General features: G+C 40.0%; 2 pseudogenes across 1 annotated transcript; both read left to right on the forward strand.

Annotated features, from left to right (window-relative positions):
* Positions 1-27,946: 27,946 nt before the first annotated feature.
* Positions 27,947-78,768, forward strand: Zfp652-ps1 (zinc finger protein 652, pseudogene 1; annotated as a pseudogene). Its single transcript, XR_010066804.1, has 2 exons — positions 27,947-27,959; positions 77,989-78,768. The product of XR_010066804.1 is annotated as a zinc finger protein 652, pseudogene 1 (transcript).
* A 34-nt stretch (positions 78,769-78,802) lies between these two features.
* Positions 78,803-80,421, forward strand: LOC134487058 (zinc finger protein 652-like; annotated as a pseudogene).
* The last annotated feature ends 63,758 nt before the right edge of the window (positions 80,422-144,179 follow it).

The raw sequence follows: 144,179 nt of genomic DNA on the forward strand, positions 1-144,179 counted from the left end.
CAATTTGAAGCAACTGATAGATATAACAACTGTCTTAAATGATGATTTTATTAGTGTTTTTAGTTCATTGTATACCTTTACCTGCTATACACAAATTATAACATCTTTCTCTGTATACATTAATATGGATGGAAGGGCCACGGCAACTCAAAGAGCTCCTTTGTTTAGAAATGTAACCTTGAATCATATAGCTACCTTGAGGTACACGCGCGCGCACGCGCGCGCGCACACACACACACACACACACACACACGATACATAATGTAGTGAATGCTTATTTTAGGGTCAGTTAATATTTCAATAGATAGTTAAAAAAATTGCCTTACCTTTTGAGTCACTTTATGTTATTCCTTTAATGAGACTAGCAGAGTTAATAAAAACGAAGCAGCATCCCATGGCTCTTTCTATTTACCATCCTATCCTCATCTGTTTTTTCAATAACAGCTTATTTTAAACAATGTGATTAAATGGTTGGAAGGAATGGCAAAAATATTTAATATGAATATATAGTTGTCAGTACCAAGTGAATTGTATTTGTCCTATTGTAAAGAGGCAGACTAAAAGAGTTTCTACTTAGTTGCTAAGAATGTCTTACTATTTCTCTCTTTAGGCTAAGGGGTGTGTATTTTCTTTAGAAAATATCCTAACAATTCTAAGAAGTTAGGCAGTTATTACTAAACTTATTATTCTTTTTTTATTTTTTTATTTATTTTTTTATTAACTTGAGTATTTCTTATATACATTTTGAGTGTTATTCCCTTCCCTAGTTTCCGGGCAAACATCCCCCTCCCCCCTCCCCTTCCTTATGGGTGTTCCCCTCCCAACCCTCCCCCCATTGCCGCCCTCCCCCCAACAGTCTAGTTCACTGGGGGTTCAGTCTTCGCAGGACCCAGGGCTTCCCCTTCCACTGATGCTCTTACTAGGATATTCATTGCTACCTATGAGGTCAGAGTCCAGGGTCAGTCCATGTATAGTCTTTAGGTAGTGGCTTAGTCCCTGGAAGCTCTGGTTGCTTGGCTAAACTTATTATTCTTAAAATTTTTATTTTTATGGATCTGGGCACTTTGCCTGCATATATACCTGTGCACCATGTGCATATAATGCCCATGAAGGCCAGAAGAGGGCATCAGATCTTCTGGAACTGTAGTACAGATGTTGTGAGCCTTCCTGTTGGTGCTGGGAATTGAACCCAGATTCTCTGAAAGAACACGTACTCTGAAATATTGAATCAGCTCTCTTACACTTCAGAAAGCATAATCTTTTGTTAATTTTTCTTCATAAGCATTTAAAACCCATATAGAATGGCTTCCTAGAAGGCTCAAATCTGAAAAGAGAGATGCGAACAATTGCCTAGGAGCCTCTGAAGGGAAGGAAAAAGAGTCAAATTGGCGGAGTTGGAAAAAAACATAGTCAACCACGATTCTCCTCTGGGGACTTTGAGTGGCCTATCTTCCCACAGCAGGTCATGGAACTGAACGTAAGTGGTGCAGAAAAGGCTAACAGGAGAGATCATTTCTTTTACAAATCTAGGAGCCATTCTTTCAAGTATGCCATTTTGCTGCTTTAAGAAATAAAAATCCCAGTCATTCAATTTTACCAATGAAGACTGGAGCCAGCTGCGGGGGTGAAAACTTGCTTGCTCAGAGAAGCAGAAAACACAACCAGTGTCTTTATTCAACCAATGTCCCAGAAGGTAAGAGCTCTCCCTCCTTCTCTATGCTATCTTAAATACCCTTCAACTCAAAGACCCTCCTTTCCTTTTAGTAATGTTCACCCCCTGGGACTGGTTGCTTGATCTTGACCTGGGGTTGACTTTATTTAACTTCTTGGATTACAGGTACGTGCTAGGGCTGAGCCACACCACAAGTACTTGTTTACAATAAACACAAAGCTCTTGGATAAAAGTTGTGTCCTAGGGATGAGACACAGCACATCAGTTTTTTTTTTTTTCAGTAAATAACAATCTTAGGGTTCACAGTATGATCAAATGTCTGTAACATTTAGTTTCCAATCACAAAGAATACATGAAGAACATTGTTTCCCAGGAGGAAAAAGACTATATACTTCTACATCATGGCTTAGGGGTGTGGAATAGGAGAAGATTACTGGTTTAAAATCCTGCAGCAAGTATATAGGTTACATTGTTGTTGTCCAATCATTATTGGATGAACATCTCAGCTGCTTCCATTTCCTAATATTGTGAGCAATGAGGCACTGGACATGGGTGAGCATATGTCTCCTATAGTAGGCTCTAGAGAACCTTGCTCTCTATGTCCAAGAGTGGTAAACGTAGACCATATGAGAGATCTATTTTTAGCTTTATGAGAATACTCCACACTGATTTTCATAGAGGCTGCGGCAGTTTGCAAAGTATTTCTCTTTCTCCATGTTCATGCCAGCATTTGTAAGGTTTTGGTTATAAATCTTAATCATTCGGATGGGAGTAAAGCGAAATTTCCACACAGTTTTAATTTTTCATTCACCTTACACAAAGATGTTGAACATTTAAAATATTTCTTAGTCGCTTATATTCCTCTTTTAAAGAACTTTGTTTGGGTCCTTGGTGCATTTTTTTAATTAGATAACTTCGTTATCTTGGTGTTTGAGTTTTTCACTATTTGTATACTCTAGAAACTAGCCCTCTGTGCTGCTCAATGTTTGTAAACTTGATATAAATTAGAGGTTATCTTGGAAGATGGAGCCTCAAATGAGGAAACTGCCTTAATCAGATTGAGTGCCAAACAGGTTGTTGGCCTGTTTGTGAAGCATTTTCTTGATTTATGGTTGATGTGGTTGGGTCCACCCACTGTAAGCAGTGCCACTCAGGTGGTCCAAAGGTTGTATAACCAAACTGAGTAAACTATAGAAGACAAGCCAAGAAGTAGCATTCTTCCATAGCCTCTGCTTCTGTTCTTGTCTAGTGTCCCTGCCTTTACCTGCCTTTGTGATGGACTTTGACCTGGGAGTTATATGATGAAATAATGTTTTGGCTTCCAAGTTGCTTTTTGTCATGGTGTTTATCACAACAACAAAAAGCAAACTTGGACATCTTTAATCAGATACAAAACTGGCAAAGCCTTTTCCCCAAGCTATAGGCTCTCTCTTAGATTATGGTATCATTTTTTGTACAGAAGTCTTTTACTTTCACATGGTCTATTTGTAAATTATTTGTTTTCATTTCTGCAATACCAAAATCAGATGAAAATATTTGTATCTGCCCATTGAAGCATATTTTTTACTTTCTTTTCTAATAGACTCGGTGAATTGGGTCTTTTGTTGTGGTCTTTGATCCATTAACATTGGGTTTTGTGCAGGGTAAGAGATTAGTTTCATTTTCTATATCCAGATATCTACTACCTCCAACCATTTGTATATTTTTTGCCTCTTCATCTAAAAAATCAGGTAGCTGTGTGATTTTGGGATTATATTTGGGTCTTTAGTCCTATCCCATTGATGAATGCTTTTATTTTGATCCTATGTAAATTTTATTACTATAGCTCTGTAGCATAACTCGAATGCAGGAATGCAGGTGAACTATCTAGCAATGTTTTTATTGCTGAGAGTTGTTTTGGATCTCATGAATCTTTTGTATTTGCATATGAATTATAAAATTATTTTTCAATTTCTGTATTGGAATTTTCATGGGACTTCCTTGATACTATAGGCTATGTTTTATAAAGTAACCGTTTTTATGATTTTAATGCTACCAATGCATGGGTATGTGGGAGTGTCTTTCCATCTTCTGGTGTCCTCTTTAATTTTTTTCTTAAGTGTTTTAAAATCTTGGACATACCTTTTACTTCTTGGTTAAGGTCATCCTCTATTTTAGGGAATTATAAATGAGACAGTCTCCATGTTTTTATTTATATTGCTTCTATACAGGATATATTAATATATTGGTGTTAATTGTGTATCTTTCTCCTTTACTGAATGTGTTTAGCTTTTGGAGTTTTCTGGTTGAGTCTTTAGGGCCTTTTACATATAGAATCATGTCATCTGCAAATAAGGAATTTTTTGAAATCTTCCTCTCCTATTTATTTGCCCTTTTATCTCTTTGCTTTATGGCTTTAGGTATAATGTCCATTCTTTTTTTTTTTTCTTTTTTTTTTTAATTAACATGAGTATTTCTTATATACATTTCGAGTGTTATTCCCTTTCCCGGTTTCCGGGCAAACATCCCCCTCCCCCCTCCCCTTCCTTATGGGTGTTCCCCTCCCAACCCTCCCCCCATTGCCGCCCTCCCCCCATAGACTAGTTCACTGGGGGTTCAGTCTTAGCAGGACCCAGGGCTTCCCCTTCCACTGGTGCTCTTACTAGGATATTCATTGCTACCTATGGGGTCAGAGTCCAGGGTCAGTCCATGTATAGTCTTTAGGTAGTGGCTTAGTCCCTGGAAGCTCTGGTTGCTTGGCATTGTTGTACTTTTGGGGTCTCGAGCCCCTTCAAGCTCTTCCAGTTCTTTCTCTGATTCCTTCAATAGGGGACCTATTCTCAGTTCAGTGGTTTACTGCTGGCATTCGCCTCTGTATTTGCTGTATTCTGGCTGTGTCTCTCAGGAGCGATCTACATCCGGCTCCTGTCGGTCTGCACTTCTTTGCTTCATCCATCTTGTCTAATTGGGTGGCTGTATATGTATGGGCCACATGTGGGGAAGACTCTGAATGGGTGTTCCTTAAGTCTCTGTTTTAATCTTTGCCTCTCCCTTCCCTGCCAAGGGTATTCTTTATCCTCATTTAAAGAAGGAGTGAAGCATTCACATTTTGATCATCCGTCTTGAGTTTACTTTGTTCTAGGTATCTAGGGTAATTCAAGCATTTGGGCTAATAGCCACTTATCAATGAGTGCATACCATGTATGTCTTTCTGTGATTGGGTTAGCTCACTCAGGATGATATTTTCCAGTTCCAAACATTTGCCTACAAATTTCATAAACTCGTTGTTTTTGATAGCTGAGTAATATTCCATTGTGTAGATGTACCACATTTTCTGTATCCATTCCTCTGTTGAAGGGCATCTGGGTTCTTTCCATTTTCTGGCTATTATAAATAAGGCTGCGATGAACATAGTGGAGCACGTGTCTCTTTTATATGTTGAGGCATCTTTTGGGTATATGCCCAAGAGAGGTATAGCTGGATCCTCAGGCAGTTCAATGTCCAATTTTCTGAGGAACCTCCAGACTGATTTCCAGAATGGTTTTACCAGTCTGCAATCCCACCAACAATGGAGGAGTGTTCCTCTTTCTCCACATCCTCGCCAGCATCTGCTGTCACCTGAGTTTTTAATCTTAGCCATTCTCACTGGTGTGAGGTGAAATCTCAGGGTTGTTTTGATTGGCATTTCCCTTATGACTAAAGATGTTGAACATTTCCTTAGGTGTTTCTCAGCCATTCGGCATTCCTCAGCTGTGAATTCTTTGTTTAGCTCTGAACCCCATTTTTTAATAGGGTTATTTGTTTCCCTGCAGTCTAACTTCTTGAGTTCTTTGTATATTTTGGATATAAGGCCTCTATCTGTTGTAGGATTGGTAAAGATCTTTTCCCAATCTGTTGGTTGCCGTTTTATCCTAACCACAGTGTCCTTTGCCTTACAGAAGCTTTGCAGTTTTATGAGATCCCATTTGTCGATTCTTGATCTTAGAGCATAAGCCATTGGTGTTTTGTTCAGGAAATTTTTTCCAGTGCCCATGTGTTCCAGATGCTTCCCTAGTTTTTCTTCTATTAGTTTGAGTGTGTCTGGTTTGATGTGGAGGTCCTTGATCCACTTGGACTTAAGCTTTGTACAGGGTGATAAGCATGGATCGATCTGCATTCTTCTACATGTTGCCCTCCAGTTGAACCAGCACCATTTGCTGAAAATGCTATCTTTTTTCCATTGGATGGTTTTGGCTCCTTTGTCAAAAATCAAGTGACCATAGGTGTGTGGGTTCATTTCTGGGTCTTCAATTCTATTCCATTGGTCTATCTGTCTGTCTCTGTACCAATACCATGCAGTTTTTATCACTATTGCTCTGTAATACTGCTTGAGTTCAGGGATAGTGATTCCCCCTGAAGTCCTCTTATTGTTGAGGATAGCTTTAGCTATCCTGGGTTTTTTGTTATTCCAGATGAATTTGCAAATTGTTCTGTCTAACTCTTTGAAGAATTGGATTGGTATTTTGATGGGGATTGCATTGAATCTGTAGATTGCTTTTGGTAAAATGGCCATTTTTACTATATTAATCCTGCCATTCCATGAGCATGGGAGATCTTTCCATCTTCTGAGGTCTTCTTCAATTTCTTTCCTCAGTGTCTTGAAGTTCTTATTGTACAGATCTTTTACTTGCTTGGTTAAAGTCACACCGAGGTACTTTATATTATTTGGGTCTATTATGAAGGGTGTCGTTTCCCTAATTTCTTTCTCGGCTTGTTTCTCTTTTGTATAGAGGAAGGCAACTGATTTATTTGAGTTAATTTTGTACCCAGCCACTTTGCTGAAGTTGTTTATCAGCTTTAGTAGTTCTCTGGTGGAACTTTTGGGATCACTTAAATATACTATCATGTCATCTGCAAATAGTGATATTTTGACCTCCTCTTTTCCGATCTGTATCCCTTTGATCTCCTTTTGTTGTCTGATTGCTCTGGCTAGAACTTCAAGAACTATATTGAATAAGTAGGGAGAGAGTGGGCAGCCTTGTCTAGTCCCTGATTTTAGTGGGATTGCTTCAAGTTTCTCTCCATTTAGTTTAATGTTAGCAACTGGTTTGCTGTATATGGCTTTTACTATGTTTAGGTATGGGCCTTGAATTCCTATTCTTTCAGGACTTTTATCATGAAGGGGTGTTGAATTTTGTCAAATGCTTTCTCAGCATCTAATGAAATGATCATGTGGTTCTGTTCTTTCAGTTTGTTTATATAATGGATCACGTTGATGGTTTTCCGTATATTAAACCATCCCTGCATGCCTGGGATGAAGCCTACTTGAAGAAGCAAGAAACTAATCGTCTTGGCAACAAAACAAAGAGAATGAAAGCACACAAACATAACCTCACATCCAAATATGAATATAAAGGGAAACAATAATCACTATTCCTTAATATCTCTCAATATCAATGGCCTCAACTCCCCAATAAAAAGACATAGATTAACAAACTGGATACGCAACGCGGACCCTGCATTATGCTGCCTACAGGAAACACACCTCAGAGACAAAGACAGACACTACCTCAGAGTGAAAGGCTGGAAAACAACTTTCCAAGCAAATGGTCAGAAGAAGCAAGCTGGAGTAGCCATTCTAATATCAAATAAAATCAATTTCCAACTAAAAGTCATCAAAAAAGATAAGGAAGGACACTTCATATTCATCAAAGGAAAAATCCACCAAGATGAACTCTCAATCCTAAATATCTATGCCCCAAATACAAGGGCACCTACATACGTAAAAGAAACCTTACTAAAGCTCAAAACACACATTGCACCTCACACAATAATAGTGGGAGATTTCAACACCCCACTCTCATCAATGGACAGATCATGGAAACAGAAATTAAACAGTGATGTCGACAGACTAAGAGAAGTCATGAGCCAAATGGACTTAACGGATATTTATAGAACATTCTATCCTAAAGCAAAAGGATATACCTTCTTCTCAGCTCCTCATGGTACTTTCTCCAAAATTGACCATATAATTGGTCAAAAAACGGGCCTCAACAGGTACAGAAAGATAGAAATAATCCCATGCGTGCTATCAGACCACCACGGCCTAAAACTGGTCTTCAATAACAATAAGGGAAGAATGCCCACATATACGTGGAAATTGAACAATGCTGTACTCAATGATAACCTGGTCAAGGAAGAAATAAAGAAAGAAATTAAATTACCGGAAGTCCCACACCGGCGGATCCCGGACCGCAGCAGCTCTCTGCTCCCAAACCCCGTGGGAGAGAGACCTCACCGCCTGATCAAGTGGGCACTCCTGAGGCTGCAGAGTGGAGGAGACCAACAACACTGCCCACCCCTGCCCACATCCCTGGCCCAAGAGGCAACTGTATAAGGCCTCTGGGTTCCCGTAGGGGAGGGCCCGGGAGCGGCAGGACCCCTGCGCCTGAGACACTGCCGGAACTTGAAGGAAACAGACCGGATAAACAGTTCTCTGCACCCAAATCCCGTGGGAGGGAGAGCTGAACCTTCAGAGAGGCGGACACGCCTGGGAAACCAGAAGAGACTGCACTCTGTGCACATCCAGGCGCCAGAGGAAAACACCAAACGCCATCTGGAACCCTGGTGCACGGAGGCTCCTGGAAAGAGCGGCGCAGATCTTCCCGGTTGCTGCCACAGCGGAGAGGACTTAGGCAGTACCCCACGAGCAAACTTGAGCCTTGGAACTGCAGGTAGGACCAACTTTTCCCCTGCAAGAAACCTGCCTGGTGAACTCAGGACACACAGAGGCAAAATTCCTCTAAGGCCGGGCAATTCCTGTGTTTACCGGAAGTCCCACACCGGCGGATCCCGGACCGCAGCAGCTCCCTGCTCCTAAACCCCGTGGGAGAGAGACCTCACCGCCTGATCAGGTGGGCACTCCTGAGGCTGCAGAGCGGAGGAGACCACCAACACTGCCCACCCCTGCCCACATCCCTGGCCCAAGAGGCAACTGTATAAGGCCTCTGGGTTCCCATAGGGGAGGGCCCGGGAGCGGCAGGACCCCTGCGCCTGAGACACTGCCGGAACCTGAAGGAAACAGACCGGATAAACAGTTCTCTGCACCCAAATCCCGTGGGAGGGAGAGCTGAACCTTCAGACAGGCGGACACGCCTGGGAAACCAGAAGAGACTGCACTCTGTGCACATCCAGGCACCAGAGGAAAACACCAAACGTCATCTGAAACCCTGGTGCATGGAGGCTCCCGGAAGGAGCGGCACAGATTTTCCCGGTTGCTGCCACAGCGGAGAGGACTTAGGCAGTACCCCACGAGCAAACTTGAGTCTTGGAACCACAGGTAGGACCAACTTTTCCCCTGCAAGAAACCGGCCTGGTGAACTCAAGACACAGGCCCACAGGAACAGCTGAAGACCTGTAGAGAGGAAAAACTACACGCCAAAGCAGAACACTCTGTCCCCATAACTGGCTGAAAGAAAACAGGAAAACAGGTCTACAGCACTCCTGACACACAGGTTATAGGACAGTCTAGCCACTGTCAGAAATAGCAGAACAAAGTAACACTAGAGATAATCTGATGGCGAGAGGCAAGCGCAGGAACCCAAGCAACAGAAACCAAGACTACATGGCATCATCGGAGCCCAATTCTCCCACCAAAGCAAACACGGAATATCCAAACACACCAGAAAAGCAAGACCTAGTTTCAAAATCATATTTGATCATGATGCTGGAGGACTTCAAGAAAGACATAAAGAACTCCCTTAGAGAACAAGTAGAAGCCTACAGAGAGGAATCGCAAAAATCCCTGAAAGAATTCCAGGAAAACACAATCAAACAGTTGAAGGAATTAAAAATGGAAATAGAAGCAATCAAGAAAGAACACATGGAAACAACCCTGGACATAGAAAATCAAAAGAAAAGACAAGGAGCTGTAGATACAAGCTTCACCAACAGAATTCAAGAGATGGAAGAGAGAATCTCGGGAGCAGAAGATTCCATAGAAATCATTGACTCAACTGTCAAAGATAATGTAAAGCGGAAAAAGCTACTGGTCCAAAACATACAGGAAATCCAGGACTCAATGAGAAGATCAAACCTAAGGATAATAGGTATAGAAGAGAGTGAAGACTCCCAGCTCAAAGGACCAGTAAATATCTTCAACAAAATCATAGAAGAAAACTTCCCTAACCTAAAAAAAGAGATACCCATAGGCATACAAGAAGCCTACAGAACTCCAAATAGATTGGACCAGGAAAGAAACACTTCCCGTCACATAATTGTCAAAACACCAAACGCACAAAATAAAGAAAGAATATTAAAAGCAGTAAGGGAAAAAGGTCAAGTAACATATAAAGGCAGACCTATCAGAATCACACCAGACTTTTCGCCAGAAACTATGAAGGCCAGAAGATCCTGGACAGATGTCATACAGACCCTAAGAGAACACAAATGCCAGCCCAGGTTACTATATCCTGCAAAACTCTCAATTAACATAGATGGAGAAACCAAGATATTCCATGACAAAACCAAATTTACAAAATATCTTTCTACAAGTCCAGCACTACAAAGGATAATAAAGGGTAAAGCCCAACATAAGGAGGCAAGCTATACCCTAGAAGCAAGAAACTAATCATCTTGGCAACAAAACAAAGAGAATGAAAGCACACAAACATAACCTCACTTCCAAATATGAATATAACGGGAAGCAATAATCACTATTCCTTAATATCTCTCAATATCAATGGCCTCAACTCCCCAATAAAAAGACATAGATTAACAAACTGGATACGCAACGAGGACCCTGCATTCTGCTGCCTACAGGAAACACACCTCAGAGACAAAGACAGACATTACCTCAGAGTGAAAGGCTGGAAAACAATTTTCCAAGCAAATGGTCAGAAGAAGCCAGCTGGAGTAGCCATTCTAATATCAAATAAAATCAATTTTCAACTAAAAGTCATCAAAAAAGATAAGGAAGGACACTTCATATTCATCAAAGGAAAAATCCACCAAGATGAACTCTCAATCCTAAATATCTATGCCCCAAATACAAGGGCACCTACATATGTAAAAGAAACCTTACTAAAGCTCAAAACACACATTGCACCTCACACAATAATAGTGGGAGATTTCAACACCCCACTCTCATCAATGGACAGATCATGGAAACAGAAATTAAACAGAGATGTAGACAGACTAAGAGAAGTCATGAGCCAAATGGACTTAACGGATATTTATAGAACATTCTATCCTAAAGCAAAAGGATATACCTTCTTCTCAGCTCCTCATGGTACTTTCTCCAAAATTGACCATATAATTGGTCAAAAAACGGGCCTCAACAGGTACAGAAAGATAGAAATAATCCCAGGCGTGCTATCGGACCACCACGGCCTAAAACTGGTCTTCAATAACAATAAGGGAAGAATGCCCACATATACGTGGAAATTGAACAATGCTCTACTCAATGATAACCTGGTCAAGGAAGAAATAAAGAAAGAAATTAAAAACTTTTTAGAATTTAATGAAAATGAAGGTACAACATACCCAAACTTATGGGACACAATGAAAGCTGTGCTAAGAGGAAAACTCATAGCGCTGAGTGCCTGCAGAAAGAAACAGGAAAGAGCATATGTCAGCAGCTTGACAGCACACCTAAAAGCTCTAGAACAAAAAGAAGCAAATACACCCAGGAGGAGTAGAAGGCAGGAAATAATCAAACTCAGAGCTGAAATCAACCAAGTAGAAACAAAAAGGACCATAGAAAGAATCAACAGAACCAAAAGTTGGTTCTTTGAGAAAATCAACCAGATAGATAAACCCTTAGCCAGACTAACGAGAGGACACAGAGAGTGCGTCCAAATTAACAAAATCAGAAATGAAAAGGGAGACATAACTACAGATTCAGAGGAAATTCAAAAAATCATCAGATCTTACTATAAAAACCTATATTCAACAAAACTTGAAAATCTTCAGGAAATGGACAATTTCCTAGACAGATACCAGGTATCGAAGTTAAATCAGGAACAGATAAACCAGTTAAACAACCCCATAACTCCTAAGGAAATAGAAGCAGTCATTAAAGGTCTCCCAACCAAAAAGAGCCCAGGTCCAGACGGGTTTAGTGCAGAATTCTATCAAACCTTCATAGAAGACCTTATACCAATATTATCCAAACTATTCCACAAAATTGAAACAGATGGAGCCCTACCGAATTCCTTCTATGAAGCCACAATTACTCTTATACCTAAACCACACAAAGAACCAACAAAGAAAGAGAACTTCAGACCAATTTCCCTTATGAATATCGACGCAAAAATACTCAATAAAATTCTGGCAAACCGAATTCAAGAGCACATCAAAACAATCATCCACCATGATCAGGTAGGCTTCATCCCAGGCATGCAGGGATGGTTTAATATAAGGAAAACCATCAACGTGATCCATCATATAAACAAACTGAAAGAACAGAACCACATGATCATTTCATTAGATGCTGAGAAAGCATTTGACAAAATTCAACACCCCTTCATGATAAAAGTCCTGGAAAGAATAGGTATTCAAGGCCCATACCTAAACATAGTAAAAGCCATATACAGCAAACCAGTTGCTAACTTTAAACTAAATGGAGAGAAACTTGAAGCAATCCCACTAAAATCAGGGACTAGACAAGGCTGCCCACTCTCTCCCTACTTATTCAATATAGTTCTTGAAGTTCTAGCCAGAGCAATCAGACAACAAAAGGAGATCAAGGGGATACAGATCGGAAAAGAAGAGGTCAAAATATCACTATTTGCAGACGACATGATAGTATATTTAAGTGATCCCAAAAGTTCCACCAGAGAACTACTAAAGCTGATAAACAACTTCAGCAAAGTGGCTGGGTATAAAATTAACTCAAATAAATCAGTTGCCTTCCTCTATACAAAAGAGAAACAAGCCGAGAAAGAAATTAGGGAAACGACACCCTTCATAATAGACCCAAATAATATAAAGTACCTCGGTGTGACTTTAACCAAGCAAGTAAAAGATCTGTACAATAAGAACTTCAAGACACTGAGGAAAGAAATTGAAGAAGACCTCAGAAGATGGAAAGATCTCCCATGCTCATGGATTCCAGGATTAATATAGTAAAAATGGCCATTTTACCAAAAGCAATCTACAGATTCAATGCAATCCCCATCAAAATACCAATCCAATTCTTCAAAGAGTTAGACAGAACAATTTGCAAATTCATCTGGAATAACAAAAAACCCAGGATAGCTAAAGCTATCCTCAACAATAAGAGGACTTCAGGGGGAATCACTATCCCTGAACTCAAGCAGTATTACAGAGCAATAGTGATAAAAACTGCATGGTATTGGTACAGAGACAGACAGATAGACCAATGGAATAGAATTGAAGACCCAGAAATGAACCCACACACCTATGGTCACTTGATTTTTGACAAAGGAGCCAAAACCATCCAATGGAAAAAAGATAGCATTTTCAGCAAATGGTGCTGGTTCAACTGGAGGGCAACATGTAGAAGAATGCAGATCGATCCATGCTTATCACCCTGTACAAAGCTTAAGTCCAAGTGGATCAAGGACCTCCACATCAAACCAGACACACTCACACTAATAGAAGAAAAACTAGGGAAGCATCTGGAACACATGGGCACTGGAAAAAATTTCCTGAACAAAACACCAATGGCTTATGCTCTAAGATCAAGAATTGACAAATGGGATCTCATAAAACTGCAAAGCTTCTGTAAGGCAAAGGACACTGTGGTTAGGACAAAACGACAACCAACAGATTGGGAAAAGATCTTTACCAATCCTATAACAGATAGGGGCCTTATATCCAAAATATACAAAGAACTCAAGAAGTTAGACCGCAGGGAAACAAATAACCCTATTAAAAAATGGGGTTCAGAGCTGAACAAAGAATTCACAGCTGAGGAATGCTGAATGGCTGAGAAACACCTAAAGAAATGTTCAACATCTTTAGTCATAAGGGAAATGCAAATCAAAACAACCCTGAGATTTCACCTCACACCAGTGAGAATGGCTAAGATCAAAAACTCAGGTGACAGCAGATGCTGGCGAGGATGTGGAGAAAGAGGAACACTCCTCCATTGTTGTTGGGATTGCAGACTGGTAAAACCATTCTGGAAATCAGTCTGGAGGTTCCTCAGAAAATTGGACATTGAACTGCCTGAGGATCCAGCCATACCTCTCTTGGGCATATACCCAAAAGATGCCTCAACATATAAAAGAGACACATGCTCCACTATGTTCATCGCAGCCTTATTTATAATAGCCAGAAACTGGAAAGAACCCAGATGCCCTTCAACAGAGGAATGGATACAGAAAATGTGGTACATCTACACAATGGAATATTACTCAGCTATCAAAAACAACGAGTTTATGAAATTCGTAGGCAAATGGTTGGAACTGGAAAATATCATCCTGAGTGAGCTAACCCACTCACAGAAAGACATACATGGTATGCACTCATTGATACGTGGCTATTAGCCCAAATGCTTGAATTACCCTAGATCCCTAGAACAAAGGAAACTCAAGACGGATGATCAAAATGTGAATGCTTCACTCCTTCTTTAAATGAGGAAAAAGAATACCCTTGGCAGGGAAGGGAGAGGCAAAGATTAAAACAGAGACTGAAGGAACACCCATTCAGAGCCTGCCCCACAGGTGGCCCATACATATACAGCCACCCAATTAGACAAGATGGATGAAGCAAAGAAGTGCAGACCGACAGGAGCCGGATGTAGATCGCTCCTGAGAGACACAGCCAGAATACAGCAAATACAGAGGCGAATGCCAGCAGCAAACCACTGAACTGAGAATAGGTCCCCCGTTGAAGGAATCAGAGAAAGAACTGGAAGAGCTTGAAGGTGCTCGAGACCCCAAAAGTACAACAATGTCAAGCAACCAGAGCTTCCAGGGACTACGCCACTACCTAAAGACTATACATGGACTGACCCTGGACTCTGTCCCCATAGGTAGCAATGAATATCCTAGTAAGAGCACCAGTGGAAGGGGAAGCCCTGGGTCCTGCTAAGACTGAACCCCCAGTGAACTAGACTATGCGGGGAGGGTGGCAATGGGGGGAGGTTTGGGAGGGGAACACCCACAAGGAAGGGGAGGGGGGAGGGTGATGTCTGTCCGGAAACCGGGAAAGGGAATAACACTTGAAATGTATATAAGAAATACTCAAGATAATAAAATAAAATAAAAAAAAAAGAAAGAAATTAAAAACTTTTTAGAATTTAATGAAAATGAAGGTACAACATACTCAAACTTATGGGACACAATGAAAGCTGTGCTAAGAGGAAAACTCATAGCGCTGAGTGCCTACAGAAAGAAACAGGAAAGAGCATATGTCAGCAGCTTGACAGCACACCTAAAAGCTCTAGAACAAAAAGAAGCAAATACACCCAGGAGGAGTAGAAGGCAGGAAATAATCAAACTCAGAGCTGAAATCAACCAAGTAGAAACAAAAAGGACCATAGAAAGAATCAACAGAACCAAAAGTTGGTTCTTTGAGAAAATCAACCAGATAGATAAACCCTTAGCCAGACTAACGAGAGGACACAGAGAGTGCGTCCAAATTAACAAAATCAGAAATGAAAAGGGAGACATAACTACAGATTCAGAGGAAATTCAAAAAAATCATCAGATCTTACTATAAAAACCTATATTCAACAAAATTTGAAAATCTTCAGGAAATGGACAATTTCCTAGACAGATACCAGGTATCGAAGTTAAATCAGGAACAGATAAACCAGTTAAACAACCCCATAACTCCTAAGGAAATAGAAGCAGTCATTAAAGGTCTCCCAACCAAAAAGAGCCCAGGTCCAGACGGGTTTAGTGCAGAATTCTATCAAACCTTCATAGAAGACCTCATACCAATATTATCCAAACTATGTCCATTCTTATATTGAACAGAAGTGGAGAGAATAGACATCCTGGAACCAAGGATAAACGAGTGTATTCACATTCTGACTTTTTGTTTCTTCAGCACAAGGATTGAAGACAAAGGCATATCAAACTCACTCTTCCTGGGTACAAGGATCTGAATTATAACCACAGCAGGTTGCAGAAAGGAACACAATGGCCTCATCAGAGATGACTATATATAAGCCTCATGATAATCTACAGACTTCACCTTAAGTTTACAAGAAGGACAGAATGGAGATGGTGCCAACCCATCTTGTACATGGAACAAAATGCATATCTGAGGGAACCGAGATGGTATATACCCAGATTGGATGAAGTGAGTATCCCTGAGTTGGGTGATACATAAGCCCCAGCCTCCCCACCAAATCTTCATCACCCCTAATCAAAAAAAAACCTTGCTGCCCTCTTGCTCCACTGTCACTGATCTCCTCTCTCTCTCTCTCTCTCTCTCTCTCTCTCTCTCTCTCTCTCTCTCTCTCTCTCTCTCTCTCTCAATAGGATAGGAATAGGAAGAACCAAGGAACAGATGTACAAATCTGTGTGCTTCTCAGTTTTCTGACTGGTAGAGTATGGCAGGTACTGTTTTTATGTATCATTAAATCACTCAGCTTTTGTATGCCAAGGGTTCCTGTTTTATAGGAGAAAGAAAAAGGAGACAGAAGTTGTGGACTCACCTGCTTCCTTTTATCTAGCCCTTTCTTCTTATGCTGAATTGTAGAGTTACCACCTCTCCCATTCTGGAAAGTGCCTGCTGTCCTCACTCTCATACAGAAAGATCCTATTCCTGAAGGTTTGGGATACATTATAAGGATATTCCTTTCAGATAATAGTCACTAAATGGAGGTGTGTATCTCAGAGGCAGAGTATTTGCCTAGCGTGTTTTATGCCTGTCACTGACAAACTGTAACCTGGTTCTAGATAGTACATTAGTTCAACAGAGAAACTTACATTAAGAACTTGGACCCCAAACAAGAGGGTGGTCAGTTGTTCCAGAGAATGGGAAGATGAGAGGTTGCTTTTTCTGAAGAGATAAGGGAGTAAGCAGTAGGGCATGGGGGCTCTTCCTGTTGCATGTGGAGCTCCTGGGTAGACAGCTGGCCTGTACTACTCTTAGACAATGATGGTTTTCTATTGTCGGACCCTCCTGGACTTTGTCAGTGTTTGCCCCCCTACTGAGCCTCACTGATGAATGTGAAAGCCTTTGTTCCCTTGATGGAACATCCTGGCCTTCCTGTCTACCATAGGGGGCAGCTAACACTTGAAAGCTAGATCTTTTGATCTCAGCTTTAGTTTCAGTTTCTGTTTCTCCATTGTGTTTCCACTCAGTGGTTGGGGTATATATTCTGTGTACCCAGTAAAAGCTTTGGCATTCATTTTCTTGAAACATGAGTGACACAAGTCTGTGTGTTTCTTCTTAAATCTTGCAGGCCTGCACCCAGTTCTCAGTATCCTGATGATGCAGGCATCTTCACTCTGTATGATCATCCAGTGGTTGTCCTGTCTTCTGCCAAAGAGGGACTCATCTAGGAATGCCATTTTTCACTGAAACCCAGAAAATTTTCAGTGGTTTTCAACTGTATTTCTGAAAACTCTGTTATGGTAATATTGTATTTTTCAAGCTTCCAAACATACCTTTCCCAGTGCACAGCATCTATGCTGAAAGTGTTTCAACTTTTAGGAGCATTCTGGGGCTTCTATCAGGGTTCTTCAAAGCACATTGGTAGAAGACCATGTTGGAAATTTCCAGGGTTAAGTTGTTTGAGCTTGTCTGCCAGAGTCTGTTTTTTTCTTTGCTGAAAAGACTTTCAGTTTCTAGGAAACTTGACTTCTCATGAGGCTTGCTAAACATCTCAAGCCTGCCAATTTTCAAGGAGAGTCTTAATTTTAGATGCTACTATGAGTCTGTGTTACTTCATTTTTTCCTTCCATACCAAATAGTTGTGGCTGGACAGTTTATAAAACAAAGAGGTTATTTGGGGTTTGGGGTTTATGAGCAAGGTGCCAGTGGCTTCAGTTCTACTTTTGGTAATAAACTTGTGAGGCTGCATGCACAGTGGAGAAACAGATAGAGAGCACTCTGTGCAAAATAATAAAACAGGAAGATATATCCTTTATAATAAGCCACTCTGTGGCCCATATTCCAGTCCCATGAGCTGCTCACTTGGGGAGATGGAATGAATGCATTCATGAGATCTCCACTATTATGATTCAAATCCCTCCCAAGAGTCTTCATTCCCAGCACTGCCACATAGAGAAACAATCCTCAACATGGATGTGAGAAAAAAAAAAAACTGCTTTCAGGGGCTGGGGATTTAGCTCAGTGGTAGAGCGCTTACCTAGGAAGCACAAGGCCCTGGGTTCGGTCCCCAGCTCCGGAAAAAAAAAAAAAACAACAACATGGATGTGAGAATGGACAAACACATCACAACACTGACCAGGCTAGCTCTAAAATGCTATCACATGTCCCATGTCCATCCACCAAAGCCAGCATATACTTCTGTTACTCCAAACTCTTTCAAATGTGGAGGTGAAAGAAATTCCTCATAGCTCTTGCCACTGTAGATCTACCTCCTAGGAGTAATTGCTACACTGACAGGTATGAGAAAGCTTGATATATTACTGAGATGAAGACCTGATACACTAGACTTCCAGACAGAATTCCTATACCATAATTGGAGGCTGTTTCTCCCCACCTCTGAACTATGCCTCCCACATTGTTTTGTCCATTGTGTGTGTACATTGATGTATGGATGCACAAGTATATGCAAGTGTGTATGTGTGTGTGTGCATGCGCGCGTGTGTGTGTGTACACATGCATGGGAAGATTAGAGGACAACGATGGTGCTATTTTTAGGTGGTGTTCACTTTTGCTTTATATGTATATGTATATATATTTTTTCCAACAGGGTTTCTCACTGTTCTAGAACTCAATAACTATACTATGCTGATTGTCTAGCAAACTCTAAGAATCCAGTAGTTTCTCAGTCTCTGGTTCTGCTATACTTGTGTATGTACCAACATTCCAAGCTTTCTTAAAAATTTTAATTGAAAACAGTTATGTGATATATTCTGATCATGGTTTTCCTTCCTCTGCTCTCTTTAAGGTCCTTCCTACATTCCCACTCACTCAGTTCCACACCACCTTCCTCTCTTTGTTTAGAAAGTAAATGAAAAGGCCAACAAAATAACTAACTAACCAACAACAACACAAAATAAAAACCAAAAGAAACACATACAAGCGCATACAAATAGACATACAAACACACCATAAAAACATGTCAGAAACCATAACATACTGGCAAAAGCATAGATGTTATACATATTATGTAACTAGCAATAAAGTTTCATTTATTGATGATTATATAATATGAAATTATATATTACAATTACTAATTATATCATATAATTATTATGTCTGCAAATCTCTATAAATGATCTCTAAGTTAGGGTGATAGACACAAAGTCAACTGGTAACCAACTGTTCACAAAAATTCATGAACAAAAGAAAAATTAGTTTATTAGACATTTAGAAGAGTAAATAAAGTTTTGGACTCAATAACACCACCAATATTATGATGTATGATTATACTAATCTACTCGATACTGTTTAACAGATGAAATCTTGGTGGTATTGCCAAAATGATAATAGTTAGTTGTTATATCTGGTAAGGTGCCAAAAATTTCAGATTTTTTATATCTCTACTTAAATATCCATACACAAACGCACATTCTCCTGAATACATTTTGACAAAGTGCACTGGCTATAGTTTCTAAACATTCAGTCTATCAAGATTTATAAGTTTTGTTCATTTGTTAATTAGAGTTTTGCTGCTGTGAACAGACACCATGAACAAGGCAATTCTTACAAGGACAACATTCAACTGTGGCATTCTTACAGGTTCAGAGGTTCAGTCCGTTATCATCAAAGTGGTAGCATGGCAGTGTCCAGGCAGGCATGGGGCAGAAGTACCAGAGTTCTACATCTTTATCTGAAGGCTTCTAGGAGAAGACTGGCTTCTAGGAAGCTAGGACAATGGTCTAAAAGCCAATTCTCAGAAGGTTACACCTACTCCAACAAGGCCACACTTCCTAATAGTGCCACTCCTTGGGTCAAGCATATTCAAATCATCACAGTTGATAATCACACCATTGTCAAGAATAGATAGATGAACTCTTAGAAACTTGAAAGTTTAACCTGTAATTTGTACAATGTCAGTAGTTTCACCCTTGTGCAGAAGAAAAGTTGCCACCCACAATTCCCTCAGCTCTTCCAAAAAGAAGGCCCTTTCAAGGAAAACGTTTGTGATATTCATTTGGTACAAACATTTCCAAGAAAGACCATGTACTTGGGAAGAAATCTTACAGGTCTTATATTCTAGAACTGTGACATTAGACAGAAGAATGGCTGATGGAATGAGAAAGGTATCACCAGATCCACAGAGAATTCAGATACTGTGACGACACGCGCGCGACTGGAAAGTATCCATGAATGAAAGAGATTTTTATTTAAGTACAAAATGTGCCTTTGAAAAAACAGCAGAAGCTCCTGACATTATACAACACAGTGAAACAAACAAACAAACAAACAAACAAACCAACAAACACCCCAGCCATCTTTATAGTCAAAATATCTATCAAATTATTAGCTATACATATAGCACCAAGGGCAACCTTACACTGCATGAGATGCATAGGCCAGAAGAGATCAAAATCATTTGAGGCTCTGTCAACAACAACTTGTTTTACATTCAGAATTCTGAAGTATACATTTATGTGGCAGGCATTTTTTTTTCTAAAAAACACTGTACCATGCAATAAATATTTGACTATAGTCCACAAACAAACAAAGTCTATGGAAGCAAAAGACAAGTGATTAAAACAAGTTCAACAAAGCAATATGTTAAAAAAATAGTCTACAAAATACCATTCCTATTTCTTTGTGTTGACATGGGGCCTCCCCTTAAGAGTAGTTAACATCCCCAATGAAACCCCATTGGAGAAAACTAATTTTTTCTTTGCAAGTCATTGTCAATTGTAGATGATTAGGTATGAGATGTCAGAGCCCATGTCCTTGTCCCCTTCTCTGCTCTAGACCCACATCTGGCTAGAACTTGTACAGGCCTTTCTTGTGTTAGCTGGCACCTTCTATGTGAGTTCACATGTGTACAAGTACTTCTGTATCTGGGAGACGCTGTTTCCTTGGAGTTTTCTATCCACAAAAATAGAATTTACATATTCCATGAATACAGAGCATTCAAAAGGACACCTACCTAGCGGCTTTAGTCCTAGAACACTTCATGACTAGTATTCACTGCACTGGAAGCTATTCTGCATACTACCAGAGGAGAAAGGTATCTGTCAACCCAACTCCAAACCCTGAAATCTACAATGGCAACAACTAGAATGCAAGGTGCAAAGGTACAACAGTGGCACAAATGGCATTAACCAACCACTATCTGACTAGATTTAAGTCTCACATTATGAGATGGAACTCATGTCTTACAGTGCTTGCATAGCTATGGATCTTAGACTGAAACTAGAGGAAAACCAAATAACTGCCCAAGTAACAGCAATAGCAATACAATGACTTTTAATGGTGTTCTGCTCTAGACAAAGATCAATGTCTTAATCAGTCATCTTCAGAGAAACTTTATCTTGCTTTATCTCCAACTCCCAGAGCTCATAGAGTCATGCAGAAGAATTTGTGGGGTTTTGCTGTTGTTGGGTTGATTTTATTTTATTTCATTTTTTTTATAACATGAATTCTGGGGATTGAATACAGGTCCTTCTTGTGAGACAAGCACTTTAGAAATTTAGCTCCTTAAGCTACCTATCCAGTGCTTCTTATTTAATTCTTTTAAGAAAAGATATCATTAAGTTGATTTTGCTGCATTTGATTTTTGCCCCTCCAGCCATAGTCCTCTTGGTAGTTGGATTATAGACCTGTGCTTCCATACCTGTAGCTGGGGTGTTTCTGATGCTCAGTTATGTTCTGTAATTGATATGAACCTGGACTTTGTTTTCAAAAAGTTCTGTATCTAGAATAGTAGTGAAAGTCTGAGGTAGTGCTTCCCTTTGGAGCATAGTGCAGGCTTATTTGATTTCAGGATAGTAAAAGATAATGTGTGTTTTGTGGGCAAAGATTATGTAAGCTTGTGGACAGGTCCATGTAAAATACTGGCTGCTTTTCAGCTGATGTTTTTCATTTGTGTTGTAAAGTCTTGAGATCTTAGATACTGTAGGAGCTTTTTTGCGTCAACCACAGGGGATACGAAGGCCACACTGCCTGCTCACCTTTAACTATGTGCTCCTTTGCTTCTGACTCAAGAGTTTCATGTTTCTTGCCAGAATACACAAACCACAGAGACATACTTCTTGGCTTGCAAGTAGGGTAATATCTCAGACAATTCTCAGTTCTTGGCTCAGTACTGTAAGGAAAGCACATTGTTTCACTTGCTGGAGTCTACATCAGCCCGGCTGCCTAGAGACACAGAAGTAAGTAAACAAATGATAGGTTTTCAACTCTTCAGGCACTGGACCTAAAAGTTCTAGTTCATCTTGCTGCTCTCAGAATTGCTGTAGCCCCAGCTTACAGAGCTAAGCCCTGTCAAATGCTTGTTTTGAATCCTACTTGTTAGGACAGATCTAGAATCTTGTACCTGGATGCTAAGAAAATTTGTATATGTTGCCAGAGAGCAGAAGCTATGGAGGTATCTTTAGAAACAAAACAAAACACCACCAACATCATCAAAATGATAGACTATGTCACCAAAATGATGAAGGTCTGACCAGGAAGAGTTGAAGGACATGGGGAGAGCCGATCTGATATTTGAATCCCTGTCCGAGTGAGAACAGTATTAGAATTTACTCCAAAGTGTGGATGTTGGAGTGACAGATGTTAAATACCTGAGAAACACAGCTGCAGAATGTCTCAAGTTGGAATGGACTGTCACAAAAGGACAGTGTTTCCTGGGAAGGAAATATAATTAGATAGGGGCAGGTTCACTTCATGAGACAGTGCTTGAACTAGATTGGGCTTAAGACTCCTGGAAGTTTAAGAGAGTTTAACACAGAAACACTTAGTTAATGCTTGAAGTGTAACAAGATAGCCATGTAGTTAGTAAAACATTTTATTCTGTAAATTTACAAATGGGAGAGATTCTATTGAATTTGCTTAATCTCATGACATATTTTTAATAAGAGTTACCACTTGTTTCTGAGAATACTATTTCTTTTCCCATTTCTTTTTTTTTCCATTCTTCTGTCCATTATTTTCTACCTTGCCACCCCTTCCCTTTGAGACAGCATCTTACCAGGTAGCCTAGGATGGCCTAAGATTCACAATTCTCCTGTCTCAGTTGCCAGGGTACTGATATTACAGGTGTGTGCCTTGACTCATGACTGTCTTTTAAACAATTTCCACTCTTCAACATTTGCTGCCTCATCAAAGCAACACTCTCTCTGGCCCACTCATGTCCTGTGAGATAGAGATAGTCATTACCACAGGCAATCGTCAACACTTGGCTCTGTGTGCTGAACTACAAAAGACTTCCCATTCCAAGCCTCAAGTGGTTCTCACAGTAATTTTCTCAGATCCACTCTGTGTGATCCCATTTGGCAGAGGAGCAACTTGAGATGCAGGCTATTTAGTTTACTGAAAGACACACGTCTGAAGTACCAAAGGGATCTGGAAGGGTTTCCCTTTTAATTGCTTTTACCATGACCCATTTAAATTACTGACTCAGATGTGGAGAGAAAGGATATAGTGTGTTTAAAAGGGTTGGGGCAATGAATGGAATAATGGTCCTACAGTGTTAGAGGAAACATTTCTGTGTGTCTCCTGGGATAGATACTAGAATAACCTAGGGCGGCTTTTGTCTCTAAGTTGCCTTGTTATGGCTGACTCCCCACAGATTATTTTAAAATATGACTTTACTCACTCTCTTTCTTTTTCATGGGATATATTGTCAACGTCCTATATTTCAACAATTATAAATTGTGGCACAGATTATTCTAGTAAGGCCAGAACAATTTCTTTCTTTCTTTCTTCCTTTCTTTCTTTCTTCCTTCCTTTCTTTCTTTCTTTCTTTCTTTCTTTCTTTCTTTCTTTCTTTCTTTCTTTTTTAAGATGAGGTACATGGACTTTCCCATGTCCCCAAGGAAGGCCTCAAATTAATGGATCTTCTGTATTTAGTCTCCTTTCAGCTAGTACTGCAGGCATGTGACTAATCTGATCTAGTTGGTACAGATTATTATAAAACTTTGTGAAATTGAGCAATTACATACTCAATATTTATTTCAGAGAAATTAAACAACATAAGATGTCCTTATGTTTAAGGGATGGTATAAACAATGGTATATTTACAATGGGGGTGAGGGGAGGAGCTTCTAAGGGACAGGAAATTAAATGGATCTCAAGGTCATTGTAGTCAATGAATATAAGCCAATGTCAGAAGATCATGGCTGAATATTTTATGTAAACTTAATACAAGATGGAACATTTCTGTGTGTCTTGAGAGAGAAGAAAGCCTCCAAAGGGAAAATACCCATAAAACTGGGATTTAGGCAAGCATGTGAGACATTTTATTATTGGTGATTGATGGAGAAGGACCCAGCTCATTGTGGGTAGGGCCATCTCTGGGCTGGTGGTTCTGGGTTTTGTAAGGAAGCCATGGGGAGTCAATCAGTAAGCAAAATCCCTCCATGGGCTCTCTGGATCAGCTCCTGCCTCCAAGTTCCTGCCCCATTTGAGGTCTAGTCCTGATTTCCTTCAATGATGAACAGTGATATAGAAATAGAAGCCAAATAAGTTCACTCATTCCCACATTGCAATGGTCATGATGTTTCATCATAATGATAGTAAGCTTAAGATGAGCATATACCACATATTCTATTACATTAGCCTAATGTTGTAATATAAGATTTTAGTGATGAAGACTCACCACTGTAGTGATCAGTGGGGGATGCCACAACAGAAGAGGAGGAAGAGGTGAAGGAGTCTTTCATAGTGATGGAGTGGTTTGTTTTTCTAGATTGTGGCGGTGATTGCAGAAATCAGCTTACACCAGACTGATGCCATTAAACTATCCATGGCCATTGCACCATATCATTGCCTGGTTTGGATCCTGTTCTATAGACATTTCATGAAGTGGTGTAGAAGGTACAGGATTGTATCTGTACCCTTTATCCAAGTTCCTGTGAAACCACAGTTACTCCAGATTCACACCATTCACTGGATCCATTCCCTGGGTGAGTTTCAAGTCTTTGCCTTATCTCATGTAACACACACAATGTTATAAAATAGGTGTTCTAACTCCAGATTTACTGCTGAGAAAATTAAGGATTTGAAAGTCAGAATTACATAAGACTTGAGTTCTAGCTCAGTGGTAGAGTGCTCGCCTGACATGTACAAGGTCTGACACTTACAAATAAAATAAGAAAATAAAAACACAGCAAGGACCCGATAACCAGAAAGTGATCATGCTAAGAATTAAGCAAGGTTATCTGCCTCTTTGGATTTTGTTCCTCTGCCTCCTTCCACCGCTGCACTGAATTATTTTAGCAAACAGCTTTATGATCATTTTGTTATTGGCCATTTCCAGAAAAGCAAAAGGAAAAAGCAGATCCTGATACTCTTATGTAGGGCAGATTTCTAGATGACATTTGAGTGTTTGCTAATTGGTCTTAGGCCCAGATTGTCCAGAGCTTGAGCTTCCGAAGTGAAGAAAGGGCATGCGTGCAGGTATGGTTCAGCTTCTCTTGTCTGATTTATAAAATCTATTTATTTTTCTAACATCTGATTTTATCCTTTGATGGTTACATATAATATTTTGGAGTATGTAAATTTAAAATTTCTGTAAATTTAAAATTTCTATAAATTTAAATGGAAAGGTCATGAGAACTCAGATTTTTTTCTTTCAAGTTATTATTAGAAGAGTGTACTTGAGAGTAGGCAACAGGCTCCAGGGGTCATGTGAAGGATGGCTCCATTAAAAGCATGTTCTCCTCTGCTCAGTGAGCTATAGACTGGATCCAGACCTTGCAAATGCCTCTCTCATATACCAGCAGTTGTTTCATGCTGGGTATATAAATTGACAACATGACCACAGGGTGTGCTTAACGAGAAGGATTTTATTGTAGATATCAGAGAGAGAGAGAGAGAGAGAGAGAGAGAGAGAGAGAGAGAGAGAGAGAGAGAGAGAGAGACAGAATAGCCAGTGGACTCTGGAAGAGTCCAGAGTAGAAAAGAAAGTAGTAGACTGGACATTAGAGAAGCAAGAGCAGAACACACAGAGAAATATAAAGGCAGTGAGAGACAGAGAGACAGACAGACACAGACACACATACACACACACACACACACACACACACACACACAGAGCAGAATAGCAGGGATAATGAGTAATTGGGGTTAGGAAATTGGGAGCTGGAAGGTAGGAGAATCAGTGGAAAGGGCTAGAATGCAAGCCAGTATAGACTTTGAAATGTGTAACAAGGACCTTTCCCAGTAAGGAAACCTGGAAGCCTGCATGTACTTCAATATACTAATAGGCACCACAGATAATAATATTTCCCTTTGCTAATGATAAAGAAAATGATTCCTTTTGGTGGAGGGGAACTGGCTTCAGAATTTCCTGAGAAATGCTAGCTTTTATCTAACCATCCGAAATCCTCCTATAGTTCAGATGGATGCATGTATGGATATTTGGAATGCTTTTTGGAGCTTAGGGAGTTGGGGTATCCTTTAGACCCAACACTGGGCTCTGGAATGGCCAATTGGGATGTCATTTGGGGTTTGTAGACACCTGAGCAGACCTGTTTCCAAGAGTCTCACTAGGAGAGTCGTACCTATGTAAATCCTTTGCATAGTGTAATCATGCTGTAAGTAACAGAAAGAGAAGAGAGTAAGAATCTGCTTTCTATGGAATGGAGATTTCTAATCTGGTAAGAAAGCAGGCACTGTATTTCCTGAATCTTGGCCATCTTCATCCAAAAATTAAGGCTATTTCTGATGTCAGATCTACCAAACTAATTTCAGAAAGGTTTAAACAGTATTTTTGTTTGTATTCAATACTAGTTACTTGTTGTGGGAAATAATAAAATTGTTACCACGCTACCACAGGCAGGCATGTAGGCAGGCAGGCAGGCAGGCAGGCAGGCAGGCAGGCAGGCAGGCAGGCAGGCCTGTACTGTTCTCACCTCAGCAGACTCTTTGACCTGGAGCTACGAAATCTCTCCACCCGACTCTCTAAGTTCCCATGGCTGGTCACTGCTTCCAAAATTCCCGTGGCTGGCTGAGGTGCCCCACCAACGTACCTTTTTCTGGAACTCAGTTGAGTCGCTGCATGAAGGAAAACACGCCAAAAACTTAGTTTAGAATCAACAGGTAACACAATTGCTGGACACAGCAACTAACATCCTAATTTTTTAAGCATTCTAAGTTAAACTCCTCTGGTGGAGAATCCTGGCAGGTCCGCCATCTAAACCAGGGGCTGCTTGTTAGGTATATTTTTCCTCCAAGCTATCTCCATCCAAAAGCAAATCACCTTTTCCTGCCTCCTCTCTTCCCCTCTCCAACCCAGAAGTCCCACTTACTTCTCTCTCAGTGATTGGTCTCCTGAAATCTTCATTCATTAAGGGAAGATTCTGTCACAGTTACTTTTGGTCTAGTTTATTAATTTATCTTTCTACTTTTCTTTATATATAACATAAGGCAAAGTTGTTGATGCTGCTGTTGCTATTATCATCATCATCATCATCATCATCATCACTACTACTACTACTACTACTACTACTACTACTACTACTACTACCATTTTGAAGTCTTACTACATTGCTCTGACTGTCCCCATACTCCTGGGCTTAGCTATTCTTCCTGGCTCAGTCTCTTCAATGCTGAAAATATAGGCCCCCACCATATTATCAAGATTTAGCATTGCTCATCCTCCTCTATCCCCTTCTCATCCTTGTCCCCCTTTTATTACTCATCTTCTCCTCCTCCCTGGAAGAGATTGAGATCGGAGTCTCACTCACAGTAAGCATGCGCTGTGTCAGCTCTACTCTTGGTCTCCAAATAATTCTTTGCTTTTTAAAATTTACATTAGTTTTTCTTTCTTTCTTTTTTGTTTTCTGTGTATAGACATTTTGCCTACCTGAATGCCTATGCACCCCTTTCGTGCCTGATACCTGCAGATGACAAAAGAGATCCTACTGTTATTCTAGTAGGACTATCTTGTCAAGCCAGTCATTGTTGTGGCAGTCAGGGTCTACAGCTGTGTGAAACTAAGGTTTCCTTTCCTCCTTTGGCAGCATGCCCAGGACCTTCCAGCACCATGAACACTAGCTAGTAGGGATGACACTTGCAGGTGAGTATTAGTGTGATTTCTCCATGTTCAGTGGTTGAAAGATGGGGTGATAGTGACAAGTTCTAGAGGGTAACTAAGCTCTGATGTAGCCTACAATGCTGTGGGTGTCCATGGCACCCCACTGGCCAACAATTCAGAAGAATTCATCCATGGTAGTAAGCTTGCCATTTTGGGCATATCCCCAAAGGATTTTATGTCCTATTATATGGAGAATGACTAGGCTCTTGTGTTAGAATATGATCTATGAATGTAGCTGTATGAGAATAATTCTGAGTGCTTGTGAGAAAACTCCAAGAAAACATGACAGAGGTCTTGTGACCTCAGCCTTCCAAGGCCAAGAATTGTTGAAGGAATGTACTTGAATGCTCCTCCCAGGTGTAGTAAATAATAGTAAGTAATAGGAGTGTGTTTGTTTCGGATTGTGCATAGTTGTTATTTAACCAAAAACTTGTCCTTGTGGTTATATACAGCTTGAAATCATGTGACATTTGCTCATATGATCTTGACTAATCTTCAGAATATAAACTTGTCTGATGCTCTAAATAAAGTTAGTTATTGCATGAGACTTTAGTCCACTTCACTTTTAGGCTCCATTCTTCCTGTTTCCACAAACTTTAGAACAGTGACACTTTTAAATGAATGAGCATTCATGACACGAACATAGCTATGTCAAGAATACCAGCGACTCAGACACATAGGAATAGTGAGGCTTTCCCCTGGTCCAAGTACAACCTCGATAGTGTATGCGAAAGGTACCAATCTCCTACCAGATGATGTAGCCTGAGACTGCTCCTTCAGAGACACCACTCTATGTTTATTAGCTAAGTCACCTCCTTCAGCTCCATACAGGTAAACCACTTCCCCCTTCATCTGTCTGTAATGAATGTAATCTCTCCTTCACCTGTACATAGTGAGCTCACTTCCTCCTTTGGGGGGATGAGGCTTCTCCATCAGAGTGCATGGCTCACCCTCTCCCAGCTTTTCTGTAATTCATCTGTTCTTTCTTCCTATCCTGTCACTTCATTCAGGACAACCTCAAAGCGATACATGTTGTGATCTACAAAAGGCATACCTGCTCATGCATGTTCATTGCTGGTCTATTCCTAAATATCAGAAAACTGAAACAGCCTAGATGTCCATCCACTGATGAATGAATAATTAAAATGTTCACTTCCACAGAATATTATTTTAGGTGAAAATTATGTAATTCTATTTCAGTTAAGATATATTCAATAAAAGTACTAAATAAGATACTCAAAAAGAGAAAAGGAAAATTAAATTACAAAATTGTAAATAAATTGTAAGTGTGTAAATTTTATGTAAATAAATTGAACTACATCCAATACTCCTGAATAAGGTATCCAGACCTAGTAAAAGAAACATCAGATTTTGTCTCTCATTTGTTGTTGTTACTTTTGAATTTTTAGGTATATATGTTTCATTTGGGACACTCACACTGGCCAGGAATTTATTGAGGGCTGATTAATATCTGGAATCTTCCAGTGATGGGAGATTGAACACAATAATCTAAAAGCTTAAAGGGGAAAATGGAAAAACAATGATTAAATTGGGGTAGGGTGGGAAGGCAGGGTAAAGAGGGAGTATCAGGAGTTCAAGATAACTAAACTAAGTGTTTTGTGAGAAAGTCATGTGAAAACTTATTATTATAGAAACTTCCTAAGACACCACACACACACACACACACACACACACACACACACACACACACACACACACACACAGAGGTATAATGAAGATTCCCTTACAATGAGGAGACAATACCTCATAAGTTTCTCTGTAAGATCTTGTTTCTTTTTGTAGCCCTACATAGTATGTTGGTGGGCACACTAGTAGTCATTTCCCACAATGTGACTGTTTTGGCCAATGACTGAGCATATATAGGTGTAGCCACATAAGCTAATATTGTCTCACATTGTGGTTGTCTTCTTGGCTTGCGTAAAGTAGTCTATGATCTTCAAATACAAAAGTCACAAAACAAAGACTACCAGACAGTCTGTGGCATTTGTTCATGTTTCCTTTCAGCATTTTTTTTCTATTTTGGTGCTATATACCAATTTATATGCTGTTTATTGATGGTCTGGCACTCCCTATATACATTAGTTTAATTAATAAGAATAATTATAATTACTTATTATAATTAGTAATGATAATTAATAATTAATTGAATGGTTTACTTTAGGTATGCTGAGGATCAAACCCAGATTCATGTACATTTTAGGCAAGTGTTTTCTCAATCAGCATATTCTGTCAAATACCTTTTCACAGTTTATTTATTTTTTATTAACTTGAGTATTTCTTATATACATTTCGAGTGTTATTCCCTTTCCCGTTATCCGGGCAAACATCCCCCTCCCCCCTCCCCTTCCTTATGGGTGTTCCCCTCCCAACCCTCCCCCCATTGCCGCCTTCCCCCCACCAGTCTAGTTCACTGGGGGTTCAGTCTTCACAGTTTAAAGATGTGCATATGTATCTGTCAGAAGCTACCAGATGGTCAAAATTATCTGAGCTCATGTCATGAATGAAAGTAATTTCCAGATCTTCTCACCTTCAGGTCACTTTGCTCCAAGGCTTACACTTCATTGACTCAAATCAAAAAGCTTGAGATTTGCAGGCCCAACTTTTGTTACCTGGGGTTTTCCATGGAGATCTAGTCATCTGGTGCTCAACTCAGGACTTCCTCCTCAAGAGGTTCCTGTGACTATTGAGAAATTTAATGAAAACAAGAGGCCTTCAAGACTGTACCACTCTAGTGTAGTCTATCCATGGCAGGCACATCAGAGCACTATGATGGAAAGTGTTTAGATGTCAGGGACTGGCCTCTTCATTACACGGGAACATGTGGGCATCTGCCTAGAACAAAGTTGTTACTTCTTGGGAGCTCTTTCCAGGGCTTGTTGGGTCCTGCTAACTAACTTTGACTTGGCAAAACTTACATCTTGATAAGAAAGCAAAAGTAATTATACATACATTTTGCCAATGATCTGCTTTCAAAGCCTTGCACAAAGTTAAAACTAGAGCAATGAAACATGGGCACAGAGGGATATACAATGGGGCTGTTGTGAGTGATATTTTATGACAAGGGCACAGGGTGATGCTATGGGATGTTGTGAAGGGTTATTTTATGACAAGGGCACTGGTATGAAGTATGGTATATGATGAACCCTAGCTTTTTTAGCGGGACAATAGGTTAAACTTTAAGATTATAGTAGTTTACCATATTTGAATCTACCATTAGATAATTAAAAATTATTCAATATAGCCTCTTATAGACTTTAAGTCACTGATTTCTTGTGATATAGAATTTTCATAAGTTACTATGTAAGATCTTGTTTCTTTATGCAGCCCTACATAGTATGTTGGTGGGCACACTAGTAGTCATTTCCCACAATGTGACTGTTTTGGCCAATGGCTGAGCATATATGGGTGCGGCCACATAGGCTAATATTATCTCACATTGTGGTTGTCTTCTTGGCTTGTGTAAAGTACTCTATGATCTTCAAATATGAAAGTCATAAAACAAAGTCACTCAATATGCATCTCTGTAGTTAAGTGACATGTGACTCTTTACTGAGTCCAGATGAGGAAAGACTCCTCTCATTTGGCAATTTTTTCTACACTTTTACTAAAGGATTCCATCCCATCCTAGTATTGATGGGAATTCACAGACAAATTGTGGCCTACTTCCATATTTATAATTTTAAAGGTACTTTTTCTTCATGATGCAATACATTTTTGAGAGAATTCATGTAATTGTTATATTGTTAAATAGTGATCTTAAATAAATAGGTAGGTGAAAGTAATTACTCAAAGCTCATTTGTTATAAATTGATGTTTATTACACATAACTGTTAAAACCAAATACAGAGGCGATTTTTATTTCTTAAGCTGAAGACACATTGAATGGTCCAAGTTTAATGTAAACAAGAAGTTGACCTCAAGGAAAATGTCGGTTATCCACTGTCTTCTATTCTTCCAGTAACCATCTTGGTGGGAGTAATACCCTGGGATCTAGAAGAAGAAGAAACATATTGTCCTGTTGCCATTCATGGCTTTAACGTTATACTAGGCATTATATTAGGTACTCTAACTCTCAAACCCAGTCCCTCTTACTACCTCCCAGTCTCTAATGTACACTCACTGACCTCTGACTGAGTATCTGGCATCCTTTTCATGTCAGTCTATATTTCCCTCATGCTCAAACACTGTTGACTGAGATGTGCAAACCTTACAGTTATGTAAGTTCAACCAAAGTTGGAACCCTTATCTCAGGTCTGTCTTCACCAGGCAGCGTTCCCTCACTTCTCTTGCTCTACAGGAAGAACCGGAAAGTAGAAAACTTATTTCTGTCCTATGCCATGGAATTTATAGCTTATAATAAAATGATTGTGAAGCACATCTGCCCTTCCCACTGGCAGTGTTCCCGGCTCTTGTTTGCATATTAGGACTTCTCTTTTTCCTTAGGGAGGGGGGCTATTTTCTTCATGTCAGTTAAGTTGTGTCAGACCTACTACAAACTTACCATGCCAAGTGACTAGTATAAAAATCTATGTGAGGAGCATCAGGCAGTCTTCCAGAAATTTGAGTTTGAACATGTGGCTTTGATAGGTTTACAGAAAAGCACAAAGTGGAGAAGTCCCTGTGGTGAGTCATTCCAGCTATGGGCAGGCAACTTGAGAAACTGATTATTTAATTCACACAAAGGTTCACAGAGCTTCTTTGTATCCTGTTTCTTTTTCTTCATTTATTGATTGAGTCCTTCTGTTATTTGCTGTTTTATACCATCTAAAATGGGCCATCGTGTGTGTGTTTGTGTGTGTGCGTGCATGCGCACACATGTGTGTGTTTCTATGTATTATGCATGTCTTGATATACACACATATGTGTGTGGGGGTGTGTATGTAGATGATAGACATTGGGTTTCTTCTCTAATCACTGTCTTAGTTAATTTTCTATTGCTGTGAAGAAATTACAACCAAGGCATCTTATAAAATAAAGCATTTAATTTGGGGGATTGGTTACAGTTTCAGAGCTTAAGTCCAGTAGGCAGGCAGAAATGGTACTGGGGCAGTAGCAGAATGCTTTTACATCCTAATCAAAAAGTTGGCATGGGTTTTTGAAATCTCAAAGCCCATCACTAGTGACACATGTCCAATACTTCACAAAACAGTTTCACCAGGCAGGGGCCGAGAGTTCAAATGTATGAGTCAATCAATAGGTGTCATCCTCATTTAAACCACAGCAATCCCTCTCCTTCTCATTTGCTGAGACCGGGCGGCCACTGCACGTGGAGCTCATTGACTGGCTAGTCTGGTTGGCCAATGAACTTCAGAGATGCAGGTTTGCTCAAATAGTCCTGAGTGCTTTGTGGGAACTGGCAGTGAGAGCCCAGATCCTAATTCTTGTTTACTGATTACATGTACTACCTGAGCCATTTCTACTCTTTGCTCACATTAATAAAAATTTATTTCTGATGCTTAAATACTTTGAATATACTAGCTAATGTACTTTTTAATTTTTCCATTATTGTAATAAAAATTGCTAAGCTATTATGAGCTTAACTTGGCAACTCATCCTAAGCTTTCCTCATAATTCTTGATGTCTACAATGACCTCAAGAAATGACTAACAGTATTTTTGATAAATTACTTTTGAGCAAACCTAGACTGATAAAGATTAGCTGTTTACTTGAAATTACAAAGCTACAAAGGCATATATTGACCTTTCAAAATGTTTCTAATCATGAGGAGAAAAGTGAAAAAAAGTTTTGATTCTGCAGAGTGCTTTTCATAACAAACAAAAAAGTCACAATTAAAGATGGCTCTTTCTTATCTTCCTGTATATACAATTGTGATTATTTGATCTCTCAATATCTTAAGACACACTATGACAAAGTATACCTTACAGAATTGTTTTTACTCTTACAAAAATTTCCCTCCTACATATTCCATATTGCAAGGCACCTATAAGAATGCCAAGATACAGATATGTTATCCATAGAGCAAATCAATGGTAAAGATGCCTAGCAAGCCCTGACTGCTCTAAGTGCTACTGTACAATCTATTCTGTGTTGTTTACTGATACTAGGCTCTAAAAATTTAAAGATGATAGACAGTGTCCACACAGCCTGTTAAAGAAAAATGTTATCCAAATATCTGTTAAAGATGTTGAAGATAACATTAAAGGTCTGAGAGAAACAGGATCTTGTGGTCAGAGAGGGAATGGAACCACCTCTGACTCCGACAACAATAAATGATTATTTACAACCAAGGAACAAGATGGAGACAGCCAATGGAAAAATACTAGAATGTAACAGTAAAGAGAAACTATTTACTTGCACAGGGTTATTGTAGAGGGCAGACGAACTGATAAAAACCTGAGGTGGTTAGGTATTCAGAGTCTTGAGTTTTCACAATTGATTCAGGTCTTTGAGTTTGCAGATTCATTCTGTTGAAATCCTGCAGACTCAAAGGACCTGATTAAGGCTTTGGTTAAAGAAGAGTTTTGGTCAAGCCCAAGAAGTTCATAGCTAAAAATGTGAAGGGGCAAATAAGTGACCTAGAAAAGGATTTAGTTTTGTGGCAAAGCATTTTAATTCCATTACTCACACAGATGTCACTGTAACCTCTTTTTCCAGACATAAATTATTCAAATACATGTATAGTAGTGATGCCTCCATTAACACAAAAGAAAACAAATCAATCCAAAATGATACATTATGTCCAACATGTATTCTGCAGGAAAAGGCATTTTTACCTGTTGGGATGATTTCTTAAATGTAATTTTACCAAAAAAAAAGTCATTATCAGAAAACCATTTCACACAGCTTCAGTTGTACAAATGGCATTCCAAGTACTCAGTGTCACACAGTAACCTGCTTACCACATGACTAGACCCCAAGCATGTGTGATTTGCATTTTCTCACTGACTTCATTCTGCACAGTAATGAATTAAATTTGAAGTGTCAAGGAGGAAAACATTTATAGATAGCTAATGCAAGCTTGAGGATTTACCTTAAAGTGGAAACTATCTATAGCACAAACCTAAATACTGATACTTGCACCATGGGTCCACACGCAAAAGGTTGTGATTGTAAATTGAAGAGTTACATTGAAGTCAGGAGAAAGACATTATATCTGTTGGGTGAAGCTGATGCATCACTCCTGATATGCCAAGTGTCAATCAAAAGGGATAATGGCATTCTTTTCTCAGTCAGTCTTTGGAACAGTAATGGTCTGAACATTTCCAATATAGAAATGTAGCTGTCAACTATAATTTTTTTTTAAAATCCAATAACAAATAAAATAATTCAATGAAAGTTTTGTGTCTAAATGGAGACATGCTAGAAGTATACATTACAAATTTGAAGACAAGATGGAAAACTAGCTATTTTTCAGTTGAAAACATACTAACAAGAGAAATTCTACTCTTCTGTATTTTTATAATGAGGCTAACAGCTCATTTAAAGTTACAGATATTATGAGTAACGTGTTACTATTGGCCAGAGAGGCTCTGAAGCAAAGCTCATAGGACAAGGAAAAAATAAAGTTTTAAAGAATGTGCAGAAAAAAAAGTTACATGGTTGGGGATTTAGCTCAGAGGTAGAGCACTTGCCTAGCAAGTCCAAGGCCCTGGGTTTGGTTCTGAGCAAAAAAAAAAAAAAAAAAAAAAAAAGAATGTGCAGAATAATAGAAGCCTGCAAAATAGAAACATCAGGAGGAACCAGGAAAGCCTAGTCTTCAGTTTATGAGTAAGGGTTAGAAATGACTAAAGGACTTCACAAAATGGGATGAGACAAAGTTGTTTTTTTACTATACTCTAGGGTCTGGAATGTTTCCCAAAGCCAGTGTTGTTATAGGTTTGTTCTGCTGCTTGGAAATAGGATACAGTGGTATAACCTTGGGCCTAGAGGTCTGAGGTCACTGGTCTTGTATCTTTTTAAGGGAACTATCCATTAGGACCTTTCTTCCCTTCTCCTATTCAGGCCCTGATGTGTAGGGAGCCGTATTGGATTTGGGCCTGGGCACTTTGTGACTGCATAGCTCAAGGTGGCTACGTGACTCTGGGCTGCATGGCCACAGAGGTTCAACCTTGAAATGACTGCCATACAGACATGAGATTGTTGAACTAAAGCCTCTCCCAGGAAGACCCTGGGAGCAATGACAGGATGTTTCAGCCTGAGCAAAACACCGGATGTCCCTGAGCAGATTCCTGAGAAGGGTTCGACCTTTTCAAAGAACATGTCCCTGAAAGACTGTTGCCTTTTTGTTATAGGAGGATATCTTGCAGTGTAGTGATTCACCTTATATCCTTGGACACTTCCCAAACTCCTCCACTCTAAGCTTCAGTTCCCGCTTCTATTTCTGCCTCAGAGCTTTAAATGCTGTACATTTCTCTCAATAAATGAGACCTTGACAACAGAACTTTTGCTTGGTCTCCTTCTTCTCTCGCCCCCCATTTAGGCCCAAGGGTAGCGCCCCTTCGGGACCCTGAATAACTGGGTCCCTGCTGGCGGGGACACTGACGTGAGGCAGATGGCCCTTCGGAGTCACTTGTTTTCAATGCATCCAGGCCATTCTGAAGTGAAGTGATAACCACGAAACAGAAAGAAAAGCCTGATTCATCTCTTTCTGTTTTGGACTTATTGTTTATTTTACACGAGTGTGGCATTCATGCTACTGCATGCCTGAAGAGGACACACTCCAGGAGTTGGTTCTCTCCTCAAACCATGTTACAACTCAGGTACTTGAGCTGTCAGCTGTTAGCTGCTGAGTGATCTCGATGGCCTAGCCTTTTTATTTTTATTTAGATTTAAAAAGATTAGATTGTAATTTGCTAGTTCTATGAAAACTGACTAACTTAATTATCTATCATGGAGGGAAGGGAACAAGAGACTTTTAAGAATGGAGTTGAAAGAACCTAGCTCGAGTCTCAGGATGGCATGCCCCAGGAAACACTGATCCCGGATGAGCCCCCAAATGAAAGATCCCATGCAGAGAGAGACCCTTACTCAAGTCTCGGGAAATCGCGGACCCCAGACACAGAGAGACCATTTTGGATGTAATAAGCAAAGGCGAGGTTTATTACGGAGACCTATTATAGAGATCTCCGGGCCGACACGTATCCCATGCAGGAGACAGAGGAGTCGACCCGGACTTTCAGAAGCAAGGGGTTTTTATAGGGTGAGGAACAGGGGGTTGGGGAGAGTCGGCTCGGCTATAAGTGATTGGCTCATTCAAACATAGCAGTGAGATTACAGCACAGCAGAAGAGTACGTGCTGACTGGGACGTTCAGGATTTTAGAAGCCTGGGCTGGTTCCTGTATTCCTTTTCTTTACCTTTATGGCCTGTCAGTCTTGGTTGCAGGGTAGGCCCTGCCCTGCCTGGACTTGTCTGGGCTTGTTTCTTATAGTTTTTGGCTCTGAGTCTGTGGATTTTATAACTTACTCTTTATATTTTATATTTTAAACCTTAAATCTGTATAATTTTCTTTTCAGAGTAAGAAGATATCAGAGGGGGAAGAGAGAGGAGCAAAGGAGATGTTCAGATGCTGCACAGAGTGGGGAGGCTGAAGAACTGCAATGAGCCTGATTGCTTTTCTGTGGAATTTACCTCCTCCATTTTTGTCAAACTTCCAGTACAGTTTTTTTACCCAGATTCCTACTTGGAAGACTATAGTTTGCACAAATAATGGCAAAGAATTTCATAGCAAAAAGAGATTGTTTTGATATAAAGGAATACAGAGGGGGTAGCTGTGGATTCAAATTAGAGGTTACCATGGAAAGAATAGAATGCCTTCCTTGCATTTTTCTCCTTTCTAGATAGGTGACATATAGTTAGAAGTAACTGGAAATTTCCAAGTAAAAAGGTTTAGCATCTGTCTCCCAAAATCATCTGTTATTTGTACTAAGAGGCTAATTGAAGGCCTTGGAGACAGCAAGATCTGTAGAGTGATGGACAGCTTTGGCTGGAAGAGTGAGAGCAAAGCCAACAATCTTGCAGTTTTCTTTGGGTCTTTGTTGTGAGAGGAAGGGCAGATATTGGTAGAGCCAGAAGGGTTTCACTTTATTTTTAGGTTGGGAGGTTGGAACGTTTCTGCATGTTGAATAGAGCGTGAGAACTCTATTGTTTCTACATTGCAGGCTCACTCTGAGGGTCCTTGGTTATGACTCAGATCCCAGAGCAGAGAGGTAGAAAGTCTATTGTTAGTAAAGAGCACACTCTACTGAGAGTACATTGATTGGGACTCTAATGCCAGAGCAGAGATAACAACTAGGGCACCAGAAAGCACGTCTCAAAGACACAGTGTGCTGAGGCAGAAATGATGCTTGTTAAAAGGAAGCTAAGAGCTATTATTCCTGGCCTGGGAAGTCACAAAGAACATACTGCACCAGACACTGCTATTCTATGGTATGTCTCTGGTCAGGAATCTAAGCTTGCTAACACAGCTAGAGAACCAGACAATGCAAGTTTCCTCTCTGGTCTCTCTTAATGGATCCTTATTGATCCTTCATAGACATGGTTGGTGCCCACCTCCAATTATCATTTGATCACTATGACTAGGAAATAATTGCAAAAGAGCCTAGGAATGAATTTTATAACTTCAGAGGGATGCATTGTTACGGTAAAAATTTCAGACTAGTGATAGATACAATAGGCATTGTTTATAAGATGCACAGAGTAATGAAGACAATTTAGCTTGAAGGAGACAACCTAATAGAATACCTTGTTAGCTATATGATGGATGGATGGATGGATAGATGGATGGATGGATGGATGGATGGATGGATGTTTGGATGATGATCGATATATGGAGGGGTAATGGGAGGAAACATAAAATAATAGAAAATAAAATGTTGTCTTCAGCTTAGCAGGAATAACTTCATGAATGAATACACGGGCTTTCATATAGACTTGGCTTATTTAGCATAAAGTAGGAATTAAATGTGATACAAGTCTTCAAATAAAAATTACGTATGAGTCTCTCTCTCTCTCTCTCTCTCTCTCTCTCTCTCTCTGTGTGTGTGTGTGTGTGTGTGTGTGTGTGTGTGTTTTCTTTAAAATATGATACAAGAGGAAATTACTAGATCCAGGCTATTGGAACAAGCTGATAATCCTTGTACTTCAGAGGTTGGGGCCAGAGGATTGCAAGATCTGGGAGAGGGAAGGGAAGTCAACTGGGACCATATAGGAAGATGTGAACTAATGATTTCCTGCCTCCACTCTCCTTTTACATGCATTCAAGATTCTAGAAGGTGGATTGGCTGACTAGAACCTACACTAGTGTAAAGACTTGGAATGTTGGCGGTCTAGAGCCAAATTGTTGTGGTCTATCTTTACCTCCCTTTAATAGCCACTAATCACCCACCACTGTATCTGACCTAATGTCTTTATGAATATCACATGAATGCTTTTGGGGTGTCTTAACAGACCACTGCTACCATCAGTCCAAAAGCTAAGCATATCACCAGCTAGCATCTACCATATAGCTAATATTTTCCTGCTTTGCTGGTAAATAAATCAGAATATTTACTAAAGAAAATGAGAAAAACATCCTACTATGTCTATCAACACTGTGGGATATACCTTTACCTCCTGCATAGCATTTTCTCTACACCATTTATTCTCTATTGATCCAGGACATTGGGGTTGAGACCCTGAACATCAAGTCTAGCCCTAGTTCTGAATGATTCTCGATTGTCATTAAGACAATGCATCATGTATAAGGACTGTTGAGTATTTAGTCTAATGAAGGGTGAGAATAACAGAAACTATTTTTTTGTTATCTATGTTTCAGCTGAGTCCTATAATAATCCCCTCTACAGAAAGGAAATCCCCAGCCAAGTTGCCAAAGTAGCTACTAAGTTGTTCATAAAAATAGGAGTTGGATGGACCTAAATAAAAAAGCCTGGATCTGAGGTAGGTGGATGTCTTTGTTTCTCTGGACATTTTATCTGAGGCGTCATTTCCTCCTAAGGATTATGGGTTCCTGACGATCTTGGCACTTGACTCTGGAGTAAAATTTAGAATGCTTCTCTGATGCCTACTATTTCTGTAAAAATCACACACATATATCTTTGGTAAAACAATAGCATTGAACAACATGCCTACCTTTCTGATCCTGAGTTGTGGAATTTCCCTTATCACACATCATGCTAATCATATTGCCTCCATGATATCCCTGGGCCACATCTGCTACCTATTGCCCTCTCTTATCAAAGTAAATTTCTTTTCATTGGGAACTTTGTCTGCATTACCACCTGGCAGGTCTGCCTTGGCAAAACACAGTCAAGCGGAGATCAAACATCCCCCATCCCTTTGATAGGAGTACGGTTGTTTGGTTTACTCCATCCACAAACAATTTGATAAACTACATGGAAGAGTAAATTTTGCATACTGGGCACAGGCACTGTAGGGTTAAGATCTCTGAGGTAACTAAGAAAAGTAAGTTGCAGCTTACTTTTTATATTTTGTTGTAGCTATAATTTGAACATGTCCTCAGGGTTTAGTGTACTGAAGGCTTGGACCTCAGTTTGGCTAACTGGGCATGTTGGAGACCTTAAGCAAGTAGGCTTAATTGGAGTCATAAAACTAGCTATTACTTGTGTTTTGGCTCCCTGTCCTGGTATGTGATTCTTTTCACACATTCTCCATTGTGATGGCATAGAACCAAGAGCCAAGAGCATCGTGTCTTTGGACCTTCATATAAGTGACTAACTTTGTGCATAATGCTGCCCAGTTTTAGGCATTTTGTAATATTACCAGAAAGCAAAGACACTTATATTTGTATTTATTTTTGTCTGGTAGGAGCCCAAGAAGAAAGAGTCCTACAACACTACCTAGAGGACTCTCATATTACTGTAGAGACAGTGATTCACATTTCAGGATGTTATGGTGCCTGTAATTCCCAAACACTGGGAGATCCTGGAGTCTGTACGCATGTCTGCTTCTTCTGTTCAGCATTCAGATATGTATAGGCAGACAAACTCTACAGGTTTAGAAAGAGAACAGAGCTCGGTGAGAGCTACTGGTCATACATAGACATTTAGATGAAGATTCACGGCATTCTACAGAGCTACAAAAGGATCAAACCTTGGTCTGATCCAAGATTAACACTGTGCCATTCTAGACAAAATCTGGAAGATCATCCTCACAAAACTTTGAAAACCAAACAAAACAAAATCAATGCTAAAAATGGCAATAAAGAACATGATGAGTGTGGTGGTGCATGACTTTAATTACAGAACTCAATCAGATTTTTGTGAGGTGGAAGTCAGTCTGGTCTATGTAGAAAGTTTCAGGACAGCCAGTGCTCTTAGTGAGACCTTGTTAATAAAGAAAGAATGACAGGAAGGGGGAGAGAGAGAGAGAGAGAGAGAGAGAGAGAGAGAGAGAGAGAGAGAGAAAGGGAAGGGAAGGGAAGAGAAGAGAAGAGGAGAGGAGAGGAGAGGAGAGGAGAGGAGAGGAGAGGAGAGAGGAAGAGAGGGAGAGAGGAAGAGAGGGAGAGAGGGAGAGAGGGAGAGAGGGAGAGAGGGAAAGAGGGAGAGATTGAGAAATAGAAGAAGAGAGGCAGAAGAAAAGAAGGAAGGAAGGCAGACAGGAAAGAAGGAAGGAAATGAAAGATATATTATACAAAAGAGCGGATGAGAAACATGTACTTGAAATTAAAAATATTATTGCCACAAAACTATTAAGTGACTTTTAAGGAGCTGAATGTAAAATGGTGCCAGGATACAATTTCTTAGTGAGAATAGCTTTCAAACTGAGAGTAAAGACCACTCCTGACAGACAAAAAGCAAGAATGTTTTCTTCCTGGATAACCTGCCCATATAAGAAATGCTATTAGAAATCTGAGAATGCTAGTGGAAGGCAAATAACATTAAATGAAAACTTGACTCTACATGAGGAAGGAAAGCCTAGTAGAAATAGTCAACAGATTGGTAAATAAAACAGTAATCTTACTTATGTAAACCTTTAAAGTAATTTCAAGAAAATCACTTGTAATGTGAGTTGAAACATGTCACAATGACACAACAAGACTGAGGTGGGGAACATAAAACCTGCCATTAGAAGTGGCTCTTCTGGGCTGGACAGATGGCTCAGTGGTTAAGAGCACTGACTGCTCTTTCAGAGGTCTGGAGTTCAATTCCCAGCAACCACATGGTGGCTTACAGTCATCTGTAATGGGATCTGATGCCCTTTACTGGTGTGTCTGAAGACAATGACTGTGTACTTACATAAATAAATAAATCTTTAGAAAGAAAAAAGAATATCCTGGAAGGGGAAGCCCTGGGTCCTGCTAAGACTGAACCCCCAGTGAACTAGACTGTTGGGGGGAGGGCGGCAATGGGGGGAGGGTGGGGAGGGGAACACCCATAAGGAAGGGGAGGGGGAAGGGGGAAGGGGGAGGGGGAGGGGGAGGGGGGAGGGGGAGGGGGAGGGGGATGTTTGCCCGGAAACCAGGAAAGGGAATAACACTCGAAATGTATATAAGAAATACTCAAGTTAATAAAAGAAATAAATAATAAAAAAAGGAAAAATAAGTGGCTCTTCTTGGTAAACTGTGATGCTATTCCATTTGAATGGACACACTGATATGATAAAGAATAGCAACAATGGATAATAACAAATAGCCAACCAGGCACACTAATTCAGACATCCTAACAGATGCCTAAGAATGTCATTTAAATGGAGAAATACTTACCTTGGCTCACATTTGATGTGTCATACTTCTTCAGAAAAGATTCTATTTCCGTTTTACACAGTTTCTCAGTAATGGCATCAAATTCATGGATGAAGCTATTAGGTCAGAGGTTCATGGGTCACAAGCTCTACCCTCAAAACACTGCACTGAGAACCAATTCTTTAATAAAAGAGGATACTTAATATCTAACCATATTAACTCAGGAGATGAAATCTTAAAATCTATTACATTTGCCAGATATGGTGGTACACGCCTTTAATTTCAGCACTTATGATGCAGAGTCAGGTGAATGTCTGTGAGTGCAAGGCCAGTCTGGTCTACAAATTTCTAGAACCGCCAGGGCTGCTGCACAGAAAAATTCTTCCTTGAAAAATCAAAATAAAACAGGACAAGAAAAGACAAATGTGCATTTATCAAAAAATTACATGAAGAAAAGAAAAAAGAGGAACAAGACAGAAAGAAAGATATAGTCTAGAATAAGTCATATTCTAATAAGTCATATTGTAATAGCATTGAGTGGCTGTTGTATAAACATACTACTTAGCAGACAGATCTAATATAACAGAGAAAACAGTTCTATACATACATAAGAAACGCATACTAAAGAAGCTACTCATTCTACTATAAACATAGCGGGGTACATGCCTGTAATGCTAACCTTCAAGAGACTGAAGCAGGAGGATGGGGAGATTTATCAGAGTGAGAGAAGAGAAAATGTGGAGGAATTATATCAATACGAAAGAAAACAAAATTTGAGCAAATAAGTAATATTCAGAACCAAGGCATTCTTTGATGTTGTGAGAGTGAGACAGTCGTTGTGACGTAATGATCTGAGCACATGTACATCACCACAGGCAGAATAAGACTGAGAGAATGGGGGAACAGGGCAAAGCCATAGGTGTAGAGGAAGGTTCCAAATGCACCTCTGTCATTTTTACAGTATGTGCACAAAAGAAAAAAAAAAACAGGAAGTGCACTGAAAATGTGAGTGCTGATATTGCCGAGCAGCTGTACCTCAGTGACATTTATATGATACTCCACCCAGCATGGCAAACAATATATTATCAGTATACTTGAATCACCAACCAACATAATTTGCTGAACCATACAGGAAACCAGTAAGAATCAACAGATTTTTAAAGATGGAAATGCAGAGCCTATACTAGGTCATAACAGTACAAAGCTAGAAGCCAAGTTTTAGACTCTGAAAAATGTCAAAGTATTTGGGAATTAAACAATGTTCTAAGGAATGCATGAATCACAAAATAAATAAAGTCAGGCTTTTTTTAACTAATAGAAAAGTTAAAAGTGCTTTGATCTGCATGATAATGGGAAACACAAATAAGACAAATAAACAACAATACAATGATAAAACAAATAAACTAAACAGGACAAAACAAGTCTCAATGTTTAAGAGATACTGATTGGGGAGATGGCTTAAAGAGTAAGTGCTTGGCATGTCAGTGTGATGACCCCAGTTCAATACCCTCACCCCACATACAAAAATGTATCCAGCTGTAATCCCAATACAAGGGAGGCAGAGTAGCCAGTCTGATCTTGAAGTTTGCCAAGCTTGCTCAGTAGTAAGCTCCAGGTTAGTAAGAGACCACTGGGGGAGAAGTAGAGAGATTTTGAGGAGCAACACTTGACACTGACCTCCTGTGCCCCCATGTCAGCTCAATATATGTTAGAGTCATTTCAAAAGAAAGAATCTTAATTGAGAAAATGCTCTTTGTGGGCAAGCTCATGGGAACATTTTATTAATTTATGATTGACAAGGGTTGGTCCATTCCACAGGATATAGGTGGTTCTGGATGGTATAAGAAAGTAGTCTGGCTCCTACCTCACCAGAGACAATGCTAGTACTCAGAATTCCAAGTAAGCCTGTACTTGCAGACTACCAACACTCCCCTAGCACCTGCCTACCCTATCCCTATCTACCCCTTGTCCCCTCATCACCATATCTGGCCCACACCTGCATTACCAGACATCATGCTGACAGACAAGTAGAACCTCAGGTAGACTACTAACACTCCTGCCTGTTCTCCAACCCTTCTCCCAGCCACCCCTTTTATCCTTATCACCGTAGCCTGGTAGATGTCATGTGCTCCACCAGAGGCTTTCAAAACCCCAGATAGGCTGTTCACAGACAGACTAACCCCAATCTCTCAGTGCCTGCCCAGTCCACCACAACAGGCCTTCCTCACATTGTCACAATATCCTGGCCAGCCCCCAACTTGTGACAAAGACCCAGAGGTTGCCAGAATCCAGCCCCCCAACTCTGGTAGAACCCCACTGCTCAAGCAGAGGCTGCTATGGCTATCAGAAATCCGTCCCCCAACCTTTTAACTAACCATAAGCTAGTCCAGCCAGAAGGCCAGGGAGGAAAGAAACCAAGGAACACAACACCCATCTAACAAAGACAAACTCAGAAATTGGCACCTAAACCTATAATTACCCCAAACCTAGCAGCCTAGATGACAGTGGAAAAACACAATCCACAATGGCCAGAACAATATATCACCTCGATTACAACTATCCTACTACAACAAGCCCTGAATATTCCAACACATTTGAAGCACACGCAAATAACCTGAAAACCAACTTTATGAACATGATAGAGGTCCTTAAGAAGGAAATAAGTAAAATAGGGTAAAATAAATAAATCGCTTAAAGAAACCCAAAAAATACAAACAAACACACAAACAAAATAAAACAACTAAACAGCTAAAGGAAGCAAATAAAACCATTCAAGACCTAAAATGGAAATACAAACAATAAAAAAAACTGAGAGAATTCTGTATATAGAAAATCTAAGTAAATGAACAGGAACTACAAACACAAGCATTACCAAGAAAATACAAAGATGGAAGAGAGAATCTCAGGCATAGAAGATACAATAGAAGAAACTGATACATTGGTCAAAAAAGTGTTAAATCTAAAACAAACATTCCTGATATAAAACATCCTGAAAATCTAGGACACCATTAAAATCCAAGCCCAAGAATAGTAAGGACAGGACAAAAACCTTAGCTCAAAGGCATAGAAAATATTAACAAAATCATAAAAGAAAAAAGTCTAATCTAAAGAAAGACATGCTCATAAAAGTACAAGAGGCTTACAGAACACTAAATAGGTCAGAGCAGTAAAAATAGTTCCCTTACCACATAATAATCAAAATACTAAAGCCACAGAAGAAAAAAAATATTAAAAGCTGCAAGAGGCAGAGACCAAATAGCAAGACAGACCCTATTAGAATTACACAACTTCTCAGTGGAGACTCTAAAAACAGAAGGGTCTGGACAGATGTCCTGTTAAATCTATGAGACTACAGATACCATTCTAGACTACTATACCCAGCAAAAATTTCAATCACTATAAATGGAGAAACAAGCCATTCCGTAATAAAACCTAATTTAAACAATATCTATTCACAAATCTAGACCTATAGAAGATACTAGAAGGAAAATTACAACACAAGGAGACTAACTACACTCACAAAGCACTGGTAATAAATAACCTCACACCAGCAAAACCCAAAGAAGGAAAGTTCTTGTGCAATGACAACAACAACAATGACAACATAAATTAACTATCATTTCTCATTGAGATCTATCAATATCAATGCTTCCAATCCTTCAATAAAGACACAGACTCACAGAATGAATGTGATAACAGGATTTAGCATTGTGCTACATATAAGAAACATAACCTCAGTATCATAGACAGGGTAAAGGATCAGAAAAAGATCCTCCAAGCAAATGGGTCTAAAAAAGAATCTTGCATAGACATTATAATATCTAACAAAATGGATTTCAAATCAAAGTTAATAAAAAAAAAGATGAGGAAGGACATTTCATTCTTTTTTTTTCATAAGAGAAGTTTATTTCTTTTTTTTTTATTAACTTGGGTATTTCTTATATACATTTCGAGTGTTATTCCCTTTCCCGGTTTCCGGGCAAACATCCCCCTAATTCCTCCCCCTCCCCTTCTTTATGGGTGTTCCCCTCCCCATCCTCCCCCCATTGCCGCCCTCCCCCCAACAATCTAGTTCACTGGGGGTTCAGTCTTAGCAGGACCCAGGGCTTCCCCTTCCACTGGTGCTCTTACTAGGATATTCATTGCTACCTATGAGGTCAGAGTCCAGGGTCAATCTGTGTATAGTCTTTAGGTAGTGGCTTAGTTCCTGGAAGCTCTGGTTGCTTGGCATTGTTGTACATATGGGGTCTCGAGCCCCTTCAAGCTCTTCCAGTTCTTTCTCTGATTCCTTCAACGGGGATCCTATTCTCAGTTCAGTGGTTTGCTGCTGGCATTTGCCTCTGTATTTGCTGTATTCTGGCTGTGTCTCTCAGGAGCGATCTACATCCGGCTCCTGTCGGCCTGCACTTCTTTGCTTCATGCATCTTGTCTAATTGGATGGCTGTATATGTATGGGCCGCATGTGGGGCAGGCTCTGAATGGGTGTTCCTTCTGTCTCTGTTTTAATCTTTGCCTCTCTATTCCCTGCCAAGGGTATTCTTGTTCCCCTTTTAAAGAAGGAGTGAAGCATTCACATTTTGATCATCCGTCTTGGGTTTCATGTGTTCTATGCATCTAGGGTAATTCAAGCATTTGGGCTAATAGCCACTTATCAATGAGTGCATACTATGTGTGTTTTTCTGTGATTGGGTTATCTCACTCAGGATGATATTTTCCAGTTCCAACCATTTGCCTACGAATTTCATAAAGTCATTGTTTTTGATAGCTGAGTAATATTCCATTGTGTAGATGTGCCACATTTTCTGTACCCATTCCTCTGTTGAAGGGCATCTGGGTTCTTTCCAGCTTCTGGCTATTATAAATAAGGCTGCGATGAACATAGTGGAGCACGTGTCTTTTTTATATGTTGGGGCATCTTTTGGGTATATGCCCAAGAGAGGTATAGCTGGATCCTCAGGCAGTTCAATGTCCAATTTTCTGAGGAACCTCCAGACTGATTTCCAGAATGGTTGTACCAGTCTTCAATCCCACCAACAATGGAGGAGTGTTCCTCTTTCTCCACATCCTCGACAGCATTTGCTGTCACCTGAGTTTTTGCTCTTAGCCATTCTCACTGGTGTGAGGTGAAATCTCAGGGTTGTTTTGATTTGCATTTCCCTTATGACTAAAGATGTTGAACATTTCTTTAGGTGTTTCTCAGCCACTCGGCATTCCTCAGCTGTGAATTGTTTGTTTAGCTCTGAACCCCATTTTTAATAGGGTTATTTGTCTCCCTGCAGTCTAACTTCTTGAGTTCTTTGTATATTTTGGATATAAGGCCTCTATCTGTTGTAGGATTGGTAAAGATCTTTTCCCAATCTGTTGGTTGCTGTTTTGTCCTAACCACAGTGTCCTTTGCCTTACAGAAGCTTTGCAGTTTTATGAGATCCCATTTGTCGATTCTTGATCTTAGAGCGTAAGCCATTGGTGTTTTGTTCAGGAAATTTTTTCCAGTGCCCATGTGTTCGAGATGCTGCCCTAGTTTTTCTTCTATTAGTTTGAGTGTATCTGGTTTGATGTGGAGGTCCTTGATCCACTTGGACTTAAGCTTTGTACAGGGTGATAAGCATGGATCGATCTGCATTCTTCTACATGTTGACCTCCAGTTGGACCAGCACCATTTTCTGAAAATGCTATCTTTTTTCCATTTGATGATTTTGGCTCCTTTGTCAAAAATCAAGTGCCCTTCTTAAAAAGGGGGAAATCATGCAAGATAACTTTTCACTCTTAATATCTATACCCCAAACCCTAGGGTACCCATATTTGTAAAGGTAAAGATACTTTAGCATAAGTCATACATTAATCCTCACACATTTTTAGTGGAAGACTAAGTTCCCCACTGTCACCAATAAACAGGTCATCCAGACAAAAAGTAAACAGAGAAATACTGGAGTTAACAGATGTTATGAACCAGATGGACCTAACAAATATCACAGAACGTTTCACCCAAACACGAAAGAATATAGTTTCTTTTCAGCACCTCATAGAATGTTCTTCAAAATTGACCACACACTCCATTACAAAGCAATTCTTAACAGATACAAGTAAATTGAAATAACCCCCTGCATCCTACAAGACTACCATAGATTAAAGCTAGATACCAACAATAGAAACAACAGAAAGCTTAGAAACTTATGGAAACTGAACAACTCTTTACAGAATAATTGCTAGGTTAGAGCAGAAATAAATAAATCAAATACCCCCTAGAATTTAATGTGAATGAATTACAATACACCCAAACTTAAGGGACACAGTGAAAATGGTGCTGAGAAGAAAGTTTATAGCATAAAGTACCTCCATTAAGGAAATGGAGAGATCTTATATGAACAACCTAACAGCACTGTAAAGAGAAACAGGAAGTTTCTTACTCCTAATGCATGTGTTGGTAAATTCCAAACCCATGGAAACACAAAACCCTAACAGGGATATATATATATATAATAGTTATAGAAGATATAGAAGATATATATATATATATATATATATATATATATATAATAGTTATAGAAGAAGAGGATATGGATTCGATAGGTTGGGGAGTACTTTGGAGGAGCTGGAGTGGCAACCAGAGGGCTGGAATTGGTTTAAAAAGTGCATTTGCAGATACAATCCTCACAAAAATTGGCAAAAAAAAATGGTGAGTACTGAAAGGAAAGGAAGAGAAAATGGAGATGTGCTAAAAATTATCACTACAGTAATGCTGCTTATATTAAAAATCAATAAAGTTAGTGAATTCCAGCTTTACTAACCAAGTTAAAAAAAGAAAAATGTATAAATATAAAATTATATATTTTGTGTTTAAGAATTATTATTAATTGATAATTGATAATAACATTATTATTTTATGATACTAATAGGGCTTGAGCTAGCACTTTTGGAGTGGTTGGCCAAGAGTTCTACTACATACCAGTACTCCCAGGCTCCCCCAACACACACACATTTTTATTGACTTTTATTTGGAGATAAGGTCTTGCTAATTCCAAATTCCTTCTGCTTTCTTAAGATAGAGTCTCACTATATTTCTTTTATCCTACATACCAGGCTGGCTCCACACTTGTAGAATACTGCTCACTATACTTCCCAAATGCTTGGGCTGGCCTTTTACTCACTATATCATGCAGGTAGGTCTTGAATTCACTAGCCTCCTGTTTCATGCTCTTGAGTAGCTATGATTTCCAGTTGCCCTACTAAGCCTGGCTAGATCTTGCAGAAGAAAGACTCTCTTCATTTAGCCTTACATAGACTGCAAAGAGCAATTCAACTCGGGCCCAAGTGACTTCACATGTGCAGTGTACTACTTCAACAGATAATGCTTGTGTAGCAAGACCCATCTCTGCCCATTTAATAAAGTCAGGCTTAACTTAGGAAAACTAAAGATGACAAAGACATGAAAACCCCTAACCAAGCACAGTCTGCAGTGCATAAAAAGGAAAATAAATCTTTAATACAGGGAGTTTTACTCAGAAGTATAAAGTTAAATATTTAGAAATCAACTGAGGCGATTGACCATATTAACAGAGTAAAGATGAACATGTACACAAATTCATCTGATGCACTTCTAATCACCCTGGATACTATTTGTGGTGGATTGAATATGTTTGGCCCCTATAGAGTGAATGCTTGGCCCATAAAGAATGCACTATTAGGAGATGTTGCCTTGTTTGAATAGCCATGGCCTTATTAAGGAAGTGCACCATTGAGGGTATAGGCTTTGAGAAATCTTATGCTCAGGTTCTGCCCAATGTCAAATCAGAGTTTCCTCATGGCTATCTCTAGAATATTCTCTACCTGGCTGCCTGATGATCAAGATGTAGAACTCTCAGCTCCTCCAGCAATGTGTCTGTTGCAAGCTGTTGTGCTTCTGGCTATGTGATAATGGACTAAACCTTTGAAACTGTTAGCGAGTTTAAAGGAAATGTTTGCCTTTATAAGACTTGCCTTGGTCATGGTGTCTCTTAAGCAATAAAACCTTAACTAAGATATCGTTATATACCTCCTGGGATTCAGATGTGTGACAGAGGGCTGAGGTGCATATTTAAGATACTAAATGGGACGTGGTGTCCAGGTTTTCCTAACATCCCTCAGTCCCTATCTGGACTAACCCACCCTCTACCCTTAACTTTTCAGCTCATAAGCTGGGCTTCCTTCCCCTAAGGCTCTTTCCTATATAATCCTGATATTTTATATGTGTGCTCTATGTATTCATAGTACTTGTGGGGTCAGAAGAGAGCCTTGGAACCCCTGTAACTGGAGTTATGAGTGGTTGTGAATCACCAAGTGTTGCTAGGAGCTAAACCCAGGTTCTTTGCAGAAAGAGTAAGCTCTAATGGCCAAACCATCTCTTCAGTCCAATTCCTGTTTTATAAGAGTATGTTTTATAACCTGTGTCTCTACTTAAAATGCAGTGCAAATATATTTTATGTCATTTATATTTTGTTGAATACTTTAAAAAGTCTTTGTAGTATCCTTCTGCATGGTTGTTCTATGATAATTTTAAGCCATCTTTTCTATTTCTCTTCTTTTTCCTGATTTATTTTGCTATTTTTAACAACAAGACTAATAACAAAACCACTACCTTATTAACTTACATACTTTTTGAGGATGACTTATTATTATTTTTTTGTTTTGATTTTTGTTTTTGTTTTTGAGATCAGATTTCTCCATATTGCCCTGGCTGTCCTGGAACTCACTCTGTAGACTGGCCTTGAACTCAGAGACCTGCCTACTTCTGCCTCATGAGAGCTGGGATTAAAAGTGTGTGCTACCACTACTCGACTAAGGATGACACATTCTAAATGGTGAAATTAGTTAAAAATATCTAATTTTATATGTGACAAAATATCTGTGTATATGATGCACTCTCTGCTCTTAGGCGTTTGTATGATCAGGTTGTCAGTGGTTTTGCAGATGTTCAGAAGGAAAATATGAATTGTTTTAATTGAACCTTTGCCCTCCAACCTCAATCTTTATTCATAGAAAACATTTCTACTTAGAAAAAGAAAGCAGAGTTACAGACTGATCTAGTTTTCAATTTTCACAATTTAAGCTATACTTTTTCTAAACTTCTACAAACTATCTCAGGAAAGGAATGAGTTTCTGAGAGTATAATACTAGATATAAGTTCTTTGGTTGCTCCAACCATCCTCATTTACCAGTCTACATTAGGGGATTAAATATGCTAAGTAATAGGAAAATACAGCTTTAATTCTACCAATGATGATCCAGAGTTTTTGTCCTGGGCAGGAATTTCTGTACTTAATATCTTTTTAAGAAAACTTATGTGTTGGAAGCTTCATCTCAGCTGGTGTACGCTGCCTGGTTGGTGTTCCAGTGCCTGAGAGATCTCGGGGGTCCAGGTTAATTGAGATTGGTGGTGCTCCTACAGGGTTGCTCTCCTCCTCAACTTCTTCTAGCTTTTCCCTAATTCAAACAAGAGGGGTCAACAGCTTCTGTCCATTGGTTGGGGGCACACTGCTGCATCTAACTCCTTCAGCTGCTTGTTGGGTCTTTTGGAGGGCAGTCATGATAGGACCCTTTTATTGTGAGTGCTCCATAACCTCAGTAATGGTGTCAGGTCTTGGGGCCTCCTCTTGATCTGGATTCCAGTTTGGGCCTACAACACATATACAGCAGAGGATTCCCGGGTCTGGAGAAGATGCACCTAACTCTCAAGAGACTGGAGGCCCTAGGGAGTTTAGAGGTCTGGTGGGGTTGGTTAGGATATGGACATCCTTGTAGAGAAACGAGGGGGATAGGTAGGAGGGAAGGAGGTATGGAATGTGGAACTGTCAGGAGTGGATAGACTGGGAGGGGAATAAAATCTGGAGTGTAAAAATAAATAATGAAAGAAAAAAGGAAAAAATAAAATAACAAGTGAAAACTGATGGGTTTTCCCTTCCCATTCCATGAGTGTAATGCTTTTATCATTAATAGGATATTCGTTTTCAGTCAAGTACAGACAATTTCTGCAATGCCCTAGCTGTAAGAGAAACAGAGATGACTCAAATAAAACTTAAACGAGTTCTTTCCATCCTGTTTCCAATAAATAAAACTGTTGTAAATGCTGAATAGCTAACGCTTTCTAACCCTTCACAAGGCAGATCACGATTAAGGGGACCTTTTTCTTCTCTGTGTTTGTAGACAATTCCTATTGAGATTGATAGGAGTACAATCAATTTAAAGAACGAGATTGCCTTCTTTTAAAAGATGCTTTTGTAGATAAGTCCTTCCTTAGGCAGCAACAAGTAATCTGAAGCTTATGACTGGGCAGAGGGCTCTCTTCACCCTCAGAAGCTCAGCCAAGCAGATGGCAGGTCACAAGGAAATCTATCAGTTCAGTCCTTACATGTAATAGGTTTATGTTTACCTTCACAATCTTTACCAGCTTTTAATCCCATTTGAAAGACATATAGGCACAGAGAAATGCTCACTTCTAAAATCCATGATTACTGTTAAGTTTCATACCAGGGACAAATGGCTAAGGTGCTGTGGTAGTTTGAATATGATCTGCCCATGGGAAATCGAACTGTCAGGTGTGGCCTTGTAGGATTACTTGTGGTCTGGATGGAGGATACATGTCACTGTGTAGGCCAGTTTTGAGAGTTTATAGTACTCAAAGTTTGCTCAGTGTGGGATAAACAGGATGCCTTTTGCTGCCTTTGGATCAAGATGTAGAATTCTCAGCTCCTTCTCCAGCACCATAGCTGCCTTGATGCTGCCATGCTTCTGACCATGATAATGGACTGAACTTCTTTTTTTTTTTTCTTTTTTTTCGGAGCTGGGGTCCGAACCCAGGGCCTTGCACTTGCTAGGCAAGTGCTCTACCACTGAGCTAAATCCCCAACCCTGGACTGAACTTCTAAAACTGTTAGCCAGTCTCAAGTCAAGTAAATGTCCTTTATAAGAGTTGCAGTGGCCATGGAGTCGCTTCACTTAACGAATGAAACCCGAACTAAGACAGGTACCTGTTTAATATTTCAAAGCAGAACTGGACACCAGATTCTCTTTGTATTTCTTAATCCTCTCCTGGGTAGCATGCCTTCCTTCTATCACAAACTTCTCCAGCCCAGATGGCTGGGTTGCTTTTCCCACTATAATTCAACCATTTTGGTTACATGGTCCCTTTTGTCTGCGTTTCTTTGTGTGTGTGTGGGTGGGGGGGGGGGTCCTGGTTGCTGCACTTGGTCTCCTTTTGCCTTTTCTTTTCCCTTCCCATTTGGCTCACACACACACACACACACACACACACACACACACACACACACACACACACACACACACACGCACACACAAAACAACTCAGTCTGCTCATTTCCACATTGGATTCTCTCAGATGACTCTTCCTGTAGCTGTCTATGCTCTTCCACATATCTTTAATAAACTCTTCTCCACCTAAAAGCAGCCATCTTCCTTTCCTTTCTTTTCCATTTTGTTGGGCCCTACCTTGGTGTTTCCCTCCCACCTCGCTGAGCCTCTTAGCCTGCTATAGCAAGAAATTGTTTCCACCCTTGGGAGCTGCTCTTAGCCCCTGATTTGGGGCTGGGATTTTCCATGGCACCCTTCCTCCCCAATGAGCCTTCCTGCTTGTTGTTGTTAAGAAGTTGTTTATGCCCCTGATTGGGCCAGAACTTTCACCACACAGACTTTTCCTGTTTTCCTGGTTGGGGATTTTCACCTGCCTTCTTGTTTTCCTCGGCTTTTGCCTGGGGTATGTAAGGAGATCTCAGTAAAGCCTTGGTGGCACTTGCTGAAAACGGGTGACCCGTGTACGTGTTTTCTTTCAATCCTGCAGAGCTATGCCCGATACTCACACACTGGCGGCGCAGGCGTCGACATCTGGAGGTCCCACCGAGATTGGGAAAGAGAGGACAAACTGACGGGATCGTTCCAAAAGGCCGGCCAGCAAGGAAGCAGAACTTATTGGGGACAAGCGGCGACCCTAGGGCAAAACTGGAAGTAAGTAGTGCTACAAAGGTTTTGTCTTAGCAATGGGAACTACAAGTTCCTCGTTATTGATCGTAGATAAGCTTGTAAGTTTACTCAAACAACAAGGTAATAGTGTAAGTCTCTCTGAGAGAATCTTCCCTCAGGAGGGAGATCCTCGAGCCCAGTGACCAGTCCGAGTCCACAGGCTGCAATCTGCAAGAGGATTTTTATTGATCAGGATACACAGGTATCTGTGGGCGTCCCAGTCAATTCGGAAGACTGGCGCGCCTAGCAGAACCAGGGACGGGTTTTTATAGGGCATTGGGGAGCAGAAGCAGGCTTACAGAAGCAGATGCATGGTTACAGGGATGTGATTGGTGGAGTAAATGAGGCATACGTGTATGTTACCTATTTTGGCTATAATCATAACAGTGAGTTAGCAAAAAGTACATGGTGGTCAGGGCTTCTGGGGGGTCAGGGACTTTTTCTTTTTCCTGCCAGGTGGCCCATGGAGCAGTGCCCATAATTTAGTCTGGTTTCTGCATTTTGTTTTCTTTTCTGGTCTGTTTCGTCTAAATGATGGGTCAGCTTGTCCCACATATCTAAAAACTTACTTTTTACTTTTATAGTTGAGGGCCTTGGGCTTGTACAATTCCCTTTCTAGGAGGGGGTCTTTCATTCCCCCATTTTCTTTTTGTCTTTGAGTGGAATCTTCCACTCAACTTGGTTAAGGTACCTCTGTTTTTTGTTGTTTCACCATCTGATACTGTTGTCTCAGCACAAAAGTTTGAATGACTGAAAGTCTGTATCTCTTATTATTCCTGTCTGATCTGCATAGAAACAACGTTCTTCTTTTAGTGTAGCACACAGACTCCTTCTTTAAGGAATATCAGGTCTAATCTTCTATTTTGAAGGACTACCTCTGAGAGGGAGGTTAGGTGTTCTTGGAGGTCAGCTAAAAAGTCTTTAGGATTCCAATCTGAACACTATCTAAACCTATACACCAAGGTCATGAGTATCTTAGAACTTTTAAACTTATGGTCCCTGAGGTACAGTCCCAAGAAGTGTTAGGAGTACTAACATATGCAATGTTACATCATTTGCAATAAAAATCAAGCCTATCCCTACACCTATTCCGAGGGAACTGAGAGCAAACATGATATTCTTGTTTCTAAAGCACACTCCTCAAGTGAGCATTATAGCAACCTCCCAGTCATGTCTCTGATATATCCACTTATCTGATGTGTAAGTCTAGGGAGCTTTTTGAAGATCTGCGTGTCCCTCTAGGTCCCAGCTCTCAGCCCCAACAGCTAGTACGCTGTTGGTGAGGGCTGAGACTTGATGGCTGTCAGGGTGGTCAGCAGCACCAGGTACGGTCCTTTCCAGCGAGGCTCGAGTGTCTGGGCTCAGTGTAGCTATAGTCTCTAACCTGGAACTGATGAGATGTCTCAGGGGTCTCCAGGGCATAGGCTGCTGTCAGCTGTGAGCAGATTTCTTTCTATATCACCTGTAGGTCTTTTAGCCTGGCATACAAATCATTATTACTATGACATGTTGGTTCATTAACATCATCTAATTCGGTCAGGGGAGCTGAGGCCCCGTATAAGATCTCAAACGGGGTAAGGCTGAATCTGGAAGAGGTATTTCTTGCTCTGAAGAGAGCAAGAGGGAAGGAGTGTCACCCAGTCTGTGCCAGTCTCCATGGTTAATTTGGTCAGGGTCTCTTTTAGAGTCTTATTTATTTATTCTACCTGTCCTGAACTTTGAGGTCTGTAAATACAACGTAATTTTCAATCAACCTCTAAATACCTGGCCACACCCTGGCTTACCTTGGCAACGAAAATAGGGCTGTTGTCTGACCAGATTACCTTGGGCATTCCAAATCGGGGGAAGATTTCTTCCAGTATCTTCTTGATTGTAGAGGCCATCTCTTGTTTGGTGGGGAAAGCTTCTATCTATTCCTGAAGAGATATCTATAAACACTAGGAGACATTTGAAATCATATTTTCCTGGTTTTATCTCTGTGAAGTCCACTTCTCAGTAGTATCCAGGCCGTTCCCCACGGAGCCTCCTACCACAGTCAACTTTCCTGAAAACAGTTACCTTTTGGCATGGTATACATCAGTGCACTATCTGTTCCACAAGATACTTGAGACCTGTGACATAATATTTAGTTTTTGAAAACGTCTGGATGAGTTTGCTTACCCCTAAGTGAGTCTATTGATGCATTTGTTTTACCATGCCTCTGCCTGTAAAAATTGTAGCAGGATCTTCTTTCTTTTTTTTTTTTTTTTCCGGAGCTGGGGACCGAACCCAGGGCCTTGCGCTTCCTAGGCAAGCGCTCTACCACTGAGCTAAATCCCCAACCCTAGGATCTTCTTTCTTGTTGAGGTGTAGCAGAGTCTCTTCCTCGGCCTGGCTGGGTCATAGAGGGCCCTTAACATAGCCAGAATCTCTTTTTTTCTTGCCCTCAGATGTCAGCAGGCCCCTCTGCTGATGGGCTGTAGCAAAGGCATACGTGCTGTCCACATAGATGTTAAGTCTCTTTCTCAGCCCAAGGGCTTTGGTGAGGGGAGCAAGCTCTACCCTCTGAGTAGAAGTGCCTTCTGGTAGGGCCTGAGCCCATATGATTCTGTTTCCATCTACCACTGTTGCCCCAGCCCATCTTTTTTTCTTCTGTAAGAAGCTGCTCTCATCTATGAACCAGATGGCATCTACCCCCTCTGGTGACTGGTCAGTCAGATCTTTATGCCACCCCTGTGCTTTAGTGAGCACCTGCTGACAGTCATGAAAGGGGGTGTCTAGGTCGGGGTCCGGGAGCAGGGTTGCAGGGTTTAGACTCATAGGGGCAGTCTGGAATCACAAGGAACAAGTGGGATACCCGGCCCACGCCAAGGTCCACCGTTCTTCAGGTAGTCCATGAGTATCATTTGTTGCCGGTAGTCCCCTGTACTCAAGGTCTTTTGCTGGACACTAGCCCATTTGGGCGTAGGAGCACAGAGTGTTGGGCCCCCATATTCACAAAACAACTGGGCGGGCTTCTCTTCTATCTTTGCGCATAGCCAGCACTCTAGGACCAAGAGGCTTGCCTTCCGGGCTGCTGGAGAGGCCCCTCTTGTTCTTCCTGGGGCAGTCCCTCACCCAGTGTCCTTTTTCCTTTTGATAGGCACACTGATCTTTAGCTAGGAATTCTCTTCTGTTGCCAGGTATTGTCTTCCTAGGTTCCCTAACTACTGTGGCCAGTATATATTCTTCTCCTGTCTTTTATCCCTCTTTAGCTCTCTAGCTTCTTCTTTTTGTCTCTTTTCTTCCTTAGCTTCCTGCTCTTTCTACCTTCTTTCCTCTTTCTCTTCCTCAGTCGCTCTCATATCTCCTGTATCTTCCTCTACAGCTATTAGATGCTGTCCACTTATGTAACTACACTTCAACTTTACTTTCTCTGTAACTTACACTAACTCTCAGCAACTTAGCTTAACCCTTTACATTTCTGTAACTTTCTCTCTTTATATCTTTTCCTTATCTTAGCCAGATTGGTGGGGCATTTTCCAGCCCCTCGGAGACCCACCCTTGGAGCCTGGTGGCAGACCTGGAGCACTCCCTACCTTCAGGGGTATTCAAGTCAACAGTCAGGAGTGAGGGTCTTCCATCTATGTCTGGAACATTCTTTCTGGCCTCTAGCAGGATTCTGTCTTTCCTCAGTGGTAAAGAAGACCTGCAACAGTTACTAACAAGCATCTCAAATGGGATGTGAGAAAACAAGAAGAGAATCTAGAGAATAGAAGTCCACTGAAGAGGACAAATAGCATTTAGTCACACAGCTAAACCAGGAGGACTTTTTGGGACAAAAAGGCCAGTGTAAAAATAAGCACAAGCTTTGTGTCTGTGAAACAGAAAGGCAAGCAGAGAGGCAGCTGATCTGTTACCGATTGTCTCTCTGGACTTAGATTTTACTTAAGGAGTACCTCCCTTCAGTGCCAGCTCAGTGGCTCTGCCTCTCAAGAGACCCAGCCTCTGAAGGACACTAGGCTTCCAGTAAGAACTAATAACAAAAGGATGGAGAGATAGTTAGGACCTGGGTGCTAGATGCCAAGTGGCTGACATAAGAATTGTAACCGGTTCACCTGGGACTTTCAGGACCTCAGTAGCAGCCCTTTACCAAACTGTCTCACTTGGTTAAAGGCCCATGGAAAAGAAAACATTAATACTGACCTTGGCCACAGCCAAAGCTTGAATTCTAAATTTTGACTGGCAAAACAAAGTTCTTCACAGTTTGTTGCAGATTCTTTTTGAAACTATTTTAGGGGCTTCTCTGCCCCCCAACCTGGGGCATTTTGACCACAGGGGTAGGAACTGGCTGCTGAGGGGATAGGATCAAAGGCACTCTCCATGTCAATGATGACTAACAGGGAAGGTTACTTAATGTTGGAGATCAACTCCTCTCTTGGAATAGGGCCAGCAGATATGGCAGGCTCCCTTAAAGAACTTCTCCTAATGAACGCTCTCCTTCTGTGAGCAAGTGTTGAAGGTCTGGCCACTGAAGGCAGCAACTAGAATTATTTTTTTTCAGGGCCAAAAGTCTCATAAAACAACCACTAACTCTATACCTATCTTTTTGTTGTCAAAGCGTCAACCCCAGCCGGCCTCATCACCTTGAAACTCCTCTTACGCTGACTTGGCCAGAGCTGTGCCACTGCCCACGCGCAGCCTGCAGCTTGCTAGCAGGCCTGCATGCTTGTCACCCTCAGCCCCTATATTTCTCTACTCTGTGCTGTCCCTTCCTTAGAAGCTGTGAATGTTTAAGCAACAGGGAGAATTTTTCTTCAGGATCTAAGGTAAAGCTTTCAGGCTCTTGTTAATACCTGCTTCAGACAGGGTCACTCACTAACCTGGAGTTCTTCATACACAACTGTTAACAGCAGCTAGACTGGACAAGGGGAGCAAAGGGAGGGGCATCTCTCCTTGGAGAGGAGGCCCAAGAGAGAAAGATAAAACTCCCCGGCAGAAAACAATTTTTCTCAAGCAAATTATTTCCAAGTTAAGCACCAAGAGGACCAAGTAAAACTCCTTGACAAACAAACAGTTTCATGATTTTAAACACAGTCGTCAGTCCAAAATTTTAAACACAGTTGTCTATCCAAAGTCCAAAAACGAAACAAAAGCCAAAAAGACACTGGACAATACCACAGAAAACAACCCAGACAAACAAGACCAAGACAAAGAATCCTATAACCAATTTCCACAGATGTTCAAAGAAAATTAGGACACAAAGAAGACAAACAATTCCAACAGTCAGACAAGCAACAGACAGATGCACCGCGCAGCTTCGGTGTCAAACTGAAACCAAAAATTCAGACAGAGGCGACGAGGGTCCGGATCCTTCAGTGGATCTGGCTCTCTCCTCTCTCCTCCAACCTAAAACCACGTATCCTTCCGATACAGGCTGAGCCCCGAAAAACCGGGCTCCAAACACCCTTGGAACGTCTTCCAGGGCTGAAGGGCTCATTATCATTGTCTTGATGGAAGCTCTAGTGATGGGACACTGTTGATTCCACCAAAAGAGAAGAAAGATCATTACCCAACAATTTGGTCAAATTGGGCTTTAGTTTATGTCACACAAGGCTATCTACCAAAAGCTGTGTTTGAGAAAATAGCATTGAACATAGAAAAGATGGGGCTTATCTACAAGCCCCAAAACTACAAGAGCAGTAGATTTCCAGTGGGTTTTGCTTATGTTAAGAACTTGGTAGAGCATTTCAAAATAGTTTGACAAAACATCTTATTAGGGTGGAGGTCAAGGTATAAGTCATGGAATGAGTCAAATTCTAGAAAATGGGTTAAGACTGAGTCAAATCCAAATTCTACAGAAATCAATAACATACTTATTTTGAACTTGTAACATGGCTTTTAACAACTCAGGCTTGTCTACCAGTAAGAAACATTTCCTATGTCAAGTCACTATCCTATTTCTAAGACAACTATTTCCCAATTTCCTCTAGGCCTCAGACTTCTAGAGAAGCCCTTTTTCCTGTACCATTATTGGTTGACGAGCTTGCTCCTGATTTAAGTTAAAATTGAGATGCTGTCTAAAAGGGATTTCCATATTGTAGTCTACAAAGATTTGGCCTATGTAACTGGGTCTGGATAATGCTACTATTGGCCAGCAGTCAGTGAAATTAACATGTCTCTCCTTGGGAAAACAAACTGAAAATAAATCAGGAGGTGTGTGTGTGTGTGTGTGTGTGTGTGTGTGTGAGAGAGAGAGAGAGAGAGAGAGAGAGAGAGAGAGAGAGAGAGAGAGAGGGAGAGAGAGAGATTAAGCTTTTTGCTTTAGTATATAAGTACAAGTCTCAAGAAAAGTCATTCTCTCTCTCTCTCTCTCTCTCTCTCTGTCTCTGTCTCTCTCTCTCTCTCTCTCTCTCTCTCTCTCTCTCTCTGTGTGTGTGTATAAAATCCATGTGCCTGTGTTAGTATGTATAATGTACCCATGTATGTGTACATGAAGGCAAAATAAGACATTCAATATTTTCTATTGTTTTCTACTTTATTTCTTTGAGAAAGTTCTCTCAACTGAACTGAAAGTTTGCCATTTGGCTAAGATGACTTGGCAGCAAGCTCTCAGGAGCCACCTGTCTCTTTGTGCTGGGTGTTTTTTATGTGGCTACAAAGGATTCAAAACCAGGACCCCATGTTTGCAGAGGAATGCTGTGGTTACAAGGATTATTGTTCCTGGAGGCTGTGAAAGATGAATCTCCTTCCTGGTTGGGTTTCAACCCCAGTTCCTGTTTTTTTGGCAACATTAGAAAAGTACACATCAGATTTTGTCACTCTGTAGAATCTACAATGCCACATGAAAAGGTGGGGATTTCTGTGCTTGGCTGAATCCCTTTAGGAGAAAACTATTTCTTCCTGGTCAAAGAATCTAACCTACTTCTCACCTTGGCTTGAGATATGACACTCTATTCTGCTCCAGTACATACACAGTGGCCTACTTCCCTAGTAGTTAATCTACTGGGCTTCTAGGGGACCACTCCTCTGGAAGTCTAATTGTTCTGAAGATACAGTAAAGATATCAGATGAATCATTATCAATTTGATAAGATATTTACGTTCCCCTAACTGTCATTGACATAGCTCCTTGAAAAACTTCCTTTTTGGCAGTACTGCGAATTTTCTTGGCTGATTTTCAATTATAACGCAGGAAGGTGTAACTGTTCCTTTGTGTTCTCTCTCTCTCTCTCTCTCTCTCTCTCTCTCTCTCTCTCTCTCTCTTTCTCTCTACCAATATCCAAAAGGAACTGAGAGAGAGAAAGAGAGAGAGAGAGGGAGAGAGAGAGAGAGAGAGAGAGAGAGAGAGAGAGAGAGAGAGAGAGAGAGAGAACACAGGTTCCTTTTGGATATTAGTCAATGTTCTATGCAAGGTTTCCCTGGCATTCTGTGCTTTCTTGCCTTTTCTGGAAGCTTCCTCCTGTTATAGCATGGAGCACCTTCATGACTTCCATTGTTGAAACGCTATCTTGCTCAGGCCCTAGCTCAAAAGTCATGCTTTCTCCCTTTCTCTTGCAGTCCTCCCTCCTGATGGCAGCTGCGGAGACATCGGCTTTCCTATTGTTTTAGTTCCATTACTGTGAAGAGACACCATGAGCAAGGCAACTCTATGTTTAACATTTAATTAGAGTTTTTGTTTTGTTTTTTTTTTCATTTTATTACTAAATTTCTTTTTAAAAACAATTTATTTCCACACTCCAGGTTTTATCTCCCTCCTGGTCTACCCTCCAACATTATCACTAGGTTCCTCTTTTCTAACTCCTTCACTGCCTAAACTTGGCTGTCCTAAATCTTGTTCTATAGATTGACCTTGAATTTAGAGATCTGTATACCTGTCTCCTGGGATTAAAGGTTTGTACCAAGTTACCTGGAGCTAACTTAGCTGGGTGGGATATTGTCCCAAGGTCTTTACTCCCTTAATTCAATTTAATATCCTTGAACACAGGATTCAGCTTCATTTCACTTCCTGGTGTCCCTTTGATACTCGAACCATATGTTTTGTATTTTTCCTTTCTTAACTTCCTTTTTTTTTTTTTTTTCATTAAAATGTTCTTCAGGAGACTTAACCAGAGAACAAAGTCTATGATGGGTGCTTCTAAGACTTCCTTTGTTAATGCAATTAATCTGAGTCTTTTCACCTTAGCCTCAGTCAGACTCTTCAGACAAGGGCAAAAACCAGTCACATTCTTCACCAAAATAACACAAAAGCAGCACATACCAAAATTCTTCTCCTCTGAAATCTCTAGAGCCAGGCCTGCACAGTTCAAATCACTCTTAGCAACAAAGACTTCCGCATTCCTACTAAGCCCATTAAACCCCATTTAAAGCATTCCTCTGCTTTCCCAGTCCAAAGTCCCAAAATTCACATTCTTCCGATCAAAAGCATGGTCAGGCCTATCACAGCAATACCCCAGTCCCTGGTACCAACTTCAGTTTAGTTAGGGGTTTTATTGGTGTGAACAGACACCACGATCAATGCAAGTTTTATAAAGCACAACATTTAATTGGGGCTGACTTAACAGATTCAGAGGTTTAATCCACTATCCTCAAGGAGGGAGCATGGCAGCCTCCAGGCAGGCATGGTGCAGGAGGAGCTGAGAGTTTTACATCTTTACAGAAAGGAAGTCAGGAACAGCCTCAGAATCCTAGGTAGAGCTAGGAGGAGGGTCTCCAAGCCCACCCAATATTGACACACTTCCTCCAACAAGGCCACACCTTCTAATAGTTCCACTCCCTGGGCCAAGCATTTGCAAACCATTACATTCTGCTCCCTGAGCCAAGTGAACGCAAACCATCACAATTTCCAAGAGTGGTATTTCTGGGTCTTAGGTGGGTCTATTTCCAATTTTCTGAGGAACCTCCAAATTGATTTTCAGAGTGGTTGTTCTGGTTTGCAATCCCACCAGCAACGGAGAAGTGTTCCTCTTTCTTCACATCCTCACCAACATGTGTTTTCCCCTGAGGTTTTGATCTTAGCCTTCTGACTGGTGTAAGATGTAATCTCAGGGTCATTTGGATTTGCATTTCTCCGATCATTAAGGACTTCAAAATTTTCTTTAGGTGGTTCTCAGCCATTCAAAATTCCTCTGTTGTGAATTTTCTATTTAGTTCTATACCCCATTTTTTAATTGTGTTGTTTGGGTTTTTTTGGTGGTTAGATTCTTGAGTTCTTTATATATTTTGAATATTAGCCTTCTATCAGTATTTCGCCTTTTAATTTGATATTGGCTGTTGGTTTACATTAATTTAAGTGTGGACCTTGAATTCCTGATCTCTCCAATACGTTTAACATGAAAGAGTGTTGTATCTTGTCAAATGCTTTTTCTGCATCTAAGGAGATGATCATGTGTTTTTTTTTTGTTTATTTGCTTTTTTAGTTTGTTTATATGGTGGATTATGTTAATGGATTTTGTATATTGAACCACCCTTCTATCACTGTGATGAAGCCTACTTGATTATGGTAAATGATGGTGTTGATGTGTCCTTGGATTTGGTTTGCAAGAATTTTATTGAGTATTTTTGCATCGATATTCATTGATATTAGTCTAAAGTTTTCTTTTTTGGTAGGGTCCTCATGTGGTTTAGGTATTAGAGTAATTGTGGCTTCATAAAATGAATTAGGTAGTGTTCCTTCTGTTTCTATTTTGTGTAATAGTTTGATGAATAATGGTATCAGGTCTTCTTTGAAAGTTTGGTAGAATTCTGAACTAAGTCCATCTGACCCTGGGCTTCCTTTGGTTGGGAGGTTTTTAATGACTTCTATTTCCTTATGGGATACAGGCCTATTTAGAAAGTCTACCTGATCTTGATTTAACTTTGGTATGTTGTATCTATCTAGAAAACCATACATTTCATCTTGACTTTTCAGGTTTGTTAAGTATAGATTTCTGTAGTCGGATCTGATGATTTTTTTGAATTTCCTCCTCTTCTGTTGTTATATCTCCCCTTTCCTTTCTGATTTTGATAATTTGGATACTGCCTCTGAGCCCTTTAGTTAGTTTTGCCAGGGGTTTATCTATCTTGTCCATTCTCTCAAAGAACCATCTTTTTATTTTGGTGACTATTTGTATTGTTCGCTTCATTTCTATTTGGTTGATTTCAGCCCTGAGTTTGACTATTTTCTGCACTCTAATCATTTTGGGCAAGCTTCTTTCTTCTTGTTCTAGAGCTCTCATGTGTGCTGTTAACTTGATAGTATAAGATCTCTCTAGTTTTATCAATACACTTAGTGCTATGAATTTTCCTCTTAGCACTGCTTTCATTGTGTCCCATTTATTATGGGTGTGATGTGTCAACATTTTCATTAAATTCCAGGAAGTTTTTAATTCCTTTCTTTATTTCATCCCTGACCAAATTATCATTGAGTAAAGAGTTGTTCAGTATCCAAATGTATGTGGGCTTCCTGTCGCTTTTGCTGTTATTGAAGACCAGCTATAGGCCATAGTGGTTTGATAGGATTGATGGGATTATTTAAATCTTCTTGTATTGGTTGAACATTGTTTTGTGACCAATTATATATATTTGGAGAAGGTGCCATGAGGTGCTGAAAAGAAGGTGTATTTTCGTTTGTTTTAGGGAGAAATGTTCTTTAGATATTTGTTAAATCCATTTGGTACATAATCTTTGTTAGTTTCACTATGTCTCTTTTTAGTTTCTCTTTCAATGACCTGTTCATTGGTGTAAGTGTGGTATTGAAGTCTCCCACTATTATTGTGTGGTGTGTTTTGAGCTTTAATAAAGTTTCTTTTATGAATGTGGGTGCCCTTGCATTTGGGGCATAGATATTCAGAATTGAAACTTTCTCTTCGTGGATTTTCCTTTTGATGAATATTATGTGTTCTTCCTCATCACACTTGACAACTTTTGATTGACAGTTTATTTTATTGGATATTAGGGTGGCAACTCTAGCTTGTGTCTTGGGACCTCTTGCTTGGAAGAACTTTTTCTATCCCTTTACTCTGAGATACCATCTGTTTTTGTTATTGAGGTGTGTTTATTGTATGTAGCAACATGTTGGATCTTGTTTGTCTATCCAATCTGTTAATTTATCTCTTTTTATAACTGAGTTGAGACTATTAATATTGAAAAATACTAAAGACAGATGACTCTTGGTTCCTGTTATATTTGTTTTTGTATGTGGTGTAAGGTCCAAATTGAATCTATTTCTGGACCTCTTGAATGAGACTCCTGGAGGCAGTGATTGATGCAAAAGCAAGAGGAGTTTAATTCCCACATGTTAGGGTCATCCCACTTCAAGGGGAAACAACCCTGAACATATTCTACCAGAAAGTTCTATACATTGCAAAGAATTGTGGCAGAATTCAAACAATTGGGGCACAATTTGCATAAGGGTAACCAGGCAGGGTACAATGAACAAAACAACATTCAGAACCAACTCAGTGTTGGGGGAGGGGGGTCGTTTGGAAACCACAGGTAGCTTTGTGTGATAGTTTGGCTTGTAGCTGTTCCAGGAACTAAACCAGCTTTTTTCTTTCTGGAAGGGAAGAGTCTTGTGCCTGGAGGTTTGTGGTGGGAATTTTCCCACTGGTCCCAGATTGGCCCCAATTCTGGCTCTTTCAGTAGCCTTATATGCTTGTGGTTTTCTCCTTTTGGCTTTGCTGTGAGATGCTTAATATCTTGTCTTTTGTTTGGTATAGGTATCTTCCTTGTATTGGAGTTTTAATTCTAGGATTCTTTGTTGGACAGATTGGTAGATAGATACTGTTTGAATTTATTTTTGTCCTGGAATATTTTGGTTTCTCCATTTATGTTGATTGAGAGGTTTTGCTGGGTATAGTAGCCTGGGTTGACATTTGTGCTCTCTTAGAGCTTGCATGACCTCTGACCAGGCTTTTCTGGCTTTTACAGTGTCTGTTGAGAAGACTGGTGTAATTCTGATAGGTCTGCCTTTGCATGTTACTTGGCATTTTCCTCTTGCAGTTTTTAATATACTTTCTTGTTCTCTGTGTTTAGTGTTTTGATTATTATGTGACAAGAGGATTTTCTTTTCTGGTCCCATTTTTTTGGTGTTCTGTAGGCTTCTTGTACCTTTATGGTACTCTTTCTTTAGGTTGGGGCAGTTTTCTTCTATGGTTTTGTTGAAGTCATTTTCAGGTCCTTTGAACTGGGAATCTTCATTCTCTTCCATTCCAATTATTCTTAGATTTGGTCTTTTCATTGTGTCCTGAGTTTCCTAGGTGTTTTGGCTTAGAAGTTTTATGTGTTGAATTTCTTTCACCATTGTGTCAATCTTTTCTCCAGTATCTTCTACACCTGGGATTTTCTCTTCTCTCTCTTGTATTCTGTTGGTTATACTTATATCTGTAATTCCTGACCTGTTTCTTAGGTTTTCCATTTCCAGGTTTACCTCCATTTGTGTTTTCTTTATTGTCTCTACTTCCACTTTTAGGTCTTAGACTGCTTTATGCAATTCCTTCACCGGTTTGATTGTATTTTCCTGTATTTCTCTAAGGGATTTATTTGTTTCCTCTTTAAGGGCTTCTACCAGTTTACCTGTGTTTTCTTGTATTTCTTTCAGTGAGTTATTTATATCCTCCTTAAGGGACTTTTTTGGGGAATTTTTTTTATCAGATTCATTCTTTCAAAATTTAGTACTGCTCAAATTCTTGTTTGTGTGGTCCTCCAATCATATAGTACTTTGTAGTCACAACTTATAAAAACTCCACTGAAAAGAAAAGTGCCAATCTACTTGTCAGATTTTCTTCTTAGTGATATAATTGGCATCACTTGCATCTAAGAAATAAAAAATGTCTCTCACTGTCTTCCTTTCAGGAAGTTGTAATTTATAAAATGTTGTTCTTGTTGTTACTGTTAATTACCAATTTGACAAGATCTAAAACCACCCAAGAGGCAAATCTTTGACCACACTTGTGAAGGTTTATCTAGGTTTAGTTAGCTTCTGGACATGTATGTGTGAGATTCTTTTGATCAAGCTTATTGAGGTAGCCACACACTCTAGGTGGCACCATTTCCTAGGCAGGGAATCCTGTAGTACATAAGAGTGAAGACAACTGAGTGCTAGCTTGTATACATTCATCACTGATTCTTGATTGTGGAGATAAAGTGACCAGATGCTTCAAGCTTCTGTTGTCTGGACGCCAATCCATCCAATTCCATGCACATGAGAATTATGAGTCAGTGGTAAGCCCTCTACCATTAGGTTTATTCTGTCAGAGTGCTTTATCAAGGCAATGGAAAAAGAAAATGAGAAAAATTCTTTCTATAGATGTTCAACATATCTAGTCTAAAACTATACTCACTATAGATGTCCTTACTTGCAAAGATTTGATTTAGTAGCATAAGTAGAAGTAAATAATCACTCAAATACCATATTAACAAATTATTTCGTGTATGGGTTTCCATCAATGTTTTTGTATACTTTCTTAGAGGAGAAAACCCTTTTTAGATGAGTATTTTATTTCGCTTCTTGAGTCACATCTTATTTTGTAATAAGAATTTCCTGTCATACTGTAAATAAACATATCTTAGATTTCAAAATACATGAACTGGATATATTTGATGAAGCCTCTAGACACCTATAAAAGGTTGGAGAATTTGAGATAAAGTTGAACAAGCAGGTTAAGAAAACAATTGAGTCAGAGGATATAAAGCTTGTTGACTATCGGGTCATGGTGGTTTTGGTGGTGGGAAATTAATAAAATACATTGAATACTAAGAATGTAAATTTAAATGTGCCACTTCAAAACTTCTGATTTGAAAGCCAATTCTAATTGTATAGAAATAATTGAATTATACAAACTAAAGTCTGACTAGTTTTAGCGTATGATGTTTAATTTGCAAGATGTTTATAATAAAATTTATTAATACTTAATAATTAATATATGATTTTTTATCCAGTTGAAGTGTAAGTCTATGATAGAAAAGATATTTCAAATTTATTTATTTATTTATTTATTTTTTATTAACTTGAGTATTTCTTTTTTTTTTTTTTAATGGTTGGCAAAGATTTTCTACTATTCTCTCTCTCTCTTTTTTTTTTTTTATTAACTTGAGTATTTCTTATATACATTTCGAGTGTTATTCCCTTTCCCGGTATCCGGGCAAACATCCCCCTCCCCCCTCCCCTTCCTTATGGGTGTTCTCCTCCCAACCCTCCCCCATTGCCGCCCTCCCCCCAACAGTCTAGTTCACTGGGGGTTCAGTCTTAGCAGGACCCAGGGCTTCCCCTTCCACTGGTGCTCTTACTACGATATTCATTGCTACCATGAGATCAGAGTCCAGGGTCAGTCCATGTATAGTCTTTAGGTAGTGGCTTAGTCCCTGGAAGCTCTGGTTGCTTAGCATTGTTGTACATATGGGGTCTCGAGACCATTCAAGCTCTTCGAGTTCTTTCTCTGATTCCTTCAACGGGGGTCCTATTCTCAGTTCAGTGGTTTGCTGCTGGCATTCGCCTCTGTATTTGCTGTATTCTGGCTGTGTCTCTCAGGAGCGATCTACATCTGGCTCCTGTCGGTCTGCACTTCTTTGCTTCATCCATCTTGTCTAATTGGGTGGCTGTATATGTATGGGCCACATGTGGGGCAGGCTCTGAATGGGTGTTCCTTCAGTCTCTGCTTTAATCTTTGCCTCTCTCTTCCCTGCCAAGGGTATTCTTGTTCCCCTTTTAAAGAAGGAGTGAAGCATTCACATTTTGATCATCCGTCTTGAGTTTCATTTGTTCTAGGTATCTAGGGTAATTCAAACATTTGGGCTAATAGCCACTTATCAATGAGTGCACACCATGTATGTCTTTCTGTGATTGGGTTAGCTCACTCAGGATGATATTTTCCAGTTCCAACCATTTGCCTACGAATTTCATAAAGTCGTTGTTTTTGATAGCTGAGTAATATTCCATTGTGTAGATGTACCACATTTTCTGTATCCATTCCTCTGTTGAAGGGCATTTGGGGTCTTTCCAGCTTCTGGCTATTATAAAAAAGGCTGCAATGAACATAGTGGAGCAAGTGTCTTTTTTATATGTTGGGGCATCTTTTGGGTATATGCCCAAGAGAGGTATAGCTGGATCCTCAGGCAGTTCAATGTCCAATTTTCTGAGGAACCTCCAGACTGATTTCCAGAATGGTTGTACCAGTTTGCAATCCCACCAACAATGGAGGAGTGTTCCTCTTTCTCCACATCCTCGCCAGCATCTGTTGTCCCCTGAGTTTTTGATCATAGCCATTCTCACTGGTGTGAGGTGAAATCTCAGGGTTGTTTTGATTGGCATTTCCCTTATGACTAAAGATGTTGAACATTTCTTTAGGTGTTTCTCAGCCATTCGGCATTCCTCAGCTGTGAATTCTTTGTTTAGCTCTGAACCCCATTTTTTAATAGGGTTATTTGTTTCTCTGCGGTCTAACTTCTTGAGTTCTTTGTATATTTTGGATATAAGGCCTCTATCTGTTGTAGGATTGGTAAAGATCTTTTCCCAATCTGTTTGTTGCTGTTTTGTCCTAACCACAGTGTCCTTTGCCTTACAGAAGCTTTGCAGTTTTGTGAGATCCCGTTTGTCGATTCTTGATCTTAGAGCGTAAGCCATTGGTGTTTTGTTTAGGAAATTTTTTCCAGTGCCCATGTGTTCCAGATGCTTCCCTAGTTTTTCTTCTATTAAGTTTGAGTGTGTCTGGTTTGATGTGGAGGTCCTTGATCCACTTGGACTTAAGCTTTGTACAGGGTGATAAGCATGGATCGATCTGTATTCTTCTACATGTTGACCTCCAGTTGAACCAGTACCATTGGCTGAAAATGCTATCTTTTTTCCATTTGATGGTTTTGGCTCCTTTGTCAAAAATCAAGTGACCATAGGTGTGTGGGTTCATTTCTTGGTCTTCAATTCTATTCCATTGGTCTATCTGTCTGTCTCTGTACCAATACCATACAGTTTTTATCACTATTGCTCTGTAATACTGCTTGAGTTCAGGGATAGTGATTCCCCCTGAAGTCCTTTTATTGTTGAGGATAGTTTTAGCTATCCTGGGTTTTTTGTTATTCCAGATGAATTTGCAAATTTTTCTGTCTAACTCTTTGAAGAATTGGATTGGTATTTTGATGGGGATTGCATTGAATCTGTAGATTGCTTTTGGTAAAAGGGCCATTTTTACTATATTAATCCTGCCAATCCATGAGCATGGGAGATCTTTCCACCTTCTGAGGTCTTCTTCAATATCTTTCCTCAGTGTCTTGAAGTTCTTATTGTACAGATCTTTTACTTGCTTTGTTAAAGTCACACCGAGGTACTTTATATTATTTGCATCTATTATGAGGGGTGTCGTTTACCTAATTTCTTTCTCGGCTTGTTTCTCTTTTGTATAGAGGAAGGCAACTGATTTATTTGAGTTAATTTTATACCCAGCCACATTGCTGACGTTGTCTATCAGCTTTAGTAGTTCTCTGGTGGAACGTTTGGGATCACTTAAATATACTATCATATCATCTGCAAATAGTGATATTTTGACTTCTTCTTTTCCGATCTGTATCCCCTTGACCTCCTTTTGTTGTCTGATTGCTCTGGCTAGACCTTCAAGAACTATATTGAATAAGTAGGGAGAGAGTAGGCAGCCTTGTCTAGTCCCTGATTTTAGTGGGATTGCTTCCAGTTTCTCTCCATTTAGTTTAATGTTAGCAACTGGTTTGCTGTATATGGCTTTTACTATGTTCAGGTATGGGCCTTGAATTCCTATTCTTTCCAGGACTTTTATCATGAAGGGGTGTTGAATTTTGTCAAATGCTTTCTCAGCGTCTAATGAAATGATCATGTGGTTTTGTTCTTTCAGTTTGTTTATATAATGGATCACGTTGATGGTTTTCCGTATATTAAACCATCCCTGCATGCCTGGGATGAAGCCTACTTGGTCATGGTGGATGATTGTTTTGATGTGCTCTTGGATTCGGTTTGCCAGAATTTTGTTGAGTATTTTTGCGTCGATATTCATAAGGGAAATTGGTCTGAAGTTCTCTTTCTTTGTTGGGTCTTTGTGTGCTTTAGGTATAAGAGTAATTGTGGCTTCGTAGAAGGTATTCGGTAGTGCTCCATCTGTTTCAATTTTGTGGAATAGTTTGGATAATATTGGTATGAGGTCTTCTATGAAGGTTTGATAGAACTCTGCACTAAACCCGTCTGGACCTGGGCTCTTTTTGGTTGGGAGACCTTTACTGACTGCTTCTATTTCCTTAGGAGTTTTGGGGTTGTTTAATTGGTTTATCTGTTCCTGATTTAACTTCGATACCTGGTATCTGTCTAGGAAATTGTCCATTTCCTGAAGATTTTCAAGTTTTGTTGAATATAGGTTTTTATAGTAAGATCTGATGATTTTTTGAATTTCCTCTGAATCTGTAGTTATGTCTCCCTTTTCATTTCTGATTTTGTTAATTTGGACACACTCTCTGTGTCCTCTCGTTAGTCTGGCTAAGGGTTTATCTATCTTGTTGATTTTCTCAAAGAACCAACTTTTGGTTCTGTTGATTCTTTCTATGATCCTTTTTGTTTCTACTTTGTTGATTTCAGCTTTGAGTTTGATTATTTCCTGCCTTCTACTCCTCCTGGGTGTATTTGCTTCTTTTTCTTCTAGAGCTTTTAGGTGTGCTGTCAAGCTGCTGACATATGCTCTTTCCTGTTTCTTTCTGCAGGCACTCAGCGCTATGAATTTTCCTCTTAGCACAGCTTTCATTGTGTCCCATAAGTTTGGGTATGTTGTACCTTCATTTTCATTAAATTCTAAAAAGTCTTTAATTTCTTTCTTTATTTCTTCCTTGACCAGGTTATCATTGAGTAGAGCATTGTTCAATTTCCACGTATATGTGGGCATTCTTCCCTTATTGTTATTGAAGACCAGTCTTAGGCCGTGGTGGTCCGATAGCACGCATGGGATTATTTCTATCTTTCTGTACCTGTTGAGGCCCGTTTTTTGACCAATTATATGGTCAATTTTGGAGAAAGTACTATGAGGAGCTGAGAAGAAGATATATCCTTTTGCTTTAGGATAGAATGTTCTATAAATATCCGTTAAGTCCATTTGGCTCATGACTTCTCTTAGTCTGTCTACATCTCTGTTTAATTTCTGTTTCCATGATCTGTCCATTGATGAGAGTGGGGTGTTGAAATCTCCCACTATTATTGTGTGAGGTGCAATGTGTGTTTTGAGCTTTAGTAAGGTTTCATTTACGTATGTAGGTGCCCTTGTATTTGGGGCATAGATATTTAGGATTGAGAGTTCATCTTGGTGGATTTTTCCTTTGATGAATATGAAGTGTCCTTCCTTATCTTTTTTGATGACTTTTAGTTGGAAATTGATTTTATCTGATATTAGAATGGCAACTCCAGCTTGCATCTTCTGTCCATTTGCTTGGAAAGTTGTTTTCCAGCCTTTCACTCTGAGGTAGTGTCTGTCTTTGTCTCTGAGGTGTGTTTCCTGTAGGCAGCAGAATGCAGGGTCCTCGTTGCGTATCCAGTTTGTTAATCTATGTCTCTTTATTGGGGAGTTGAGGCCATTGATGTTGAGAGATATTAAGGAATAGTGATTATTGCTTCCTGTCGTATTCATATTTGGATGTGAGGTTATGTTTGTGTGCTTTTCTTCTCTTTGTTTTGTTGCCAAGACGATTAGTTTCTTGCTTCTTCTAGGGTATAGCTTGCCTCCTTATGTTGGGCTTTACCATTTATTATCCTTTGTTGTGCTGGATTTGTAGAAAGATATTGTGTAAATTTGGTTTTGTCATGGAATATCTTGGTTTCTCCGTCTATGTTAATTGAGAGTTTTGCCGGATACAGTAACCTGGGCTGGCATTTGTGTTCTCTTAGGGTCTGTATGACATCAGTCCAGGATCTTCTGGCCTTCATCGTTTCTGGCGAGAAGTCTGGTGTGATTCTTATAGGCCTGCCTTTATATGTTACTTGACCTTTTTCCCTTACTGCTTTTAATATTCTTTCTTTATTTTGTGCGTTTGGTGTTTTGACGGGAGGTGTTTCTTTTCTGGTCCAATCTATTTGGAGTTCTGTTGGCTTCTTGTATGCCTATGGGTATCTCTTTTTTTAGGTTAGGGAAGTTTTCTTCTATGATTTTGTTGAAGATATTTACTGGTCCTTTGAGCTGGGAGTCTTCACTCTCTTCTATACCTATTACCCTTAGGTTTGATCTTCTCATTGAGTCCTGGATTTCCTGTATGTTTTGGACCAGTAGCTTTTTCCGCTTTACATTATCTTTGACAGTTGAGTCAATGATTTCTATGGAATCTTCTGCTCCTGAGATTCTCTCTGCCATCTCCTGTATTCTGTTGGTGAAGCTTGTATCTACAGCTCCTTGTCTCTTCTTTTGGTTTTCTATATCCTGGGTTGTTTCCATGTGTTCTTTCTTGATTGCTTCTATTTCCATTTTTAATTCCTTCAACTGTTTGATTGTGTTTTCCTGGAATTCTTTCAGAGATTTTTGTGACTCCTCTCTATGGGCTTCTACTTGTTTATTTATGATTTCCTGGAATTCTTTCAGGGATTTTTGTGACTCCTCTCTATGAGCTTCTACTTGTTTAATTATGTTTTCCTGGAATTCTTTCAGGCATTTTTGTGATTCCTCTCTGTAGGCTTCTACTTGTTCTCTAAGGGAGTTCTTCACGTCTTTCTTGAAGTCCTCCAGCATCATGATCAAATATGATTTTGAAACTAGATCTTGCTTTTCTGGTGTGTTTGGATATTCCATGTTTGCTTTGGTGGGAGAATTGGGCTCCGATGGTGCCATGTAGTCTTGGTTTCTGTTGCTTGGGTTCCTGCGCTTGCCTCTGGCCATCAGATTATCTCTAGTGTTACTTTGTTCTGCTATTTCTGACAGTGGCTAGACTGCCCTATAAGCCTGTGTGTCAGGTGTGCTGTAGACCTGTTTTCCTGTTTTCTTTCAGCCAGTTATGGGGACAGAGTGTTCTGCTTTCGGGCGTGTAGTTTTCCCTCTCTACAGGTCTTCAGCTGTTCCTGTGGGCCTGTGTCTTGAGTTCACCGGACAGGTCTCTTGCAGCAGAAAAGTTGGTCTTACCTGTGGTCCCGAGGCTCAAGTTTGCTCTCGGGGTGCTGCCCACGAGCTCTCTGTGGCGGCAGCAACCAGGAAGACCTGTGCTGCCCCTTCCGGGAGCTTCAGTGCACCAGGGTTCCAGATGGCGTTTGGTGTTTTCCTCTGGCGTCCGAGATGTGTATGCAGAGTGCAGTCTCTTCTGGTTTCCCAGGCGTGTCTGCCTCTGTGAAGTTTTAGCTCTCCCTCCTACGGGATTTGGGTGCAGAGAACTGTTTATCCAGTCTGTTTCCTTCAGGTTCCTGTGGTGTCTCAGAGGCAGCGGTCCTGCCGCTCCTGGGCCCTCCCCAACGGGAACCCAGAGGCCTTATACAGTTTCCTCTTGGGCCAGGGATGTGGGCAGGGGTTGGCAGTGTTGGTGGTCTCTTCCACTCTGCAGCCTCAGGAGTGCCCACCTGACCAGGCGGTCGGGTCTCTCTCCCACGGTGTCTGGGAGCAGAGAGCTGCTTCGGGCCGGGTTCCGCGGGTGTCTCAAATTGATTTTGTATTTATATAGAAGAATTGGAAATAAATAAAACGTAGGTTTTTTTCCATAGAGACTAACAGTTTTTGTTTTGTATTTCTGTGGTCAGTATTTGACTAATTCACCTCATAATTTGAGATTATCTATTCAGTAAAGGTATCTCCAGGAATGTTACAAATTCTCAAGCTAGAGCTTTGGTTCTAATTCTTATTCAGTATTGTCACAAATTTTTAAAGCAAAGGTTGCAATGTTTGAATGTAGGATATAAATATATTAATGCCAGAATTTTTTAAAAAAAAACTGCTTGTTATACATTGCTATTCATTTTAAGTAATTTCTGGGGATGTGCTAAGGATAGTGCTTGGTTGGATCTTGTACAGGAGATGCCACTAGTGGTAGGAGGTGGCATATCGTGGCTGCACTGTGCACTGTAAGAACCTCATGTTTTCTGCACACTTATGCACTGAGGTCCTGGCGACTTGAAGTCTGGGGTTCTAGTCCTAGGCTATGTCAGTCAGAGAAACTCTGCTTTCTTAAAATACTGGCATGCCATATAGAAATGAAAAATAAGTTATTATTCAGAAACCTATGCTTTCACTGTTAAACATCTATGTCTCTTTTTTAAGTGGAAGAGTTGCTACAGAGTATTTACTGCCAGGATATTTATTCCAACATAATTCCCTTGATTACTTTCCATCTTTCCTTCTATACTTTTTGAGACATGATCTTATATATTCCAGGCTGGTTTTAAATTCACCTGTGTAGCCAGGGATAACCTTAAACACACAATACTCCTGCTTCTATCTCCATGTGCTAGTATTTCAGGAGAGTGCCACTGCTCCTGACTCATACCTTGTTTAATGGTAGCTACGAAGAATGTACTATAGGCTTGTCTTTCTTCAGATATCTTTAGTAAGAGGAAGAACACATGTGGGGTGTGTGTGTGTGTGTGTGTGTGTGTGTGTGTGTGTGTGACCATGGGTATATACAAATACAGGAATGGTTAATATAGTCTATTCTGTTCACACTCTGGAAAATATTTCATCTTTTGAAAAGTCTAAGGTGATTATATTATAATGAACTTAAAATATGTTTCAGATGTATTCAATGAAAATGATGTACCCTTCATATACTCATATGTATAGAATACATAGAAACATATTAAATAAATAAATTTTGTAAACAAAAGGCCATTCTCAAGTGAAGGGCTGCTCATGTTCAATTGAGGAAAGAGCAAGGAGATGGTGCAATGTGCAGAAAGTTGCTTATATTATGTGTCACAAACTTTGAAATGGGATCATTGGAAGAGTTGGACATATGAATGGGTAATTGGAACTATTTATTTTTACATGTATTTTGTATACATTTGTACATTGTTTGGCAAATAGTGATAAACACACATATTTTTAACTGGTATAAAAGTAATAGGTTTCCTTTATGATCTTCCATGTACATATATCATTGTATTTTGCTCAAATACATGTTCCGACTTTTATGAAGTTCAATTCATCAATTTGTCTCATCTACTCTTAAAATTTTAGAAAGATTAAAATAACTCCATGCTACCTATCTCATAATAATGCAGTAAATCTTAAAATTGATACCCAACTCTGGTAAGCACACAAGCTCAGGGAGATTAACAAGCTCATTACCAAATAACCGGTGGCTCAGAGGAAAACTTAATACAAAATTAAATACCTTCCTAGAACTTACTGAAAATGAGAACACAACACAACAAAAACTCCACAAGACATTGAAAGCCTTCCTATAATAAAACTTATAGAGCTAAGAGCCTATATTAAAAAATCAGAAAGCAGAACCAAATGACATGATGATGCAATTCAAAAATTTGGAAAATAACACCAATAAAACCAAAATCCAGTAGACAATAAGAAGTGATAAAAATGAGAACAGAAATTAATGAAATGCAAATGAAACAAGACAAAGATTCAGTGAATCTAAAAGCTGGTTCTTCTAGAAGATAAATACATTCAGTAGACCCTTAGTTCAAAAGAAAAGGAGGGCCTAAAGTAACAAAATAGTAAATGAACATGGAAACACTATTACAGACAACAAAGAAATTCTGAATATTAGAAGGAAATATCTTTTAAAATGTATATTCCACTAAGCTAGAAAATCTGTGGATTTGAATAAATCTCTAAATAGAGCCCTACCATCAAAGTTAAACCAAGAAGAACTCAACAACCTAACCAGACCCATAACAAATTAGGAGATTGAAACAGAAACTTGTAAACTACAAAAGCCCAGGCAGGCCTAGATGGATTCACAGCACATCTCTACCAGACTTTCAGATCTACAACCAATCCTTCTTAAATTTTAAAAATGAAGAAAGAAAGAAAGGAAGAAAGAAAGAAAGAAAGAAAGGAAGGAAGGAAGAAAGGAAGGAAGGAAGGAAGGAAGGAAGGAAGGAAGGAAGGAAGAAGAGGGACGTACAGCAGTGAATTAGTTAATCTGCCTTGGCTCCCGAAGTGTCATGAGTGCACTGTACCTGCCCAAAAGCTCTGGATTCATGAATGAAAGACACACACACACACACACACACACACACACACACACACACACACACACACACACCAGCTAATTTTGATATGCGTTGACTATTGACTATCTTCATGGCTAGGCACTTCTAAACCTTCCTGCAGCTAGCACACATCCCTTTCCAGCATTACTGGCTCAACACCTTCTAAATTTATATTTTATCTTTGCTGCCCTGTTACCTTCTGGGTACCCCCAATAGGGCCACATTTCCTTTCCACCTACATTGTTAGATCTTTCTCTCCTGCGGCTCTTAAATCTGATCTCTCTCTCTCTCTCTCTCTCTCTCTCTCTCTCTCTCTCTCTCTCTCTCTCTCTCTCTCTCTCTCTCTCTCTCTCTCTCTCTCAGAGTCATGGCGATTCTTCCTCTGTAGGTGCCTTGCCAGAGCAATCTAAAATACCTGCCTCCGAAGTCTCTTACAAAAGGGAGCAGATCATAGTGGAGGTAAACCTTAATAATCAAACATTAAATGTGTCTAAAGGGGAAAAGGGTGTCTCTTCTCAGTCCAAAGAGACTCCTGTTCTTAAGACAAGCAGCGAGGAAGAAGAGGAAGAGACTGAGGAGGACGCCACAGATAACAGCAGTGACTACGGAGAGAACGGACGGCAGAAGAAAAAGGAGAAGCAAGTAGAGAAAGTCAGGGTTACACAAAGGCGAACCCGGAGAGCTGCCTCTGTTGCTGCAGCTACCACTTCCCCTACGCCCCGTACAACTCGAGGCCCAGAGCTACCTAAGAGGAAGAAGCAGGCCGCCAAGGAGCCTAAAGCGCCAGTCCAGAAAGCTAAGTGTGACGAGAAAGAGACTCTCACCTGTGAGAAGTGCCCTAGGGTGTTTAATACTCTCTGGTACCTGGAGAAGCACATGAACCTTACTCACAGGCGCATGCAAATCTGTGATAAATGTGGCAAGAAGTTTGTCCTGGAAAGTGAGCTGTCCCTTCACCAGCAGACAGACTGTGAAAAAAACATTCAGAAGGATGCCAGAGTCTAGTGCAGCTGATGGGAACAGAGACTGTAATTACTCAGACCTGTGGAAATGGAAGATCTCCTTACACCCGTGGAGAGATGGCAACACTAAATGTGTCAAGAGTGTGTTTCCTGTAACAAATCCTTCAAGAAACTCTGGTCCCTTCATGAACATATCAAGATTGTCCATGGATATGCAGAAAAAAAAATTGCCTGTGAGATTTGCGAGAAGTTCTATACCATGGCTCATGTACGGAAACACATGGTTGCACACACAAAAGACATGCCATTTACATGTGAGACCTGTGGAAAGTCTTTCAAGCGCAGTATGTCACTCAAGGTGCACTCCTTGCAGCATTCTGGAGAGAAACCCTTCAGACGTGAGAACTGCGACGAGAGGTTCTAGTACAAGTACCAGCTCCGCTCCCACATGAGCATCCACATCGGGCACAAACAGTTCATGTGCCAGTGGTGCGGCAAGGACTTCAACATGAAGCAGTACTTCGACGAGCACATGAAGACGCACACTGGAGAGAAACCTTTTATCTGTGAAATCTGTGGCAAAAGCTTCACCAGTCGACCCAACATGAAGAGGCACCGCAGAACTCACACAGGCGAGAAGCCCTACCCCTGTGACATGTGTGGTCAGCGGTTCTGCTTTTCCAACATGCTGAAGGCCCACAAGGAGAAGTGCTTCCGAGTGACCAGCCCAGTGAATGTGCCACCAGTGGTCCAGATCCCATTGGCCTCAGCTTCAGCCGCCCCAGCTCCAGCCGTGGCCAACACTCCCGCCCAGCCCCCCCCACCCCCCCCACCCCCGCAGTCAGTATGAACCCTGTGGGTGGTGCGCTTCCCTCAAGACCCGTCCCACACCCCTTCTCACACCTGCACATCCACACGCATCCACACCATGCGCACCACCTTCTCATCCCTCCTGTGCCTCACCTGCCCCCGCCTCTAGCTCTCTTCAAGAGTGAGCCCCTAAACCACAGAAGCCAGAGCGAGGACACCTTTCTGAGGCACCTGGCGGAGAACAACAGCCCAGCCCAGGCCCAGCATCATTAGCACCAGCCGGTGAGTCCCCATGGTGAGTGGCAGAAGGGCTGCAGCAGCGGACTCCTCTGGGGCCTTCCTGTTTCCATGGCCTCCATCAGGGCCTCTGCCATTGTCCTGGGGAACCACAAGACTGACATGAGGGAGTGAGTAAGAAGACTGCCCTTGAAACCAGGGGAACCACCGAACTAAAGCCCAATTTGCTTGCATTTTCTGATGACTTTTATAAATTTCAGATACTGTGATTGTGGGATTTTATAATTTCATATCAGTGGATGAGGTATGCTTGCTTTTATATCCCGGTCTTCTCCTCAAAGAGGGGATGGCCCTGGTTTCCTTTATACTAATCGGGAAGGCTGTGAGATTAATCCGGAGTATTAACTGTATCACTGTGTATTGTAATGAATTCTTTTCACCTTTTGGTGATGGCTGCAGAGTCGCGCTGGCCTTGTTTCATACAATATCAAGCATTATAGAGAAGATGGGAGTTTCCTTCTTTGTGTAGCTCTTTTAACACACTCTTTATTTTACTACAGAAATTATTTTAGAGGTTTTGTATAGACTTTAGTAGTCTGTTTCTAAAATGAGATGTATTTCAATAAGCTGTGTAATTTTTCAGTGTAGCTAAACCCATGTTGTAAAATAGATAAATTTTTATAATAAAAAAAACAAAAAACAAACAAACAAACAAACAAACAAACAAACAAATACCTGCCTCTGTCTTTCTGTCCAGTCATTGACTGTACAGCAATTTTTATCACCAGTTGAAGCCAGCTGGGGTCAGGTTTAGAAGAATGGCTTTTGGGAGCTGAATTAATGCAAAGCATTAGAACCAGTTCCTAACAGGGAGGGAGGGAGGGAAGGAAGGAAGGAAGGGAAGAAGAAAGAAGGAAGGGAAACAGAAGACAAACTATCATGTTAATACTTAAACGAGATAAAGACTTAACAGAAAAATGAAAACTATAGGGCAATATTCCTGTTGAACTAAAAAACTCTCAGTAAAATTCTTGCCAATATATAGACATACATCAGAAAGATTACACACCATGACCAAGTTGGCTTTACCCCTGAAATGCCTGGATAACTCAATATACACAAGTCAATAAATGTCATAAACTGCATAAATGGACTTAAAGACAGAAATCATAGAATCATTGCAATAGATGCAGAAAAAAAAAACCTTTGAAAAAACTAACACACGTTCATGATAAAAAAGAATGTAACATACCTGAACACAATAAAAGCCATTTTGGAGAAACCTATAGCCACCATTATTATCCTAAATGGAGAAAAGCCCAGGGAAACCCCACTGATATCACAAGACTGCCTACCACTCCCCCTGTGTTTCAATATTTTACTTGAAACACTAGCTCGAGAAATCACTGCATATAATAAGATTCTGAAAATGTCTTCATGAATGTTTTCTAGTGGTCATGGCTGTGTTTCGGCCTGTCTTTGTATACGTTGTATCTTATATAGCTGCTCAGTTATTCCCACACAAATGATGCAAACATTATTTCTGTCTCACTGAATTGTTATGTTGTCTTTGTCAAACCTGACTAATGGTACAGAACTCATGGGTCTACTCTTCAATAGTTGTTTATTATCAAGCGTGTAGCACACTATCTGGGATGTAATAGTCAAAGCTTTAAAACTTGCTCTGGTTTTTCTTTCAGTTGCCTTAACCATTTTAGGTTCTTTGAATTTTCATGCAATCATAAACTGGCCTGTGGAATTCTAGAAAACTGTCCCCGTGAGAGTTGGCGATTGCAGTAAGTCATCAATTTTGAGGAAAGCTAACACCGTGACCATCCTGAAACTTAAGATCAATAAACACAGTCAGTCTCTGGAGATCCTCTCTTTTTATCACAGTCATTTCTCAGGTTTCAGCAGATAGCTTTTGACCTTATTTTTTAAAGTTTGTGAAGTGCTGTGGTTGTGAATTTTCTATAAATATTTTAATTATAACTTTCTATAGATTTATGTGTTTCTATTCTACTGATCATGTATTGGTTTTTCTTTAATTTCCCAATGATTACCAAGATATGGGCTTAATAATGAACTGTTTAGTCATGTTTATACTGGCAGATTTACTTATCATCCATGATCATTGTTTCGAAGATTAGAGTTTTCAAAACATAATTTTATCACTTACTGGTAGTTTTGTTTCTAACCTTCATCTTGTACCTTTTCTTTCTAATCTTCTTTCTTTCTATGTGAAACCTTATATTAAACTTTCTACAGGAAAAAGTACAGGACAATATTTAGTATAGATTCTTAGTACTTTGTTTTATCCCAATCTTTTAAGGAAAATATACTTTAATTTCCCAGTTAGAAATATTTAAACTATAATATTAATGAAATCTTTATCATAAGCAGGTAATAAATTTAGTTAAATATATTTTCTGAATCTATTTGAGATGATAATAGATGTTCTTCTATGTTCAATTGATGTGTGAATTACATTGTCTTATTTTCAAATGTATCAGCCTTTGGTAAGCCTTGGTTGGTCCTAGCGCAAACACCACACACACACACACACACACACACACACACACACACACACACACACACACACAAACTAAAAAGATACTATGCTATATAATCTCATTAAACAGAATTTTGCTTGGGTTCATCAGGAATATTGGCATAGTTTCCTTTTTGGAATACTTTTGTCTAATTTTGACACACACACATACACATATATATATATATATGTATATATATAATTTTTAAATGTTCAGAAATATTTCAATATATAATACATTCAAATGTTTATAAGAAAACATTTGATAGGACATTTGAAAATCAATGTTTAAATATAAAGTTTGGGGTTTTTTTTCAAGACATGATTTCACTGTGTAGCTTTTGTTGGAACTTTGTAGACCAGGATGTTCTCAACCTCACAAAGATCCACCTACCTCTCTCTCCCAAGAGCTAGGATTAAAGGCATGTATCACTACTACGTGGATTTAAATATATTTTGAAAAGAACTACTCAGTTATTCATTATTTATACCATTCCTGGTCTTACTTCATGAACCGGCTTTTCTTTTGAAGTATTATATTTTCCTGTCCCTTCACGAGACTATTAATTTCAGTTAGATGTTTATCATCATTCACAGTCTATACTCTGTGTCTAGTTCTATTAACTTTAAAATATGTTAGGTTTTGTTCTGGTGGGCAGTTGATTTAGTTGAACTTCCTCTAATACTGTGTTCATACCATGTCTATTGAGAACCACAGACAACTGTGACCTGGGCATGGTCTTTATGGTTGTAATCCTAGTACTCAGAAGAAAAGACCAGGGGATTGTGAGGTCAAGGCCAGCTTAAACTATAGGAGGAGATCCTGTCTCAAAAACAGACAAAAACCAAGCAAACAAACAAAAAAAAGTCCCAATAACTACCAGCTTGCCTGGATTACTGCCTTTCTATAGATTGCTTCCCTAGACTCTCTATTATTTAATGTCTGGAAAGTACTGTTTTTTTTTTTCTCTTTTTTTAAAAGATGTATTTATTATATTCATGTGAGTACACTGTAGCTGTTTTCAGACACACCAGAAGAGGGCATCAGATCTCATTACAGATGGTTGTGAGCCACCATGTGGTTGCTGGGATTTGAACTCAGGACCTTCAGGAAGAGCGGTCAGTACTCTTAACCTCTGAGCCATCTCTCCAGCCCAACGTTTTTCTCTAAAGCTTTTTTTTTTTTCTGTTTTTCGAGACATTGCTGTGTACAGTAGGCTGACCTGAACTTACTACTAAGTAGACCAGATGGCTTCCCAACTTGCTGTGATCTGGCTTTCACCACCAGGTCCAGTGCCTCCTAAAATTTACCGTGAGTATTTCCTATAGGTTACATGAATGTTACATGTAGGTTCCTGGTCTACTCTGAGTTAATTTTCCTATGAGGTGTTGACGATACAACTTTATGATGGTATTTGTTGAAAAGACTCTTCTCTCCCTCATTAAGTCCTGTCAAAAGTCAACTGACCACAAATACTGTGTCTTATTTTCAAACTGCAACTTCTGTCACATTAAGGCATGCTGGTACTGTACTTCTTGAGAGCCACAACTTTGTCGTTGGTCTTGATATAGGGGTGTAAGCCCTCCAGGTTTGTTCAAGATGATTTTAGTCTTTCAAAGTCCTTTTGACTCTTCACGCGAACCTAAGGATCTGCTTGTCCCTCCCACCAAGAAGGTGGTCTAGGTTCTGATCAGGATTTGACAGACTCTGTAAGTCACTGGTACTGTTTCTAGGGTGTGGGGGTTTGGTTGGTTTGGTTTTGTTTGCTTATTAGTTTTTATATTCCTTTTTATTTCAAATTGGATGTACACGTGGAGTTATTGGGGTTATGCACATAGAAGTGGAGAGCAGGGCCTGCAGAGTCCAGAAAATGATATCAGATCCCATGTTACAGGCAGTTGTGAGCCACTCAACGTGGGCGCTGAAAACTGAACTCTGGTTGTCTTGAAGAGACAACCAGACACCTGATATTAACCACTGAGCTGCCCAATAATGGGCTTCATTATGACATTTTCACGTGTGTACATAAAGCATATCTGTTGATCGTATTCTTTCACCTTACCTTCTCTTGCTCCTCTTCCGCTCCCCCGACACACTTCCTCTTCCCGACAAGGCCCACTGCTAACAGCATGCCTTTTTTGGTGTTTTTACTGATGAGATTCAGTGGAGTTGCTTACAGGGTTATAGGTGAGGAGTTATTTACGAGAGTGTGCGCAACTTACCAGTGGCTACACTGCTGAAAAAAAATGTTCCCCCCTGAACTGTGTATAAATCCTCAGAGAATAGAGGGGCCTGATGAGTCCCCCCCCCCCAACTCCACAACAGGGTGTTTCTCCAGTCTTTTCAGATGTAAAATTCAGTCTTTTCTGAAGTATCCCTGTATCACTGCAGAAATCAAGCTGCATTCTCTCTCAACCACTACCTTTCCCCAACCCCAACCAGATGACTCATAAAGTGCCTGTAGGTAGACGGAAATTACAGAGCTCCAGAGTTGAGGACAGAGGTTGCCGAAGTCTGTCAAAGGCCAGAGCAGGCCGTGTTCTTACTGCTGAGAAAGGTCTCCAGCCTCTTGCTTTGTCTGGTTTGGAGGTGGCTCGGGTTGGTGTAGGGTTTGCAATCCCCCCCCCCACATCTGGTTATTCATATCATTTTATAAGGGGCTTTTTTTTTCAGTTAAACATATTGTAAACAAGTTTCTATTTCAGTAGCCACAAAGGCCACCATGTCTCTTATGTAAAATAATTCAACAATTGCAGGACACAAGATCCTCCGGTTGCTTAGATACCAAGATGAATCCTGTATGTATCCCAGCTACAATAAAGAGCTTTCTGCTGGGTATGGTGCTCCACATTAGTAATGCCAGTGCCTAGGTGGTTGAACCAGGAGGATCAAGAAGTCAAGGGCAGCCTGGGCTACATAATGAAACTCAGTTTCAGACAAACAAGGCCTAGGAATATTGCTTATTAGATGAACATTTGCCTTTTACATACAAGGCTTTGGTTTGGATTCCTAGTACTACCGAAAACAAAACAAAGAAAAAATAAAAGAAGAAGGAGGAGGAGGTGGAGGAGGAGGAGGAGGAGAAAAGAAAGAAAGAAAGGAAAGAAGAAAACCAGCTTTCACGACTTTCAAGGATGGCAAGGTCAAGTCTAACTTGGGCAACCTGACAGATAAACAAAGCCCAACATGTGCTTTGAATTCCAACACTTAAGCTATAGAGGCAAGCAGACCACCATGAGGCCTGCTTGGCTTACATAGTAATCTCCAGGATAGCCAGGGCTACATAAAACCCTGTCTCATAAATAAATAAATAAATAAATAAATAAATAAATAAATAAATAAATAAATAAATTCACCTAAAATCAAACAAAAAAGTGATATTCTTTAATAAAGAATGAAATGAAACTTCTGCATTGATGTAACCACTCAGGAAAATGGTGGTTTCTTAGCCTTAACATCATTAATACTGAAGGACCATCTGTTGAGAGGAGCTGTTTTGAGCGTTGAAAGATAGTTAACGATGTCCTTTGTCTCCATCCATTGACAACCAGTTGTCCCTCCACCCAAGTTATGTCAACCAAAAATGTTGCTAAACATTGTTAAATTGCCTCTAGTTGAGAAACACTGTGTGCTTGGTGCTTGTCAGGGTGCTAGGCTGGAAAACCCCAAGAGTATATTGAGAAATCTCCAACATTATATATTATCCAAGATGATTATATTGGTCCCAAGAATTAGCAAGTTGTTGATTCCCGCAAATAAGGGTAGGTCACTCTGTTGGCCATAAATATATAGGGCTCCTTTCTCAATAGCATAAGCACTTATTGTCTGGAGGTATTCTCTGCACACAGTAATGAGGTCCGAAAGTACTGTTTTTTAAAAAAGTACATTTTACCAGAACTTCTTCTTTCAAGGCAGAAATATTAGTCAGTACATGTTTTTTCATTTTTGGACCATAAATGCCCTAGACATCTTTAAAAACTAGGGGAAGGACTTAAAGATCTGTTGACTACATTTAAGCCACAAAACATAATTGTAAAATAAATAAATAACATCTTAAGCAAATATGAAACAAGATAGGTTTTTTTAAAGTCATCTTCTTTCAGTAAAATGCAAATTTGTCTTAAGTCCTTAACATGCTTAGCAGCCTACTAAATAGCAAAATGAAGCAGGCATTTTTAAGCTATTTTATATTCCAAACATTATGCATACTTTAATAGTTTAAGGCCTTTTCACTTTTATTTATTTCCTGGAATTCTAACAAAGCCTCAGTTCTCACTAGGCCTTAAAGATAAATATTTTAATTCCAAATAACATCTGACTAAAAATGTGTTATATTTGATAAACTACTTATTCTTGAAGGGCTTTGTTTAAATTACTGAATACTTCAGAAACTGAAAGCAATGGAAAGAATAACTAGATTTAAAGAGGAAAATAAGAGATTATATGAAAGTTTGGGCATTGGTAGTTTTCAAACATATAAATATGAGCATAAGTGAGGATCATGGAACTGAGTAAGGTTTTATAGAAAGACTCAAATGGAACACTTACCTAGCATCTTGTCCATCTTTCTCAATACTCTTAGTTTATAAAATAGAATAAACATAATAAAAATGAAAGCCTTTAATTAGGCACTTACTGTATGATTAGGCCTTTGCTAAGTGTCTGTTATAGACATTAATTCTCACAGTAATGCGTATGTGATAGGTGATGATGTTGGCCATTGGAGAGGTTACAAACCCAACCTCTAGGATATATAGTTACTAACTGGCTGAGCCTGCACATGATCTGACTGAGCTTCAGAACTAAGCTGAGATCTCAACCATAATTTATAGAACATCCTCTATAGAAAATTCTCTCCCTTCCCTGAGGATCATCATGCTAAGACCAAGTCCTTACTTTTTTTCTTTGCCACAGTCTTGTTCACTATAGTTTCAAAATGTTTATCATAAAATACATATAAGATTATGCAAGCAAGAGTAAGTTGAATTAATAAATGACTCCTGGAGTACTTGGCAACCAGTAGAAGGGGAGTTGCCAATACAGATACATAAAGATACGCATTGCAAGTTTGAAAAGTCTGAACTGAATTATATCTAAGTGACTTCTAAGATTGTGCCAACCCATAAACCTTTGTATATTCATGTGCCATGCAAACTTTTCAAATTTATATCTCAAATATTTTGAGTCCCAGGAAAAAAGTAGGTACCAGAAAGGAATGATAAGCTAGGTAACTGGTTTCTATGATGACTTCAAAGAAACGTGACCTTTGCACTTCTCTTCCAGGCTCAAAACTAAGGAAATAATGGAAAGGAAAGGAAGGCTTTGAGGAACTAGATGAACAAACCCCCAAAGGCTGAAGTCTGGGCTTCCATGGTGATGGAAAGATGTTCTGTGTGGAGGGTTGCTGGGGGCAGACTGAAAGAAGGCTTCTAAGGAGAGCATTAAGTAATGCTCTAGCTCCTCCTTCAGCTGGGGGTGAGAGAAATTATTGTTTCCCTCATTCTTCCTGATGCACAGAAAATATTTATCAGGGCAATGAAAGCCCTAGAACCACTGGTTAATCAATCTCTCTCTCTCTCCACATCTCCAGGGAATAGGTATAAAACCTCAAGAAACTGTCTTCTCTCACTTTTTGCTCCTTTTCTATTGCCTGATGAGTACACACAAAGCAAATGACCATGGTGCTTCCTGTGGCATGGGACTCTTTGACTTGGGACTCATGCCCTCTTTCTTCCTTAAACTCATTGGGTGGGATTCTTTTTTATTGTTGTTTTCTTTTTCAATTTCTCTGTGTAGTGCTGGCTGTTCCAGATTTCACTATATAGACGAGGCTGTCTTGAGCTCAAAGATCCATCTACCAGTGCCTCCCAAATGCTGGGATTAAAAGCATGCCCCACCATGCCTGACAGAGATTCTTAAAAGACTCTTAGATTTAAGTCGTGAATGTGAAGTAAGAACATGAACAGATAGACCACAAGCTAATGATGTGAAGCGTAAGAGAGATTATTAGACTAGAAAATGGCAAAATGGACAATGAATTCACAGCCGCATACATGGACCTGGACTCCCTCACTGGCAAGCAGCACTTAAATGGTAGAGGAAAGATATTTCATTACTAGGTGTGAGAGATTTCTAAGTTAGAGCAAAAAACTTTAAAAAGTTCCAGGAATGTATATCTAGACTCTCAGAGTAGGATCAGATGCACCAAGGTGGGAAACCACCTAAAAGTGTTATTTTAACAATGACACCCATGAGGAACCTTGCAGAAGACAATGCAGAAAGTCCCTTGAGCTCCAGACTCCACAGTAGTCTGGAAGACATGGAGAAATAAACTTTGGAACAACAGACACTATCCGCAGCAGCAGTCAGCAGAACTCACTTCTGAAATTGAAATGATGACTGAATAAAGCATGTGAAAAACAACTGAATGCATAAGCAGCTCATAAGAGAAAAGCAGGGAAAGGTTTGTCACTCATTGGTAGCAGATAGACTGTCCCACATCCACCTTTCTCAAGCCCTATCTTGTGTAAGGTTCACTTTGGGGTCTTGTTAAAATGCAATGACAAGTTGTAGAAGGGACTTGCCTTTGGCCATGCTACAGTATATCTCTTTACTAGTACAACATTGTGAACATGTTGTGAGCCTAGAACTAGCATACTTCACTTTAGGGAAGCCTAGATCAACGCTGTGTTTCCAGACTGCAAGACGAGCTTTTGCTGGAACAGATAGGATAGGGAGGTCAAGCTACAAAAGCATCACACAATCTAAACTGCTATAAAACACCATTTTGCAAAAATTATCCTATCCACATTCCACACAATTGTGTCTTTTCTCTGTAGTCTCTATTTCATATTGCACATTCGATATTGCACTTGAAATACTGTGAGGTATCCACAAGTGAAGACCACTTGGCCTTCAAGCCAATAGAGAAACCCTTTGTATGCCATTCCCTTTTTCCTCCTTTCTTTGAGTTAAGCTCTCCAGGATTATACTGGCTAGTCTTGAACTTATGACACTCCTAATTAATCTTCCTTAGAATAGCTGGCAAGGTTCACTATTTGAAGGCACTTTTATTTTTATCTAGGCACAAGTATGAGGTAGTGTCTTAATATACATTAACATATATGTAATTATAATTTATAAGTGGGTAAATAGTTTAATCCTTCTGCACAAACATAATGGTTATCTGAAAGGGGGAAAGACATAGTTTACTCTGGAGCCAAATGTAAGTGACCTTAGGTAGGAAGTACAGATTCAGGCTGCCCCCAAATAAAATGTTCTAATGAGGTAATGGCTTCATAAAGATTTTATAGTAACAGATAAACAGAGTTACTAATCAAGCCATTTGAGGGGGGTGGACTAAAAACACCAGTAGGCAAATAACAGTGAAGACAGGAAGTCTCAGTGATAGGTTATCTGTGTTATCTGATGACTAAGTATTTGGATTGGTGAATGGTAAAGAGTCTTTTTGTACATTCTGTAAACAAACAATAATTTGGATCTCAAAGCTGTTGGATCGTGCACAAAGATAGGTAACGAATGCATCGTTATTAAGGAGAGTAAATCCAGCCATGATAATTCAAGTCCATAAACAATGTCCAGCTGCTGCCACTGCCTTTCTCATTCTGGTGCTCTCTCGAATGCTGCTTCCCACAATGTACACTGTTGGCTTTCCTTTTTCTCAAGCACTTTCTTGTCAAATAAAGTGTTTGCCCACTGACCCTCTATATTAAACTGTAGAAGCTTTTATCTGCAAAAGTAGGAGGAGATGGATCAAAGGGATCTAACATCTCTAGTGCACCTCTCCTATAGCTTCTCCAGGCAAAGCAACTGGAGCAGGGAATCCACTAAGAGGCACAGGAAACAGTGCTGGCCAGCTGGCTTTGCACTCTTCCAGCTTTTGAGGCGCTTGCTTGCTAGTCTTGGTTTCCTCTAACAGACTTGGGAAAGGCTGATGTTTAATTCCCTCCTGGCAACTGTTCATCCCATGTGTGATGCTATAATATTTTATGTGTAAAGTTAAATCCTTTGTTACTTGCTTAATTTTAATCCAGGAACTAGTGTTGTCTTTTGTGAAGTTCTGGTGTTGGGGAAAAGCTGTCATCAATTCTGGGTCAATTCATCCAGGTCATGGTCTCATTTCCAAATAGACTTTTTCAGGACAGCTCGTCTTCTTTCCTCCGAGAAAATGTCATCACTGATAGTGTCCCTATCAAGATGAAGTCCTGAGGATCATTGCTGTTTTCTGACTTTCCACTACCCCCACTTTGGCACAGAAGTAGATGACAAGCTTCACAGAACCAAGGAGAAACTTAAACTCTATAGAAAATAAGTTCAGAGGCACGACCTGAAGAATCCAGTCAACTCATACTCAGTTTCGGACAGGCATTCTTGTAATCAACTCTCTCCCTTCACTTCTAGGAATCATTGTAAAGTTGTTAAACAGCCACTCTATGTCTCGGTGTCTTAATGTTTTAGAAGCTGAAGTCTGTGATTGTAAGGATATAAAGGGCAGGACTTTCTCTTTAGGAAGCCAGGACAGAACTAAAGTTCCTACTTGACTTTAGTTGCTATCCTTAAAGATGATGTGAAGAGGAACGAATCTGTTTGTAAAGTTTGTAGACACTTCAATCAGGAGACACATGGAAGATTATGAAGCATTGTCAGAGCATTAGAGAAGTTGAATCACTTGCCATAAAATTGGAACATGCCCATGAGGCATCTGAGCTTTCTTTGATATCAAGAGAAAAAAAGAGACAAATTTCACAGCAGTTCAATTATATTCAATTTAAAAGAGAAGACATAGCACTAAGGATGTTTTTCTTAGTGATCTACAACACCATCACTTTCTCAAAGCATCTTCTTCAGTTACACTCGCTTGCTCAGACCTTGGTTTGCAGTCCCGTGAAGGTGCAACTTCCTGTCCACAACTTCCTGCAACTTTTGTCCACAAAAACAACCTCACTTTTTTAGTATCGTTTACTTTCCTTACCAAAATGTTCTGACAAATCACCAAACTCCCATTGGCTTATGGGAAGGGATTAGTTCTGCTGTGAAGCACATGGTATCACCAAGATTATTCTTTTTTATTTTCACCAACATTTAGTTTGAAGTCTGATCACTTAGAAGCTCTGAATTATAGACCACAATAAATGAGTTTGGAACAGATCAATGATGATGATGACGATGATGGTGGTGGTGGTGGTGACGATGACAACAACTTATCCAAGGGCTCTTAGCAGGTGGAGAGTTGCTGTGGATTAACACTGCTAATGCCAGTTTTCTGTTCTCTAAACCAAACTGTTTCTGGAGGCTTTGGTTTGTAGGTAAGCACTAAATGTGCACAATCTTGTGGCATCATCTTGGTGGGTGGGATGGAGATTCACATTTTATAGTGTCTGTGCTGGGACTTGATAAAATTGCTATAAATTCTGCTTTTTAAACATTTCAGTGTTTAGACTTCAACTACCTGAATACAAACATCTTGCGGTGGAACATAAACCATGATATTTGCACAAACTTCCACAAAAAGCTCTTTGCCCAGGGAAGTTTTAAGAACCATGGCCACACAGAGAATGTAGTGCCTCTGATTGGTAAGTACTATTTTCTATACCATACAACCCATTCTTGCTTCCAGCAGAGGGCTTGCTGTGTCTTAGACAAAATTTTAAAGAACCTAAGAATGGTTAAAAGCTCCAGCAGGCTCCTCCCCTCAGGTGGGAGGAGTTCACCAGGTAGACTGCACTCTGTTCAGGAACCCCATCCTGAACTGCTGGCACCTATAACTGAGGCACTAGATTTTCATTCAAAAGCCATTTTATCTGTTAATTCAAACAGCTTTTATGAAACTTCCTTAGAATAAGATTACAGGCTAACTAAATGCTTTGTGATGACTAAAAGCACAGGGCTAAAATTCTGGATTTTTTCCTCCTAATAAATCTGTTCACATATTTGTCTTTTCCTGATTAATTTTAATGTGTGTAGCATTTCTCAACAAAATGCTGGGGCAAGACAGCAGAGGGGTTAAGTGTTTGCAATGTGCTCCACTTCTGTGCTGACAAAGATGTAAGTTAATGGAGGTGATGCATAGAGGGTATGTGTGGAAGGCCAATACCTCCAAAGGAAGAGTGAATCATTTACATCTCCCGAAAGAAGGAGCACTTCCCCCATGCAGGCCAAGCTGCATGTTTGGTCAGGACAAAAGGACTATAATGAGGAGGAGCCTAGATAAGACTCTTCCTGGGGTTTTCTGGAAAAACAGAAAGTAGAGGAGCAACTTGGTTTGAGTGAGTTTGTGAGCTCTGGGCAGCTTTGAGCCAAATGGGTTGTGGAAAGACCCCTGGAGCAGGAAGACCCTCACTCAAGTCTTGGCATGACGTGACCCCCCCAAGAACTCACGAGAGACCAATCTTGATGCAATCAAGAAGAGGTTTATTGATAGGGATGACAGAAATTAGTGCACTGGGGTCGAGACTCATATCCCGTGCAGGGGTAGAGGAGTTCAACCTCGAATGGTTGGAAAAAGGGGTATTTAAAGGAAAAACCATACTGAATCACAAGGAAGAACCTCCTGTTTGTCATGATTGTTCTTTAAGATTTTAATCTAACTTTATGGTTAACCAGTTCCTGCTACTATGGCCAGCTGCTATTATGGTCAGCTGCTATTATGGTTAGCTAGTTTCTGGAACAAGGTGGCTGAACCAGCTCGTGCAATTATTCTTTCTGTGATCAGCTAGTTCCTGGAACAGGCAGTTCCAGGGCCCGACTATTTTTCTTTCTTTTGGCTTCAACTTTTGTCTAGGGGGCAATTTTAAACTTTTTCCTTACAAGTTGTGTCTGGTAGTCTCTAGTTTCCTAGAGCAAAGGAACTATTGCCTTGGCGTCTGAAATTGGTTAGTTTGGTGTTTGGGGGGAATATGAGTTTGGCATTAGCTTGTCTGCACTTGAAAGCTGTATGATTGAATCCAAGTCCTTTGCTGTCTCTAGGAATTGACCATCTTCAGGGACAATGTCTCTCCCGATAGCAAGACTTCTAAGTTGTTAACACATTGCAACGTACAGGATAGAAGCAGACTTACCACTTCAACTTGGATAAAGTTGTACAAGCTGGAATATTCTGAGACATTGCATGTCCATTTGGGGCTCAGGTCTCCTTAGCTTCTAAGTGCAGCTGTCCAAGACTAAGTATATAGGAAGCCTTGGGGACTGACTCCCCTGGCAAGTCCAATTTCACCATCAGTTAAAAGGAAAAGAAGAAAATGCAGTTGCTTCATGCCACGTGACTCATAGTCTTCTTCAGTCACTGGTGTATTCTATCTGAATAAGTTTACTTGATTATGGCTAAGAAATCCACTGAGGGTTGCTGCAGAGATGGTTCAGCAGGTAGGAAATCTTGCAGTTCAAGCATGAAGATTTGTGTTCAAATTCTTGGAACCCACATAAAATCCTAGGAATGGCTTTATGTATGCCTGCAGCCCCAGTGCTATAAAGGGAGGAGACAAGACAGTCACTGCAACTTACTGGCTGCAGGTTGAGGTTTTGTGAAAGACTTTCTATAAAGATAATGAATGGGGAATAACAGAACTGGGCATCTAATGTCATCTTTCCACCTCCACACTCCACACACAGGACACACACACACTTGTATAATCACACTCACCTCTCCACTCTCCCTTCTTGGTGCAAGAGGGGTTGCAATAGCTCATAAACCAGTGAAGAGTTAAGAAGGAGGCAAAGAACACCATGCCCCAGAAGTCATCCAAGCTGTTCTTATATGGTATATACAATGTTTATAAGGAAATCTGTTATTTCCATGTAATCCTCAAGTGCTTAAAAATTTGAGAGGTGACACTTTATCTCATCTATGAAAATACTAAAGGAGGAGTTTTATTGACTTGTGCTAGGCAAGACCAGTTTAGGTTTGTAGTAAGTTTGATTTGCAATATCTGATTTAATGAATCATTCTGCTTCTTTCACGTTCCATGTGTGAAAATAAATTTGGCTGAGTTCCATTCTGTGGGACCGTGGAAGGTAGTGTGGTTCCCTGTTGAGCTAAGGCTAGAAGCCCTGGAGAACCTGAAGGGACAGAAAGAGCTTTGCCTGTTCCCAGGCACCATGCCCCTGCCACTAGCCGAAGCTCCCCCCCCCCTGTAGGTTTGTGGCCATCAGTCATGTAAGTGTTGCAGCCCCAAGCCCCTACACATGACCTGTGGTCACATAGGCTCATATCCATTTTAATGAGGTACCTAGAGGCCTGGAGGGCTTAGCCAATAAGCTTTCCTTTCCAGACACGCCTCCTTGCAAAGAGTATTTAATCTCAGGCTCACCCTGAGGAGGAGGGCATGGTTTTACATATTTACTTTCCACCATGGCAATAAATGATTTGGAATCACAGACTGCCTCTTCATCGGGATCCACCATGGGGAGTCATAGAAAAGTCGTTAGCCTATAGAGGAGCCTTCTAGTCTCCTGGAGAAGGCCTCTCTGCCACTTCTGCCAACAAACTCAAGTTCACCGTTGTCAAACCAAGGACTCTCCTGGTGGGACCAACTAGAACTCCCTCCTTTCTTCCCCTTACACTTCCCCCCACCCCCTACTACCTGGGATAGATTCAGCCTGGGGTCCTCACTCTATTCTCAGCTCTTCTGTGGCTCACAGCTGCATCTGGATGTCCAAGAGCCTAAGAACCAGATGCCCTGACTTCTTCGAAGGCTTGGGAACCCCTGAGCCAGAGGAGCAGTGTCCTGGGGCTTCCCTATGGCCCAACACCAGCCCAGTGACAGCATGGGGAAAGTGCTGTAAAACTTTCAGTGTCCATTCAGCAGTGATTATGCTCTGTTGTAGAGGGACAAGGGACCCACCACCCTACACACTCCCACTTGTTCCATTTCTGTTTCCCAAAACAGGCTTTTCTGGGGTAAAGAGCTTATGAAAGTTAGACTTTTTATTGTTACATTTAGTACACTTTTGTGAAAGACATGGTTATCATATGAATAAAGTCAGAGTTCTGGGTGCCATGAAAAAGAAATTTTAAGAGTACTTAGTGGCTTAATTTGGCTTTGCCTGTGCTCTGTAGGATCCTTCAGGGGTCACATGGAAGGCTGTGACAGGCTGAATTCCTGAGGTGGGAAGTTGGGTGTAGGTGGTTAATGATCCTTCCTATTTAATAATGGCAACAAAGAGAATGTGAATACAATATGCTTCAAGGCATATTTTTCCCAGCTGACTCCCATTCTAAATGATTGCTCCTTTCACAGCTTACATAGCAGAAATATTGTAGAAATATAACCATTCCACACCAAGGTTGTGGTAAGATCATCCATGCTTATCTTGGATTCTCCTTAAAGTAGGGAATTCTAGTCAACAGAGGGAGAGAGGAAGCCCATGAATCACACCATCAGTAAGCCATCTTGAAAGCTGCTCTACTGCAGGGACTGTGGAGTCCTGCTCATAAAGTCGATAAATGTGTAGTCAGTGCACGTATCATTTGCCTTTTTTCTCTATATCCTTGACCTCTGTATGCATATATTAAACTAACAGAAGACAAGGAATATTACGAAGTTGTATCTAGGGCTAAGAAGATGGCTTGGGGCATTAAATGCCTGATGCACAAACAGGAGGACCTGACTTAAAATTCTTAGCATGCATATAAAAAGCCAGGCATAGTGGTTTGTGTTTCTGTAATCCTGGTGCTATGGAGGTGAGACAAAAGGACCCCTGGAACTAATAATATTGACCTCCTGCTTCAACACACATAGATGTATGGATGCATGAAACTATACCTTCAGGCACACACACACACACACACACACACACACACACACACACACACACAAACACACAGTGTCTGTACTAAATATGTACAGATGTTTTCCATGTCATAGACTATACAGATTAACCACGGCTTCAACAGCATCTATATAATAACATGTATTATAAACAATCTAATAAACTAGATGCAATTTAAAGTATGCTGGAGGAGGTGCGAGGCTATGTAGTATTATAGAGCTGTCTGAAGCACTTCCTAGAAAACTATATCCTGCATAGACATGAAAGGACAGCTGCATATTAAACATGTCAAGCAATGTGACCTTAATCAACCAGGAATAAAAGCTCCAAGCAAACAAAATCTCAACCCCACCCCTTTAACAAACAAAGGCTTAGAGCCTAACCCAAGATGTTTGGTCATATACAGAAAATGTCAGAGGACTTGGAAAGTTCCATTGCCTTACCCCAAATGGCCATTCTTCAGAAGAACAAGTAGTATAAGAAGATCTACTACTTTCAGTCAGCAAGTGACCTTGTAAACTCTACTCTACGTAACTATAACCCTATTTACATGGCCCAATAGGCTCACCCAGGTAATTTCTGTCAACTGCACAGAAGGGCCTTGTCCCTTTGCAAGGGCAAAACTTCCATGTCTCTGAGAATTTTCTCATTGTGGTTCTGTCCACAGTATTTACTCTTTATTAACTCTTACGTCAGTTCTGGTCTGAAATGCTCTTTTACCTGAACATCTTGGGTTACTGCTATTAAAACAGTCTCTATCTGCCCTTATCCTCCCTAGGACAGTGAAGTGAACAGCTCATAGAACTAAGCAACCAAGTACCAAACCTTACAAAACAATGGACCTGAATTAATCTCTACCCTGCAAGTTGTCTCTGTCAGGTACATGGCCACACATACCTACAGCCTTTAGAGGAAAAAGTTTATATCCCTAAAACTACACACTCATATTCTCCTCTGATTGGAACTGTATGGTGTTGGGGTACACTGTACAAAGTTGTGTCTCTGTCCTTCCTCACATACCTAAGGCATTCTTGATTGGCTTTAATAAAAGATCTGATGGTCAATTAGCTGAGCAGAAAGTAGAAGGCAGGCTTCCTGGGAGGGAGAAACGAACTCTAGGAAGAAGGATAAGGAAGGTTCTTTCTCCAGGAAACATGAGAGGAGACAGTCATGACTAAGAGTCTGGAAGATATAGTTAGCTAGCCATATGGCCGGATGTGGCTAGGTGGTTTTGTTAACTTAGATGTGCTCATTGAGAATGTATTCAGCTAAGGTCCAAGTTTTGAAATATATTAAAAGGTCTTTGTGTGGTTATTTGGGGAACTAGCTGGTTAAGGAACAACTGCTGTTGAATTAATTTCAAGCATTAATTAATATATAGAAAATATTAATAATCATTTTATAAGTGATGCTCAATGTGGTCAATTAGAAGCCACATTTCAACCTTAGTTGGCCCAGATGAAGGTCAAGGGAAAAGTCAGGCTGTATGTAAGTTTGAGTTGTAATTGTTTTAAGTTGGGCACCAAGTTGTACTATGGATTTTTTAATCTATCTAGGATGTATAAAAGACACACAGTCCTGGTATGTTATTTGTAAACATAAGCCTAGATTGGGCGGGTTTTGAACTATTCTAACTTATATTCCAGCCATGTGTCCACATGTTCATGGTTTATCTCCTTTCATGGAGGTCCTCTTTTCCCTCTTTTAGTTTTTTCTGAGACCGTTCATTCTATCCTCAAGTCCCACCTTTCTCTCTCTACTACCCAATTACAGGCTTTAGCCTTTTATTGACCAATTAACTTGGGAAGCAAGGTATGTACAACAAAAGCTGGCATACTTGAGAATTCACTTGTCTTGGGTCAACTGGATATTTGAGACCAGTATTTATAATCTAAATACATAGCAGTACCAGATCAACCCCAAAACTTTGATGAACTGGGATCTGGGTAAGCACTGGAGAAAAACTCAAGGAGACTGTGACAACATTATTTTTAGAACTGAAAAAGAAAAGGATGTGAATGAAGTCACCAAGTCTTTCAACCAAATGTTTCATTAGAAAGAAAAAGATGAAATCAAAAGAAAATCAAAGAAGCCCTAAGGCCCCAAGTCACTCTGACTCTTCTGTTTCATCCACAAGTTCTTGCTTTCCTTATAATTAGGTAGAGCCTATGTTAGGCTCAGCGATGGACAGGGGAGTGGGGATAGACACAGTTGAGCCTCTTGAAAATAATTATCTATGCATGTCACAGGGGCAACAGTGATGCTATTTGTAGATTAGTTCTTCGACTGCTTCTTTGGCTCCACATTTAAATCATGATGATAATAGACCAAAATCTCAAAAGAAAGGGCTTGTGTTCCCCACAAATATACAGAGTCAACTGTAAATGACAGGAAGGTAAAAGAACCTTGCACAACTGTACACGAGCTCATTCCTCAAGGTGTGTTTTTCCTACTTGTTCTTTGATTGATGAGCTTAATATAAGCTTAATAGATTCCTATGCACATTGTTATCCAAGGCCTTGTCTGCCAGTTAGGGATATTAGTACTGTAATGTGAGGCGTCAAGGCAGTTTGAAGATTGGATTTGTGTATTTTTTTATTACACTGCAGGTGTTCCTGTGCAAAATCCATATTTTATATTACCTTGGGGTAATAAGAAGATGAACAACATGTCTTGATATATCTTGAATGTTCTCTTAAAAGTAAACCCATCTCTTTTGCTTCTGTAATGTCTGGCAAGCAAGAGAGATGTTTGTAATTAATATGTCAATAGGAAATTCACAGAGCTGACACATCATTCTGTCGCATACCTGTCCTAATTGAATGTTGTCAAGGCATCAGTCTGAAGTACCCATGGATGGCAGGCAAGTGTTGGTTGCTTTCTGAGGAACTATGAAACCCCCTTTTTTCCCTCTCCTTCTTTCTTTCTTCTTCTTTTTTTTAAATTCAACTATTTCAACCTAGGCCCAAAACCTTTCAAAACTTTTGTGTGGCAGCTAAATTGTAACAGGTCATTGATAAAACAAGTGATAATAAATGCTGTTAATAAAATCACAGAATATTCTATCTAGCATGTCTCATAGCATTTGAACAGCTGGTTCTATTCCCACTGACTTTATGAGAAGACAAGCTGTTTAAAATTTCTGAGTGACCTTCCTGAATAAGGGGAACAATACAGACTGTCTTTATTGTTAGAGGTGTCTCTGTAGATTAAGTAACACGTACATGAGGTAGAACACTAGCTCTGTTTAGAAAATGTTTCTTTTCCTCCAGGTGATGAGTGATAGGTTCAACCACAGTAACAAACACAAATGCTCCATTTGTGACATGGAGTGGAAAAGACTATCAGGCTTTCTCTGTTGGGCGGCTCAGTGTTCCTGTGAAACCTCCACACAAATAGAACTTAAGCCAACACGAGGCAGGCTCTGTGAGCCTCTGATACCACCAAAGGCAGAGGGTAGGACCGATGAGGGATGGTAGCCGCTGCTGTAGCAATTTCTAACTATGAGCAAAATGCTCCTGAACTAACTAGGAAACTCACACTGACTTCCTGCTTCTGTTCTGTAGAATTCCAGATGAGCTTTCCTGCCCAAGCTACTGCCAGGCTGGAAGCCACATATCAACCACAGCACTCAGATTATTAGCTGGAATTCAAAGTCCTCCTCCCATGTTCAACTAGCATTTGCTGAGTTCATTCCCTGTGGCCATACAAATGATCATTTTAACATAGACACTACCCTCTGTAGAAATGTCTCACATCAGAGTTGGCTACTCAATTTTATCTTTTATCTATCTATCTATCTATCTATCTATCTATCTATCTATCTATCTATTGTAAGAATGTCATCAGGAGAGCATGTTTTTGATGTTTTACCCTCTTTTACAATCTCCTTTTGTTATGTCAGTTCCACCCAGGTTAATAATGTGTCTGATTGGTCACCAAACCTTAAGACCAATATCTTACCATGCCTCTGGGTTCTGCTACACTCAGGGAAAGGACATGTGGGGTATACAGAACAGGACACATAAGTTCATGCTTTGATACTGAGCTTACACAATGGCCCAGACCCTGAGAAACATGTTCAGAGGAAGATCATCCTCAAACTCACTTCCAAATCAGGTCCATAGGGTTTGGAAGCATATGTTCAAATTCATTTTATTTCTCTCTTTTTGTCTGTCTCCACAAAAAAACTCAAAGTCTCAGGGCAATTATTTATACAAAGTAAAAGATCCTTAGTCTATTCACCTTTAAGTTAAGTATAACAAACTTAACCTAGTGGTGTGGGGGTGTAAGAAATGAACCACTGCTTTCCCATTGTTTTCTTGAGTGGATGCAGTAATGGAGGCCTCTTTACACCATTGAAAATGACTTCCTTGTCTATGCAGGGATCTGGATATTAAATTTTTACTGCCTACTGACATAAGAACACTTGAGCCAAGAACTCTAAAAAGTTTATCCTAGTCTATAACACAACGAGTTATAATATGGAAGTCAACACTTGAGCTTACTAAAGGTTCAATTATATCTGCATCCCGCACCTTTATCAGCTAAAGCACTAAACCCCACTATCTCATGTTGTGGCTGTATCTGGAGCTAGATGAAGCCCAGAATATGTGGAAAACTGTTTGCAAGTCAAGGTGATAGCCTTAGCAGAAACCAAACAATTGTACTAGTATCAGAATCCCAGTCTGAGAATTGGGATAAAAATAACCTCTATGTTTTAATTTCGAAATTTTGTTGTGTGTAACACAGGGGGCTTCTACTTAGAAACAATAGTAGAATCTCAGAGAACAATGGGTGACTTAGTCTTTGTCTCTCAGTTTATGGTATGGAAAATAGGGCACAGCCTACACCAAATTGGGTGCATGATCATAACCCCAGAATGTGTAAAAAGAGAATAGCAAACCAAACTGGAACATAGTATGATGGCATTTAAAATAGATAAAGGTACAGAGGAGTCAGTGTTCCATGAAGAACTAAAACTCTCATAAAACACAAAAAAGTTTAAAAGTAAAAAAACATCATAGACCTTAAAGAGTTTTTTAATTAAAAATAAACAAGAGATAAAATAACATGCCACGCATAGTTTTTAAAAGTAATGCACTTGAAATTAGATATGTAGAAACTATACAGTAGTCATTACCAATGGTACAAAAGACAACCTAGAAGATACAGCATGTCCAGTGAGAAGCAGTAAGTTTATCAAGGATACCAGGGTAGAGAACTAGCAAAGGTAAAAACCATTAATGCACAATTCTGCTTGATTCTGATCATAAGGTGAAGTAGTAATTCCTTTCTATATACACTGGATATAAACTACAGTGCCATCTACCACAGTGTAGTGATAATAGATGCCACTGACAAAAGGATGGGTGAGAGCCCAAGATAAATGACAGAATATTAAAATATCATCAGAACACTTAGCTGCTCCACCAGTAATAAGAGGAATCAGAGGTGATGGAATAATACTGTTAAAACTGTGGGGCAACACCAATCTAGTGAAAACTTATTGAAGTTGATCTAAAATCATTCCATCATGATTTGGGGTTTTCTTATCAAAGTCTTGAAAATTACGGATTCAATGAAATCTACAAGTTTCTTCAAAAAAATGTTCATAAAAAGCTGGCTTTAAAATAGTTCTCTGATGCTGAGGTTCTGACAGAAAGGACAGTTTGTCACCTCTAATACAACATTAGTTTGGGTGGTAGAGACAACGGCCAATGGAGTCATGATCTAAAGGCTCCAGAATCTAACATCTACTCCCGGCTTGGCCAATCACTTTATCCTCTCTCTTAGAGCTTCCCCAACTGTAAAAGAAAGGATTGGAGAACCTCAGAAAGCTCCCGGCTTTGGTGTCAGACAAAATAAAGTCCACTTCCCACTGATTTTCTCTCCTGTCTTTACTGCTTTAAAATACTTGGTGATGGGAGAAACTTCGTCTTTCTGAGGCTCCCTGTGCTCCATGATCTTGTCAGCTTAACTGCCCCTTGGAAGGGGGACCCTCAGCTGAGGACTTGGATCTATTAGATTGACCACTGGTCTTGTCTGTAGGGCATTTTCTTAGCTTCCTAATTGACATAGGAGGTTCCTGAGCTGTGTAAATGTAGAACTAGAGTTTCATAAAGGTTGCTCATTGTCAGAGTCTGATGTGCAGGGCCGGACGTGCCTGAGGGAGAGCCAGAAATAGGACTTGCCAAACCAGCTATCAGCCCCAAGGACATTGATCATCTGTAGCCACCCCGTCCCCTTCCTTCACCCCCCTGAGTGAGATGAGCCACCGTACCTGCCTGCCGAGCTGCTAGAGAGCACGTACTCCTTGCTGATGTCATTTCGCGCCGAAAGTAACTGTGCACCATTTGAATTGACCAATCATGTGTAACCGCGCGAATGCCCCTAACCTCCCCTATATAAACCCCCGAGTTTGGAAGCTCGGGGTCGATTCCTCTGTCTCCTGTGTGAGATATGTGTCGACCCGGGATCCCGCTAAGACCTGGGATCTCGTTAATAAAGCTACCTCTTGCTGTTACATCAAGAATGGCTCCTCGTGATTCCTGGGGGCACCCCACCCTGCGATCGGAGCGAGAGACGCGGCTCCCCGTTTTGGGGGTACGCTCTTTCATAAGAAAGACAGCAGAAACAGAGTCTGGAAGCAAACCAATAAGTAGTGTTCCTTCTTGTTGTTTTGTTTTGAGACAGGCTCTCACTATTTAACTCTGGCTGTCCTGGAACTTACTACACAGACCAGGGTGGCCTCCCACTCTCAGATCTGCCTGGCTCTGCCTCCTGAGTGCTTAAAGGTGTGAGCCACTACATCCTGCTTTTCCACGGTTTGTGCTTCAAGCTCCTGCCTTGGGTTCCTGAAGAGCCTTTGCCAGGTAACGGATTGTAACCTGTAAGTAGAAGAATCCTCTCCAAGTTGGCTTTGGCTAGTGCTCTGTCACAGCCCAAGAAAAGCAAACCAGAGCGAGCGAGCACTCCCATATCTGATCTAGAATGTGGGATGGGGACATCTGGCCCAAGTGTCTGTGATTCAAAAGTATCACTGAGATAGCCAATGTGAGTGGTTCCATTGCATTCCTCACTGACAGCAGGTGCTTCCTAACTATCCAAATCCATGCTTTCATTTGAATAAAACTTAACCATTTTGGGGGTGTGTGTGAGAGAAATAAATAAGTATAATTTTAAATTATAGTTGTGTAGTTCTTTACTTGAAAAATACATTGCCGTGAACACATTTTGTTAAACATAAAAATGAATGTTTTGTTTTTGTGTTTTTTACAGTATTTTGGTTACAGTAGATGGAATGGTTGACCCCTTGTGGCTATGTGTGGTGACTGCAGGCTGGAGCCCTTCACCTGGGAGTCTGATTTAAAGCTGGGGCTGCAGGCCTAGAATTGGGTGCTGAGGCAGCCCAGTGGGGGATGGGCTGATGGATGCTATAGAGCACGCTTCTGAATGGTCATTGAATTGAAATGGCCCACTGTGGAAAGCTGTTGTGTCTCTGAAGGAACAGCTTCATTCCAGCTACATCTTAGAAATAGTCTGTGGTAAGAGTAAGGGCATAGCTTCCACAGTAACCTGTCAATCATGGTTCCCTCACCTTTGTTTTGTGAATTCCGGAAATTCAAATTTTCATAAATGCATTTTCATGGTCTGTTGTCCCAGTTAACTTTAATGTTCTGTTGTTCTAGTTAAAGCTATAAAGGAAAAATGTAACATCTGTGTCTTGTCTTAGGGATTAATTTGCTTTTAGCTACAAAGAAATTTAAGCATCTGTCCCCAAGTCAAACATGTGGCCATCTAATAACAATGCTAAGAATGCTGTTCCTTCACTCCAGCAGCTCTGGGATGAGCAACAGAGGTCTCCTGTCATTTTCTTTGTGTGTCGAGCCTGTGGAATAAGGGATTACATTCGGCTGAGGAGTTAGCAAGACGACTTCGTGGTAAAAATAATTGCCTTCAAGTCTGGCAACCTGAGACCTGAGTTTGATCCCTGGGATGCCACATGCAAGCCTTGGGACTTGATACACACATGCACTTGTTTGTTTGTTTGTAGTGACTGAGAGATTTCATTGGGGAGTGGAGATTATAGGATGTTTGTCCAGATAAAGGTTCTGAAACATTTGGGTGCAAGACTTTGTTAGGTGTCAATATCAATGAAGGACAAAAGGGAGAAGACAGTTGGTTGGGCTGATGGAAAAGTCCAGCTGTAGTTGCTTACCCAGCAGGCATCACAGACAGGACAAAGCCCACCTAAGGCTCTACCTGTAGTGGAAACAGCTGGACCTTCTTACTTGTGCATAGACTGCCCCAGGCTCAGTTGTTTTCCAGAGCTGAGAACAACAGTGAGGTTTCCATCATAAACCCTTAGAAGGGAAACTGGGAACAGGTCTTCACCCATCGTGGTTCACTGACTGGGGTGTGGGGATCAATGGCTCTCATCCTGTCCTGGCTTCTCTAACAGACTTCTGGATCCCTCCCAGGTACAGCTAGGAACAGTTGCATCATTTGTACAGAAAGCAGCTTCTGCTATCTTTGAGTTTTGTTCTCCAAATCCACTAAGCCCTGTACAGTCTTCGTGGTCATATACCACGAAGGCTTTGGGCCTACTTAAGGATGGTCTTACTCTAGACGCCATGTTAGTCAGTAGGATCCTCCAAAACATACAATCATTCTGCTTTGCCTTTTTAAAATATGCATATTACTAATGACATTACAATAAGCTGAGGGTTTGAGCAAGTATTTACAAACATGTTTTCATTCCATATGACGATGCTGTTCACTTATCAATGACTGCCTGGAGGAGAGTGACATTAAGGATACTGAGACTCATTGCAAACTCCGCAAAAGGAAGCAGCTTTGGTGACATTGGTAGTCACTTGAGAGAGAGTTGACACACATTTTACCGTTTGTTTTTGAACCTGTCATCAATATTCCACATAGTGACATCCGTGAACATATATACATAGAGATAGACCTGCCTCAGTGACTCAACCAACCACAGCCTGAGTCTCTCTCTCTCTCTCTCTCTCTCTCTCTCTCTCTCTCTCTCTCTCTCTCTCTCTGTGTGTGTGTGTGTGTGTGTGTGTGTGTGTGTGTGTGTGTGTGTACGTGTGTGTTGTGTGTGGGGTAAGAGTCAGTGTGTGGGCATGCATATCTGCATGAACATGTGGAAACCAGAGTAGGATGGTTTCGCCTGGCGTTGTCTATATTATTGCCTTGAGACAGTGTATATCAGGAAACTGGTGGCTCACTGCTTTTGATTGGTTTGTGTTTTCCTAGGCTGTCTGGCCATGTGGTTCAAGATCTGCCTGTCTCTGCTCCCCAGTGCTGGGATTCCAGGCATATTACATGCAACCAAGTCTGGCTTTTGCTGTATATGACAGATAATTCTGGGGATTTGAATTCAAGTCCTTCAATTTGAAGAAAAACTAATCTTATCTAACTTTCCTTGCCATTATTCTTTAAATAATGTCATATAAGAACATTTGCATTTTAGGAGGTTAATTAAATGATCTCAGTGCTGAAAGTATACAGGTTGTATGCAAATGCTATGCCAGAGGCTTGAGCATACACCAATCTCCATATTGCTCAGGGTCCTGTGGCCAACCTCCATGGGTATACAGGGATGATTTTCTGGAACTGAATTCCTGTCAGCTCCTCAGGGTTCTCTAGTGGACTGTAGGTCCCTACAGATAGATGCTCTGAAGTGAGGCTGTATATTACAAGGTTTGCCTTTCATTAAACTTAGACTTAAGTCTCGCACTTCTCCCCGACCCTTCCCCTGTTGGATGATGGCAGTGAGAATAGTCATCATCGTAGATATTTATCAGTTGTTGGACATGTAAGCCATTTAAGTGATGATGAATAATTATTAAAGTGATGCTACCATGAGCATTCAGGTACAAGTTTGGATCATTTTGTATTATTTTGTTTTGAAACAATCTCTCATTCTGTAGACCAGCTAGTCTGAAATTCATTATATAGCCTAGGCTGGAATCAAAAGATAGAAATTCTCCTGCCTCAGTCTCTAGAAGGCAAGAATTACAGATGTGAGGCATCATGCCTGACTTTTTTTTTTTTCGATTCTTTTGAGTTTATACCAAGAGTGGAATGTCAGACAACATAGTGACTTTGCACTTAACCTTTCTGAGGATCTGCCATGCTGCTTTCCACAGAGTCTGTATCACTTCAGGCCCAGCAGTGGTGTGTAAGTGGTGGGGCATCCATATCTCTTGTTCAAGACTTGTTTTGTGGTTGTAGGCATGCTCACATGTACAAAGTGCTACTCTGAGTGATATGTGTTTATCCACTGACTCATGCTGCTAAGCAGCTCATCTGGAATTATTGGCTTTTTGTTCATCTTGTTACATGAATACGAAAATTTGGTACAAATTTGAGTTGTTTTATTGTTGACTTTGGGTTGCTTCGGATTCTTTCTGGACTAACGTCTTTACATAAACAGTGACATATTTTCTCTCATTTTATTTATTATCTCCTCATTGTGTTTTGATAGTGTCACTTGGTATATGGATGAGATTGTGTTTTTAGCTATAGGTCCAGTGAGAGATTTTGTCACACAGGAATGTGATAGGCAGTGTTAGCAGAGTAAATCCTCTGCCCTCCTTACACATGAGAATGGGAACAGGCTCCCCTGCCACATGCACATATATCCCCTCCCCACCCCCATATATGTGCAAATAAAACAAAACAAATACTGCAGGTCATTTGTAAAAGGACTGGTGTTTTACCAAATGTATTATTCTAACCACGAACATTGTCTAATCAGTCCATTTTCTTTGGCCAACTGTGCATTTGAAAACACGTATTAGATATTGTTGTGCAATACAAGGTCACACAGATTTAATTGTTATGTTTTAAGAACTTTGTATTTTTACCTTTGTGAGCCATTTTGACCTAACATCTGTATGTGATGGACAGAGTGGCCCCAGCTCATCTGGGTGCCTATCTAGTTGTCCTGATCTCATTTGTTGCAGGGACCATTATTTTAGCATGGGAGGTCTTAGACCCTTGGAAAATGAGCTGATTAAGGATGTACAGATTTGTTTCTGGACTCCAGTCCTACTGTGTGTATCTCCATCTCTCCCCTTGCGCCCTCATCGCATGCTTGGTATAGCTCAGCAATCAGTTTTGAAGCTAAGAAGCATATTTTCCAACTTAACTGTTTTTCAAGGTTGTCTTTGCTGTTCTGAGTACCTTTCAATTCCTAAAATTGTTGACATGCTTCTTCCTTCCTATAAAACAGGAAGATGCATTTGTGAAGAGTTTGCTCTGAATATGCAGTTCCCTCTCAGTAACACTACTGCTACATTAACATTGTAAAGTCTTCCAACCCATGATCAGGAGATTTCTCCACTGCTTTTTATCAATGATATACGCTTTCAATGTATAAACCTTGTACTTCCTTGACTGCCTTTATTCCTAAATACTTTATTCTTTTTAATACTATCATAAAGAGATTTTTTTTTTCTAAATCCCTTACTTAGATGGTCATTGTCAGCCTACAGAGATACAATGGGGTTTCTATGGTGCCTTGTATTTTGTGGCCTTGGTGAACTTGTTAACTTTAACATGTGTCTTTGTTCTTCGGTTTCTGTGTTTGGTATAAAGATGTGGCCAACCATTGGAATGATCTCATAGACCCCAGTTGGGGAGTTAGGGGAAGGACTGAAGGAGCTGACGGGGCCATATCTGGCTTCAATGGGAGGAGAGGCCCTTGGTCCTGTGAAGGCTTGATGCCCCAGTGTAGAGGAATGCTTGGGTGGTAAGGCAGGAGTGGATGGGTGGGAGGGGGAGCACTTTCATAGAAGTAGAGTAAGGGGGATAGAATAGTGGGTTTGCAGAGGTGAAACCAGGAAAAGGGATAACATTTAAAATGTAAATAAATAAAATATCCAAAAAAATGTGACATCAGCAAATAGACACGGTCTTATCTGTTCATTCCTAGTCTTGGCATCTTTTATTTACTTTTCTTATCTAATTATCTGGCTATGATTTTTGTTACAATATTGAAAAGAACTGGTAAAAATGGCCACTTCAATTGTTACAACTGAGACGAAAATGTCCTTTCAGGCTTAGTGTTGTAGGCAGTGTCTCCATCTGGAGAAGCTATTTCTGGCTGGAGGACACAGGGCACTGATAGTTTGATAATGAAAGTTATGTCTTGTCCTGCCTAGACCCTCTTGCTGCTTCTTGATCCCTATGAGGCAGCTGTTTTTCCTCTTCCCATGCTTCCTCTAAGAAGCCCAGCCTCAACACAGTCCCTGAAGTGATAGAACCCAGGACTCCATTAAAATTCCTGAAAGAGTGAGTTCAAATCTATCACATGCACACACAGAATACATTTGTGGGTTTTTGTCACAGCCATAGGATAGTGGTTAACACTGTTCCTTCTTTCTTTCTCTTGGAGGAAAATAACTTCCTTTTTACTATCAGAGTCAGTCTTAGTTGTAGATTTGCATAAATATCATTCCCTACATCAGGGAACTTCCAGTGTGCTCTAAATTTCTGAAAAAGGGGTAGTTTTGTTTTTAATAAAAAGATACACAAAGGTTTTCGACTTATGGGTTGTGATCCCTTTCTAGGTCACATGACCCTTACATAGGGATCACCTAAGACCAGACCATTGAAAAACACAGATATTTATATTACATATCACAACAGCAGAAAAATTGCAGTTGTGAAATAGCAACAAAAATAATTTTATGGTTGGGGGTCACCACAACATGAAGAACTATATCAAAGGGTCTCAGCATTAGGAAGGTTGAGAACCACTAACTTAAAGGGAGAAAAGGACAAGGAGAAATGTTATAATTAAAACACAACCTTGAAAAGACACTATATTCTTTTTTTTTTTTTTTTTTGGTTCTTTTTTTCAGAGCTGGGAACCGAACCCAGGGCCTTGTGCTTCCTAGGCAAGCGCTCTACCACTGAGCTAAATCCCCAACCCCAAGACACTATATTCTTATTCTCTCCCTCTCCCTCTCCCTTTCTCTCTCCCTCCCCCTCTCTGTGTGTCTGTCTGTGTGTGTGTGTGTCTGTCTGTTTGTCTTCTCTCTCATCTCTCTTATTATGAGAGGCTCTTTCTATGCCATCTAGATTGGACTGGTACTTAGCTGGTTGCCCTGGCATGCCTTGAACTCAGGTCATGCCTTGTATCCCTCTCTCTCTCTCTCTCTCTCTCTCTCTCTCTCTCTCTTTCTTTCCCTGTGCAAAAGGCAGCAGCAAGAATCATGCAAGTGTTAATTAATTTATTTGTTTTTATTGGATAATTTATTTATTTTTTATGGGATAATTTATCCCCATTGCTAGGTTCCTCTCCGGAAATCCTTATTCCATCCCACACTCCCTGCTTCTATGAGGGTGCTCCCCCTCCGACCCACACACTCCCACCTCATTGCCCCTGCATTCCCCTACACTGGAGTATGGAGCCTTCAGAAGACCAAGGGCCTCTCCTGATATTGATGCCAGACAGTGCAATCCTCTGCTACATATGTAGCTGTAATGATGGGTCCCTCCACGCATACTCTTTGGTTGGTTGTTCAGTTCCTGGGAACTTTGGTGAGTCTGGTTGGTGGGTATTGTTCTTCCTATGGGGTTGCAACTTCTTCAGCTCCTTGAATTCTTTCTCAACCTTCTGCATTGGGGTCCCTATGATCAATTCAATGGTTAGCTGTGAGCATCGGCCTCTGTATTTGTCAGGCTTGTGTATTGCTTCTCAAGAGACAGTTAGAACAGGCTCCTGTCAGCAAGCACTTCTTGGCATCCAGAATAGTGTCTGGGTTTGGTGCTTGTATATGGGATGGATCCCCAGATGGGGCAATCTCTGGATGGCCTTTCCTTCAGTCTCTGCTCCACACTTTGTTCCTGTATTTCCTTTAGACAGGAGCCATTCTGGGTTAAAGATTTGGAGATGAGTGGGTGGCCTCATTCCCCAACCAGGGACCTTGCCTAACCTCTGGATATAGTTTCTACAGGTTCTCCTTTCCCTTTGTTGGGGCATTTCAATTAATCTCATCCCTGTTGGGATCTGGGAGCCTCTTGCGTTCCTGACATCCTCTACCTGCTCTTGGCTACCCCCAGTTCCTCATTCCCCTTGCTACAATTTCCTGACCCTCTGTATATCATCCCTGTCTCCCCCATACCTGATCTTGTGCCCCTTGTCCCCCTCATCCCTTCTCTTCCTCCCAAGTCCCTACCCTCTACAGCTTGTGAGTAGTTTGTTCCCCTTTAGGAAGGACTGAAGCATCCACATTTTGAACTTCTTTTTTTCTTGAGCTGTGGGTCTGTGAATTATATCTTGGGTATTCTGAGCTTTTGGGCTAATATTGACTTATCAGTGGGTGCATACCATGTGTGTTCTTTTGTGACTGGGTAACCTCACTCAGGATGATATATTCTAGTTCCATCCATTTGCCTAAGAATTTCATGAAGTCATTGTTTTCAATAGCTGAGTAGTACTCCACTGTGTAGATGTATCCCAGTTTCTGTTGAAGGACATCTGAGTTCTTTCCAGCTTCTGGTTTTTTTAAATAAGGCTGCTATGAACATAGTGGAGTATTTGTCCTTGTTATACATTGGAGCATCTTTTGGGTATATGCCCAGGAGTGGTATTGCTGGGTCCTCAGGTAGTACTACGTCCAATTTTCTTAAAACTGCCAAACTGATTTCCAGAGTGGTTGTACCAGCTTGCAATCCCACCAACAATGAAGGAGTGTTCCTCTCTCTCCACATCCTCCCTCACCAGCATTTGTTGTCACCTGAGGTTTTGGTCTTAGCCATTCTGACTAGTATGAGGTGGAATCTCAGGGTTGTTTTGATTTGCATTTCCCTGATAACTAAGAATGTTGAACACTTCTTTAGATGGTTCTCAGCCATTCAGCATTTCTCAGTTGAGAAATTGTTTTGTAGCTCTATACCTCATTTTTAATAGGGTTATTTGATTCTCTGGAGTCTAGTTTCTTGAGTTCTTCATATATATTGGATATTAGCTCTCCATGAGATGTAGGGTTGGTAAAGATCTTTTTCCAATCTGTTTGTTACCTTTTGTCCTAATGTCAGTGTCCTTTGTCTTACAGAATCTTTGCAATTTTATGAGATCTCATTTATCAATTGTTGATCTTAGCTTTCTTAGGGCAGGAGGACGGGCAGGAATCTTCATGCCCAGAACCCTTTATTCTCTCATCTTCAAAAATCACATTAATTTTAGGAGTGGAATCAACCATTTTCTCTACATTTTTACTTGGCTGCACTGTAAGGTTTTCCTTTTCACAATGTGTGAGATGGTATGAGCACACACATGTGAAAGATTGAAAAGAACTTTTATGAGTCTGTTTGTTCTTTCCACCATGGGTTCAGAGGATCAAACTCAGGTCCTCAGGCTTGTCCAACAGGTGATTTTTCCCACTGAGACATCTTGGTGGCTCTCACAGCCATTTTCTATGCTGCTAGACTCTGTTAAGATCTTCTAGAGCTTTTGGTATCTCTGTGTGGAGGAGACATTGGTCTCTGCGTTCTCTTTGTTCAGTTTAGTTAAAAAGATTATCTTAGTCTTCACTGAATGAGTCAGGGTTTTTTCCTTTACAGGTTTACTTGAGAAGAATTTGGGAAGAACTGACCTTGGTTATTCTTTAAATGGCTGGTTTATAGTACAATAGTGAAACTGACTGGCTTTTGACATTAGATTTTTTTTTAACTTTGTTATTGTTTTTAGATTTTTTCCAAGACGGGTTTTCTCTGTGTAGCCCTGTCTGTCCTGGAACTTGCTTTGTAGACTAGGCTGGCCTCTAACTTAGAGATCTACCTACCTCTGCCTCCAAGTCCTGGGATTAAAGGCTCTGCAACTTTGTAGATTTTTTTAAAATTATATTTATGTATTGTGTACATACTCCTACAGGAGTCAGTAAACAACTTACTGGGGTAAATTGTTCTCTTGCTGGGAACTGAGGATTACTGTCAACTGCCTTTATTTGCTGAGTTTGCTTTAAAACCATACACTGTTTTCTCTTCAGCTCATACAAATCTTTTGCCTGTTTAAAAACGTAGCTGTGGTGGCTTCTTTTGACAATTTGATCACATCTGGAATGATCTTCAATCCAGAAATAGACGGCATACCTGTGAGAGACTTTTTTGCTTGGCTTGAAGTGGTAAATCCATTTGTAAACATTTCAGGTGGGAAGACTCACCTTTAACCTGAGCTATTCCTTCTGCTGCAAATCTATATAAAGACATAGAAAAAGGAGCTTTTTGCTCCTTGCCTGTTTGTCCTCACCTTCCTAACACATCCATTATATCACTGGCATTATATCAATAGCCATTAAATCACTGCCTATTTCTTTGTGGCAGCATATACTGAGGACCAGCTGACACATTCAGCCTTATGTATTAAAGAACTACTGGCTTCTTGGAATTTCTGTTTATAGCTAGCCATTGTTGGATTAGCTGGATTGCAGCTTATAAGTCATTCCAGTAAATATCCTTTACAGATAGAGAGCGAGAGGAATAGATTCATTCTATAAGTTCTGTTAGAGAACCATGACTAATATATTCATCCACTTTCCTGAGTTTTAGAGAGGCAAATATAATTGTCTCATCTTATAGCAGTAGCAGTATGACAGAAACCTGAGTCATTTTCACAACAAAACCTTTGTTTTAAGTCACTGTTCTCCAAAACCTATAATTTTATTTGTTTATGATATGTTTTCATAATGTTAGTATGTTTATGGTTACAAGTTTAAATTGTAGAAAGCTATAAAATATTACAAAATATATGTATTGTATATTTCTTTTCTGTATATTTTCAGACTAATCACTGTATGTACAGATTTAACATGTATAGGCCATGACTACTGTCATATCAGTCTTCAAACAATGTTGTTTTCTTTCCCATCATTCACTTGTGTTGAGAGTTGTGTTATTAGAAATTCTCATAAACATCATATTGAATTTCTGCTTAGCATTCTGCTGTGTAATTCTTTAGTCACAGAACTTGGCTTTTTTCCCTGTATAATATTTAGGTTTGTAAATCTGTACTAATATGAAGACCATCTCCAAGTTTCCTTAGTCCTAACAGCCTGACTTTCTTTAGTATAGTTCACGTGGAAGAAACACATCTCCAGCCCTTAGGCAGAACACTTGGAGGATCCTGTTTTTCCTTTCTGCCTCCAATCTCTGAGGACTCCATGGAACCCCACAGTGGACCAACTTTCCTCCCTCACCTCATCTCTTTGTATTAGCCACTATACATGGTGGCACTCTTTACCTAAAACCAATGGCCAGAAGTAGGTGATCTTCACTTTCCTTCCTGCCCTCCATTGCAAGTTTCCTAGTCCCATCCCAATTCCTGTAGCAAGTCACTTGCAGGGATCTGTCCTCCCTCTTTGATTTTGTCCATTGGGGACTCTGCTGAGGATTGTAGCAAACCAAGCTCTTCTCCTTTCTGTGAATCCTGTGAGCAATTCCAGTCCATCTCCTCCCCTTTGTGTCAACCCCATTACCTAGAAACATGTTATCCCTATGACTCCCAGTGTCCACATCTGGCAGCTCTTAGAAACACTTTCTGCTGTGCAACTCACAGCCACTACACATTCCTAAGATCCACAGAGGGCAACAGAAACCAAGAAATAGAACACCCGAACCATAAAGACAAGACCAGATATCAATACCTAGAATTACAATCATCCAAAACCAGATGCCTAAACCAAACCAAAACCCAGAAATCCTACAACAGTAAGCTCTGAGAAATGCAGTAAGAAGCACAAGACAAGAACTTCAAAATAGCATGTATAAGGTTTTGAAAGTCTTTGAAATGAAGTCTTTACAAATGCCAACAAATAGTGGAAGGAAATGTTGAAAATAGTTAAGATGTGTAAGTGGAAACAGAATCACTAAAGAAAACCTGAACCGGGGTGAAACAAAATGAAATTTAGGTGGAAAACAAAAATCTTAGAAGCAATTCTCACTAACAGAATATAAGACACTGAAGAGAGACTATCAATAATTGACAAGAAGATATAAAAAATAGATATCTCAAAGAAAATGTAAAATCTAAAACAACAGGCATGAACATCTACATAATATGGGAAACTGAAAGGACAAAATCTAAGAAAATAAGAGGAATAGAGAAAGGAGAAGAAACCCAGGTAAATGGCATAGAAAATATTTCCAACAAAATCATAGAAAAATTTCCTAACCTAAAGATAGAGATGTATATCAAGGCCTATGAAGCACACAGAACATGAAATAGACTAGACCAATACATATTGTACAGAATAATCAGTTCATAATTTTGAAAATACTAAGTGTACAGAACAAAGAAAACATTAAAAGCTTTAGGGGGAAAAAGACCAAGGACCATACATAGGCAGAATTAGAATACTTCAGATTTTTTAAAATGGAGACTTTAAAACCCAGAGAGGCCCAGAAAGTTGTTCTACAAACTCCTAAAGACCAAAGATCATCTTATTAGATGCAGAAAGTGTGTGACAAAATACCATACTCCTTCAAGATAAAATTTCTTGATAGACTAGGCATCCAAATTACATACTTCAACATAATAAAGGCAGTTTTCAGAAAGTCCAAAGATAACACCAACCTAAATGGAGAGAAACTCAAATAATTTTCACTATGATCAAGAATAATACAAGATTGTCCACTCTCTCCATGCATGATTCAATGTAGTACTTGAAGTGTTAGCTAGAACAATAAGACAACTGAAGGAGATAAAGGGGATACAAATAGGAAAGGTAGTAAATAAAGTATCTTTATTTGCAAAGAATATGATAGTACATGTAAATGATCCTAAAATCTCTGCCATAAAACTTACAGCTGATGATGACTTTCAGGAATGTATTAGGACACAAAATTAAGACATAAAAATCAGTAGCCTTCCCTCTATACAAATAAGAGACTAAGAAAGAAATCAGGGAAACAATAACTTTCACACTTACCTCAAAAATATGTTGGGATAACAATAACAAAGGCAGTGAAAGTCTTGTGTAATAAAAACTTTAAGATACTATAGAAAAAAACCTGAAGAAGCTATCAGATCATGCAAAGATCTCCCCTGCCCATTGACCCATAAGAGTAATATGAAGTAAGTAAAAATGCCCATCCAACAAAAAGCAAGGTACAGATCAATACAATTCCCACCTAAATTTCAACACAAGTCTTAACAGATCTTGAAAGGACAGTTTTCAGCTTCATATAGAAGCACATCACTGAATAGCTACAACTATATTGAATAATAAAAGAATTGCTAAAGGTGTTACCATTCTCACTTCCAAGTTGTACTATACAGCTGTAGTAATCAAAACACCATGGTTTTGGCACACAAACAGATACATTGGTTAATAGAATCAAGTTGAAGACTCAGATATAAGTTCACATATCTACAGACATGTGATTTTTTTGATGAAGAAGCCAGAATACACCAAAAAAATCTTGTCAAACTGGATGGTTGCATGTAAAGAGATGAAAATATGTACAAATATTTTTCAATTCCAAACTCAACTCCAAATAGCTCAAGGACCTGAACATAAGAGCCTCATAGAAGAGAAAGATGGGAGTAGCCTTGAACACATTGAAACAGGAAATGTCTTTCTGAACAGGACACTAACAACACAAGCATTAAAAACAATTAATATTGGGACCTCCTAAAAATGAAAAGCTTCTGTATGGCAAAGGACACCATATTTTGTCAAAACATCAGGCTACAACATGGGGAAAAGATTTTACTAATTATACATGTGATAGAGGGCTAATATCTAAAATATATAGAGAACTCAAAAAATGGTCACCATGAAAGAAATAACCTAATTAAAATGGGGTACACAGCTATGCAGTTCTCAAAAGTGAAACACAAATGACTGAGAATTACTTAAAGAAATGTTTAACATCCTTAGCCATCAGCAAAAGACAAATCAAAACTATTTTGAAATTTCATCTCATATCTGTCAGAATGGTGAAGATCAACAAAACAAGTGACAGCTCATGCTGGCAAGAATCTGGAATAAAGGAACTCTCATCCAATTGCTGGTGGAAGTGAAAACTCATACAGTCATTGTGGAAATCAGTGTGGCAATTCCTAGGACGCTGGAAACAGATTTACCTCAAGTTGCAGCTATATCACTCTTGAGCATAGACCATATGAACTCTACATCCTACTACAGAGACACTTGCCCATCCATGTTCATTACTCCTCTATTCGTAATAGCTAGGTATTTGAAACAATGTAGATGTCTATCATTGGATGAATGCATAAAGAAAGTGTGATACACTTACACAATGCAGTATTAATCAGCTGCTAGAAATAACAAAAATGAAATCATGAAATTCTCAGGTAAATTAATGACTCTCAGGAAAAAACAACAAAACAACAACTATCAACAAAACACAACAACAATAACAACATCAACAACAACAATAACAACACCTTCTGATTGAGGTAGTCCAGATTCACAAGGACAAATACAGTGTATTTATGTATATGCGAATGTTATGTTAAGTCTTAGGTAAGCAGGTATAGTCCATATAATCACGGAGGTTATATCTAATGTAAGGGACCAGGGAGAAGGGAAGGATCCTCCAAGGGAGGGAAAATAGAATATGCAGTTATGGATTGAGGAAGAGTGGGTAGGGTATTGACATAGGAGGATTATATGAAAAGGGAAGGAAAAAGAATCTGAGGAAGGAAATATGGGGAGGGACAGCAAAAACCAAAAGACATTTTCGGGGACATATGGAAACCTACTATAGTAGATTATTAAAATATACACATGTGTGAAAGAAATCTAAATGGAATCAGCAAAAATTTGGGAAGACAAAATCATCAACTGGACCACTCTTGGCACCAAGTCAAACTTCCAGTGCCAGGAATGGGTTACATCTAATTAACATTTGATCAAAGAGGTCCCATTGAAAACCCCAAACAATCCAGGCTATTGTGAAGGTTATTGGTTGCTGTCACAAGATGATAGTAAGGTCCTTTTGCTAGAGAAGTCAAACTGGTGCCTACCTAGTGCCTTCAAGCCTATGAAAATGTGTTAATAGTACTGGAAAATGTGAAGGAATATCTGATTGGGTAATGAAAATGACAAATAGCTAATTGGTGGGTGAAAATGAGGAGACAGGTTTTCTGGGCAAGATAGGAAGAGAAGGGGAGGAGGAGGAGTTGGAGGAGATAGAGGACAGAGGACAGAGGACAGAGGTTGAGAGTTAGAAGGAAGATGGAACAGAAGCGTGTGGCCTGGAGAAACTGCAAATAGCAGGGATTTCATAGCTGGGGAAGAAAGTGGTGTAGAGGCAGGTGTATAGGTGTGCACCTTATAAATATATAACTGAGTTGCATTTTCCTTGCATTGGTTGTTGGAGTTGGAGATTTACTCTAACAGGAAAGTACTCTGCACAGTATCAGAAGAAAAGGTAAATGCCAATGTAGCTATACACCCTTTGATCTGCAATGGTGACCTGCCTGCATGAGCTGGTGTAATAACTACTAAAGTTGTAAGAGTAACCAATAACTTTCTGATTAGATTTAAGTCCTAGTCCATGAGATGAAATTTGTATCTGACACTACTTTGGTGACCAAGAAGCTTAGACTAGGTAAGCTATGGACCTAAGAGTAAACTAAATACCATTTTTCTGCTAAAGAAATGTAGCAATATAATGACTCCTAGTGACCAGCTAGATCAGTGCCTTGTTCATTATCAGTGTATTATCAGAGAAGCTTCCACCTCCCGTACATGGAAACAAATATAGACACCCACAACTGGACAATGTGCAAAGGGTGAGAGACTTCAGAATGCTCATTTAGGAATGGTACACTTCTATCAAATCTTTCCCCTCGGAGCTCAAAGAAATTTGTGAAAGAGTAGGCAGAAGATGGAGATGGAAGATACAAAGGAATTATGGCTTCCTAGACACAACAAGACTGATGCACATAGAACTCACAGAGATCGTGGCAGCAAGCTCAGATCCTCAACAGATTTGGGCCAGATGAGGTTCCAGAGCTGAGAGGGCAAGTGGGCATGACTCCATCTTTAACCCAGAAGCTATCTCCAACTGACAACCTCCCAGAAACAACAACAAAATCAGTTCTCTTCAGTGGAATCTCACTGGGTATCCAAACCACAGTTAAAGGCAAGCCATGTGCAAATAGTCGATAACCAATAGTAAGTTAACTCAGTGGTATCTTTGGAGGGTTTTTATGTTTCACTAGACTTTGTCATTTCCTACCTTATATAGGTCCTTTATTTATTATGATTTCTAATAATAGTATTTCTTTGTGTGAGTATGTGTGTCCTGCACCTGTATGTGTTTCTTAAGCTTTTTCCTTTAACATTTTTTCCTGGTAGGTTATTTTATCGAGGTGGTAAGAGTGTGGGACGAGTTGGGGGAGGAGACTATATTGTATTGGAAAATATATTTCCAGAAGAGGAGGAGGAAGAGGAGGAGGAGGAGGAAGAAGAGGAAAGAAGAAGAAGAAAAGGAAAGAAGAAGAAGAAGAAGAAGAAGAAGAAGAAGAAGAAGAAGAAGAAGGAGGAGGAGGAGGAGGAGGAGGAGGAGGAGGAGGAGGAGAAGGAGGAGGAGGAGGAGGAGGAGGAGGGGAGGAGGAGAAGGAGAAGGAGAAGGAGAAGAAAGTAGTAGTAGTAGTAGTAGTAGTAGTAGTAGTAGTAGTAGTAGTAGTAGTAGTAGTAGTAGTAGTTGTCATCGTCTTAAGGATCTTAAGAATCTAAAACCTGGTACCAGGTCATGTTTCTATTTGCAGGAAAGGAAACTTCAGTTAAAACCTCTTTGATATTAGTGTTATTTTAGAATGTTTTGCAAGTCATTAGGTTGAAGCATGAGAGTGGTTTTGTTTTGAGAATTACTTGAATTTGTGTCCTGCTGCTACCATAATGAGAGAATTACTACATCTCCTAAAGACCTGGGAAATGGATTTTAGACAAGCTTTCTTTTACATGTTGAATTTAGGGAGAAATGTGGCAGGAACAAATTTGTTCTGCAGACACAGAACCCTGTGCCATCTTCTCTAATTACCTGCTTTCACCTCTACAAATAGGAGGCTCCTCTCCCCTGAGCCATCTATTCTGTGATGGAAGAAAGGATAACCTGTGCATTTATGCCTAGAGGTACAATGGAACAGTACCTGCCCATGGAGTCCATGAGATTATCATTAAATCTCAACTTGCCAATAAAATGATATTAGCTTGGGGCAGCCATTTCTGCTTGTTTGGCATTCTCACTAAGTATTAAGTAAGGCAGTTTAGCATCAAAACTGCACCATTATGAAACATGTAATATCAATATGCTAATGTACCTCAAATGAGCATATAATTCAAAATTGAGAGTGGATAGTACAAAAACAATTTTGTGCAAAGTGATTAGGCTTTTTTACCCTTAGTCACAATGGACATTAGTAACTTGAAATTTGAAAAAGTGATGAATCGGTTCTTATCAGCAGCAACATTTTCAGCTTTGTTTTCTTTACCATAACATTTTCAATGAAAACAAAACCAAAAAAACAAAGAATTACATAAGTTACACACTAATTCTGCTCACAAGCAGCAAATCATGCTCATATTTCTCTCATTGTCGCCTTCTATTCTGGTGCAAGCAGAATCACATACACTGAAGTGGCAAGAGGCTTCAGACAAGTGAATGGCCAGGCATATGCACAAACTCACTGAGCCTTCTGCTTTTGTGTATGTGTGTGTGTGTGTGTGTGTGTGTGTGTGTGTGAGAGAGAGAGAGAGAGAGACAGAGACAGAGACACAGAGAGACAGAGACAGAGACACAGAGAGACAGAGACAGAGGGCAGAGGGGGAGGGGAGGGGAAGAGGGAGGGGAAGAGAAAGAACAGTAAGTTGGGTCAATATATATACATATATATACATATATATACATATATATATATATGATTATTTCTTCCTATCTACTCCTTTTTTGACTATTGTTTTTTCTTGTTTTCCTAGCATTTTAAGTGTGTCACTGTGTCATTAATATGAAATCTCTTCTTTTTTGGCATAGGCATGTAGTTCTATAAATTGCTGTCCTAGAACTGCCTTTATTGTATCTCATAGGTTTGAATATGTTCTGTTTTCATTTTCACTCAGCTTTTAAAAAGTTTTAATTTCTTTCTTGATTTCTGTTTTGAGCCAATTTTCATTTTGTAGTGAACTATTCAGCTTCCATGAATTTGTGTTCTTTCTGTCATTTCTTTTGTTGATATCCAGCTTTAATCTCTGAGAGAAAAATAGAATGCTGGGTGTTATTTCTATTTTCTTATAACTATTGTGCCTTGCTTTGTGTCCTAAACGTGGTCCACTTTGGAAAGAGTTTCATAGATTATGCCTCACATCCTGCTTTCTATAGGCCAAGACACAGTGCATGCTTATTAAATGTTTATTCAATGAATGGATACATCTGTGTCTCATATGTTATATACCAGATAAAATTGTTATATGCTACAAAGGACACACTCACAAAACAACTTCTTTGAAGGGATAGTCTTGAAAAGTTCAGTCTGGATTTTTAAAAGAGTTGGACATTTTCAAGAGATTAGAGTTTAAATGTGTTTAAATTTCTAAGGAATGTGTGACTTTCAAAGAAATTTATGTTTGATATTGCTGTATTAATAATAATGTAGGGGATAAAGGAGAAAATAAGGTTCTAATTGAAAAATCATGTGTTTGTGTGACAAATCGACAAAGAATTACTTGTACTGGCTTTTTTTTTCTTTTTTTCAGAGCTGGGGACCGAACCCAGGGCCTTGTGCTTGCTAGGCAAGCGCTCTACCACTGAGCTAAATCCCCAGCCCCTGTACTGGCTTGTTTTATGTCAACTTGACACATGCTAAAGTCATCAGAGAGGAGAGAGCCTCAGTTGAGAAACTGCCTCCATAAAATGGGCTGTAGGCAAGCCTGTAGGTCATTATCTTAATTAGAGATTTATGCGTTAGGACCCAACCCCATTACAGGTGGTGCCATCCCTGGGCTATTGGTCCTGGCATCTATAAGAAAGCAGGCTGAGAGAGCCACAAGGACAAAGCCAGTAAGCAGAGCCTCCATGGTCTCTGCATCAGCTTCTGTCTCAGGTTCCTGCAATGCTTGAGTTCCTGTTCTGATGATATAGAATCCTTTCTACAAACATCAAAGAATGATGGACAGTAACTGGAAGCATAGACTGAATGAGTTCTTTCCTTCCCAAGTTACTGTGGTCATGGTGTTTTGTTGCTTCAAGAGAAGCCCTAACTGAGACTCCATTCAAGCAGAGGAAGTCTTCATTAAGGAGAGAAGAAAATAAAACAAACACAGCAAGTGGCTGTTATTTTTTAACACTCTGTGGAGAGATAAAGAATCCCCGTAGAGCAGCAAACTAACTTCCACAGAGAGTCAGTGAGAAATGTTCACTTGACTCTTGATAGATCTCTGCTGTTTAAATATAGAAGTGGAAGAGTACTTTCAAATAAGAACAGCCATCATCTGCAGAATGGCAAAGGACATCTCAGAATTACAGTAAAGGCATAGCCTGAGAATTTCTGGAGGCACCCAGACAGAGACATAAACCAGTTAGGTTATAAGTCAGTACTCATATCTCACTGAATGCAGCTAGCAAGTGGTTATATTATGATATGTAGTTCATATGGGCTCATACAAAGACAGTGAGCTACAGACACAATGCACATATGTTTTCTAGACTGGGATTTTCAAGATTATTCTTCCAAAGAAATTGTTTGTTTCCTGAGTGCGTCCTTTGTAGCATATGAAAATTTTATCTGGAAAATAACATGAGACGCAGATATATTCATTCATCGAGTAAACATTTAGTAAGGATGCACTGTATCTTGGCCTTCAGTAATTGATGTTCTAGTCCTCTGGTACTTAAATCTTTTCCTCTCTATGTTCCTTGATGTTTCCTGAACTTTAGGTATAGGCGTTGTATTATGGATGTATAAACTGGGTCTGGGCACTCATAGCCAATTTTTCTCTGCATTTTGACCAGTACTGGCTTTCTTTAATGAGATTAGTCTGCAGCAAAATAAAACTTTTTTTTTATTAACTTGAGTATTTCTTATATACATTTCGAGTGTTATTCCTTTCCTGGTTTCCGGGCAAAAATCCCCCTCCCCCCTCCCCCTCCCCTCCTTATGGGTGTTCCCCTCCCAACCCTCCCCCCATTGCCGCCCTCCCCCCAACAGTCTAGTTCACTGGGGGTTCAGTCTTAGCAGGACCCAGGGCTTCCCCTTCCACTGGTGCTCTTACTGGGATATTCATTGCTACCTATGGGGACAGAGTCCAGGGTCAGTCCATGTATAGTCTTTAGGTAGTGGCTTAGTCCCTGGAAGCTCTGGTTGCTTGGCATTGTTGTACATATGGGGTCTCGAGCCACTTCAAGCTCTTCCAGTTCTTTCTCTGATTCCTTCAACGGGGGTCCTATTCTCAGTTCAGTGGTTTGCTGCTGGCATTCGCCTCTGTATTTGCTGTATTCTGGCTGTGTCTCTCAGGAGCGATCTACATCCGGCTCCTGTCGGTCTGCACTTCTTTGCTTCATCCATCTTGTCTAATTGGATGGCTGTATATGTATGGGCCACATGTGGGGCAGGCTCTGAATGGGTGTTCCTTCAGTCTCTGTTTTAATCTTTGCCTCTCTCTTCCCTGCCAAGGGTATTCTTGTTCCCCTTTTAAAGAAGGCATGAAACATTCACATTTTGATCATCCGTCTCGAGTTTCATTTGTTCTAGGCATCTAGGGTAATTCAAGCAATTGGGCTAATAGCCACTTATCAATGAATGCATACCATGTATGTCTTTCTGTGATTGGGTTAGCTCACTCAGAATGATATTTTCCAGTTCCAACCATTTGCCTACGAATTTCATAAAGCCGTTGTTTTTGATAGCTGAGTAATATTCCATTGTGTAGATGTACCACATTTTCTGTATCCATTCCTCTGTTGAAGGGCATATGGGTTCTTTCCAGTTTCTGGCTATTAGAAATAAGGCTGCGATGAACATAGTGGAACACGTGACATTTTTATATGTTGGGGCATCTTTTGGGTATGTGCCCAAAAGAGGTATAGCTGGATCCTCAGGCAGTTCAATGTCCAATTTTCTGAGGAACCTCCAGACTGATTTCCAGAATGGTTGTACCAGTCTGCAATCCCACCAACAATGGAGGAGTGTTCCTGTTTCTCCGCATCCTCGCCAGCATCTGCTGGTCACCTGAGTTTTTGATCTTAGCCATTCTCACTGGTGTGAGGTGAAATCTCAGGGTTGTTTTGATTTGCATTTCCCTTATGACTAAAGATGTTGAACATTTCTTTAGGTGTTTCTCAGCCATTCGGCATTCCTCAGCTGTGAATTGTTTGTTTAGCTCTGAACCCCATTTTTTAATAGGGTTATTTGTCTCCCTGTGGTCTAACTTCTTGAGTTCTTTGTATATTTTGGATATAAGGCCTCTATCTGTTGTAGGATTGGTAAAGATCTTTTCCCAATCTGTTGGTTGCCGTTTTGTCCTAACCACAGTGTCCTTTGCCTTACAGAAGCTTTGCAGTTTTATGAGATCCCATTTGTTGATTCTTGATCTTAGAGCATAAGCCATTGGTGTTTTGTTCAGGAAATTTTTTCCAGTGCCCATGTGTTCCAGATGCTTCCCTAGTTTTTCTTCTATTAGTTTGAGTGTGTCTGGTTTGATGTGGAGGTCCTTGATCCACTTGGACTTAAGCTTTGTACAGGATGATAAGCATGGATCGATCTGCATTCTTCTACATATTGACCTCCAGTTGAACCAGCACCATTTGCTGAAAATGCTATCTTTTTTCCATTGGATGGTTTTGGCTCCTTTGTCAAAAAACAAGTGACCATAGATGTGTCGGTTCATTTCTGGGTCTATCTGTCTGTCTCTGTACCAACACCATGCAGTTTTTATCACTATTGCTCTGTAATACTGCTTGAGTTCAGGGATAGTGATTCCCCCTGAAGTCCTTTTATTGTTGAGGATAGTTTTAGCTATCCTGGGTTTTTTGTTATTCCAGATGAATTTGCAAATTGTTCTGTCTAACTCTTTGAAGAATTGGATTGGTATTTTGATGGGGATTGCATTGAATCTGTAGATCGCTTTTGGTAAAATGGCCATTTTTACTATATTGATCCTGCCAATCCATGAGCATGGGAGATCTTTCCATCTTCTAAGGTGTTCTTCAATTTCTTTCTTCAGTGTCTTGAAGTTCTTATCATACAGATCTTTTACTTGCTTGGTTAAAGTCACACCGAGGTACTTTATATTATTTGGGTCTATTATGAAGGGTGTCGTTTCCCTAATTTCTTTCTCGGCTTGTTTTTCTTTTGTGTAGAGGAAGGCTACTGATTTATTTGAGTTAAATTTTACCCAGCCACTTTGCTGAAGTTGTTTATCAGCTTTAGTAGTTCTCTGGTGGAACTTTTGGGATCACTTAAATATACTATCATATCATCTGCAAATAGTGATATTTTGACTTCTTTTCCGATCTGTATCCCCTTGACCTCCTTTTGTTGTCTGATTGCTCTGGCTAGAAATTCAAGAACTATATTGAATAAGTAGGGAGAGATTGGGCAGCCTTGTCTCATCCCTGATTTTAGTGGGATTGCTTCAAGTTTCTCTCCATTTAGTTTAATGTTAGCAACTGGTTTGCTGTATATGGCTTTTACTATGTTTAGGTATGGGCCTTGAATTCCTATTCTTTCCAGGACTTTTATCATGAAGGGGTGTTGAATTTTGTCAAATGCTTTCTCAGCATCTAATGAAATGATCATTTGGTTTTGTTCTTTCAGTTTGTTTATATAATGGATCACGTTAATGGTTTTCCGTATGTTAAACCATCCCTGCATGCCTGGGATGAAGCCTAATTGATCATGGTGGATGATTGTTTTGATGTGCTCTTGGATTCGGTTTGCCAGAATTTTATTGAGTATTTTTGCGTCAATATTCATAAGGGAAATTGGTCTGAAGTTCTCTTTCTTTTTTGGGTCTTTGTGTGGTTTAGGTATAAGAGTAATTGTGGCTTCATAGAAGGAATTCGGTAGTGATCCATCTGTTTCAATTTTGTGGAATAGTTTGGATAATATTGGTATGAGGTCTTCTATGAAGGTCTGATAGAATTCTGCTCTAAACCCGTCTGGACCTGGGCTCTTTTTGGTTGGGAGACCTTTAATGACTGCTTCTATTTCCTTAGGAGTTATGGGGTTGTTTAATTGGTTTATCTGTTCCTGATTTAACTTTGGTACCTGGTATCTGTCTAGGAAATTGTCCATTTCCTGAAGATTTTCAAATTTTGTTGAATATAGGCTTTTATAGTAAGATCTGATGATTTTTTGAATTTCCTCTGAATCTGTAGTTATGACTCCCTTTTCATTTCTGATTTTATTAATTTGGACACACTCTCTGTGTCCTCTTGTTAGTCTGGCTAAGGGTTTATCTATCTTGTTGATTTTCTCAAAGAACCAACTTTTGGTTCTGTTGATTCTTTCTATGATCCTTTTTGTTTCTACTTTGTTGATTTCAGCTTTGAGTTTGATTATTTCCTGCCTTCTACTCCTCCTGGGTGTATTTGCTTCTTTTTCTTCTAGAGCTTTTAGGTGTGCTGTCAAGCTGCTGACATATGCTCTTTCCTGTTTCTTTCTGCAGGCACTCAGCGCTATGAATTTTCCTCTTAGCACAGCTTTCATTGTGTCCCATAAGTTTGGGTATGTTGTACCTTCATTTTCATTAAATTCTAAAAAGTCTTTAATTTCTTTCTTTATTTCTTCCTTGACCAGGTTATCATTGAGTAGAGCATTGTTCAATTTCCACGTATATGTGGGCATTCTTCCCTTATTGTTATTGAAGACCAGTCTTAGGCCGTGGTGGTCCGATAGCACGCATGGGATTATTTCTATCTTTCTGTACCTGTTGAGGCCCGTTTTTTGACCAACTATATGGTCAATTTTGGATAAAGTACCATGAGGAGCTGAGAAGAAGGTATATCCTTTTGCTTTAGGATAGAATGTTCTATAAATATCCGTTAAGTCCATTTGGCTCATGACTTCTCTTAGTCTGTCTACGTCTCTGTTTAATTTCTGTTTCCATGATCTGTCCATTGATGAGAGTGGGGTGTTGAAATCTCCCACTATTATTGTATGATGTGCAATGTGTGTTTTGAGCTTTAGTAAGGTTTCTTTTATCTATGTAGGTGCCCTTGTATTTGGGGCATAGATATTTAGGATTGAGAGTTCATCTTGGTGGATTTTTCCTTTGATGAATATGAAGTGTCCTTCCTTATCTTTTTTGATGACTTTTAGTTGAAAATTGATTTTATCTGATATTAGAATGGCAACTCCAGCTTGCTTCTTCTGACCATTTGCTTGGAAAGTTGTTTTCCAGCCTTTCACTCTGAGGTAGTGTCTGTCTTTGTCTCTGAGGTGTGTTTCCTGTAGGCAGCATAATGCAGGGTCCTCGTTGCGTATCCAGTTTGTTAATCTATGTCTCTTTATTGGGGAGTTGAGGCCATTGATGTTGAGAGATATTAAGGAATAGTGATTATTGCTTCCTGTCGTATTCATATTTGGATGTGAGGTTATGTTTGTGTGCTTTTCTTCTCTTTGTTTTGTTGCCAAGACGATTAGTTTCTTGCTTCTTCTAGGGTATAGCTTGCCTCCTTATGTTGGGCTTTACCATTTATTATCCTTTGTAGTGCTGGATTTGTAGAAAGATATTGTGTAAATTTGTTTTTGTCATGGAATATCTTGGTTTCTCCATCTATGTTAATTGAGAGTTTTGCAGGATACAGTAACCTGGGCTGGCATTTGTGTTCTCTTAGGGTCTGTATGACATCTGTCCAGGATCTTCTGGCCTTCATAGTTTCTGGCGAAAATCTGGTGTGATTCTGATAGGTCTGCCTTTATATGTTACTTGACCTTTTTCCCTTACTGCTTTTAATATTCTTTCTTTATTTTGTGCGTTTGGTGTTTTGATTATTATGTGACGGGAGGTGTTTCTTTTCTGGTCCAATCTATTTGGAGTTCTGTAGGCTTTTTGTATGCCTATGGGTATCTCTTTTTTTAGGTTAGGGAAGTTTTCTTCTATGATTCTGTTGTAGATATTTACTGGTCCTTTGAGCTGGGAGTCTTCACTCTCTTCTATACCTATTATCCTTAGGTTTGATCTTCTCATTGAGTCCTGGATTTCCTGTATGTTTTGGACCAGTAGCTTTTTCTGCTTTACATTATCTTTGACAGTTGAGTCAATGATTTCTATGGAATCTTCTGCTCCTGAGATTCTCTCTTACATCTCCTGTATTCTGTTGGTGAAGCTTGTATCTACAGCTCCTTGTCTCTTCTTTTGGTTTTCTATATCCAGGGTTGTTTCCATATGTTCTTTCTTGATTGCTTCTATTTCCATTTTTAATTCCTTCAACTGTTTGATTGTGTTTTCCTGGAATTCTTTCAGGGATTTTTGTGACTCCTCTCTATGGGCTTCTACTTGTTTGTTTATGATTTCCTGGAATTCTTTCAGGGATTTTTGTGACTCCTCTCTATGGGCTTCTACTTGTTTAATTATGTTTTCCTGGAATTCTTTCAGGCATTTTTGTGATTCCTCTCTGTAGGCTTCTACTTGTTCTCTAAGGGAGTTCTTCACGTCTTTCTTGAAGTCCTCCAGCATCATGATCAAATATGATTTTGAAAGTAGATCTTGCTTTTCTGGTGTGTTTGGATATTCCATGTTTGTTTTGGTGGGAGAATTGGGCTCCGATGGTGCCATGTAGTCTTGGTTTCTGTTGCTTGGGTTCCTGGGCTTGCCTCTCGCCATCAGATTATCTCTAGTGTTACTTTGTTCTGCTATTTCTGACAGTGGCCAGACTGCCCTATAAGCCTGTGTGTCAGGAGTGCTGTAGGCCTGTTTTCCTGTTTTCTTTCAGCCTGTTATGGCGACAGAGTGTTCTGCTTTCGGGCGTGTAGTTTTCCCTCTCTACAGGTCTTCAGCTGTTCCTGTGGGCCTGTGTCTTGAGTTCACCAGACAGGTCACTTGCAGCAGAAATGTTGGTCTTACCTGTGGTCCCGAGTCTCAAGTTTGCTCGCGGGGTGCTGCCCAAGAGCTCTCCGAGGCACCAGCAACCAGGAAGATCTGTGCTGCCGTTTCCGGGAGCTTCAGTGCACCAGGGTTCCAGATGGCGTTTCGTGTTTTCCTCTGGCGTCCGAGATGTGTATGCAGAGTGCAGTCTCTTCTGGTTTCCCAGGCGTGTCTGCCTCTCTGAGGGTTTAGCTCTCCCTCCCATGGGATTTGGGTGCAGAGAACTGTTTATCTGGTCTGTTTCCTTCAGGTTCCGGCGGTGTCTCAGAGGCAGCGGTCCTTCCGCTCCTGGGCCCTCCCCAACGGGAACCCAGAGGCCTTATACAGTTTCCTCTTGGGCCAGGGATGTGGGCAGGGGTGGGCAGTGTTGGTGGTCTCTTCCACTCTGAAGCCTCAGGATTGCCCACCTGACCAGGCGGTTGGGTCTCTCTCCCAAGGTGTCCGGGAGCAGAGAACTGCTGCAGGCCGGGATCCGCGGGTGAAAACTTCTTTGATAAGTAGTGAGTGTTTCACTTAGATATGGATATAAGTATTTAGAATACAGTTGGAAATTATACTCATTTAGGAAAATGGCTATAATAGACACTGTTCTAGGGTTTCTGGTTTCATTAGCCATGAATACACATGTATTCGACTAGATTTGCAATACTAGGCATGAATTGCCTTTTATTGATCTAGCCTTAATTACATGATTATTGGTTAGCTCCAAGATATAACTGCCACTGTTGCACTCCAAAACGTGTTCTTTAAAGTTGCTTTCTAAGTGGTTGTTGTTTGAACTTCTGTTTTGCCCAACTTATTCTAGAAAACTCCGACCTAACTCAGTCATTGATTTTGACTTCATGAAGAATATGAGAAACATCATTGAACCATCTGTTTTTTAACTTAAAATGCTTCATTATCTTTAAAAGCCTTGATAGATTCAGATATTTGATATTTACAGCAATTCGAATGCTTGTTTTATGTTTTGCTATAAAATGAGAATGATAGAGAATCCTTTCTACAAACATAAGCTGGCAGCTGCAATGTAATAAGTTTACTTATAGGGAAAAAATCCCAAATTACCACATAGCTGTCTAATATTTCTTCTTTGATTTAGTTGGAAGAAATTATGAATAAATATTAAAGCCCAGAAGTAGCATGGTGGATACCGTATAATTACCATGGGGCAAACATAGCTTTTAATTATATCATTGGACTATAATAGGGCAATAAATTCAGAGTAGCTTGGCATAATGAGTGGAATTACAAATGTCCACAGTGATATTTCTTTCCCTTTTGCTTGGGCAGCTGAATTATTCTTCAACAAACCAATATGTCTGTCACATTTGCACATATTGAGCTAAATTATAGGAAACAGGAAAGAAGACTAGCCAGCTTCCCTGTCAGTGTGTTTGCAGACCCACAGGTACCAGCCAGCATCCTTCCATCCGTTGTGTGCTGTGCCATCACCTTCCCCTCTACATCTACTCTGAACAGAAGGAGAAGCACCATCATGCATTCCATCCCAGTCTTTTTACTCTCATAGATCATGGGGGTCTTTCACCATATGTGGTACATTACTGAAGAACAGATTTTTCTGTTTGTGTGACAAGCTATAGACACCAGAATGCCCTGCAGGGCCACCACCAGTGAGAGCACTGTGTGGTTAATAGATGTTTCCCTAAGAGCAACTAAGAACACAGACCGGCTTTGGCTGAATCATTATATGACTCAGACTGCAGAACTTCCACAGTAGGGTCTGACACAGTCCATTCTCTCTGGTCTTCTGCCATCTCTGTGAGCTGCAGATGGAGTTAGAAAAGTGGGTGACATCATACAGGAGGGTGTGGCTCTGGTACAAGCTTGGGATCAAAGACATTCAGTTACTGGCCATCTACTGCAGTTAGTTGCTCTCTTCTTGCTTTGCTTCCTTCATTTTGAAGAGGGAACTCTTAACAGTGCCTTCTCGGAGGGATGTATGGAAGAAAAATGGGGTGACTAAAGTTGCGTGAGGTACACACCTGACTCATGTGACTATGAGGTATGCTGGCAATCATTATGAGTGTGTGTGATGATGGAACAAAACCAATGAGTTATAATTTTGACACAGGGCTCAGCACATGGAGAACACTAAAGACGACAGCAGTCCTTACTTTGTTATTATAGGTTGACACGGTGTTTTACCCTCTACTTCCACTGGGACTCAGCAGGGAATTAGTCATCCTTTGACCTCTGGGAAGAATCATGGCCATGAAACAGTGACCATTCTAGATGTAAAGAAGGAACGGCTGTTTGTGCAGAGGACAATGACAGCATTCCTGACTGGGGTTTTCTCCAAGCCCATTGGCTCAGACTTCAACACACCAGTCAGTGACATTGCTAGGAATCTGTGTGGCTACCACACCAAACTGAGGGCTTTTAGACAAGACTAATTAATGCACATCATGAAGTGGCAGTTTGATGGTGTGGGGGAAAGGTGAACCAGTGAGAAACCTTTCTCCAGATTATTTAAGTTATTACTTTAAAGTGGTTTTCATCAAATTATTTCCTCAATAAATATTTTCTATTATTCTGCATTTTGTAGATAATGGAGATAAAGACATATTTTATAAAAGGAGGAAGTAAATAGAATAAAAACCACTGGCATTGAAATTAAGCCCACAGAATCCAAATCATTCTGTTTGCAGGTTATTTAAACATATTTTAAAAATGAACTTTTGTCTAGAAATTGTGCCATGCATCTAAGAGAAATATAAGAACAGGGGGATAATGGATGCCATTTGACCCTTAATTCCCTTTCTAATGAAACAACTGAAAAGAAAACTTGAGTTGCTTTTTGCCACAGGGCATATATCCTTGAGGGGCCTTTCATACAAATAGAATAAGGCCTTGCAGCTTAATTGGCTCAGTTTGATGTGCAACACCACTATCACCATTGCTGATCTGAATTCACTGTGAAGGCAAGCATGGAAGGCAAGCATGGATGGGCATAAAGCTGTCAGCTGATAGATGCATACTTTCTGAATCTGAAGTGAGGCAACAGGAAAGCACTTGCCAGTCAAGCCAATAGCTTGGATCTAGTTGAAGCTTATGTGGTTCACAAATACTTTCCATTTAAGCCTTTTTAAAATGGCAGCAGACAGAGACTTTCAAACTGTGAATACAAATTTCCAAGTGAATGCAATAACATCTGCTTTGTGCGTCCATTGATTCTGAGTCAGACTGCGTCATGCCTCCTGTTTATTCCCATACACACTTCAAATCACTGTCAAAACAGACCCCGGGAGCTGAGCTGTTCCTAAAACACCACATCAAAAGCAATAGCTCCAGACAAGTAAGAACCAATTAGAGAATATAATAAAGAAACAAATAAGCAGTAGCAACAAGAACATATGGTAGGTTTGCAAGCACTCTATGGAAAAATCAAGTCATCAAAGAACACGTAAAAGAAAAATCTGAGTAAAAGATGACTTCTAACATGCTCATGACTAAAAAATGACTATCACAGAAAGTCAAGGTTCCCAAGATAAGCCTGTCAGTTCAATGCAAATCTATTTTGAAAACACATATGGAGTTTCTTTTGTGGAAATTATAAAGCTGATACTAAAATTCACAAAGGAAGAGCCAAGAGTGTTTAGGCCAATCAAACGATCACTCTAAGGAAACTGAAAGGTGATGGGTATATTATGTATGGTCTCAAGTATGTATGGTAGGAAGTGCCATTATGTCCTAACTTATCAAAATTTATTTAGAATAAGTAACATAACAGAAAATAATTGAAAGCTAATAATATAGAGTGGTTGCTTAGAACTAACTTATAATGGTTGCTTATAAGACTAAAAGCTCTTGAAGAATTTTACATGGAGGTTATACATTAAGAATCACCCAGCAGAAAATGTACAGAGGAGCTGAACAAGTGATAGAAAAATGGAAAAGGAGCATACTATACACATAAGAATCAAGTTAAATCAAATTAAAACAATTTCAATCAGTCACCGTATGGTAATATGTTCAAAGGTGAATAATGGCACATTTTGGCAAATACTGGAAAGGTACAGTCACACAATTAAGTTGGAAAAAAGCTTGATGTCAGGAAATTTGATATCAAGTTTCAAACAATAAAACAAGAAGCTATTTGTATGGAAATATATTACGTGGAGTATCTTAGATTCTCTTTCCTGTTCTCAAGCAGACTGACATCGAGTGTTTATTGTAGCATTATACTTAGTTTGTTTCTCATCCTGTGAAATGGATTCACATCCTCGACACTATGAGTGTGCTCAAGCTCATTACGGCCAAAGTTGATCTTGAACTACAGATCCTCTTGCCTCCACCTCCCAAGAAAAGATTATAGACATGGGTTACCTTGCCTCAACTCATGGTAGCTTTAATTTCAATCTTAACTGTTGTTCTATGTTAGTTGTACAACAAAAACACAAAACATCAGTAGAGATTCATTGAGAAATGAATTACTGTGCTAGAAGTAATAAAGTATAAATACCAATATGAATGAAATCTAAATACATGACATTGCATTTTTTAAAAAAGCTTTATAATATATATCAAAAAATACAAAAACATATTTCATTTTGAAATATCTTGCCTATTTCAAAATAATGCAAACTTCACTTAGGCAACAAGTAAATTTCGACCAGGGATGATGATAAGCTCCAAAGGTTGAGAGAAATAATAGAATCAGAGGCAAATCAGAGGAGCATTGTGGCATGAAACAAGTATGGCAGAAAGACTTGTCAGGATCTATCCAGCTGTGGTCAAACTTGGGTTCATGGCTCTTTAAAAATTTAGACATATTTTTTCAGTTCTAGAATTCCGGATTCATTTCTGATTTCCTAAAGACTCCTGAAATGTTCTATCTCCCTTTCTATGGGCTTTTCTCTGTTTATCCAATTTTAAATTACTGACTCTTTGTATGAGGCATGGTGGCACATACCTCGAATCTCAATTTGCAGGAGGCTAAGGCTAGGCAAGCATGAATTTCAGTCTAGTTTGTCACACATCATGGCCTTGTCTCTAACACCACTTCCACTTTTGAATTCTTTTTCAAGTAATTTCAATACCTGGTTTGTCTGTTGGGCTCATTCTAGTATTTATTCTTTTTGCTGTCTTGATTACAGGTGGCATTGTTCTGCTTTTTCACAAATCTAGTAATGTTTAATGTATACTGTATATTGTGAAGGGAACATTGTGAGACTCCTCTCTGTTCTTACAACTCTGAAGAATGCAGTCTTCTGTTCTAGTTGCCAGTTCAGTCACTGTCATTAAAAGGAATCATAGGCTGCTGTTATGGTAAAGTAAGAATGCATTCCAAAGATAAACGGACAGGAAAGCTTACTGGAAGGACTCAAGAGGTCAGTGGGACATTCTTGATGACTCACATGGGACCAACATGAGTGAACAAATAATGGTAGATGGACTGTGACTTGTGGCCTAGGACAGGATCCATGAGGCCATCGTGCCATACGTGATGTGTAGGAAAAGGAGAATTCTCTTGTTTACAGAAACATTTTTTCACACAAAAGAAGACTGAAGCAACAAGGTCTGCTACTTTTTTTTTTCCTCTTTTTTTTTTTTTATTATCTTGAGTATTTCTTATATACATTTCAAGTGTTATTCCCTTTCCCGGTTTCCGGACAGACATCACCCTCCCCCCTCCCCTTCCTTGTGGGTGTTCCCCTCCCAAACCTCCCCCCATTGCCACCCTCCCCGCATAGTCTAGTTCACTGGGGGTTCAGTCTTAGCAGGACCCAGGGCTTCCCCTTCCACTGGTGCTCTTACTAGGATATTCATTGCTACCTATGGGGACAGAGTCCAGGGTCAGTCCATGTATAGTCTTTAGGTAGTGGCTTAGTCCCTGGAAGCTCTGGTTGCTTGACATTGTTGTACTTTTGGGGTCTCGAGCACCTTCAAGCTCTTCCAGTTCTTTCTCTGATTCCTTCAACGGGGGACCTATTCTCAGTTCAGTGGTTTGCTGCTGGCATTCGCCTCTGTATTTGCTGTATTCTGGCTGTGTCTCTCAGGAGCGATCTACATCCGGCTCCTGTCTGTCTGCACTTCTTTGCTTCATCCATCTTGTCTAATTGGGTGGCTGTATATGTATGGGCCACCTGTGGGGCAGGCTCTGAATGGGTGTTCCTTCAGTCTCTGTTTTAATCTTTGCCTCTCCCTTCCCTGCCAAGGGTATTCTTTTTCCTCATTTAAAGAAGGAGTGAAGCATTCACATTTTGATCATCCGTCTTGAGTTTCCTTTGTTCTAGGGATCTAGGGTAATTCAAGCATTTGGGCTAATAGCCACTTATCAATGAGTGCATACCATGTATGTCTTTCTGTGATTGGGTTAGCTCACTCAGGATGATATTTTCCAGTTCCAACCATTTGCCTACGAATTTCATAAACTCGTTGTTTTTGATAGCTGAGTAATATTCCATTGTATAGGTGTACCACATTTTCTGTATCCATTCCTCTGTTGAAGGGCATCTGGGTTCTTTCCAGTTTCTGGCTATTATAAATAAGGCTGCGATGAACATAGTGGAGCACGTGTCTCTTTTATATGTTGAGGCATCTTTTGGGTATATGCCCAAGAGAGGTATGGCTGGATCCTCAGGCAGTTCAATGTCCAATTTTCTGAGGAACCTCCAGACTGATTTCCAGAATGGTTTTACCAGTCTGCAATCCCACCAACAATGGAGGAGTGTTCCTCTTTCTCCACATCCTCGCCAGCATCTGCTGTCACCTGAGTTTTTGATCTTAGCCATTCTCACTGGTGTGAGGTGAAATCTCAGGGTTGTTTTGATTTGCATTTCCCTTATGACTAAAGATGTTGAACATTTCTTTAGGTGTTTCTCAGCCATTCGGCATTCCTCAGCTGTGAATTCTTTGTTCAGCTCTGAACCCCATTTTTTAATAGGGTTATTTGTTTCCCTGCGGTCTAACTTCTTGAGTTCTTTGTATATTTTGGATATAAGGCCTCTATCTGTTATAGGATTGGTAAAGATCTTTTCCCAATCTGTTGGTTGTCGTTTTGTCCTAACCACAGTGTCCTTTGCCTTACAGAAGCTTTGCAGTTTTATGAGATCCCATTTGTCGATTCTTGATCTTAGAGCATAAGCCATTGGTGTTTTGTTCAGGAAATTTTTTCCAGTGCCCATGTGTTCCAGATGGTCCCTAGTTTTTCTTCTATTAGTTTGAGTGTGTCTGGTTTGATGTGGAGGTCCTTGATCCACTTTGACTTAAGCTTTGTACAGGGTGATAAGCATGGATCGATCTGCATTCTTCTACATGTTGCCCTCCAGTTGAACCAGCACCATTTGCTGAAAATGCTATCTTTTTTCCATTGGATGGTTTTGGCTCCTTTGTCAAAAATCAAGTGACCATAGGTGTGTGGGTTCATTTCTGGGTCTTCAATTCTATTCCATTGGTCTATCTGTCTGTCTCTGTACCAATACCATGCAGTTTTTATCACTATTGCTCTGTAATACTGCTTGAGTTCAGGGATAGTGATTCCCCCTGAAGTCCTCTTATTGTTGAGGATAGCTTTAGCTATCCTGGGTTTTTTGTTATTCCAGATGAATTTGCAAATTGTTCTGTCTAACTCTTTGAAGAATTGGATTGGTATTTTGATGGGGATTGCATTGAATCTGTAGATTGCTTTTGGTAAAATGGCCATTTTTACTATATTGATCCTGCCAATCCATGAGCATGGGAGATCTTTCCATCTTCTGAGGTCTGCTTCAATTTCTTTGCTCAGTGTCTTGAAGTTCTTATTGTACAGATCTTTTACTTGCTTGGTTAAAGTCACACCGAGGTACTTTATACTATTTGGGTCTATTATGAAGGGTGTCGTTTCCCTAATTTCTTTCTCGGCTTGTTTCTCTTTTGTATAGAGGAAGGCAACTGATTTATTTGAGTTAATTTTATACCCAGCCACTTTGCTGAAGTTGTTTATCAGCTTTAGTAGTTCTCTGGTGGAACTTTTGGGATCAGTTAAATATACTATCATGTCGTCTGCAAATAGTGATATTTTGACCTCTTCTTTTCCGATCTGTATCCCCTTGATCTCCTTTTGTTTTCTGATTGCTCTGGCTAGAACTTCAAGAACTATATTGAATAAGTAGGGAGAGAGTGGGCAGCCTTGTCTAGTCCCTGATTTTAGTGGGATTGCTTCAAGTTTCTCTCCATTTAGTTTAATGTTAGCAACTGGTTTGCTGTATATGGCTTTTACTATGTTTAGGTATGGGCCTTGAATACCTATTCTTTCCAGGACTTTTATCATGAAGGGGTGTTGAATTTTGTCAAATGCTTTCTCAGCATCTAATGAAATGATCATGTGGTTCTGTTCTTTCAGTTTGTTTATATGATGGATCACGTTGATGGTTTTCCTTATATTAAACCATCCCTGCATGCCTGGGATGAAGCCTACTTGATCATGGTGGATGATTGTTTTGATGTGCTCTTGAATTCGGTTTGCCAGAATTTTATTGAGTATTTTTGCGTCGATATTCATAAGGGAAATTGGTCTGAAGTTCTCTTTCTTTGTTGGGTCTTTGTGTGGTTTAGGTATAAGAGTAATTGTGGCTTCATAGAAGGAATTCGGTAGGGCTCCATCTGTTTCAATTTTGTGGAATAGTTTGGATAATATTGGTATAATGTCTTCTGTGAAGGTTTGATAGAATTCTGCACTAAACCCGTCTGGACCTGGGCTCTTTTTGGTTGGGAGACCTTTAATGACTGCTTCTATTTCCTTAGGAGTTATGGGGTTGTTTAACTGGTTTATCTGTTCCTGATTTAACTTCGATACCTGGTATCTGTCTAGGAAATTGTCCATTTCCTGAAGATTTTCAAGTTTTGTTGAATATAGGTTTTTATAGTAAGATCTGATGATTTTTTGAATTTCCTCTGAATCTGTAGTTATGTCTCCCTTTTCATTTCTGATTTTGTTAATTTGGACGCACTCTCTGTGTCCTCTCGTTAGTCTGGCTAAGGGTTTATCTATCTTGTTGATTTTCTCAAAGAACCAACTTTTGGTTCTGTTGATTCTTTCTATGGTCCTTTTTGTTTCTACTTGGTTGATTTCAGCTCTGAGTTTGATTATTTCCTGCCTTCTACTCCTCCTGGGTGTATTTGCTTCTTTTTGTTCTAGATCTTTTAGGTGTGCTGTCAAGCTGCTGACATATGCTCTTTCCTGTTTCTTTCTGCAGGCACTCAGTGCTATGAGTTTTCCTCTTAGCACAGCTTTCATTGTGTCCCATAAGTTTGGGTATGTTGTACCTTCATTTTCATTAAGTTCTAAAAAGTTTTTAATTTCTTTCTTTATTTCTTCCTTGACCAGGTTATCATTGAGTAGAGCATTGTTCAATTTCCACGTATATGTGGGCATTCTTCCCTTATTGTTATTGAAGACCAGTTTTAGGCCGTGGTGGTCCGATAGCACGCATGGGATTATTTCTATCTTTCTGTACCTGTTGAGGCCCGTTTTTTGACCAATTATATGGTCAATTTTGGAGAAAGTACCATGAGGAGCTGAGAAGAAGGTATATCCTTTTGCTTTAGGATAGAATGTTCTATAAATATCCGTTAAGTCCATTTGGCTCATGACTTCTCTTAGTCTGTCTACATCTCTGTTTAATTTCTGTTTCCATGATCTGTCCATTGATGAGAGTGGGGTGTTGAAATCTCCCACTATTATTGTGTGAGGTGCAATGTGTGTTTTGAGCTTTAGTAAGGTTTCTTTTACATATGTAGGTGCCCTTGTATTTGGGGCATAGATATTTAGGATTGAGAGTTCATCTTGGTGGATTTTTCCTTTGATGAATATGAAGTGTCCTTCCTTATCTTTTTTGATGACTTTTAGTTGAAAATTGATTTTATTTGATATTAGAATGGCTACTCCAGCTTGCTTCTTCTGACCATTTGCTTGGAAAATTGTTTTCCAGCCTTTCACTCTGAGGTAATGTCTGTCTTTGTCTCTGAGGTGTGTTTCCTGTAGGCAGCAGAATGCAGGGTCCTCGTTGCGTATCCAGTTTGTTAATCTATGTCTTTTTATTGGGGAGTTGAGGCCATTGATATTGAGAGATATTAAGGAATAGTGATTATTGCTTCCCGTTATATTCATATTTGGAAGTGAGGTTATGTTTGTGTGCTTTCATTCTCTTTGTTTTGTTGCCAAGATGATTAGTTTCTTGCTTCTAGGGTATAGCTTGCCTCCTTATGTTGGGCTTTACCCTTTATTATCCTTTGTAGTGCTGGACTTGTAGAAAGATATTGTGTAAATTTGGTTTTGTCATGGAATATCTTGGTTTCTCCATCTATGTTAATTGAGAGTTTTGCAGGATACAGTAACCTGGGCTGGCATTTGTGTTCTCTTAGGGTCTGTATGACATCTGTCCAGGATCTTCTGGCCTTCATAGTTTCTGGCGAAAAGTCTGGTGTGATTCTGATAGGTCTGCCTTTATATGTTACTTGACCTTTTTCCCTTACTGCTTTTAATATTCTTTCTTTATTTTGTGCGTTTGGTGTTTTGACAATTATGTGACAGGAGGTGTTTCTTTTCTGGTCCAATCTATTTGGAGTTCTGTAGGCTTCTTGTATGCCTATGGGTATCTCTTTTTTTAGGTTAGGGAAGTTTTCTTCTATGATTTTGTTGAAGATATTTACTGGTCCTTTGAGCTGGGAGTCTTCACTCTCTTCTATACCTATTATCCTTAGGTTTGATCTTCTCATTGAGTCCTGGATTTCCTGTATGTTTTGGACCAGTAGCTTTTTCTGCTTTACATTATCTTTGACAGTTGAGTCAATGATTTCTATGGAATCTTCTGCTCCTGAGATTCTCTCTTCCATCTCTTGAATTCTGTTGGTGAAGCTTGTATCTACAGCTCCTTGTCTTTTCTTTTGATTTTCTATGTCCAGGGTTGTTTCCATGTGTTCTTTCTTGATTGCTTCTATTTCCATTTTTAATTCCTTCAACTGTTTGATTGTGTTTTCCTGGAATTCTTTCAGGGATTTTTGCGATTCCTCTCTGTAGGTTTCTACTTGTTCTCTAAGGGAGTTCTTTATGTCTTTCTTGAAGTCCTCCAGCATCATGATCAAATATGATTTTGAAACTGGGTCTTGCTTTTCTGGTGTGTTTGGATATTCCGTGTTTGCTTTGGTGGGAGAATTGGGCTCCGATGATGCCATGTAGTCTTGGTTTCTGTTGCTTGGGTTCCTGCGCTTGCCTCTCGCCATCAGATTATCTCTAGTGTTACTTTGTTCTGCTATTTCTGACAGTGGCTAGACTGTCCTATAACCTGTGTGTCAGGAGTGCTGTAGACCTGTTTTCCTGTTTTCTTTCAGCCAGTTATGGGGACAGAGTGTTCTGCTTTCGGGCGTGTAGTTTTTCCTCTCTACAGGTCTTCAGCTGTTCCTGTGGGCCTGTGTCTTGAGTTCACCAGGCAGGTTTCTTGCAGGGGAAAAGTTGGTCCTACCTGTGGTTCCAAGGCTCAAGTTTGCTCGTGGGGTACTGCCTAAGTCCTCTCCGCTGTGGCAGCAACCGGGAAAATCTGTGCCGCTCCTTCCGGGAGCCTCCGTGCACCAGGGTTTCAGATGACGTTTGGTGTTTTCCTCTGGCGCCTGGATGTGCACAGAGTGCAGTCTCTTCTGGTTTCCCAGGCGTGTCCGCCTCTCTGAAGGTTCAGCTCTCCCTCCCACGGGATTTGGGTGCAGAGAACTGTTTATCCGGTCTGTTTCCTTCAGGTTCCGGCAGTGTCTCAGGCGCAGGGGTCCTGCCGCTCCCGGGCCCTCCCCTACGGGAACCCAGAGGCCTTATACAGTTGCCTCTTGGGCCAGGGATGTGGGCAGGGGTGGGCAGTGTTGGTGGTCTCCTCCGCTCTGCAGCCTCAGGAGTGCCCACTTGATCAGGCGGTGAGGTCTCTCTCCCACGGGGTTTGGGAGCAGAGAGCTGCTGCGGTCCGGGATCCGCCGGTGTGGTAAGGTCTGCTACTTTTAACATGACTGTAGCCATTTTATATTTAATTTTTATTTTCTCCTAAAGTGATATTAAGTTTGGACTTTATTTGTAGCTTACACTGGAAAAATTCTCCTAAAAGGTCATAACACTATGGTTGTATTACTCATGTTTTGTTATCTTAATACTCTGGAAAATCCCTAACCACCACCTCTCTTACATCACGTAGGACCAACAAGCTTAAAGGTACGCTGATAATACTTTGTCTATTTAGCCAAAATGTAGTACTGGTTTGTCCCTTGTCTCCAATGCATGGTTTTTCTGTAAAAAGCCTGCCATAAGAGCAAACCAAAATCACAGTTTGGCTTTGGAGTCCTTTCTGTGACCCTGATCAATCAGATTGAAAGAATTGCTTAATAACTTTCATCTTGTCTGACATTAATGTCTGAGCGGTTGGTGTGCTGCTATTCTTAGACCTTAACAACACAATGCAAAACAGTGTAGTTTGCAAGATCCATGAATGAAAACAAAATGTAGTGTTGTAGGGGAATAGCTGTGTATGGTCTCACAGCATACTTAGTATTATAACTGGAATGAAGGGAAATGGCAGTAAAGGATCTCTGTAGACAAGACAAGTGACTAAGGTAACACATTCTTATTTTCACCACACCAGTAGCAAGCAAGCCACTTTTACATCAGATCTCAGTCCACCCAATGAAGGATGCACAGAGGGTGTAGCATTGCATATGAGGAGACTCATGTAAATGCAAATTGGACTTGGAGAAAGCACCAGGCAATCGCCTGAGAAGTATCCGACCAGGCAGCAGCAATGCTTATCAAACGCAGTCAAGCATAAAAACGAAGGAAGGAGGGCCAGAGAAAGCTGCAAACTCCTCAGTAGACTAATATGGTAAAGCTGATTTCTTATAAAATCCTGACTGGGATTATGGATGAGGAATGGTCACTAAGTGGAAGATTGGCAGCATTTGAATAAAGCCTGGCTTGAAGTTTAGTAAATACAATTACACCAGTATTAGCTAGCTGTTTTTGATAACTATATTATGATTTCGAAGGTGCCAGCTTCAGGAGAGGTGGGATGTGACTTTTTCTAAGCTGTGAAAGCTGAAAATTGTTTCAAAATAAAGTTGAAACAATGCTAATACTTTTACTGTTTTTGTAGAACCTGGGTTGTATTATAGTCTATAATGTTAGTGGTGCTATCATCTCCTGGCTAATAACCAACAGATTAACTCAGTTCCTCATCAGGCCCTTTGGCATCTTTTCTGTTTGTTTGTTTGTTTGCTTGCTTGCTTGCTTGTTTTTTAGTTTGCTCTAATTCAGCTGTTTCTTTCTTCTCTTATTTCGAGAAATCCATATTCAGTGTGATCATCAACAGCTATAGCAACTTTTCCCCTGGTTTCCTATGATATGTTGCTCTGGGCCAGAAGAAGGGCTGAAGGCATTTCAGGGGGAGGGAGTGCATTTTTGTCATGTGCCTCTTAAGGGTGATCCAAGTCACTGTCTTTTGAGGCTAGTGTGGCCATGTTGCTTTTTGATGGTACACTGTACAGGCAACATCCTCATTTAGATAGGTGGATATGCTAGTTTGCAGTCCTCATTGCCAATGGACCCTTTCTAAATCTGTTTTTTGAGCTTGTGGAGTTTGAGGGTCAAGCAGTGGAGAAGAAGCTGTAAGAAGGCTTTATAACTCTGCTGCAGCTTCAGCTAAACATTGAGGTCAGAACATATCTGCTCACTTGTATTATACAGACAGCTCAACCGTGTTCAGACAAGTTATTCTTGAAACACACTTTCTTTCCTGTGGACAGAGAGCAATCTAACTTTGGGAGACACATGGGAGTGACCAACTTCAGTAAAACTCAGCATGCTTCTCGTGTTCCCTAAGTCAGCTGGGAAAAAGTTCCCTTCAGAACAAATAGAGGATTAACCTTCTCTGAAGATATTTTGTTAAAACCTATTTTTAGATATGTCCCAGGAATTCAAAAATTAACTCTAGATGTGGATTTTCAATCTCGAGTCCACAGAGGTTTGAAATATAGCTTGGTTTCAATATCTTACCAGATAGTCTAAATGTACCTAGGCGTGATTCAGTGATGGGATGTCTAACTCTGAACTGTAACTTAAGATTGAATATCTTGTCTCAAACAGATATATATACAAATTTTAGCTGAAAACAAATATATATATATTACACACACACATATATATATATATACATACACACACATATATACACATACACACACATACACACACACACACACATACACACACACACACACACACACACACACACACACACACACACACACACACATATATATATATATATATATATATATATATATATATATATATCTGGGAGCATAATTTTAGGGGATAATTTTATCCCTCTATATTTATAAGTAAGGATGTTTGAATTTGAGATACGGCCCTGTGAAATGTTTGGTCTCAAAATCTTCAGACTGTTATTTCAGAGTTTTGGAAACTGCTTTTCCTCCTTATTAGTCCCCCAAGGATACAGAACTTATGGAATGAATTGTTGTAAGACCCCCAAAGTGGTCTTAGCTCAGGTGCACAACCCACAGAACACAGCTTGACGAAGAGATTAATGCAATGGCCAAAGGTTTAATGATCCACATACGTGGGGTTGCTCATCCACACAGGGAGAGGCAACCCCAAACTCAAAAAGCACATATCTTTTATACTTTACAGAGGGCAGACTTCAGCAACAGGGCTAGCTGGCCTATTCTCATTGGTGGAACACAGGACAAAGGATCTTTTCAGGTATTGGCTAGCCTGCTCAAGGGGCTGTTCTTGGCTTAGTCAGTCAATTTCCTCATCGAGCCCTGTACCTGGCCTTGGAAAATCCCAGGGAAAGGGCTAAGTTGGCAAGTCCCTTAGAGGATGGAGAAACTGGGTGGTTGGGCAGGGTCAGGATGACATCTTGTGGTTGTTTTTGGAATTTACCACAGGGAGGGGTATGGAGTTTCTCCGAGAACAATTATTATTATTTTGGCTGATCTGAGCCTGGTTATTCCGACTCAACATCTTGATCACCAAAACTTTGTCATATCACTAGGCATCCTGACATCAGATGAATTTCTCAGAACCTTGTTTTCACAGTTTTGTTTTTCACATCTATGAAACTTTATTTCTTCAGAATCTCTCTCTCTCTCTCTCTCTCTCTCTCTCTCTCTCTCTCTCTCTCTCTCTCTTTCTCTCCCCCCTTCCTCCCTCATACATATAAGAGAGATTCATTCCATAAGTTTGTTATCTATCTATCTATCTATCTATCTATCTATCTATCTATCTACCTATCTATTTATCTAAATTCCAAAGAATGAATACACACACACACACACACACACACACACACACACACACACACACATATAATGTACATATATAATATATACAATCTTTGGAATAGTATATATAATCTTTGGAATTTATCAAATTTATTGGAATGACTTACAGACTGCAGCCCAAGTAACCCAACAATGGCCAGCTGTGAATGGAAAGTCCAAGAATCTAATAGTTGCTCAGTCCTGTGAGGATACGTATTTCAGCTGGTCCTTTGTATAAGCTGGAATCCCAAAGGAGTAAGCACCAATGAATCTGCTGGCAAAGTGAGTGTAAGCAGGAAAAGAGTAAACAACCCTTTTCTTCTTCCATTGTCATTATATAGGCCTCTAGCAGAAAGTATAGCCTATATTAAAGGTGTGCCTCAGATCTGGATTAAAGGTATGTGTCAATATGAATCAAAAGCATGTATCATCCCACCTCAAGATATGGATCAAAAGCTTATGAGCTTATGACTTCTAGCCTCAAGGTCTGGATCACAGGTGTGCTATTTCTTTCTGGATTGTAGTTCATTCAAGATATAGTGAAGTTGACAACTGGGAATATCCATCACACCTCCGAAATTCTTACTAACTTCTGCCAGTTTTATAACTTAAAAATGTACTAGCTTGTGTTTTAAGTTACTTGTTTGTTTGCTTCCTCTCTTCCTCCTATCTACCTTT

Source organism: Rattus norvegicus, chromosome 5 (genome assembly GCF_036323735.1).
Source record: "Rattus norvegicus strain BN/NHsdMcwi chromosome 5, GRCr8, whole genome shotgun sequence".
In the NCBI taxonomy this organism is placed as follows: Eukaryota; Metazoa; Chordata; class Mammalia; order Rodentia; family Muridae; genus Rattus; species Rattus norvegicus.